This window comes from Oreochromis aureus, linkage group 23 (genome assembly GCF_013358895.1).
Source record: "Oreochromis aureus strain Israel breed Guangdong linkage group 23, ZZ_aureus, whole genome shotgun sequence".
Lineage (NCBI taxonomy): Eukaryota > Metazoa > Chordata > Actinopteri > Cichliformes > Cichlidae > Oreochromis > Oreochromis aureus.
Window position 1 is genome coordinate 11234449 of NC_052963.1, and position 117842 is coordinate 11352290.

Below are 117842 nucleotides of genomic sequence, written 5' to 3' on the forward strand. Positions count from 1 at the left end.
TCTGAGCTGAGCACTAAATCAGATAAAAGTCTGAGAAATCAGACAGAAACTCTGTAAGGCCCAGGTGGACAATAGATGATAACAAGTAAGACTGGTTTCTGAGTTTTACAGCTGGGGTGGACAGGGGTAAGCATCAGGCTTTCAAATGAATTAAAAGTCTGTCTTGGTCTTTCGTTAATTAATAGGCTGGTGTGGAAAAATTGCTGCCACACCGCCCCCTCCGCCTGTGCTGCGATTTCTGGTAGTTAGAATGACTCGGGGGTGTGGATTCATTTAAACTAACATAATCATCCTGCTGCAACCAGGTTTCTGTAAGGCAGAGTACATCGATTTGTTGATCAATTATTAAGTCATGTGCTAACAGAGACTTGGAAGAGAGCGACCTAATATTTAATAATCCACAATGTTTTACTCTTTGGTTCAGATGTGGATACTGTATTGTTCTTTCTTTTGATTTTTTTATGTTTAAATTGTTTTTGCTGGTTTTAGTTTGTTTTTTGTCTGTTTGGGAGCTGACACAGTCTCAATGGAGATGGGTTTTGGGGGGTAGCAGGAGGAGAGAAGCTGCAGAGAGGCGTGTAAGACTGCAACTCTGCTTCCTGGTCCCAAATCTGGATAGTCATATTTTGGGGGTTTAATAAATTTGTCCATATTTCTAGAAATGAGAGCTGCTCCATCCAAAGTGGGATGGATGCCGTCTCTCCTAACAAGACCAGGTTTCCTCCAGAAGCTTTGCCAATTATCTATGAAGCCCACATCATTTCTGGGACAACACTCAGACAGCAATTTAAGGAGAAATGCAGCTAAACAGGTCACTCCTGGTCTGATTGGGGAGGGATTAGAGAAAACTACAGAGTCAACATTGTTTTGGCAAAGTTACACACTGATTCGATATTGATTTCAGTGACCTCCGATTGGCGTAACTGGGTGTCATTACTGCCGGTGTGAATTATGATTTTACTGAATTTACTTTTACCCTTATGTGGTGGCGCGAATGAGGAATAACCGGGACGGTAACTAAGACGTTGACAACGCCACCTGGGGAGGGAGTTACAACCCAGGAAAGATATCTCTAGCCAATGTAAGTGTTACACTGGCAACCAAAGCCCACAGACTCGTTATTAACGGCAAACGTGAGGCAGGTGAATTTTACATATCAAGGTTTATTAAGAACTACTAAAAACATAGAATTATAAAATCAAAAGGCACCTAAGGTAGCAGGGTTGAGACGGCAAAATAGTTAATTAAAACGACCAGACTCCCTACCAGGATGCTACCCTAAAACAATCACAACATGATAAAAGAGCAACTAAACAAAATGGTGGAGACCGGCCACTTGAGGAGGCAACCTACAGGGAGGAGTGCCCAAGGGCGCCACCAATATCTCACCCATGTGATTTCACTGCAGACCTCACTCACACTAAACGGTGCAATCTACCTATGCCCGGTGTGTACACTTGCATGCATCGGGGAGGGGATTCCACCTCATGTGCCTAGCCCCTCAACAAGCGGCCACACCTCCACTAAAGCAATAAAAGAAAGCGTAAAACGTTAAACAGATTAGTAAAAGATCTACATAAAACAAATACACCCCAAATTACTGTTTTTATAAAAGCATTGCGTAACAAACAAAACAGCATATGACAAGACAGCAGTAGTATAGTGCAAGCCAGCAACAAAAGAGGGAAACAGTTGTCAAAGTCCACCCTACTATGCCACGTCATGATGAACACAAGAGTCCCACTTACCACTCTCTAAAGGGCAATACTAAACTGAGTAACTTTCCTGTAGAGATCTGCAGCGCTTAACTGCCTAATGCCACCTTGGATGGACAAGACTACCAAATGACTCCTTCTGGTAGTGAAGCGCAGCTGTTTCTTATAAGCCTGCTAATTGTCAACTGGGAAGGTGTGGATGTTAGTGGTGCGTTTGTGGACATCATGTAAAATCCTACCCCAGAATCTACTTCACTACACTTAGCCAGCAGTTTTAAATTTCCTTCAATGTCGCCTGCTCTGGCCCCTGGAAGACAATTGACTATGGTTGCCGGTGTCTCTAGCTTCACATGTCTGAGAACAGAATCACCAATTACCAGAGTTTGACCCCCGACGGTGTGTGTCGCGAGTGGGGAAAAAGCAGTTAGACACATGTATGAATTTGAGGAATGGACCCAAAATGCAGACACAAAGGAACGTGAAAGAAAATTTTAATATTAACAGAAAGCAAGCTGTTTATTAAGGCTGGTAAAATAGGCAGAACCAGCTTCCAGTTTGGATTCGGGAGACAGACACCATCTCTACTTTTAAGATTAGGCTTCAAACTTTCCTTTTTGCTAAAGCATATAGTTAGGGCAGGATCAGGTGACCCTGAATCCTCCCTTAGTTGTGCTGCAGTGGACGTAGGCTGCCGGGGGATTCCCATGATGCACTGAGTTTTTTCCTTTCCAGTCACCTTTCTCACTCACTATGTGTTAATAGACCTCTCTGCACTGAATCATGCTTGTTATTAATCCACAGCATGTCTTTATCCTGTCTTCCTTCTCTCACCCCAACCAATCACAGCAGATGGCCCCGCCCCTCCCTGAGCCTGGTTCTGCTGGAGGTTTCTTCCTGTTAAAAGGGAGTTTTTCCTTCGCACTGTCGCCAAAGTGCTTGCTCATAGGTGGTCATATGATTGTTGGGTTTTTCCTCTGTATCTATTATTGTGCGATCTACTGTACAATATAAAGCGCCTTGAGGCGATTGTTGTTGTGATTTGGTGCTATATAAATAAAATTGAATTTAATTGAATTAAAAGATTACAAAACAAAAGGCAGAAGTGAAGCTAAACAATAACCTAACCTGGGGACAAACCATGAAACCTGACATGGATACAAACATACCTGGAACATGGAAACATGGCACCAAAGACAACAGATGACCTGACACTGAACAAATGAGGACAGGACTTACAGTGGCTTGCAAAAGTATTCGCCCCTTGAACTTTTCCACATTTTGTCACATTACTGCCACAAACATGAATCAATTTTATTGGAATTCCACGTGAAAGACCAACACAAAGTGGTGTACACGTGAGAAGTGGAACAAAAAATCATACATGATTCCAAACATTTTTACAAAAAAAAAAAACTGAAAAGGGGGTGTGCCTAATTATTCAGCCCCTGAGTCAATACTTTGTAGAACCACCTTTTGCTGAAATTGGATTCCATTAAAATTGATTCATGTTTGTAGCAGTAATGTGACAAAATGTGGAAAAGCGGGACGAATACTTTTGCAAGCCATTGTAAGTACACAGAGAGACAATGAGGGGATGAGGAACAGCTGGGACAAATCAGACCTAACAAGACAAGGGAAACAAAACTAGACTCACTGCATATAGGACAAGGACTTTCACAATAAAACAGACATCACAAGGGTAATCTAATAAACAAATGAACTTAGCTAACCTAAAGAACTTATAAATAAACATCGACATCCAAACAAACTAAAACTTAAAATGCTGGGTCAACAGACCCAGGAAAGTGACAGTAAAATCATTTATTATACACATTATACTTATTTTCTTAAATTGCTTATCTATTATCTGTATTTTCACCTGAGGGTCTAAGGGTGCTGCTCTTCTTTTCATGACAAATTAGGACATGTTTATGATAACACACTGACAATATCAGGCCAATTTTGGCATTACTCCATCAGTGAACAGCATGCCCATGCTAACTTAAACTAGACCAGCAAGCTAACCACATGTGTATTAAGTGTTACTTAAGAATAGGAACCAAACAAATTAACGGAACGAAATTAACTGTAACAGCAGTTTGCAAAACACTGTGACACTTCTCAAGTGTTCCTACCTCAAATACAGCGAGTGTTGCTGTGTTTTGTTGTTAAATGGACGAGGAGAGCCCGTGGCTGGTGAGAGGATGCGGCATTTCGTCAGTGGAACATAGAACGGCGTCTGTGATTGGTCAACACGTGAGTAACGCTGCATCTGATTGTTCGAAAGCCTCAACCAAAGATCTGCTGGTCACGGCAAGATACAAACTCGCCGGAGCTCTGAGTGAACGGCACATCCGGGACCTTCAGCACTCAGCAGAGATTTGTCTTGACGTATGTATTTACCTTTGATATCCATGACTCGACGCACATTTAGCAAGGTAAAGTTGTATGTTTAACAAGCTAATTAACGCTAGTTAAACGGAATTAAAACAATACACAATCGATTTGAACAAACTGTGTAATGAATGATGATGAATGCTAAAAAATTACTTAAGATTTATCTTCAACAATAGATATTAGAAGTTAAATTTAACTGTTTTAAATTTCCACGGAGTTAAAGGGACCTGCGACCTTGCACGTGCTCTGCATCTGCAACTGCACAGACAGTCAGTCTAAGCTCTTTTTAAGTGTAGCTAACTGCAACACACACTTTTTTTTTTCAACACAAGATATGTTTGGGGGGATTTAAATGTTAATAATAATGTTTTCGTATTTAGCACAAACCAATAGGTCTGGGTCTCTGGCCCAGCGTTTCTGACGTTATTCTAAGGTTTTTGAGTTTCTTATGTTTAGTGGTGGGTTAGTTGAGTTTGGCTTAACGTTATTAACATTGTTTTAAGGAGTTTATGTTAGGGTTGTATATTACAACGTTTGTATTTTCATGCCATTTTTCCTGTTTTATTTTGAAAGAGTCTGTTGTGTTCAGTTCATTAATCTCACTACCCTGTTGTGTCAATAGAATCATTTGTGCCAGCTACTTCCTGCTCTCCTTCCATCCTGTCTCAACCTCCAACAGGAAAGTAGAAGTCCTCATATGGTAGGACCAGTGATTGTAGTGTGTGTGTTACACTGTCCTCATATTGTTTTAAGCTGTGAAGGACATGAGTGTGTTTCAGTTGCCTTCCTCATGTGGTAGGACCAACAACTCTAGTGTGTCTTACACTGTCCTCATATTGTTTTAAGCTGTGAAGGACATGAGTGTGTTTAAGTAGAAGTCCTCATATGGTAGGACCAGTGATTGTAGTGTGTGTGTTACACTGTCCTCATATTGTTTTAAGCTGTGAAGGACATGAGTGTGTTTCAGTTGCCTTCCTCATGTGCTTGGACCAACAACTCTAGTGTGTGTTACACTGTCCTCATATTGTTGGTAGCAGAACTGTACAGTGTTAAGTTTCTATAGAATCTGGTATAAGGAAGTCAGATCCTTCTGTAATAATGTTCACTGATACAAATATGATCTGTAGTTAATCATCTAGTCGGGATTTATACTAGAGAATGTTTCTGACGGTATATTGTTGTCTTTTGTTGCAGACACCAAGTGCTGAGGTCCTGTCTCAGCCTCATACAGACCAATTGGTGAGTGACATACCCACTTCATTCTTCCAACAGGTTACACATCATGTTTTTGTGTTTGGTATCAAGTATATGTGTCAGTTGGGCCTAGTGCATAAATGAAATGCACTTTGATTATACTAAAACAATCAGTTTGAGTGAAAGTTTCCCAAAAACAACATTAGCATTAGGAGAAAGTAATTGTCTGTAACATTTGTTAGTCCAAACTTTCCCTTAAAGCATCAGCTTGATCTTTATTCTGACTACATTTGATATTTTTGTCCTTTTACACATGTTTTTGTCCATTTAACCTCCCGCTGATCAGTTTACATGATTTAATTTCTGGGAAATAGATGGCTTTACATCAGTGTTGGGTTTAGAGCTTTTATTGACAACAGCAGGAGAAGTTAGAAGTCAGGAAACTGAACTTTACATGTGTTCAGTTGTCATGTCCTCATATTGTTTTAAGCTGTGAAGGACATGAGTGTGTTTAAGTAGAAGTCCTCATATGGTAGGACCAGTGATTGTAGTGTGTGTTACACTGTCCTCATATTGTTTTAAGCTGTGAAGGACATGAGTGTGTTTCAGTTGCCTTCCTCATGTGCTTGGACCAACAACTCTAGTGTGTGTTACACTGTCCTCATATTGTTGGTAGCAGAACTGTACAGTGTTAAGTTTCTTTAGAATCTGGTATAAGGAAGTCAGATCCTTCTGTAATAATGTTCACTGATACAAATATGATCTGTAGTTGATCATCTAGTCGGGATTTATACTAGAGAATGTTTCTGACGTTATATTGTTGTCTTTTGTTGCAGACACCAAGTGCTGAGGTCCTGTCTCAGCCTCAAACAGACCAATTGGTGAGTGACATACCCACTTCATTCTTCCAACAGGTTACACATCATGTTTTTGTGTTTGGTATCAAGTATATGTGTCAGTTGGGCCTAGTGCATAAATGAAATGCACTTTGATTATACTAAAACAATCAGTTTGAGTGAAAGTTTCCCAACATCAACATTAGCATTAGGAGAAAGTAATTGTCTGTAACATTTGTTAGTCCAAACTTTCCCTTAAAGCATCAGCGTGATCTTTATTCTGACTACATTTGATATTTTTGTCCTTTTACATGTTTTTGTCCATTTAACCTCCCGCTGATCAGTTTACATGATTTAATTTCTGGGGAAATAGATGGCTTTACATCAGTGTTGGGTCTAGAGCTTTTATTGACAACAGCAGGAGAAGTTAGAAGTCAGGAACATGAACTCTACATGTGTTCAGTCGTCATGTCCTCATATTGTTTTAAGCTGTGAAGGACATGAGTGTGTTTAAGTAGAAGTCCTCATATGGTAGGACCAGTGATTGTAGTGTGTGTTACACTGTCCTCATATTGTTTTAAGCTGTGAAGGACATGAGTGTGTTTAAGTAGAAGTCCTCATATGGTAGGACCAGTGGTTGTAGTGTGTGTTACACTGTCCTCATATTGTTTTAAGCTGTGAAAGAAATGAGTGTGTTTAAGAAGAAGTCCTCATATGGTAGGACCAGTGATTGTAGTGTGTGTGTTACACTGTCCTCATATTGTTTTAAGCTGTGAAGGACATGAGTGTGTTTCAGTTGCCTTCCTCGTGTGCTTGGACCAACAACTCTAGTGTGTGTTACACTGTCCTCATATTGTTGGTAGCAGAACTGTACAGTGTTAAGTTTCTTTAGAATCTGGTATAAGGAAGTCAGATCCTTCTGTAATAATGTTCACTGATACAAATATGATCTGTAGTTGATCATCTAGTCGGGATTTATACTAGAGAATGTTTCTGACGTTATATTGTTGTCTTTTGTTGCAGACACCAAGTGCTGAGGTCCTGTCTCAGCCTCATACAGACCAATTGGTGAGTGACATACCCACTTCATTCTTCCAACAGGTTACACATCATGTTTTTGTATTTGGTATCAAGTATATGTGCCAGTTGGGCCTAGTGCATAAATGAAATGCACTTTGATTATATTAAAACAATCAGTTTGAGGAAAGGTTTCCCAAAATCAACATTAGCATTAGGAGAAAGTAATTGTCTGTAACATTTGTTAGTCCAAACTTTCCCTTAAAGCATCAGCTTGATCTTTATTCTGACTACATTTGATATTTTTGTCCTTTTACACATGTTTTTGTCCATTTAACCTCCCGCTGATCAGTTTACATGATTTAATTTCTGGGGAAATAGATGGCTTTACATCAGTGTTGGGTTTAGAGCTTTTATTGACAACAGCAGGAGAAGTTAGAAGTCAGGAACATGAACTCTACATGTGTTCAGTCGTCATGTCCTCATATTGTTTTAAGCTGTGAAGGACATGAGTGTGTTTAAGAAGAAGTCCTCATATGGTAGGACCAGTGGTTGTAGTGTGTGTTACACTGTCCTCATATTGTTTTAAGCTGTGAAGGACATGAGTGTGTTTAAGAAGAAGTCCTCATATGGTAGGACCAGTGGTTGTAGTGTGTGTTACACTGTCCTCATATTGTTTTAAGCTGTGAAAGAAATGAGTGTGTTTAAGAAGAAGTCCTCATATGGTAGGACCAGTGATTGTAGTGTGTGTGTTACACTGTCCTCATATTGTTTTAAGCTGTGAAGGACATGAGTGTGTTTCAGTTGCCTTCCTCATGTGGTTGGACCAACAACTCTAGTGTGTGTTACACTGTCCTCATATTGTTGGTAGCAGAACTGTACAGTGTTAAGTTTCTATAGAATCTGGTATAAGGAAGTCAGATCCTTCTGTAATAATGTTCACTGATACAAATATGATCTGTAGTTGATCATCTAGTCGGGATTTATACTAGAGAATGTTTCTGACGTTATATTGTTGTCTTTTGTTGCAGACACCAAGTGCTGAGGTCCTGTCTCAGCCTCATACAGACCAATTGGTGAGTGACATACCCACTTCATTCTTCCAACAGGTTACACATCATGTTTTTGTATTTGGTATCAAGTATATGTGCCAGTTGGGTCTAGTTCATAAATGAAATGCACTTTGATTGTATTAAAACAATCAGTTTGAGGAAAGGTTTCCCAACATCAACATTAGCATTAGGAGAAAGTAATTGTCTGTAACATTTGTTAGTCCAAACTTTCCCTTTAAAGCATCAGCTTGATCTTTATTCCTACTAAATTTGATATTTTGTATTTTTGTGTTACATTGTCCTCACATTGTTTTAAGCTGTGAATGACATGAATGTGTTTTTGTAGCCTTTCTCAATTGGTAGAACCAACAACTCTAGTTTGTGTTACATTGCTCCTTTAAAGTGCTCCAGTAGAAAGCAAGGTTTAAGAACATTTTGTATTCACATTATAAACTATAAACTAGAATATTTTCTATCTTCTACCTCAGTTTTCACTAGTGTCTTTGACTCTATTGGTCCCTGTATTGTGGAAATGATAAATATTTCTCTTCATACTGGCTCAGTTTCCAGCTTCTTTAAAAAGCTGTTGTTGAGCCAATATTAAAGAAACTTTACCCAGATCCATGCCTCCCTAACGATTACAGGCCAATATCCAAATTGTCTTTTGTACCAAAGATTTTGGAACAAACTGGAGGACAACAACTTAACTATTTCCTGGAGAAAAATGCTGCTATGGACGTTTTCCAGTCTGGTTTTCAGTAAATTGCACTCTACAGAAGCGGCTTTGCTTTTAAGTGTTTAGTGACATCTTGATGGCAGCAGACTCTGGAGAGTACACAGATCTGGTCCTGTTGGGTCTGCTTTTGATACTGTAGGTCACAGCATCATGATAACCAGACTCAAGAACCTGTTTGGGATTACTGGTATTGTTTCAAATTGTTCATGTCATATTTGTCTGGGAGATCTTTTACTGTTCGTATGAACCAAGTGATGATCAACAGTTTTGCCTTGTGAGGTACCTCAGGGATCTGTCCTGTGTCCAATTCTCGTTTTGCTTTACATATTCCCCCCTAGGCCAAAATATTAGGCGCTACAATAATATCTCCTACTATCTCTATGCTGATGACATTCAGTTATACTGTTCTTTAAAGTCTCTTAGTTTCATAAATTGTCTAGTTTAAGTAATTGCCTGACAGAAATTATGCAATTGTTAAATGACAGCTTCCTCCAGCTAAACTCTGATAAAACAGAAACTCCTTTAAAACTCCTTTAAAGCATCAGCTTGATCTTTATTCCTACTAAATTTGATATTTTGTGTTTTTGTGTTACATTGTCCTCACATTGTTTTAAGCTGTGAAGGACATGAATGTGTTTTTGTAGCCTTTCTCAATTGGTAGAACCAACAACTCTAGTTTGTGTTACATTGCTCCTTTAAAGTGCTCCAGTAGAAAGCAAGGTTTAAGAACATTTTGTATTCACATTATAAACTATAAACTAGAATATTTTCTATCTTTTCTTGCATTCACATTAAGATATTTTCTTTTGTTTCCATTTATGACAGCTGGGAAGGTGAGAAGCAAGTGGACAAATGATGAAGTAAAGGTTGCTGCAAAGTACCAGGTAAAAAGGAATGTGACTGCTGCTTCCAAGCAGAGCCGGCAGCTCTGAAAGGCAGAGACTGGGTTGCCATAAAGTACTACATCCACAACAGGATCATAGCATTAAAAGAAAGATGCAAGGAAAAAAAGAAACAACCAAGAGAGATACTTTGTTGCTTCCACAGTTATGTCAGTATTGTAGTTTTCTGTATTGCATTGTTCTTACTCATAAATCTGTGGTTTATGCTGGGTGCTTTTGCAATTAAATGATAAGAAAGGCAGATAATGTTCCACGTTTTTATTCACATGAACATTCACTACAAAATGAATTAATGCATTACAATAATAAGACGACTTAAAAAGTAGACTGACCACATTTGACCTATGTCTTTTTTTAAGTCTCTACACAGCTCATATTTACTGTTTTATTAACACATAAATGTCTGATATTTCTGTCAGAAGTTACCCGACTGGTGAGCATCCATGCCTATTATATTGTAATCTCAAAAGGAGCCAAGCTAAAAATACAGAACCTACCCTTACCTGGTCCTTATAAGTCATGTATACTTGAAAATTATGTGTTTCCATGGGCTTCACAATTCACCTAAACATGAAATATCAGTGTGTGACCTTATGGTACTCATAACTCACATAAACCTGACAGTGTCCTCACAAGTAGCATTAAATTCAGGTTTGACCAAAATTTCACCCTAGCCAAAATCTCAACAGATGGGCGTGTTCCTGGAAGCATGGGTCAAACTTTGTGTGATTCCCATGCCTCTAGGACCTTCAGAAAGGCACGTTCCCATTTGTCACATTTTTGTCATAGGTCCTGATATTTCATGAAAACACGTATGTGTGTGTGTGTGTGTGTGTGTGTGTGTGTGTGTGCATATACCTGTTTTCAGGAGCACGAGTAAACGTTTCGTGCATGTCCTCTACTTTGTGCGTGCCTTTGAATCGGCGATCACACATGCATGCTGGCAGCGCAGCATGGAGCAGCAGGTCAGGAGTGTGTGTGTGGGCCCGGGACTTGGACGCCTGAATAATAATGTGAACGGGTTGATGTGGTAAAGGTCTGTCAGGAGAGCGCTGCAGAGTTGCATTGTCAGCTGTGCTTCATCAGGGAAGCCCTCACCGCCAAACCTCCCTACTTCCTCCTCAGCTCCTGCCTCTCTTTCTCCTCCAGCTGGCTCTTTCTGTTTCCCTTTGCCTCCACACTATCACCTATGTGCTTCTTCTCCTTTTTATCTTTGCTGTTTTGCTCGTCCATCTCCTGGAATTCCCATTTTCATCTGTCAGCTAATGTTAATGTAAAGTTGTGAAACATTAAACCAACCACGTCCTATCCTCTTTCTGTTTTACATGTCTTTAATCTCTCGATAGTGTTTCCTTTACAAACTTTCTGTGTCATCTGATCCCCACTCTTTAGCTGTATCCATATCTTGGAGTGAGCTTTTGCAAAACACTGCAACACTACTTGATCCAGCACAAATATATGATGCATTGAACTGCTTTTTTATCTTTTTCCTATGGGGGGTTGGGGGGGCACGGCAGAGGAAGGGAAGGCCCATTCTGCATTTTCCCAGAGGATGGTTTACGCTGTTTTTCTCACGGTGGTCTGGGCTGAGCTGTAAACTGGCACGGGTTGGCATGGGTTGGCGCAGGAAGTGGCTGCCTGAACCCCGCTAGGGATTCAGGCCAATTCCATTTCCTATCAAACATCCTCCCAGAGGAAAGGAGCGCCAGGACATTAGAGACAAAACCCACAGTGGAAGAGAAACAACTGGACTCACATTTTATTTGACATATCCAATAGCATTTGAGTTTTGCGAACATAAAACCCAGTTCTTGTAGTCTAAATGTCCGTTTTTAAGGTTCTTGATACAGGTTTATCAAAATTACAAAAATGGCTTCACTAAAATATTTTCACATGATTGAACTGCCTGCAAATAACAGTGCACAGAGGATGTGAATGGCAGATTGCAATTTCAGTAATGTACACATATTGTCAGATTAGGCAGTCGTGTTGGTAGGTATGGTGTTGGGGGCCACCTCATGAAGTAATTGGCTGTAGGTATTTTGACACTTTCAGCAGCCACTTAGCAAAGAAACAGCGTGACACAATAAGCCACAAAGTGAGCGGACAGGGCAGCCAGTCTAACCTTAACCAAGTTGTTATTTTTAACCGCAACCAAAATGAGCCATAACCAAATGACTGTAAGTTAAATTAATCTAAATTTAACAACACTGGCGTCGGGTCAGTAAACAGATTTATTTTTGTACCAGTGACAAATGTGAATGTCCTGTTAATAGGCATGTTGTTCACTCTACTACTCTAATGAACTGTTACAGTTAACATTTTCTTACATTCCAAGAAGTCAAACATGTGAAAGAACTTGTTTTCTGTGCCTATAATGCAACTAACCGTAATATCCACTGGCTAAACTTCCCCACATCCTGAAGGGACATGTATCATCCCTACTTCTTTATTGTTTTTGTTGTTTTCATTTGGTCTTGAGTGCAGTTTCTAACTCGTTTTTTTTTTTTGGTCATGTATTGGATGATAGCTGCCTACTCTCGGAATGGCTGTAGCTCCGGAGGTGTTTGGATGAGCAGGTCATCTACTCATTGGAAGGTTGGTGGTTCGATCCCTGGCTGCTCCAGTCTGCATGTCAAATATCCAAGATTTCAACCCCAAGTTGGTCCCCTGATCCATTGAATCTATAAATGTGTGTGAATTATAGAAAAGGCATATGAATGGGTGAATGTGGCAAGCTGTATAAAAAGTTTTGAGTGCTCAGGAAGAGTAGAAGAACCAGTCCATTTACCGTGTACTCTTGAAAACAATGGGATTAAATGTAATTTGGCTTGTGGTGCTTAGAAAGAACCATTCACCCCTGTTGTGTTGGGTGGATGTAGAGAAACATCTGTTGCAAAAACACATCATCTCTTCCCATTTCTTTTGTTGCCTAGTTTTTTTTGCACCACCAAGTTGATTCCCAAAAACCTATTTGTCTTATGCCAAGAGTGGCAATACAGCTACGTGAACTCCAAGGGAGGACCCAATATGGACAAACTCAACGTTCAAAAGGTTTATTGAGTCGAAACAAGCAATTACTGGAGGTGAGCACAGTCACGGGAATTCCTGGTAAGAGTTCAGGTTACAGGGATTTTGGTCACAGACAGAAAGGAGAGGTACGTTCCAAAGGTAGGTTCTCTTCCACAGGAGAGAGTGCCAGAGAGTGAAATGATATCTCTTACTTGACTGGTTCTCAGAGGACGGCCACTGATCTGTTTTGCAGTTTGCTGAAGAAATATTTAAGAAGTCGGGGACCAGCTTGATGGGGATAGGTAAGTGATACTGGAGATGCAGCTGCTTTCCAGCCACACAGTGAACACTGGGAAGTAAGGAAACAAGGACGCTAAACTTGCAGATTTGCAGAAACACAGGAGAAACCTGGAGAGGCCTGATTACCACAAAAAGAAGGCAGACAGTCTGGCAGAGAATGAAAGCCGGAGCTGGTCTTTAAATACTGGCAGAAGATGAGATTAATGAGAAACTGGTGTGACAGCCGAAGAGAGGGATTCCACACAGTGGAGGTCAGGAGAGAGGTACAAATGTGAGTGCCGACACACATCTATAAAACGTGGTGGTTTGGGCTTTGGAGTTGTAGTTTAGTCAGTGGTGCTGGAGATCTTCTCAGATTTTATGAAATTAGGATGCAGAAAAGTACAGTCGATTTTGATCCATCATGTTTTACCACCTGGAAAGCATCCGAGTGGCAACAGCTTCATTTTTCAACATGATGATGGTCTGAAACACACTGCCAGTGCAGTAAAAGCATACCTGGATAGAAAAACACACAATGAAACACTATCAGTCATGGATTGGCCTCCCCAGAACCCGGTCCTCAATATTACTGAAGCGATGTGGGATCATGTTGACAGAACAGAACAAAAGGCAGAAACATCCAGAGAAGAGCTTTGAATGTCCTTCAAGAAGCCTGGAGAACTATTCCTGAAGACTATTTAAAGAAATGACAAGAAATCTGCCTAAGAGAGTTTAGAAGAACATGGTCATACCAAATATTGGCTTCTGAGCTTGTTAAAGTTTTAAAAACTAACCATTTCTGCTTTACTGTATTTCCATGTAAGTCTCAATAAATCACTGCATCTATTTGCACCAAAATAGAAAAAAAGAAAGGTTGCTTAAGAGTTGCACAGCATTGTATTAAACTAGTAAATAAAGATAACTTTTGCGGGGTATGTATACCTGTTTTGTGTCCAACTCCATCGTACCCTCTGAACTTTGCAACAGAAACAAATCTGCCTGATTTGAGAATTATCTTACAACCTGTAATAAGAGGCTAAAACCATCTTAAGTTACTGTTGTTTTCCTGAAATGGTGTGATAGAGTTCTTCCTTCTGGCATGCTCACGGTATTTTTATTTAGTTTTTTGGTCTCATATTCCACTTGGCTAAAATCCTCTTTAACAGATTCAATTACACCGCAGTCTCTAACTCCTGATAACCTGAGGTGACTGTGGATGTTTTCTTGGGGTGACGCCGTGTTTGTTTCTGCCAGGGTTAAGCAGCATTTTTGTGGAGTGTGCATCCCCTATCTGCACCCACTGTCTGGCTCCGTGTCTCCTTTGCTCAAGGCGAGACGAGGGGCAGACTTTACTTCGGCGGTTTTGGGTCAAGCAATTTCTCTCACACGGCATTCCAGACAGATCTCCTTACATCCACACATTTTATCTTTTTTTTCCCTCCTCCCTCTACCTCTGTTGTTGCCTTTTGCCTCTGAGGGCAGCATACCACAAAATGACTGGCTGGCACACAAATAGATCATGTTTTTCAGCCATTAATTAAAGAGAACCTACACATTCAAAGTAGCTATATGTGGGGTTTACGGGGTGACACATAAAGAGATGGAGCAAAACATCGCCCATTTTCAAAGCTGCGAAGCCTCCAATCGCAACATGATTGCTGTAATTAGAAACTCCATTTGGAGGCCAACCCTTCATATGTAGGCTGCAGTGCTAACACCAACGAGCACAAGGGAGCTACAGCGCAATCCACAAGGAAAACCATTTTTTTCTGTTTTATGAGGTGTTAATGTTGTGGAATGCTTTTTGACGGAGTCTTAAGAGCTTAGATAGGAAAGAGGCCCTCGGTTTCAGGAAAAGAAAAGTACAGGATTTAAAAAACGTGAAGAGCTGTAGCCATCTGTGCTGTGCTAAAAAATCAAATTAGATAAAGTATGGGGACACTTTTCACCGTTCTTTGATAGATTTATGGCTAAAGCAGAAGTCCAAAAAGAGAATTTGAGAACGACACGTATAAACCTGCATATTTCACATTGCATTCTCAAAAGTCCTAGTTTTCCTGGCCTTTAAAAGTGCCATAATTTTGGGGAAAGAAATGCATCAGTGGACAACGGGTGCCGGATGCTGTGATGTGCCTAGCTCTCAAAGCTGGTGAAAGAGAGTCTGAGTGAGAGATCCTTATCTTTCTTCTTATTAAGAACATGCAAAACATTTAAGTTGACCGCTTCTGAGGTTTTCGCTATCCCTTTATCCTAGGTTTATTTGGTTTTTCAGCCTAATGATAGCCTGCTTCACTCACATTAGCCTTTGTTTGGAACATATATTCAGAGTTTCTCCCATCATCTGTGGAAGCAGCCCCCAGTTTGGGAGACAGACACCCTCTCTACTTTTTGGATTAGGCTTAAAATCTTACTTTTTGATAAAACATATTGTTAGGGCTGGAAAAGATGACCCTCAATCTTCCTTTAGATACATATGTAATAGGCCTAAGCTGCTGGGGGCTTCCCATAATGCACTGAGTGTTTCTTCCTTACTCACCTGTTCATTGAGGGGCAGCTGGGTTCGTGGTAAATGGCTGCCCTTCCTTTCTTCAGCCTGGTTCCGGTTTCCTTCTGTTAAAAGGGGTTTTTTTCTTCCCACTGTTGCCAAGTGCTCTCTCAAAGGGGGTCGTTCGATTTTGGGGGGTTTCTCTATTATTTTAAGGTCTTTACCTTACAATATAAAGCTCCTGCAATTTTGGTGCTATATAAATAAAACTGAATTCAACTGCTCTGAACTGAACACTTTGATTCAATTTCAGATTTTTTGTATGTCTAATTTGAAAAAGGATAGCAAGGAAATTGCTTTTCAGTCAACTAATTATTTTTGAACCTCTGAAAACAGCCATAAAAAATGGCAGCAATCAAACATAATTCCAAATCCTATTCTTTTATTATACACCCTTGTATTAAAGCTGAAAGTCTGCACTTCAGTCACATTTGAATTGTTTTGGACCTAACTGTATGTGAAAGAATACAAGTGTGAACAACAGTAAAGGAGAAGCTGAGAATAAAAAACTTCTCAGGGTAGGGCAGTGTGTTGCTTGGCCCCCATTAGTCACATAAACTGACTCAATATAAATGTCTCCTGTAAGCCTTAAACTATATGTTGTTTGCTGTTGTATTAAACGTATTATCCCACATTTTCCTTTCTCTCTCCTCCTCAGCTTGTAACAATTACTCACATGTAGCCTCCATCCTGAACGATTACATCCTGTGGGTTTGGCACTTTGATCCTTACATATTGATGTGTTTGCCCAGGTGTTTCCATTGCTCTCCGAGGATATAGGGATGACAAAGGGTTCTCAGCCTGACTCAGTCCGTGTGGAGAAAATGTTTCTTTTCTTGATGTTGGATAAAAGGCCTCGGTTGCACCAACAAAGAGTTTTATAATGCAGGCAGCATGCAGGAGGTTACGGTTTTATTATGGAGTCCCTTTTGAAATGAAACACTTGGTCTTTTCATGAACCAGAACTCTGACTTGGATTAAGGCAAAAGGACAGAAACCACACAAAGGTTCTTAAAACTGAGGTCCCACTAGAGGATAATGAGGTTATGTGCCTAGATTTGGACCAGAGGAGTGGGCCCACCCTTCATCCCTCTGAAATGTTTCCTCTGACAGTTCGCTGCTTTGACACACTGTAGATGGGTCACAAATCCTACGTTTTCTTGGGGGAACTTTCTGCACGACAAAGTCAGTAAAATATGCAGGGGATTAAAAACACATACAGTCTGCAAACACAGCGTTGCTCTTGCCAAAGAACCATAAACACATGCCTCACTCCATGACACAACCACCCACCCTTCTCTCTTCGGCTCTTCTTACCATCAGCAGAGTTTTCCAGAAGAATGTTAAAACGCTGGAGTCGTGTCCTGGCAGCGCGACCGTGCTTGTTGATCACAGCCCTTTTGTTTACTGCTCAGGAATCCGAATGTGTCATTACAAGACGAGGCTCTGCTCCTCGCAGAAACCCTATCCGCTGTCAGATTGTTCTCCCTCACCGCCTCTGTTAAATAAGTGTTTGGTGAAAGATGGAGGGCGTAATGAAGGAATCTCAGCTTGTGTTTCTTCAGATGAGGACTTCTAAACATTTCACCATCAACAAATTACTTATGAGCGGGTTTACAGGTGCTCTTGTGTACTTCTCCTCTCGTTTTATTAGCAACAAATCAATCCTCACAATCTGTAAATGACAAGGAGGAAACTTTAATGCTTAAAGTTCCAGTCAAGGCACAGCAAACATGCTACAAAACAACAGCAGTGTGGTAAATCTTGATTAACTGGTGTGAAGCTGACTTTTTTTGGTGTTAGCAATCATATCCAAGGTCTAGACACCATGTCAGTCATGGATCTCATAAAGTTGTGTTTGCCTAGTTCAACTCTGTAAGCAGCACTTCAGCATTAACGTGGTGTCACGATTATCACAGAGAATTAAATATTTAGATATGATGGGATTGAACTAAATGAACTTTTTCCACATTCTGCATTTGCATTCATGCAAACATGATGGAAATACAGTATACAAGGCAAAAAGTACAAGCACAGCCTGAACTCTCTCAGGCAGCTTTCATGTCATTTCTTTAAGGAGTCTTCAGGAATAGTTCTCGAGGCTTCTTGAAGGACATTCAAAGCTCTTCTCTGGATGTTTCTGCCTGTTATTATCTACCTGTTCATCAGAAATGTTCTCAGTGGAAGGGTATCTGTCAAGGAGGCCATTCTTAAGGAAGGGAAACAGGGACAAAAGTCTAAGGTATGCCACACTGCACAACTTCAACTGAAAATTTGAGGCAACCGGCCTTAAGAGGTGATGACCATAAATGAAATCTTTAGTTCAAATTGTCATTAATATGTAAAGAGGAGGTCAGGAGGGAGATCAAAGATCAAAGAAATTTTAGAGAAACTCCAAAAGTTTAAGTTGGTAAAAGTCCAATTAAGTTTCTACTTTTTAATGTTTAAGTTTAGATTATGTGTTTGTGCTAAACTTCAAATAGACCTGAATGTTTCATTTCAAGGGTTAAATACTGACGTGATTGCATTTTACATTTTGGTCTAGGCATAGCTAACCAACAGGCTAGAAATAAAGCAGGTTTTAAGCACTTAGTATAACTGCTGATTGAGACACTAATGCCATGCAGGATTTTCTGCTAATTCTTTGGCTGATTTGGAGACTGTCTTTCAGCACTAATGCAGATACCTAAGAGCAAGTGTGAAAAACCATTTGTCTCTGCTTTGTCAAACCTGTCATTACATTTGTATGTGCTTGCAGGCATGAAGGTGTGCGTGTCTTTTTCTAAGGAGCAACTCCTGAAATTCACCTGTGGGCACCGTGGTTTTCTGTTTTTGTCTCACTCTGGCTGACAGAGGGAGACTACACCATCAGATAAGCGTGACAGTATGTCAGAGTGTAGTAAACGCTCAGAGCAAAGATGCCTGGAATGCATTTCCTCCTGTCAGAAGGGAAAAGGGTGTGGGTGTAATTACACCACAAATGACCGTATCTCTTTTTAATAATGCAGGAATTACAGCTGACAGATTAGCGCAGACACATGTGTTTTGTGGGGGGATTTCTTTTTTTACTTTTTTTTCAGTCGTTCTTTAATTTGTCTCTTTTTCCGCTCCGCCCCGCCCAGAAGAGAGGTTTCTATCACAACTTCACACACTTCCAAGGTAGCTGGAGGAGAGGAAGGCAAAAGAGTTCAAGACACAACATTTGTACGTAGAACAAAGAGTGTGGTCCGCACTGAAAACAGAAAGTTTATCAGTTCAACTTCATAGTTTCAGGCCTCAGAATCGGGTTTGGCTGCTTTCACTGTGCTCTTGGAAAGTTCGCCACTGCTTTGTTTAGGACATTGATTTGAAATTGCCTCTACAATACATACTTCAGTTTTATTGTCACTGTATGATGCAAACTATTTAAAACCACATAGTTATTGCTACAGTTTCCCCCTCTTTGCCTCCTCTCTGCCTTTTATTGACCAACCCAGTTTCTTTGCATATTTTTCCTTATGTCTGGCTCTGTGATCACAGCGCTGTGCCAAGTAGGTTTCGGCATCGTTGTCAGTCCGCCCTCATTCCAGCTCGGTGACCCTAAACAAGGAGAGACAGGGACAAATAAAAATGAGGGTGACGCTGATTTCAGAGACTGGAGTTGAACCAAAAAGCTTAACCACTTAGAATTATTGACTTATTCATATTTTCCTGGATTACAAGGGACTTGCAATAGTGAGGAATTTGCTCATTTTAGAATACAGCACCTCATGTATGAACATAAGGCAAGTATGCATCTGCCCTGGCCTTAAAAAACAAGTGAAAAATCTAATTTACTGCCATCAGCACACAGTGAGCGGGTAAAATAACAGCTGTTTAATACACCAGTCCATTACAGCCACAAATTATGGTTTCAAGTATCACAGTATAAGCAGATTAGTGCAATTATCTGTTGCCGCAGCCATTTTGCAATAAACTGTCATCATGTGAAAAAAAAATTAAAGTTTTTTGGGGGCAAGTTTGGGAAATACAGCTGACAGGAACAAGTGTCTGTGTTGCACAGAAGTCTAACCTCTGGTTCAGAGTCTGGGAATGTCCTGAATAATTTAATGTTGACACCAAATAATGAGACAGTCCCAGATACCAACCCTGAGCGGAGGTCACAGGATATGGTCCTGCCGGAATAAGGCATAGTGTAATGAGCGGCACATGGAAAAAGATGCAGGGAAAGAAGAGTGTCTGACAGTGTTACTAGCATATATAATACTTTATTTACCTTATGTAACAATAACGAGGTCAAATACAGTGATAACGAGGTAAAATGAGGTCAGGTTATAAGGGTGCACAGTTCCGTTAAGTCCATAATATCACATGTTTTGCTATCTCATGTCTGTGTTATGGTTCCAATGTCCACTGGAAACATTTCAGGCCATTTCCAAGCCGTCTGCCCTACATACATAATGTTGTTGGTTGTTTTTCTGATTTTAAGGATTTTCGTGCCATTTGGTCACTTTAGTCTCTGAAGTGGTAATGTCAGAACGGGTATCAAGAGAATACTTTGGTTTAAGGCCGAATAGCAGCCACATGGTCTTCCTGTTTGTTGTATGTGCTAGTACATGTTCAGTTGATAACAGGCTAAGTTAAGATGCTGACCTTTGTAAATGCTTCAAGTTTTTACTTATGTCAGCATGTTAGCACTGTGACATTTAGCTCAACGCCCTAGCCGCTAGCAGCGCTGTAGACTTTAACACCAATTCACAGGAACACCTTGACATCAATTAAACCCTCCTATTATATAAGGGGGAAACCACGTAGTTTATTTATCTCTAACTTTCAACAATTTATATTAGATACATGGTATCTAATATAAATAACAATTGCTACATTGTATATTGTATATACCATAACTTATTTAATCCTGTTTCACATTCTGAGTTGAAAATGTGGCTGGATATTGGCTGAAGATCAAAACTGGTTTTTCAAGCAGTTTTTTGTGTAAAACCAGTTATCTGGAAGAGTGGGTCCCAATAGCTTACTTAATAATCATCACAAAGTGTGAATACCTCTATGACAAAAGAGTTTTTTACACTTTACGCTCAGTTAGCATGTTAAATGTTAAAGTTCTTGAAAGCACTATTAGAAAAAGACTGAACAACTATAGTTTGTGTAGAAGGTTTGACAGGAGAAAGCCTCTTCTCTTTAAAAAGAACATGGCCGCATGACTTAAGTTTAGAAAGTTGCACCTGAACAAACCACAAGAATTCCTGAACAATGTCCTTTGGACAGACCAGAACAAAGTGGAGATGTTTTTTCACAATGCACAGCACCATGTTTAACAAAAAACCAGCAAAAAACCAGCACATACCAGCTGCTACGCATGGTGGTGGAGGGGTGATGATTTGGGCTTGTTTTACAGCCACAGGACCTGTGGCACCTTGCAGGCATTAAGTGGACCATAAACACCACTGTATACCAACGTTTCCTAAAGTGTAATGCAAGGCCATCTGTCTAACAGCTAAAACTTGGACCAAACTGGCTCATGCAACAGGACAATGATCCCAAGCACAGCAACAGATCTACAACAGAATGGCTGGAACAAAAGGGAACAAAATGTCACAATGGTCCAGTCAAAGTCGACGCTTCAATCTGATTGAAATGTTGTGGCAGGACCTTAAAAGAGCTGTGCCTATAAAAATGTCCACAAACCTCAATGAAATGATGCAATGTTGTAGAGAAGATTGGGCCAAGATTCCTCCACAGTTATGTGAGAGACTGATAAAGTCATACAGGAAACAATTGCCTCGTGTTTTTTGTTGTTATGTGGTTCTTTTTGAATTGAAAAAAAAATTGAAAAGCTTTTGAATCATACCATGTACTTATAGAGAATGGAAAACCTAACTTGAAGAAGCAATAGAATGGAATAGAAGCAATAGGCAGAAGCCGAGAAGGAAGGAGAGAGAAAGATCGCAATGGGGAGCTTTTATTAGACTCTGTTGGGCTTGTTTTGATGGGGCTAGTAAAAAGACAGACTGTCCATCAGTCAGCATTTTTGTCCTTCTTGCTCTTCTAGAAAATCACTGAAGTGAAACACATGCCTTATCGTGGTTTTATAATCACATATGACATGTGTGCACATGTGCATAAAGGTTCCACGTTCCAGAGAAAGGCTTGTCAGCCAGGTAAGGCTTGATGACAGAGTGTTCTGCCAACAAAGCCACCAATCAAGAATCACAACTTTAACTCCTCGACACATAAAAATAGATATCAGCAGTGTTATACAATGACCGATCCATGACTGCGTTACACATGAAGCCGGAGACACACAGTTGTGTAACACATCTGTGTTTACAGAAGCACAGACAGCCTGTGAGCATTGAGATTAGAAGGCTGTAGGAGGGTGATGAACATGCCACAACAGTTTGGGATGACATGCCAATAAACGACAGGAGCAACCATCCAATCTAATGCGGAAGTCCTCACAGAGAGAGTTTGAATTGTTGTTTGTCGCTTCTGCCTGGCTTCCTTTGTGTATCATTTCTGTTTTCACTTTTAACATATTATTTGCTGCAGCAAGACTTCTGACCAAAACATCGAAGTATTCACATGTGACACCGTCGCTAATACAGCTGCACTGGCTCCCCATTGAATTCAGAGTCCTTTCAAGATTCTGGTACTGACTTATAGAGCTCTTCATGAACAAGCACACCTGCCTACATCAGTGAACTTCTACAGCCCTATGTGCCCAGCAGGTCTCTTAGGTCATGTAATCAGGGCCTACTTGTCATTCATCATACATAGCTGAGAACTAAGGGAGACAGAGCTTTTGCCACTTTGGCTCCCAGACTGTGGAACTCTCTCCCACTGAGCTCAAGATCTCTGGACTCAGCAGCTTCTTTTAAAAAACAACTAAAAACACATCTTTTTAGAATTGCATTTTGTTAACTGTTGTCTGTTTTGTTTTATACTTTGTTATCCTTGTGTGAAGCACTTTGTGATCTTTTATCTAGAAACGTGCCATATAAATAAAGTTTTACTTACTTACTTACTATTCCTTTCAGTTCTTTGGAACTGTATTTTGTCCTAGCTACTGTTGACGTACTATTGGAATTCGTCATGACATATTTGTTTTGAGGTCCCTAAAATGACAGGTTTCCTCTGTGCATGCCAGACAACAGCACATTAACATGATGTACAGGTTTGGAGACATGCCGGGCTTCACTTGGCCAACTGACCTAGAACAGAGGCTAAAGATATGAGGTGAAACGAGTGGAATAAATATCATTTTTTGGTGGAATGAAGAATTTCTATATACTTAACTCTGACATTTCTTTTATTAAAATTTATTCTGGATACATTCAATGATTGTGCAGTTTTTTTGCAGATTCATGGGGTAAGATTTGAACCCGGGCCAGCTGCCCGCTCATCCCAGTGAGCTAATCCGGTGGCACACTTTTGCAGTTTTAATTATAATGTGTGACATACAACAAACCCTCGATCAGATGAACTGTGCTGTGAACTAACAGTACCTTCGGCTGTACCTTCTGGATCCGCATGTTTAAACCAGGTGGCCTTACTGACGTAATGCTGCCATTCCTCAGGGCTTGGGCCTGGCACTAGCTCGTGATCCCTGAGACCTCACAGTTTCAGACCGGGGGATCTGTCACGTGTAGGGTAAATGTGTTAACCACTATAAACTGTAGTGTGAAGGAGTTAGTGTTTATTTTATGAGGAGAGTGACAAGCCACGTGGGCTGGTTCTACTTCTGCTTTTTCCAAAGAATGTTTTCCCCAGTCTTTGTTTAATCAGCCACTTGCTCACCTCAGTATATTTACTCTGTGTCGTTCCCCGCCCCCCGTAGTCCCCAGATTGTCTATTTATCACTGACTTGTTGAGTAGTCCAGTAATTCCATGTGGTCACTAGGATTCTTCACCTCTGACTATTTCCTGTTCATGACCTCTATGTTTGCCTGAGCATTGTAGTGTTTTTAAGGTTTTGGATGTTTTTTTGCATTTCTGACTCGTCCCTGTTTATTCTAGTTGCCTCACCTGGCTGTGTTTGACCCCCTAAGAACATCTTTCATTCATCTCTAGTTGGCTTCTAAATCCAAAACACACAAAACTGAAATGTTTTTTTTTTTTTTTTCGCACTGTAGTCTGTTATTTGTGAGTCTTTGCTATGGGCCTGGTCATAACCAACATTTTACTCCTTTACAAATCCTGATCTGATCTCAACCAGCTTACACCACAAAACACACCACAACAACAGCAAGTGAGAGACACAAAGATATACCATGCATCACCTCTTTCTCATAACAGCTCTTAGCTGTGGCTGCTGGCAGGACTGTTTTTATTGTAGGTGGGGAGGAAACAATGCAACGTTTTGACAGTAAGTTAATATTGTCTTAGAGATAGTGAGCGAAGAGCTGAAAAAAGTGACTAGTCACAGTGACAAGTCGTTTGACTGCAACATTAAACAAGAGCAGCCTTTGACTGCATTTCTCTGCCAAGGCTGAAAATTTTACAGAAATGTACTAATAAATATGAAAGGTAGAAATTATAAACTACATAAAAACAATACTTTGTAAAACCTAGACTGGATACAGACAAGTATACTGTAGATATCTATTAGAAATCATATGGTGTCCAACTTTGCCCTGCCCAGTGACAATTCACAGGGGCCCCTCTAATCAGCATTTGTCAGTAACAGATTATGTGCAACTGTTGCTACATAGTGTAGTGGTTAACACATTCAGTTGGCAAGTGAAAGGTCTTTAGTTTAATTCCAGCTGGATGCAAATCCCCCGTGGTTTTGCATCAGGAAGGACATCGAGGTAAAACTCTGCCAAATCAAACACGTGGACGTACAAGTTGTGGTGACTCCTTATGACAAGGAAGCAGTCAAAATAATTTTCTTCTACCTTATATGTAATCTGAGAACAACAGTAGGTGAAACATTACCTTATATATATCTGAAACCACCTTTATTTCAGGAACAATGCTCAACATCAAGACAACTGTAATCCCCAACTACTAACGAGGTAAGATTATCTGGTTCCTGGCCACGTGCCCTCGACTTGGCCACATGTCAGCCAGCAGACTAGGATATTAATTAAAGCTGAATTTCAAAGGAAAGGAAAGAAATAATATGATGCTCGTGGACATCACATTATTCAAGTGTTTCTCCCCCATTGTTAAGGCTTGACTAGTAGCTTTTAGCTGTTTAGCATTATATTTATTAGTATTTCCGCTCATCACTGTATTGCTTTTCGATATCCTCTTTCTCTTTTCAGTTTTCTTTTTGTCAGAAGTCAGAAGGATAAATCATCCTACACAGAATCAATGAGAGAGAATGGAGTTGAAGCTAGTTTCAGGGAGTTTTTTAAGTAACAGCAATAAAGCTGCCTCCTGTAGTTAGTCCCTTGTCTCTCAGTCCTGCAGTTGGGTCCTATTTTGCGTGCCACATAGCAGGCAGAGCAGGACATACCTGACAATTCATCACCTCTTCCTCATAACAGCTCTTAGCCGGTGGTTCCTGGCAGAGCTTGTGTTGTGATAGGTGAGGCAGAACAATACAGTTTCATCAGTAATTTAATTTTGTCTCATAGCTAGTGAGTGACAAGCCGAAAAAGTGTCTAGTCATGGTGACAAGTTGTTTGAGATGAAGAAAAAAAGATGAAAAGCAATTGCATGCAAAATAAGAAAGAATACTCTGTAAAATTAAACCAGAGCAGTTTGCGATTGCTTTCCTCTGCCAAGGCTGAAACTTCCCTCTACAGTGTGCATTACTTGAACCTGTAGTTTGATTTCCCCTGGTCTAATGTCCATTCCTTGTGTTTCTTGGCCCAAACAAATCCCTTCCACTCGTTGCTTTTCCTTAGTAGTTTTTTCTTAGCAGCTGTTTGACCATAAAGGGCTGATTCATGAAGTCTCCTCTGAACAGTTGATGTAGAGACGCGTCTGCTACTGGAACTCTGTGTGGCATTTATCTGGGCTCTAATCTGAGGTGCTGCTAACTTGGGATTTCTGAGGCTTGTGACTCGGATGAATTTATCCTCAGCATCAGAGGTGACTCTTGGTCTTCCTTTCCTGAGGGTCCTCATGTGAGCCAGTTTCCTCGTAGCGACTGCACTTGGGGACACATTCAAAGTCTGAGCTATTTTCTGGACTGACTGAGCTTCAGTTCTTAAAATAATGATGGTCTGTCGTTTCTCTTTACTTAGCTCATTGGTTCTTGCCATAATATGATTTCTAGCAGTTGTCAAATAGAGCTGTCACCTGTGTACCAACCTGACCAGTGTTGGGCAAGTAATCAGTTATAGTTACTTCTTCAAGTAACTGAGTTATTATAAAAGTTACAATTACCATGAAAAGTAACTATTGTGTTACTTTGAAAAATGTTTAAATATGTTAAAGAACTTGGATCTCCTCTTAATGGAACTTGCTAAAATACTGAAATATAAATTACTAAACATACTTGAGCATACTAAAATATATATTCAACTGTTTGTTATAAAACTAAAAATATAACTGAAATAAATGGCCAAAGAAGAAACTAACAGGAAACTATTAACTATTCAAATGTTACTCTGTGATAATGTGAAATAAAACACCAATCAGATCAATTTTAATAATTGTAGATAGAATTATTTTTCTATTTGCAATAAATAATACAATAAAACATGTTGTTTTAGAACATTTGATATTATCGCACATCAACAGGATGCAACTGCCTATCAATGATTGTTAAATTAAATTGTGCTTTAAAGCAATGTGAACTGTCACAGCTTCAGACAGCTGTGGCTGAACAAGTATTTTCTTCCATACAAAAGTAAAATAGCTGAAGTGATTTCAATGTAATACTGAGAAAGTACGTGCACTGTATAACAAAACCAAGGTATAAAAATGTAAACAGGTAGTACAAAATGTAACTCCATGGCTGTCGTTTGCCATTGGCAGTCCATCACAAGTGTTGTTCTCACAGTAGATGTCTGTTAGAATGACCTGTTTTAATGTCCTCTGTTTTTTTTTTTAAATATAAAGAATTCTTATTTGTCACATCCCCAACCCTTTACATCTATTCATCCAAGCCATTAAACCAGTGGTTATATCTCAAAACAATGAGCTTCTCAAACTTCTCATCAGAGATCCTGTTCCACTTTGGAGAGAAGACAAGCTTCCCAAGGCTAAACAGTCTCTTTACAGAGGCACTGGAAAGCGTGGCCACACTGTATGTTAGTGAAATTTTCTTTATCAGTGCATATCTATTCAGAGAGTCCTTTCCATGTGATGCTGATTTGAAATAATCTATGACTTGACTTTTACCAGTAGCAGAAGTGTCAGTCATCTCACCTTCAAAGGAAAAACAGTCATCCTGTGGCTGAGACTGTGCTAAGTCGGCGTGTTGAAACACCCTAAAGGTGGTTGACAATGACCAAACTCTCTTGGGATTTCCAGATACAAATGGACAAACTGGTGATAGCTAGATATAGTGGTGGTGGACAAGCAGAGGAAGACGACCGTAATGATAAATGTAGCTATACCGAGTGACAGCAACATCTGGAAATGGTGACATGAGAAGAAATACCAAGGGATGAAAGACGAGCTAGAGAAGAGATGGTAACAGTGGTAACAGCTCTCAGGGCAGTAACATCCAAACTGGGAGAGTGGCTCCAGCAGATTCCAGGATCTTTGTCCAGGAGGCCACAGTCCTAGGAACTGCTTTTCAAAAGTGCTTTCATTATAGAGAAAAAGTTAAGCCACTTTACCTCAAGGTTTTAAAATACAGACCAATATGAATTAAGCAAGTTTTGATCCTAGGTTTTTAATTTTGCTCGTTTGTGGTAGGAATAATTTTCTTTTCATTTAAAAAGTTCACTGCTGAGAAATAACACTGAACAGGTACACTTATTCATACTTAATTTGAAAAGTTAACTAAAAATCATAAAATCATCAAACAGAAAGCTAACTAACTCCCGGAGTCTCATTTTTAATGTAACTGTATCAAATTATCATCAAATATCTGATTCATCTCGAATTAAGTAACTCTGATGATCCAAAAGCCTAAACATGGCATGTAGGATTTAAAGGAGGTTGAACGTACTGTTCCGAAAATGTGACAAACAGAAGGAATTACGGCCATTTTCAACCTACAAAATACTACAATAAAGGCAAAATGTCATCACGCAACCCTGTATTATAAAAATTAATGGCGTTACTTAGCAATACAAAAGACCCTTCCACTGACTGAAGAATGAACATGTGTAGTTTCAAAAGGATTTAATGGAAATAAATGTACTTGCTGACATATGGCTACACCTTCACACAGGAAAAGCTCATGAAAATCTCTAAAAGGCTTAGAAAGTAATGCCGCACCCAAATCCACTGCAGCGAGTCCAGTACACACACGACACGGATGTATAGGTCACGTATACAGATCAGCTCAAAATCATAACTCACAAAGCATACAGCAAATTAGCCCCTGCAGTCTCTTTGCACAATGAACATCATTGTGCAATTTCAAAAGGCTTTAATGGTATTAAACATGCTTTCTGACATATCGTCTCACCTTTGCACATGAAAAACTCACGAAAATCTCAAAGCCTGAAAAAACAGTTGCACACTGTTTTTCCAGAACATCAAATCCAACACATACAGTACAAGACGTAGATCTATACATCACATATACACATCAGCTGAAAAATCTTAAGGTCACAAGAAATACAGCTAACTAGCCGGTGCAGTCTCATATTTTACTATAAATCTATCAAATCATAATCAAACATCTCAAATTAAGTAGCAATCTAAAGGTCCAAAAGCGTAAATTTGCATTTAAGATTTCAAGGAAGTGGAAATGCCGTGCAGTGAAAGTTAACTACAAAATGCTACAGGCAAAATGTCGTTACGCAACCCTGTTTGAAAATATAAATGATGTTCCTTAGCAATACAAAAGACCCTTCAACTGACTGAAGAATGAGCGTCAATGTCTAGACTTAATACATTTAATTGCTGACATATTGCCACACCTTGACACATAAGAAGCTGATGAAAACCTCCAAGTCTTAGAAAACAGTGGCACACCCTAAAACCACTACATCAATTCCCATACGTACATGACGCAGACGCATATGTCACATATGCAGATTATTTGTTCCAAGCCTTCTGCCCCCACAGTGACTGCTTCTCATCCGCTGCTCCACCTCCTACACCTACACCTGTGATGTCCTCAGTATCTTCAATGTACCAGAGGACAGGATGAGAGTTTAACTGGGAGCCTGCAAAACTCATATGGTGTTTCTACGTTTTTGTGGCTCTTGATTCAGATTAATTGCTCAGGACAACGACAAGCAACAGAGGTCTAGTGCACCTGAATGATAGAAGCTCCGCCCACTTGATCCCTGAGTATATTTTGTCGCTCTCCAGCTGCTTTTTACGGTTCAGCACCTGACAAGACTACAGAGAGACGCGTGTCAAGTTACAACCGGTAGGTACAAGACATTTATTCTTGTGTGCAGGTGTAACTGTGTGTGTGTGTGACTACATAGTTTCACTTGGAATAAATGATACTCTGATTTTGAAGCATTTTAAATATTGTGTTAGTTTTAATCATGTTTTTAGGCACATCTCTAAATCTTTGCATATCATATGAAAGATATTAGATGCAGAATCATTTAAAATGATGTTTAACGTGTGTTGAAAATTTGTTTGATTTAATCTCAGGTGAAGCAAGGATACTAAACCCAATTTCCATAACTCTGCCTTTTCCTTGTGATATGTAAAAGAAACAGTACAGCCTTATGAAAAGAAAAAAAGCTGAGTCATTCTCAGCACAAAGGCATGCTTTACATACCCCGTCTCTGTCTTATAACTTTGGATCACATGTCCTGATATGGCTTTATACTAAAAGTGTTCATGAAAAAGTCTTTCATAGAATGGCCACATGTAAAGCAGGTTGGTTTACACATGCGCTTCCAGCACTCAGTTTTTTCATGCTTCTTTTGTTGTGGTAATATACAGCTTCCGTGTGCTGCTCAACCACAATCCCACGCCCACATGACACAGCAAAATATCCGATTATAAGGTGTCAGATTCCCAGCAACGGTAATGTGATGGAATTATACAAAAATCAGCACCTGAAGTTTGACGCAGATACAAAGAAACATCTTTGAAAGGAGGTTTGAGGGATTTTAATGCTATGCTAGTTAGCATGTTGTTTTTAACTCTGTGCTTTAACAAAGTTAAGTAGCTTAGCCATGCTAAGGGGTTTTAACACCTGTAACTGATCTGTCTAACATCCATGTCACTGAGGTCTCGCACTTCAGCGTGTCAATGTTAAAAATTAACCCTCACCACCAACCTCCCTCCCATAAAAAAGAAAGAAATAGCTGTTTCCACAATATTCAGCATATTTGTGTCTATCTAGGAGTCGGTTAACAACAGCAACAACGTGCTATTGTTTTTCTGTTCAAACACTGTGTGGCAGCCATAAATGGCGTGGCCACCCATGTGGTTGCAAAACAGTCTATACAGTAAGTCTTTTATTCATCTCTCTGTGCTACTATAGACTGATGTCATTTGCGTTAAAGTGTGTATGTTATTTGCAGCCCCTGTTTAGCTGGATGGATTTTATAAAGCCTGCCAAAGGTGACCACAAGCCTTTCTTGTGATCCTACCACAGTGCTGAGGCAGCTACTTGGATTTGGCACATGTGGTTTTCTGTCATCACCATGTGGAACTTTGGCTTGCATTAAGTCCTTTTGATGTGTTGTTGGCAAGAAAATTAAAAAGAATAACTGAAACCAGTAATGCGGGTTGAGTCCAACCCACCCACCCACCCTGAACGGTATCAAACAATGGCCAAGATCCCCATGGTTCAACTGGATGTCAATGACAGGAGGACAACACTGATGCTGTTACGTGTTTACGAACCTTGGCTCTGTTAAGAGGGACTTCTGTAACTGTAAGAAATGTTACTTCATTGGAGGCAAATTTCAAACACATGTCTAATATTGTCTAATATAGGTAGTTTTTTATTAGTGTGTTAGTTTTTCATTTTGTCAATCGTACCAATGAAGATGTGTAAATGTATATGTAGATCTGTTAATGTGTGCAGGTCAAAGGTCAAAGAACTGGACTCCAAAATACGTAAGTACAGATAAGTCATCAGGCAGGACTGCTGTCTTTTCACACATTAATTTTTGATACATCTTAGCAATGGCATATATGCAAATGTGTGCCAATTTACAAATCAGAATTTGCAGTTTAACGTAACCTAATTTATGTTTTTTGGACAAACTTTTTTTGGAGGCTCAGTCTCACTAGAGTAAAAATAGGACACGGACATCCTTGTGATTAGGAGAAATCTGTGCTTGCCCAGTGTTTGCAGCCACTTACTTTATTACAAGTAGTTGTAACAAGCAACTGGTCACAAAGAGGCTGATCATGCAACACCCTCCCCACCTCTGTGCAAACACTTTCCATTGTACAGTCCACATAGGAGGCAATCTGTCACCAAACAAAGCAACTCGACCTGAACGCACTCCCAACCAGACATTGTCATATAATTGCCATCTTATTTGTAAACCCAGACAGATTTCTAACACAGTGCAATTAGTCTGAGTCAGTCTGCACTGATACGCACAGCTCACGCGTCTTGGCTATAGAGCACTCAACTCAACTGCCTGCCAGCTGGTTGTATTCTGGCTTTAATCATATATAAAAGAATATTTTACAGTTAAATTGTCCTGCATCAACTACATCACTGTTTGTGGGGGAAATTCTGGATTTCTGTTTCTTATTTATAGATATAACTACTTTCATCCAGATTTCTGAAATCTGTAAGTAGTTAATGTGAATTACTGTTTATGCAGATGGTAGCAGAATTGCAATTTTTGATGATTTATCACAGTTAATTGCAATATTATCACAAACAGATTGCAACCGTCAACTTGAACCCTTTCAATTTCACACCAGTAGCAGACTGGCTCTACCTTATTGCCATTTTCCTTGCCATCTTTGAAAGAACCACTTGAAAGACAACGAGAATACAAGTTCATTGCATTCACTGTCAGTAATTTTGGTCATGCTGTGACCTCCAACCACTGTTTTCCTGACTATAGCATTAGGTTGTTGTGCCACATTCCCTCATGTGGCGCTAACCGGAACTATAGCTGCAACTGTGATTTTAACCATCTCACCTCAGATCAACAACTTGCTCTAACAAACAAAATCAGCATGGCAATTGTCCCAAATGTTTCTGTCCAAACACCTCCTCGCTCTGCCCTGTTTTCCTGTAGTCTGGTTGGTCAGAGAGTTAAAGGGCTTCTCCACAAACTTCCCAGTGCAGCAGTGTGGCACTCCAAACCCCTTGACCAAGGTGCTTAACCTCAATTAAGTCTCTTTGCGTCCAGGCATATGAAGCGATCATCGATGGGATTCAAACCCCTCGCCATCAGAGCTGCCAAGTCAGCAAAGAAAAGAGTAATAAAATAATAAAAAATCAGGTTGCAATGGAAGCAATGGCCTGTGATGATATAATTACTTCGCTGGTACCCCGCGACTTTTCATGTGCACAACAGTGAAGACATGTCGGGTGCAAGTCACCAGGAATTAATCAAGCTATTAATTTTTTGCAGGCTTTAAATAGCAGCCTCCATCCAGTCAATTCATGAACCTGCCGCCAAAGTTAGATCCCCGCAGAGTTTTCTTCATATCGTTAATTCTTCACAGGGATGGAAAATCCGAGCCTTTTCATTTGCTGTCAGTGGTGTCAGAAGGGGGGCTTATTATTTGATGTTTTGAGATAATCCATCGCTACATTCCTCTCTGGGGCAAACTCGGTCCAGAGTGTGAAGGTCTGGCAGCCTCAGCCAGATTAAATGGATTAATTACTCTATAGCTGACTTGGTGGCTGAAGGCTTTGCTTCCACACTCACATCTATCCTCCTTTTGCAAAGGAAAAAATAAACAATAACCCATTAGCTTCATGCAAGTTCAGCTGTATCAAATGTTATCCAGGCATGTTGTATAAAGTGTAATGTATGATGTAGTGGCTACTCTATCTTTGCTCCTTCAGTGTTGCATTTAGCTTCCTGGATGTCACACTGGCAAACCAAAGTGTTAAAATATTCAGTTTACACATAAAACCTACTGTTCTGGATGCTTGAGGCTTAAGGCCATGTAAAGTAAATAAGTCCTTATGAGTCCAACATCCTGACTTATAAAAGTCCCATGATATGATCATTTAGCCCCTGGTTTCAGGCTCAGTGAACAACAGGAATCCGGGTTTGTTTAGCTCTCCTAGATTTGCCTGCGAGCCCAGTTCATCCCAGGCAAAGGGCTGGATGGGGGAAAGAGAGACAGGGTCGTACTCAGTTCTCTGTAAAATTATCCACACGAACAGCGAATTAATTAATCAAGCACCATTAAGGCGCTACCTCGAAGGCTTAGTGAGACTTCACATCTGCAAAACAGGTAAGCACAGCATGAGAACAAGTGATGTTTGCCTGAGAATCATATGTCAAAATTATTTTGGCAAGTCATTAACAAATGAATTTATCAACCTTTTTAGCAAATAACTGCTTTTAACTAGATTAGTTTATCTTGCTGAGGGCTTATTTGACTTTTTGGGATATCATAGGTGTAGGTGTTCCCCTGCTGTTATTCAACTATTTGGGGGCTACATGCAACACTTTGAATTGTTTTTCTGGATAAAATGTCTGAAAATGTGGGCCATAATCCTCCGTTTTAGATGAAGCAGACTCTCTAAGATTTGACAACGGTTTACAAATTAATGTCTAATTTTTACACAGTGGACTCAGTCCGAGTCAGTCTGCAGTAATGAGCGCAACTTGCATTTCTTGGCAATAGGTCAACTGGTTGCCAACGTGTTGTGTTTATACTCCCATATAACATTGAAATGCTTGTGTTATTTTGCTGTTATCTGTTCTGCAGCAATTACACAACTATTTGTGGAGAAACTTCAGATTTCTGCTTCAAATCTATGAGTTTCTGGCTCGAATTTCAATGTCAAAAGTTAATGTGAATTTTTGTGTATCCGGGTGTCAACAGATGGCAACAGATTTGCAGTTTTGGAACTAACTGCCAATTTGACCCCATTCAATCTGAAACTAATAGCAGACTGATAGCCAACTGCCTCTGTCAACATGCACCATAGTGCCTTTGAAGGCAGGAATTCACTGAGTGGTTACAGACCTGGTCCTCGTCTTTGACGTAGCCAATTCAGAGGCGACAAGATCAGAAGTCCATTGCACAAGCTGGCAATAATTTTGTCTCCAACCACTGTTTCCCCCAACTTTACTGTAGCATTGACTGACTGCACAAATGTTCTTGTTTACTGTAGATGTGAAATAAAATTGTTAATTTAATCTAAAGGCTAATTAACTGTAAGTAAGTACTGCAGAAACCTCTGGTTCTAACGTTGCCTTGTTATTCCAAGCATTGATTCTTAAAATGTTAGTTGAGGAGAAGTTTGTTTGCATTTGAACCTCACAAAAAACACCAATATATATATAAAAAATATTTCCAGAAGCAGTTATTTAAATCCAAGAGACTCTTGATTACTTATTTTCTGTCAGTGGAGTGTTGCTGCCAGTGGTGGAGCAGAGCCATTTCTGCATTGTTGCTTTTTTAAAGTCAGCCCACATTTCAGCAGGTTTGAGAAGGAAGGTTAGACGGTATTATGAAGCAGAAGCTGGGATAATTTACATAAGAAGAAAAACAAAATGGAAAAAATCTGCAGGTTGAATATGTTAAATCAGCTAAAATAGCCACTGATGTCAGTGATCCCAACTCTGGGCCCAATTGTTTTGTGGTGCTGTATTCGCACAACTTTCCTCTCTTAACAGACAAGAAACTCTCAGGAGACGGATACCCTCTCTACTTTTAAGGTTCGGCTTCAAACTTTCTTTTTTGATAAAGCTTATAGTTAGGGTTGGATCAGGTGATCAGTTTTTTTTAATCCTGCCCTTGGCAGCTTTTGCACTCAGAATTATGATCTGAATGCACTGTTGTGCCAAACACATTTTGCTTTTCCAAGATCAGCTCTATACAGTCTCTATAGCCTCCTCTTGTTCAGGGTTTATCTGTTTATTTCTTCATTTCTATTTGTGTTATTTCAGTTATTACATTATATGTGGCATACATTAAACAATGTCTTAGGCAGGACAGGCAAAAAAGGGGGGGGGGGGGGTTCAAAGAAAAGCAAAATGTATTACCAGGTGGACCTGTGAGAAAACAAACATACAACACCTCAAACGCAAACATTCAAAAATGCATACATATGTTACATAAATCAACAGTCTTCTTGTGGTGCGTGTGAGAGAGAGAGTGTGGAGTGTGTATATGTGTGTGTGTGTGTGTGTGTGTGTGTCTTTATCACAAAATGCACTTGAAAATGAGGTTGGGAAGCCACAATAACGCCTCCTAGGAGCCAGAGGTAGGTGGAGTAGGATCTGGGAAAACCGGGCCATCCACAGGCCCCAGGAGTACAAAAGACCTAAGGCCACAACTCTCTGTGATGTCTGTGCACCCATCTCAGCAGAAGAAGGAGGGAGGCCCTAGATGGGGTGCCCATGTCCAAGGGGTGGAAGTCCCAGAAGACCCCAGGTGACGGGCAACCGGCCCAGCTATAGGCCTGCCACCCTGGTAAAAGCCGAGATCATGGTCCCAGGGCTCCAGGCGCCCCAAAACTGCCCGGTGCCCAGCATAGCCACCCCCCCTCCCCCCACCGCCAACACGGAAGAGGTCCAAGCCACCCTGGACCACCTAAGGACTGGGTCAACAACCACACCAGAACATCCAGCCATGCACCCCAGTACCAACAAGTACCTGCATCGCAGTGAGGGGGTAGCAGCACCCAGCGGGGAGTAGTGGGGAGGAACCCCACCAGTCATTGACTCAATTGCAACAGACACACACAGCAAAGTGACAAGACACACTGGCCTGGGTCTGGGACAAGCTGCACCTAGCAACGGATGCTCCCTCACCTGGACACCCCACCCCACCCAATGAGCCTGTGGGCAACAACGAGCGCCCAAGGCGCAGACCAGACTTCCCAGCTTCATGATTCAATTTTAAATAATAGTTTATACATTTTTGTGCAGATATTTAATAATTTTGTTATCCAGTAGATATTACCAGACTCAGTTGACTGTGACTGAATTTTTCCTGTATGCATGATTTCAGTTGCTGATATTCAAGAAATGTGTTGTTGCTGATTGTATAATTTGATAGTACACAAGTAATTCAAATGAAATAAACTGTCTGCCTTGTATGACTTGTTTTAGGTTTTTTATCCCTTTTAAATGCCACGATTAAAAATTTAGTATTTCCTTTTTCTGACAAATATCTGGCAGTGTTCGAGTTTAGCCATGATAGGTCTGGGTCTGCGTGTGTCAGCTCATTGATTTCCCAAACAAAGGACACAGTGGAAGAGATGATTTTAACTCCATCCTCTGGGATTTTCAAGTGAGTCTGGGTGAAGTGACTCATCCGGGTCTTCTTCTGCTGGTATTCCTGAAAGCACCAAGTTCTCCTTCATGCTTGATGACAGTTTCCTTGAGTTTTTTTTTTTCTTCTGAGAGTCATTGAGGGATTTCACTGACTCTTTGAGGGTGGCGTTTTCAGCACTGAGTGTTTCCAACTGTTGCGAGCTGAACTAAATGGACTCATGCAGATCCTGAAAATCTTTATGCAGGATTTCCAGGAGGGGCAGGCGTGCGTCAAAACTGGACTATTTTTTATCTATGGAGACCAAAATGTCAACTATGTCACTGTTTTGTGGAGAAGCTGGCTCCGGTGAGTCTTCGGGGCGGCTTCATTTCGAGGACGGCAGTCCTTTGCTGCTGGAGGGAGTCGGCGCCTTGTTATCTAGTTTCCCCATAACAACATGCTCGAAACATTCGTCAATATACTGCTGCAAACTGTCCAGGTCTTCTTTGCGATCCTCCAGAGTGGTAAAACTGGTTAGAATGTGAGTATAATTCTTATTGTTGTAACCTTAAAATCTGTCAAGGAATAAACTGGCAGAAGAAAATAAGTGGTTAAAATGTTTTCAGTGTTCAATAATGCCAAGATTCCCACTGTGTCTTGCGTTGCTACAGCATAGCTCTTCGCACTTACCTGACTCACTTATTTGTGATCCTTGCTTAGTTATACTGCAGTAGACCTAGATTACTGGGGACTTCCCATGAAGGACTTAGTGTTTCTTCCTCAGTCAGCTCTTTTCACTTAGTATGAGTTTATACACCACTCTGCATTTAATCATTAGTTATTCTCAACCGGCCTCTCTTTTGTAGCATGTCTTTTGTTTGTCTCTGGTCACAGCAGATGGTTGCCCCTCCCTGAGCTTGGTTCTGATGGAGGTTTCTTCCTGTTAAAAGAGATGTTTTCCTTCCCATTGTCACCAAGTGCTTGCTCATATGGGGCTGTGTGATTGTTGGGATTTCTCTAGTTTGTTGGGTCTTCACCTTACAATATAAACCGCCTTTTGGTGACTGATGCTGTGATTTGGCGCTATATAAATAATCTGAATCTTAGAGGGAACTACTTTAAGCGCTTAGAAATCTCCAGGAACAATTATGAGCACCAAATAATCCAGCCCACCACCAACCTCAGAGGAACCCACTATAGTGTGGACATAAGGCCATATGTTACACTCAAATGATCCCTCTTTTATGAGGTGTGTTTTTAACACAGGTTAAAGAGGAAAGGGTATCAGCCACAGGAATGCTTACCTATTTAAAACATGGGGGAGCAGAAGATCTCGACCGCATCGGGTCCTTGAAAATTCCACTTTGACAGGGTTCAAATGAGGCAAGATCACCATTTTAACTTCTTCCAGTGTGACTGACCTGAAGGTTAAAGCGTTTGTTAATGTGTCAGACTGGAATGCCTCGAAAAATAGAATCACTCTCAAAAAAAAAAAAGAATTACGCTCACCTTTCTGGTCTGCTAGCTGAAAGACTGTAATCACATAGATGGACTTGTGTTGTAAAACATTCGGCTTAATAAAATGGATCTGTTACAAAGAAAATCTGTCAAGAAAAACCTTATTATTTTAACTAAATTTGGTTTATTAAATGTTTTGTAAGCTGTCAAAGTCAATCTGCATTGGTTTTAATTATGAAAGCAACTGATTATATCTGGACTTTATTTGACCAATTAGTGGCACAGTAGAGATGGTGCTGTTCATGTCTGCAGGCGGGAAGTGTTCAGTATATATACATTATAATATTATATATGAGATTTTCTTTTTGGTTTTGGTTTTGTGTAGCTTGTATCTACCTTTAGCCAAGACTTTGTGAACATTAATCCTTTATCAGATCTACCAAAAATCCAATCTTAACCCTATTACATTACAAACATACAGAAAACTTAATAAGCTGTATTTATACCAACCATTTATAATAAACACATTTAAGAGTTCTTCTAGAGTATGTTTATAACTGTTTCTCTGAGCCAGTGGTGATCACACATAGTGTATTTGTACATCACCCTGTGACTGACACCCTAATTTAGCTCCAGTGAGTGAGTAGTCAGATATAAGGCACCTTTTGCAGGCGCTACGTCAGCAGTGACTACAGCTGGGAGGCCCAGCAAATCTGACACCTTACCTTATCAAAGGATCTCTGTTTACACTCACAATATGCGCATCAGTTACGCACACACACGCAAGAAAAACGTACCTGAAACTTCAATACCCATAATTCTTTTGTGTTTGCCTGCCATGCTGTCCAAGTTTTGTTATTTGTCTTCTTAACTGTCAGTGTACGGGACATTTCCAGGCTGCAAGCTTTTCACACAGAGGTGTTTATTTGTGCTTTACGTGGAACTGTTGTGAGAAAAAAATAGTCCTAAAATATTACTTTTTTCTTTCAGTCAATGCTCCCACTCACACCAGTTCAGGTATCTTTAATACCAGTAGCTACCTCTTTATATCTTTAACTTTTAGTTCTACGTATCTAACACTGGCCCTGAATTAGGTCTCAAAATGTTTTCATTATTGTTTTAGTTGCTGTTTTTGTTGTTTTTGAAGTTGTTACCTGTGCTGCATGCGTGTAATACGAGCAACCACTTTACAGTACTTGTGAGTAACGTGAGCAACTATTTTACTGTAATTATGATTGCATGTGTTTTGGACAGTGACCAGGTTTATATGAGTGCTCGGATTGTGTTCATAGGAAGGGCTCAAAGCAGACGGACCCGATAATCAAATTGTGTAATGTGAGCAACTACTTTCCTGTAAAGCCCAGGCCTGTAATGCGCATACACACACACACACACACACACACACACACACAGTGGCTGTATATGGGTTCACTCTGACTGTGTTTAGTGGAAGGGCTCTAATCAGATGCCCCACAGTCACGATGAATCTGTGAATTTTTCATCCTTTCTTTAATCAACTTTTAAAAAAGAAATAGAAAATTGTGCGCTTGTCACACAGCCTGAAAGTATGCTGCAAGAGTTTAACAATGCCTAACACTGTACAGTGTATCAGTGACCTAGTGCCCTGGATACAAGACAGCAATAAAAGGAGCTATAAAGTATTTAGAAATTGAGCACAGCTATGCCTGTGTGAGTTACATATCGGGGCTCCACATTCTTAGAGGCCACAGGTTTGTCAGGCCAGAACAACGATGACTGTATTGAAGGACCCTTAACTCTGGGCTTTTATTTGTCTCCTGAGAAGCAAAGAATCTGGAGGCTGTGTGAGGGATGCACGCATGTAGTTACGGATTTTCTACATTGTGTATGATTGCCATGCTTTTTTACCACTTCCTGACTCTTGACCCTTGACTTTGCAGTTTTCTTCAGGGAATTTCTTCAACTAATGAGGGAGAGTGAAGTAAGCTGTCAGTGCATTATTGTGCTTTTATGTTTTACTTACTTTTTATAATTGTAACTGAAAATACAGTGATTCTTAAACGGGGTCAAATGTTTGAGTAAGCACTTTATTAGGTGCACTTTGCTTGTACTTTATTGGACAGCCTGTTCCTTCAGAACTGCCTTAACTCCTCATGGCACAGATTCAACAAGCTGCTGGAATCATTCCTCAGGGATTTTGGCCCATTTTGGTATCATAGCATCACACTATCATGGCACAGTTTTCTCAGCTGCACATCAATGATGTGAATCTCTAGTTCTACAACATCCCAAAGGTGTTTTATTTGATTTAGATCTGGTGTCTGTGGAAGCTGTTTGAGTACAGAGAACTCATTGTCATTTTCAACAAACCAGTTTGAAATGATCGGAGCTTTGCAATAAGGTGTTTCTCTTGCTGGAAGCAGCCATCAGAAGATGGGTATACTGTGGTCATAATGGGATGAACATGGTCAGCAACAAGCCTCAGGTAGGCTGTGGCATTTTAAAAATGCTCACTTGGTACAGAGCGGCCAAGAAAATATCTCCACACCATTACACCACCAGCAGCCTGAACTGTTAATACAAGGCAGGACGGAGTTTCTTGTTCTTAGTGACCCAGTGTGGTTTTTGCTGCGGTGGCCGGGCAGATGGCACATTATGATGCCATAATTTGAGTCCTATCTGCTCAAATCTGTCCGCACATGTACCTCTGACCGCCAGCATTTTCGCCCAGAGAACTGCACTCCCTGAATGTTTCCTCTTTTTGACCATTTTATAAAAACCCTAGAGTTGTTTGTGTGGGAAAATGCCAGCAGATCAGCAGTTTCCAAATTACTCAGACCAGCCTCCCTGGCACCAACAACCACGTTCAAAGACACTTAAATCACCTTTTTTCTGCATTCTGATGCTCAGGTTGAACTTCAGCACGTCTAGATGCCAAATTTCACTGACTTGCTGCAGTGTGATTGTTTGATCAGATATTTGCATTAATGAGTGACTGAACATGTGTACCTAACAAAGTGAGTGTAACTGTAGTTAAACAGCTTTATTTGGTTCATGTGGACAGTAGAGAACAGAAGACCTTCATATGTATCTACTACTGTCTAATGATTAACCTTTATCAACATAATCATACAATTCCACAAGACGTAAACCAGATAAGATGTCCTGTTCTTGCCCTTAAATAACCTGGATTGTTGCATTCAACAGCAACAGTGGGAACACAAAAATGTGATGAATCAAACAACACATTTGTTACTGTTGTTGTGCGTTACTAGGTGACTCTGTCATCTTGATCTATTTTGAAATGCGTACATTTTTTTACTCCCACTTCAGAGTAAACCAAGCAGTGACTGTTCAAGTCACGTAAACTCTGTTTGCTAATCTGACCTTTAAAACACATATAATTTAAACATTTGAAAAATACACAGTCATGATCATTATGGCCACTCTAAAAGGTCTTTGGATGTAATGTAGTCAGTTTGAAATGTAGTCTTCATATCTTGTGGTACGTTGATTGCATTCTGTAAAAATCACCCTGTATTCATTACGGCGTTCTATATTTGCAGTAATTAGCTAACATGGCACGGTATTTATATGAAGTCAATTAGGAAAAAGGCTGAAGTTAGTATAGGGTGTCTTGTGTCACCTCCCAGTTATCTAATAGGTATGCAGCATAATGGAGTCGTTCATATTCCTACAAATTGGTAGAAAGTTTGTTAAGATTTGCCCGAGCTCAGTCAGGCTTTACATCAGGTAATGGAGGAGAAGAATCCAGTCGTTCCACAATAATATGCAGAAACACCCTTTAAAAGACCTGAAACAGACTTCTCTCCGTCTGCTGATTCGATCCACCTGATCAAATCAGCTGATCTGACTTCGAGCAGATCCTTTCCCTGACTGACCGATTGCTGCTTTCATCAACGCTGCAACACTTCACAAGTTCCAGGTGCAACTCTCTACTTTATTTCGAATTATTATATTCAGCTTGCACTCCTAAATTTATTCTTCAAACTCAATAAATGTGAAGCTATAGTTTGGGGTAAAATGTAACTGAAATATAACAAATCAAAGGTGTATACATCCAAATAATTCATCCTTAAGGCAAATGCTTGGTTTAAACTTAATATATACCAGTCAAGTAAATTCTATTTAACCAGATTTCATTAAATTATTACTTATGTTACAGAATTTCAGGGAAAATTCATGGCTAATTAAATTACATACATAAAGTTAAAATCTATTTGTCTCATCTGATTATTCTGCTTTTTTTTTAATTACCCTCCTTTCTCGGGGATGGTGTTATCTGTCTTCATTTTCATCTTATTGACTTTGTCTTTGGTTCATAAAAGTGTCTGTATAAAAGGCCAGTGGCACTACTGTTTATTGTTCACAGTTCAGTCCCTAATTCACATCTTATTGTACTCCATAGTTTTTAAACTTAAAGATGTGTGTATGTCCTCCGTTTATAATATCCTCCGATTTTGCATATGATTTATACACCTCGTCGTGTAACCTAATATGTCTCAGGAGGGGAATGTTATTCTTTTGAATGAAAAAGCAAAAGACTGATTTTTTTCTAAGTGAGGCTATATTTGTTCAGCTGAATGAGCAGTGAGCCAGTGACGCAGCCAATTAAATGTGCTGACAGCTACTTCAGGTTCCCTACACTTTTAGGGTTAGTTTAAATTTTGACATCCAAATTCTGAATAAATTGAACTGCTTAGAAAATCCGACTGCACTCAGACTGCTAGAATGAAGTCGCTTAAAAATGCGATGGTGGACGTTGTTGACTACAGAAAGTATGTATTCGATGCTTCACCCCATGTGTTCTCATTCTTTTGCTTAGTAGACATCTACAGCAGAGTGACAAATACCACCTCATGAACAAGAATAGAGAATTTAAAAAGAATCAAGCTCATCAGTCACAACAGTGAAATGAATGAGTCCTGTCCATCCACTGTAACTCTAGCCTTTATTAAGCCCTTCAGGTTCTCTGAAGTCTAATTAATTATTAATAATCCAAAGACTGGCAATACGGCAACGCCCAAAATGAGGACACCGTGAATGCAGACTGACCGTTTACACTGCAACCCTCACTTTGTTCATTTAAATATAGCTAATATAGCTAATTATATTACCTAAGTTGGAATACTCAAAGTTTCCTTTTGTGGTTCTCTAATTGTTGAAAGCCAAAAATATAGTCATATACTAGAAAGTTAGTTTAGTTAGGTTAGTTTAACTTTGTGTATAGTATTCATATCAAGAAAACATGAGCAAAGAAAAGCCTAAGTACTATCCCTGAATATCCTTACACTCCATGTGTGATATATGAAGACAACATAACAATAATTTTACATTTGGCACACTATGCACATACTACACCTGTACAGGAGTGGGTAGAAGTTGAACATAAAAAAGGAGAAACCTAAGGAAGTTATAGAATAAGATGGAAAACACGGCCTCGACTGACACTGACTGTTTTCAAGAACAAACACTCACTGAACATCCCAGCGTTACCTGTGCCTCTTCCTCTTTTGGCCGCTCACTTTAGAGGTCCCCACAGTGGACGCTCCATCCCACCCTAACCCTAGCATCCTCCTCTGTCACACCAACCGTCTACATGTCCTCCCGCTGTGTTCTTCCTCTTTCTCTCCTCTATCCTCTATCTAAAGAGGTAATAAAACTGATGAACCTTTTCTCTTTAAAAAATTCAGCCAGCTCTAATTATGACATCACTTAGGTAGGAATCTCCCTAAGCCCAACTGTGAGCGACAGCAAGTAGGACAGCGCGAGATAAGGGTGTGACAGATGATAGATGTGGTAAAATCAGTGCATTGCCAGAAACCGTCAGCATCACCCACACGAGACCGCATGATTGCTGCCATTTCAGCTTATGCCATCCCACAGGATGCAAATTTCATCAAGGAAAGAAAAAACAGCTACAGTGTGAAAGGATGTGGTTAATAGCCGCTCATTTGACTAGTTTTGGTGCTGGTTATCATTATTATGAATTGCATAACCCATTCTTATGCATCACTCAAATATTATGGATAAATAAAACTAAGAAGTGCCTTCTAAGGGTGATCACATCTAAATTTGAGGTGGGTGGCAGCAAAATGAAAGCCTGACATAAAGGAGACACAATCACTACTATATAATAAATAGCTTAATAAATGTTAGCTTTTTAATAGCCAACAGGCAACACTACTAATGATGTAACAGCAGGAAAGACCAGTTTTCTGACAGATACAGGTAGCAAAAACAACATGGGAAACAGGTTTATGGGAAACGACCTAATATGGCTCATATTCATCAGAAAATAACCCAAAATACGTGGGGCAAAGAGCGGGTTTAGTACACGCAATAGATTCTTAAGGTTGATAAGGAAGTGGAGAGCAGGTACCCAATAACAGCGTTGTGAGTCTTTTGTTGTGCAACGCTAAATTACACTACTCATTACCCATGATGCTTTGTGTTTCATTTTGTAACCTGCATCTCGCGGGTTAACATCCCCTCGCCAGACCAGACCCAAACATAGTGCCTGTATAAATTTGGATTGAGACGCTGCACCGGCGAGCAGTCCCTCACACAGCAGCTCGTGCCCGGAACAAACCATTTCCCTGCCGGTACACAGGGGTGGTTGCGGTATTAAGAACTACTGGAAACGTAGAGGTAGGCAATATCACGGTGAATTCTCGGACATTTTTTAAATTATATGTGAAATAACAAGCGGGCGTAACGACACAGGTTCGGGGAAATAATTACAGCCATTATTCGTTAAGCATCCCGAGTGTTAATCCCGCCTCTAGCGCTCAGGTCCCCGCCGTTAGCTTAACCTCAGCATGGAACTGTTACACGGAAAGCATTCACTTCAAGGATAACCGAAGCTGCACATGTGTTGTTACATTGTCAGTGTTTCTGCTTTTATTTTCGGTGTTATAAGCCGGCCAGTCATGATGGAAGGTTAAAAAAAAGAAGAGATAAAAGAAAAAATGCCGGGTGTGTTTGTTATATCAGTATTTGGTGGTCACGTGGCCTGACAGTGTTTATGAAAGGAAGAGTGGGATCGAGGTTACACAAAGTAAAGGAGGAAGTGTCTTCGACACGTTACACAACATTAGCTATTGTAACCCTCCCTGCTTTTGCTGGGATTTAACACTTAATTCATATTTAAGAAATGTTCTAAAGTTTAGAGGCTCTACTTCAATTAATACTACGTGAAAGAATAATAAAGAATATCATCATAAACTCTCTGGTGAGTCACAATAGTCTGAATATCAGAAATTTTTAACATAACAAGGAGCAGAGTGTCTCACTGCTGCTGTAATAACTATATTAATTTACTAAAGGACAAATTAATAAGAGTTTTACAAGTCAATGGATGGAGTTAAGGTAAAAGGTAGACATAGTTTTTGAATGTTGGATGTCCTTCACTGTGTGCACATTTACAAAACACCTAAATGTAGAAAGTAGTTCCCAGTTATGGTGAAACTGACACATTTAGTAAGGGGGAGTCCTGCAGTCCACAGATAAAGTACACACACCCACATTAGTTTGTCCTTGACACGAGCATCTTAGATAAGTGAGGCAGCCAAACCAACTGCCAGCAGATACACTCGGCTTCCTGTCGTTCAGGCTTGGCTGCGAAGATGTGAGATCTTTCTTGTCCCCTTTTTTTACTTTCTTGTACTTTTTTTCGCTCCAAATGGTACGAACGAGTTGTGAGCTGTTATTTTCTTTCATCCTGATCTTCTCCGTTATCTCTTCCACCTTATTCAGGGGTGTGTTCGTATCACTGCCAGAACCTGCGATGCCTGATCAACTGCCTCCAAACCCTGCTGGGACGCTGCTAAACAAGTTCCCCCAGGGGAGCCTGCCAATGGGAAAAAAAGCTACCAAAGACGGCCTACAAGCCAGAGGCCAGTGGGCCTCCAAGGCCGAGTTCCTCCTGGCAGTAGCCGGGCAGATCATCGGTCTGGGAAACGTCTGGAGGTTCCCTTACCTCTGCTACAAAAATGGAGGAGGTAAAGAGAGGAAGTAAAACTGACATTGTCCAAAGTGTCTTTGTCTCTTTTTTCTCCTTTCCCTGTCCTATTTTTCCAGTCTCATTCTCAGAATCATTGTGACTTGAAATTAAGATTAAGCTGGTCTGAATGTGATGAGAGAAAGTCCTTAAAAGCACCTTTTATGTTTGGCACAGGTGTGTTTTTTGTACCTTACCTGTTGTTCCTGGTGTTGTGCGGCATCCCCCTCTTCCTCCTGGAGACCTCACTGGGACAATACACCAGCCTGGGAGGGGTCAGTGCCTGGAGGAATATGTGCCCATTATTTGGAGGTACTCTTATTTCCTTTTGTTTTATGTAGCCAACAGTAATATCAGCCAATATTTGTCTTTTTTTCTCATTATTTCATCAAATATGTATTATTGTTACTATCAGATGCATATTAAATTCAGTCTTCCAAAGATGAATGTCTGTATAACTGCATGCACGTGTTTGTGCTTGCACCTCTTTAAAATAGATGTGTGTGCGTCTTTTCAGTCCAGTATGTTTTTAGTGCACTGGTAGTGTGGTTCAAGTAGTTGCAACCATGACAGAGCCTCCACCGTGTTTTACAACTGTAAAACTGTAGACTGTAGACAACTGTAGACACTCACTGTTGTAACTCTCTGTCTATACATGTTAATGTTTTTGTGTAATTTTTCCGGGAAACAGGAAGCCTTTTCTTCCTGTTTCCCTCCATTAAAAATGGCTTCTTGACAGCCACCCTTCCACTGAGACCATTTCTGATGACGTTTCAGTGAACAGTAGATGGATCAATTGAAGAGCCAAATGCATCTCTCAGGTCCTGTTTCAGGTCTCTGCTGGATTTTTTCGTATTTCTTAAGGACATGACTTCAGATACTGTTCATCTATTATACATTTTAGACCTGCCTTTTCTTCTTTTGCCCTTCACTTGTCCAGTTTCCCCAAGGACACACTGTATACCATGCCAAGATATCTTGATGAATCACCTTGTTGGTATAAAAATACTATGTTACGCCTGTCAGACTGTGTTATCTTTTGTAGATCAAAGTAAAGGAAGGCGGAACAAGTTATGTGTTTTTGTGACAGGCTGATAGTAACAAAGTGCTAAAGATACAGTTTAAAATTTTATCTTGCTAAGTTTAAGTCTGTTAGATGTAGACACAAGACTGGTTCATCCTCTGAGTCTGGCACCTTTTTAATGCTTGAATGATAGCTCAGTGTTAATTGGCTTAACAAACAGGTAAATGGGTGAAAAAGAAAGTTTGGAGAACTATTGCTAAAGACCACTTTAAAAAAATTACCAGAAAGTCTGACTCCTTGGAACCAACTTATAAAGAAGTTGATGGGTAGCTCAAGATTTTTGCCCAGTACTGTTTTCTGTTTTTCCCCCTTGCCTTTTTTTTCTTATTCTACATCCATATTGGCACAAGCATTCAAAGCTTCCACGTTAATACAAAACCTGTACAAACAGTGTGTCTGCAATCAGAAAATGCCAGCTGTGTGCATGTGCAGTGGAGAGTGGAGCTCAGCTTGTGCTTTAAAACAGCTCAAGAGTGCAAAAGGCACCACGTTCCCTGCCGACCAAGAACAGCATGCAGAGTGTCTTGTTTTCTTTGTATCTGTCCAAGAGAGGAGTTTCAGTTAAGTATTAACCAAACACACAATCACAGCCCAACAGTTTCATGTTCATCTTTCACCTTTAACGCAGCAGTTGAAAAAACCACGGGACAGATGGTGTGAGGGATAGAGCAAGTCTATGTTATATGAAGTGACCCTGTGATGAGACTGCTCTCATCTCCAGGGTGTCACATGGACACATCACGTTTTTCAAGGTGTAGTGTTAATCTTGTAAAGAACCATAACTAAACTCCTTTTCTTTTTCTCCATAACCTACCCAAGCAGGTTTTAGTGCTTCGAACTTACCAAACAGTAAGAGAAACTGCAAAAAAATAATAATAATAATGCTTAACTGGACACAAGGCTTATGTCAGTCACAGCTTTGTGTGTGCAGCATTGCCAATTGACACCTTCTGGCTATTTTTGTGACAGCAGAGGCTTCTTACAAAACAAAACAGTCATATAATTCTTTCTCAGATTTAGACAAGCCCCGGAGCTGTTTCTGTGTTTGCTCAACACTTTAGCAGGGTGTGCAACTTTGGCATGGGAAAAAAAACAAAAAATACTTAACCTGCCACACAGATTCCAACCAGTAGTTAGCAAAACAATGCAGCCCTGAGGTAACGGCCATGTTTCTAGAGAAAGTGTGAAAGAAGTTGCTGAAAGGGACAAAGAGTATGTTGGAGAGACGAGACCCAGATGTTCCAGTTACGCTTGTGCATCTCAGCTAATGCTAGTAGCATGCTAGCTGCTGGACTGCCTCTGAAATTGGTGTATGTGTGTGTTTGTGTCAGTGGAGCTATGTTTTTTTTTTATTATTTAATGAAAAATTATTCTTGTCCCAGCATTTGCCACTCTGGCCCATATGGCCTGCAGATGCGTGCATGCACACACACACACACACACACACACACACAAATCTGCGCACACGCTGTTTTTGTTGACAGCTAGCTGCATGAAGGCCATGTGTTTAGCACTGGAATAAACTCCTGCACTTCCCCGGGCACATGTCCTCGTACTTATTGCAAACTTGGACAAAGAAAAGCTTCTGTTGGAATTCCTCGCTGGTTTGTGCAGTTAGCGTGCCCGTTGTCAGATGCAGGCCTGAATTTCATTAGCGGATACCACAGACAGCTATTTGTCTAGCCAAACAGCCTACACTTTGTAACCCACTCAGGGCCTCATAAGACTATCATTCATATCTAATGAAGATGTACTCAGCGTGGGCTGCAAGTCGAGTGTCTGAGTAACGGGATGCTTTCATCTCAAACTCAAGTGACTTGGAACTGATAACAAAGGGTGTGTTCATGGAGGCTTTGAAGCTCATTTATGCCACTCTTCATGCTCACATAACTCACCACACGTGTCCGCTTGTCTTCTCTGCAACTTGTTGTGTCTCCTTAGGTCTCGGCTACGCTAGCCAGGTGATGATCCTGCACGGCTGTGTTTACTACATAGTCATCCTGGCCTGGGCTCTCTTATACCTGTCCTACAGCTTCCAGGCGGAGCTGCCGTGGTCGCACTGTAACAACACGTGGAACACGAGTCAGTAAAAACAGGAAATCAGAAGCTGTCATCCTTGCAATTTGACGCTACCATGCAAAAGACTTTAAGAGGCAAACTGGGGTCTGTTGTGTGTCCTCCTGCAGAAGCGTGTTTCTCATATGACTCCTACAACCAGACAGCCAACGCGAGCAGCCTGCCGGAGAACTCCACTTCCCCTGTCATGGAGTTTTGGGAGTGAGTGTAACATCTTTAGAGTATTGATGATGAGGCTTGGAACAGTTTCGGTGCTAACACCTGCTGCATGTGTGTTCTAAGGCGGGAGGTGCTCCGCCTGTCGAGCACTTTGGACGGGCTCGGCCCAATCAGCTGGAAGCTGGCTCTGTGTCTGGCCGCCGTCTGGCTTATCTGCTACTTCTGCGTCTGGAAGGGAGTCAAGTCTACCGGGAAGGTGAGCAGTCAGCACATCAGCTTCATCAAGTTCCCTCTCTGTCTCAGCTACATGTCTAAGCTGCCACCATAGACAGTGTAAAAGATGGATGCATCCATCTTTGGTGTAAGATATGACGAGTGCACGCTCATTGGCTTACAACTTGTGACCAACAAGTTTTGGGAGTCTGGCCGAAATGAGGGACTGAGCCCATAAGCTCAGCAGTAAAGTGTTCAGCAGTCATGTCAGAAAAGCGTTAGTCTTCTGTAGCACCAGAAAACTTTTAGGTAACCATACCGAATGTAAGTTTTTAGACACTTCAGTATTAGCATCACAGTTCCAGCCTTGAGACTACATCCATGTTTTGTGCCATCTGTGGTTTCCAGGTGTTCACCCACATCAAGTGATAGAAACAAAAGTGTTCGAGCTCTTGCGAATATTCTACTTCTGACACTTTTTCTAGGTTTAGTGTTTGAATTTTAAATTTTGTTCCCACAAAAATGGATATCATGAGAAACTGCTTTGACCTCTGTGTGAAAACTGTTTTTACATTCCCGCATGTCCTCTGAGAGTTCAGAGCACAGGGTCAGATAAATATAGGTGTCACTGGAGGTGGTCGCCTCTCGGTAACTTTTTAGATGGTGTGCAGCAGAGCCAGCGCGTGCTCACTTGTCAAAAACAGGGCTTCTCTACTAAAATATGACGAAACTAGGCCTGTCCTGAATACTATTTTATGTACTTTATGTACTATTTAAGAGTGAATATTGGTGGATGTTGTCCAGCATGGGTGGGGGAAAAGGTGAGGGGATTTTATAACTCCGCCTGGCTGATTTTGGACATATTTCCAAATCAAAGCGTTGCTTAGAAAGAAAGGTAGAAGCAGGAGAATGTGTGTGACTTTCTCCCTCTTACACAGTGCATAGCCAACATGCATTTTTGAGAAGAAAAAAAGTTTCCAAAGGACCTATGAAAAAGTTATTAAAAACCAAATGCCTACCTCATAAACAAAACATGCTTACATATAATTTAATGGCAGCCATTTATTAATAAAATTTTAAAAATATCTACAGCAGGAGCATTTTTATGGTGACATAAAGTCTTTGAAAAAGAACCTCGAGGAGCAGTAAAGTCCAAAACATAATTCTCCGTTCATGTAGCAGATGAGAAATAAGGCCCACGACACTGCAGTCACTTTGTCGGACTTATTTGCTGTGCCTCCGCCGCCGTCAGTCAACAGATTTTAAGACTCCAACTTTCCTTCTTGTAGTATTTTCTTTCTTTTTTTTAAAGAACATCACAGTCACATCCTCCCTGTTTGTCTCTGCGACCACATCCCTGCACGCTCTTGTGTACATTCTAGGTGGTGTACCTGACGGCCACCTTTCCATATGTAATGCTGTTTGTGCTGCTGGTGCGTGGTGCCACCCTGCCCGGAGCCACCCAGGGAATCATCTACTACCTCAAACCCAACGTTACCCGCCTGGCAGACCCACAGGTACAAAAACACAAACGCGCACTCGCTTTATGTGTCCGTAAACGGTGGCAGATTTTGAAAAGCATCACGTCGGAGGACATTTTTCTAGTCGTTCTTACAGGTCGTACAGCAGCTCCTATAGGTAGGAGAGCCGCGCTGTCAGGTGAGTAATTGTCAGATCGGCCATACAGCAGGAAGGACTCTTGGATTATTGTTGTGAAGTTGAAACAGTGGTTTATAACGGGACATCTGATTTGTTGCTCTGTGCCTCATTTTCATCACTTTACACAAAACAATGTAAAGAATTCATTAGATCTTACTGTCGCTGTGGTTTTACGCTCTATGAATTCAGAAGCGACTTTTAAACTCTTCTTCACTGGTGTGAAAAAAGTGTTTGTTGTTATCGTGTGGGTAGTGTTTGACAGCATCAGTATCTATTTGTTTCTATTAATTAGCCAAGTTTGTGTCACGTTACCTGTAAACTGTGTAATATAGAACATCTTGTATGGTGTACCTTAAGCCCAAAAACAGCAGCCAAGGCTGATAAAGTATATCAGTAGTTAGATATGAGCTTGTGGGCTAACATGTCCTTTCACTTTCTCCTCCCGCTCTCTGTTTCTCTTTGTTTCTGTAGGTATGGATGGATGCAGGTACCCAAATATTTTTCTCTTATGGAATCTGCTTGGGAAGTCTCACAGCTCTGGGCAGTTACAACAAATACAACAATGACTGCTATAAGTGAGACACTATGTCAGACACACACACACATGTATGCATACAACCACATGAAAACAGAGTCAGCCACACAGCTTCTCCTTCTTCCACTTGACTTGAGACAAACTGTAGTTGCTGAAATGTAAGATGTAAGCTCCCACTGGTCAGATGGCTTCCAGCAGGAATGGCTGGAATGGACAGAGAAAACACACTGATACAGCCACACCTTAAAGAAAAGCCCTCACTGCCATGTTTCCCACACTGTAGGACTCCCACACTCACACACACACTCAGGAAGAGCCGAGCACTTGACTCTTGGCTTGTATTTACAGTAACAGGACAGATCAAGTCCTCAGTGGGGTTGTGTTCTGTCTTTCAGTTTTCACAGGGTGTTTTTTGTGTTCAGTGCAGTACTGTGCTAAACTCTTGAGACACCCTCTGTATATACTGCTTACCAGGAGCCAGACTTCTGTGAAAGTTTTTTGAGTAATAGTTCTCCAGGCTTCTGAAGGTCTTTCACAGTTCTTTCTTTGGACAATGGCTGCTTTTTCACTTATTTACAGTCCAGTCCTAGGACCCGACCATTTTCACAGGAATGTTTTGAATCAAAGATGCATTCAAACATAAAAAGACAACTAACTCAAGAATGAACCAGGATTGTGACTATATAGACAGAGAACGTAGCAAAGAACCAATTTTGTATTGTATCTTAAGGGAACCTTGTTACTAGCCTCCTGCCTGTTAGACTATTAGACCTATTAGCCAAAAACTTCCATCTTCACATTCAGGGAAGAGCTTTTATACTTCAAGAAGCCTGGAGAGCTACTCCTGAAGACTACTTAAAGAAATTACAAGAAAGCTGACTAAGAGAGTTCAGACTGTGTGAAAGAATTAAGGTGGTCCTATCAAATATCGACTTTCAAGCTTGTCAGAATTGTACAAACTCCCTTTTTGCCTCATATCCTGGATTTCCATGTATGTTTGCATGATTTTACCATTCGAATATAGGGAAATGAGGGGTGGCTCAAGACTTTTGGACAGCACTGTATTGAAATCAAATTAGTTAACTCAGATTAATTTTGTGTGTATTTATGTATTTTTCCAGGGACTCTTTTAAGCTGTGCCTCCTGAACAGCGCCACCAGTTTCCTGGCAGGATTCGCCATTTTCTCGGTGCTGGGATTCATGGCTGAGGAACAAGGCGTGGACATAGGCACCGTAGCCCAATCAGGTGAGAGACCGTTTTCGTTCAGGACACAGAACTGTCAGCAGACTTTCACTTTGTGGTGTTTTGCGCCACAGGCGAATTTAACTCTTAATTTAACTGTTAAAGCATGAGGAGGAAGTGTGAAACAATCAGAAGTGATAGTGATCCCAAAACAGGTTTTATCAAGATGCCCTTGTGGTGAAAATAATAATACAGAATAAAATTAGTCACTCATACCAATCCAGTCTTTACGTCTGACGTCATTAGCCTGTTCCGGGTCCAAACTGTGCTTTAGGTCCCAAAGTCAAACGAACACTGCAGCATCACTGAGAGTTACAAACTGTCTAAATTCTTTCATCTTAAATAAAATAATCAGCGTTCTGCTCTACCAGGTGTAACAATTAAGTTTAACATCCAGGCATCCATGAAAACAGAATTTATGAAGTTTAACGGAGTTCAATGAAGACAGAAAACTAAACAGCGGTGATGTTTGTAGGGTTACTGAAGTTGGACTAGCTGGTATTTAATGATGTGCTTCGTGGTGGCTAGCTACACAGACAACCCACCCATTAATAATCACTGGCAACAGTGGGAAGGAAAAACTCCCTCTTTGAAGGAAGAAACCTCTGGCAAACCCGAGCTCAGCTCTGAGTGATAATGTGATAAAAATAGTAAATATTTTCCATTATTTTATGTCAGAAGAAACTTGTATTAATTGTTTGTAATATCTTTGGTCGATGGTCTTCTCAGGACCCGGGCTTGCCTTCATCGCCTACCCGAGAGCTGTAGCCATGATGCCCGTACCCCAACTCTGGGCTGTCTGCTTCTTCCTCATGATCATCATGCTGGGATTGGACACACAGGTAGATGCAGACTAACACCCTCGACAAACTTGTAATTTCTCTGCACTGGCGTTGCGTTCGGTGTCATGGAAACACGCTGACACACGTGTATCGTGCAGTTTGTGAGCCTGGAGGCCCTGATGACATCAGTGACTGACCTGTACCCTCACCTGATCAGACGAGGTCACCGCAGAGAGCTGTTGTTGCTGTTTGTCTGCATTGTCTGCTTCCTGGTTGGACTGGTCATGGTCACACCAGTAAGTCACACCGGTGGATGATGTGTTGTGTTGGAGAAGTAGCCTGTTTTTAATGATTTGTACTAAACTGGTTTTTCCGTCTCTTCTGTGTGGTGCAGGGTGGGCTGTATGTGTTCCAGATCTATGACCATTTCTCCTGCAGTGGAGCCAGTCTGCTGCTTCTCTCCATCTTCCAGTCTCTGGCCATCGGCTGGGTCTACGGTACAAATCCCAACTCTAGCCTGCTGCTCGACCTTTCGTCACTTGTGTCCTCATGATTCTTCCTTCCACTCTATATTTCCCATTCCTTTTTCTCTTCTTCCCCCTTTTCCTTTTCCTTCCTTTTCTGATCATCTCCCTTTTTCCTCATCTCTTCTGTGTGCCCTTTTACTTCTTTTTTCCTTCTCCTTCCCTTTCCTCTCCTCCTTTTCCGTCTTTATCTCATCTCCTTGTCAATCTAAGCTTTCATTTCATTTCTTGCCATCCTCTTTTCTTGGTTCTTTCCTTTATCTTGTTTGCACTCTTGTTTTGAATTCTCTTTTCTTTCCATTTTTTATCTTATTTTCCATTTTCTTTGATTTTCCTTCTCTCCACTCCTTTTTCCTGCTTTGGTCTCCTCTCTTCTTGTTTGATTTTTATTTGCTCTTTTCTTTTCTTTAATGTAGCGCTGAATTTATGGAAAAATAGTGTCCAAGTCATTTCTACTAGTCTGAGTTTAATTAAATTCAGTTGGAGCTCAGGCAGTAGGATAATGAGATTATACATAATCTTAAGCTGGTTGCTGTTGTATAGAAAATAAAAAGAACTTTTATCACTAATGAATATAAGTCCTCAAATCTGATGAACACACACTCACACACACAGTCTCGCTGTCCACTTCCTCCCCTCCTCCGGCATTCCACTTAGAGGCAGTAGACAGTATATTAACATGGCTGCAGCTACCCACTGTTGTAGGGAGACTGGCTCCTAGCCAGGCCCCTGTCTGTCTCCTCCGGGCCCTAAATCAGCCTCCGGGCCCTGTCGCCTCTCAGTCTCAGTCTGCTGGCCCCAGGGAGCCCCCACTCCAGCCAGACATGGAGGTCTGAAGCATTCACAAAAACACTGTTTGTTTAAAAGTGCAATGGAGGGAGTGTTTTATATACATACATGAGGACAATGCAGTAAACGCTCAGTGAGGTTAGACAGTTGACTTTAAGTGTTAGAAAAAATATATGTTGCCTTTTCATGAGATAAAAAATAGGCTGAATACTCCAGCAGAGAATGTGTTTGTATGCGTGGGTGCTTATGAGGACCAAAAAGCCTGTTTTTATGGCTCTCCTTGAGTTGAGGAGAACGGTTTTAAGTGGACTGGGTGACACAGCGTTCACAACTCAGCTGCACCTTTTCCCCCTTTTTACGGCTGTGGGAATTTACAGTTTTTTAAGGACTCTGATGACCGCTAACACTCCTGTACCGCAGGTTATGTGGCCCTGGAGGGAACGGTTCGTGAGAGACAGCCAAGGGGGGCGTGATTCTTAAACTAGCAGTGAGAATGTCTGACAGTCTTGTACTCGTTTGAGAACGGAGCAGGGAAATAACTGGAAATTTACCACCAGCAAGTGGGTGTCATGTGTCCTCTTTTTACCTTCTGAGGTGGAGTAACTGAAAGAAAAGCTGCAGACAACTTCCTCATCCGACTCTCCCGAGATTCTCCAGCTTTCATGTGTCAAAATTGCTTTAAGCTTATTGAGTAAGTCATTACAGTGTGGTGGTTTGTCCTGTTTCTACCCCTCCCTGAGCCTGGTTCTACTGGAGATTTCTTCCTGTTAAAAGGGAGTTTTTCCTTCCCACTTTCGCCAAGTGCTTGCTTAAAGGGGGTCGTCTGATTGTTGGAGTTTCTTTTTAATATTGTAGTTGTTCCTTTTCTTACAGTATAAAGCATCTTGAGGTTGTTGTGCTATGGTGGTATATTAATAAAACTGAATTAAATTGCAGAGTATGTGACAGTTTGTGCTCCTCCTACTACCACTCCAGACAGAAAAGAAAAGAGCTGTAGGTACTGAAAACATTTTGCTCACTTTCTTAAGCCTGCAGAGAAAAGCACTAGTGTGGATGTCAGGAGGGTTTTGGTGTGTGTCCTCAGCTTCACCAGTATATCTCAAGATTGCAACAAAATTCCACACAACTGCCCAAAAGGATAAAATAACATGATGGCATTTCATATCTGAAAGGTCAAAGGTCATTCACCATGATGTCAGTGTGTGAGCGTGGACAGGCTGTAAACAGCAGCTTGGCTGTTTGTCCTGTGCAGCGGTGATTTCAGTTATACTTTATTTTTCTCTCTTTTTTTTTTTTTTTTGCTTGTATTTTCCGCTCTGGCGGTGAATACCAGCAAGAAAAAATGTTCTCTAAGCACAGTTGGCCACCGTTGCCAAACCATGATGTGAAACTGAACCACAACCAAACCTCACTGTGTTCTTGTTTTGGCCACAGGAGCAGAGCGCTTCAGCGCCAACATCAGGGATATGACCGGCAACAGCCCTCTTCCTTTTTTCAACCTGTGCTGGAAATACTTGACCCCGATCGTGTGCACTGTGAGTAACCTCCACCCGCTGACCTGCATTCCACCTTGTTATGAGCTGTTTGCTGTGAAATAGGATGTGCATTAGCACAGGTGTGGGATTTCATGCAGATTCCACCTTCCGCCTCTCAGGAAAATATCAGGGTCCATCTGTGTGCCACTTGTGTCTCTCTCTATCAGTGAGGTTGGCTTTTTATTCCACCACCTCCAGAGCAGAAAATGAATATGAGCTCCGTTGGCAGGACTCACTAAGCACTGGATGCGAGCAGTTTCCAAAAGAGTTGAAACGCTGTTTGACATGTAAATGGAAACTGAATGCAAATAATTTCAGGCTACATTCAACTGAAACAGAAGAAAGACAGCATGTCAAAAGTTATTTGGAAAAATGTATTGTGCTTTTCATTTTGATGCCAGCAACACATTCAAGAAAGCTGCAGTTTGGGGCACATTTCCTGCTCCAGATACTCGTTTTTAGAAAATACTCTGGAAGTCTTTGGGAATTACCAAGACCAAATTGCTGCTACGAACTGTTCACAGCCTGCTTACCCATGTTTTTGTTTGCTAATGCTCCAGATCAGGGGTGCCCAATCCCAGTCCTCGAGAGCTACCGTCCTACAGCTTTTAGATGCATCCTTGGTCAGACACACCTGAATCAAATGAATGGCTTGTTATCAGGCCTTTGCCAAACTTGGTGGCATACAGAAGAGGTAATCAAACCATTTGATTCAGCTGTGTTGGAGTAGGGATGCATCTAAAAGCTGCAGGACAGTAGCTCTTGAGGACTGGGATTGGGCACCCCTGCTCCAGATGTTTTCGATAGGTGACCGGTCTTGACTTTGGATTGGTCACTTACAGCTGTGCCAAGGTGTTGTTATACGAGCAGAATGTGGTTTGACATTTTTGCTTGGGATTATTGTCCTGTTATCTGACCCAGTTATGCCAGGATTTACCTGTTAAACTGAGGGCCTGAAATTTGAGTTTAGAATATTTTGTTATATAAGTTCATGATCAACTCGATCACTGCAAGGAGTCCAGTCTTGTCAAGCCCAAATCATCACCCCTCCACCACCGTGCTTGACAGTTGTTATGTGCTGATATGCTGTATTTCTCCTGCTGTGCATCACAGTCAAATGTCTCCACTTTGGTCTCCTCTGTCCAAAGGACATTGTTCCAGAAGTCTCGAGGTTTGCACTCGGCTGCTACCTTCCCTGTTAATTCCTATGGAAGCAGTAAGGGTGTGACCACATGTGAAAACTCTTTTCACATGATTGTTTATGCACTCGCAGCATTAACAGTCCCATCAGTGATACGATGGTTTAAACCACCCATTCTGTGCTCAGTAATGCACTCGATAACATCTTACATGCTGAGGTTTGAATCGTGCTCTGAAAACAATGAATGTTTGTCCTCTTTAGGATGCAGAGTCGGTGCTTTCCAAAAAGTAGTTCCAGTCTTATTTAGTCAGACCATCCTTAAATCAGCTCTGGCCCAAAGACGGCAGCATCGCCTCTCTTGTTTATAGAATTGTTTTGTTGTTGTTTGGTTGTGAGGGTTTCTAGATACTTTCTGAGGTTTAACTTGCAATTTTCAAGTATTTCTAAGCCTATGAAGTGATTTCCACTACAGAATTGTGTCTTTTTTTTAATGCAGCGCTGCCTTAAACCATAAAGATCATCGGTTTTCAGCCTTGAGTCATTTAATGATAATGTGTTTGTTCTTTGAAATTTTATGTTGAGAAACTTCTTTGTTTCTACACTTGTTAGGTTAAATATGGGCTTCAGCGTTTTGGAGATCACCGCGTTCTGGTTTGATCTGCATTTTACGACCTTTCCCAGGGTAGTTGGGGTTTCTTTGATTTTGGCCACGTAGTTGTAATTTAGTATAAAAATATAATCAGCAACTATTTAAATTCACACACGTTTTTCACAGATGAAAATCTGAGAGAGGTACTGCATGTTTTTATTGTGCAGCAGAGGTGTTTTACTGCCTTTGGACAGTGCCAGACTCTTTCCCGGTCTCATATTTATTGAGAGCATTAGGAGCCATCTCATCGACCGCATAACAGCAAATGAGTAAATAGCCACCTGTTCGTCTACATCCAGCTGCTATTAAAGGGGCTCTCAGGGAGGGTTTTTATCGCTGCTGCTGTTTAACTGGGAAACACTGATTTACCATTTTTGGCCTAAAATGTTGTTAAAGACCAGTCTAAGCCTAGACTTTTAGTATTTACCCCGTCCTCCTTTCTCTCCTCTTCAGGCCACATTTATATTTTCCCTGGTGCGCTGGTCACCACTGAGCCTGGGGAAAGGACTGGTCGCTCCAGTCTGGGCCACCACGCTGGGCTGGATCCTTACCCTCTCATCCGTTTCTCTGCTTCCCATCTGGGCCATCTACGCCCTAGTCACTACCCCGGGAACCCTGACACAGGTGATACAATGTGTTTTTTCTGCTGTTGGATGTGAAACTGTCTTGTGCCTTTAATGACGCTGATCCACAGTCAACTAACTGCAACCTTTCTATCCCGCAGCGCTTCCAAATCCTGTGCAGCCCCGTTGAAACCCCGTCACTGACCTTCCACCACCTCTCCAACCAGTCAGCGATCCCCTCCAGCCCCAGTCTGCCTCTCACTGAGAAGTCAAGGGCACCGTTAAAAGAAATCATCTAGGACAAGATGACCCGACAGACACTTAACAACAATGTAACAGTGGCTGCTGCTCGGCCAGTCGGGTGTGTCAGGCCGGAGGGTCAACTTTAGAGCTAATGCTGCTGGATACCAACAGAGGGGCTGGATCCTCATCAGTCTGTACTTGTTGACTAAATATGTTGTAATCAGCTCAAAAGGTGATCCTTCAATTACGGGCTCTCTGAAGGAATTCAGAGGACGTCCACATCATCTACAACAGCCTTCATCTACAGGAGCATTCAGATGATAAAGCTGATAAATTTTCCACATATTTAACTTTAGATGGTTATTTTGAATTAGATCAGTGAAACTGTTAGTTTAAGTAAACAAAACTAGACAAGAGCTACCTGAATGCACCATCTAGCTGCTATTGGAATAGTTTCTTCAGGTTGGAGCTTTCTACAGAGGCTCCAGCCCTGAACTGGCACACAGTTTGTTTAATCTTTTGCACCAGACCCACACCCTGCCTGCCGGAGCTGGTTATTGTAAAACAGCACACCCTTCTGGCTTTGAATCATGTTATCTCTTTATCTGCTTTTTTTTTTCTGTTGTGTCAGTTTATTCACATAATTGAGGACCATATAATTACAGCTTCTGCTGCCTGTCTGCGCGCAGGACGCAGCTAAGTAGCTGCGCTAATGTTCCCTTTATTTGCCAGCAGTCATACATACATAGAGCTATACTCTCTATGAGAGCCTGAGAGATTACCGCTTACGTTAGCATGACTGCTTTGCTTTGGAGTCCACTAAAAGAGTGCATGGATTCGTTGGGGTGAAGGTATAAACTGAAATGACTCCATGAGTCAGGCATGTTATGCAGTAATTTATAGGGATGGGTTGTTTTTTTTTTTTTCTCATGCTTCACCCTATCATGGCATCTGAATGGTTCATAACACGTCTTACCCTCAGACCAAGTAGAGAAGGCATTCAGTCAGGTCCTTTTTATTGTTGCCAACGCACAAGTGCTTAACTTGAGATCAAGTGCAGCGATCGGTTTTTATCCATTACACGTCTTTGTTGTTTAAAAAGTTAATTATTGTTGTTTTTGTTTGGGGGTTTTTTTGTTACTTCCTGTTGCAACTGTGCAGTTTTTATAAAGATTGGAGGCATTATTTAGACAGCTGTGCACTGTAGAGAAACATGCATACAGTCGGCATGCACTACTGCTGCTGCGACCGTTTTGTCAGAAAAATGTATTTGACTTTATTTTTTAATTTCGTGCATCACTTTTGAGTTGAAATGTTTTTAGTCGTTCGACCTCTTCATTGTGATTTTCTCTGCGTGTGACCGTTAGACTTCATTGAATGCAGCGTGTAAATGGCAGTAGAGATACGTGTACGACATGGAAAACTAACACCGGGAAGGAATGTGTTCACGACTGTCAGAAAGGCTAGTTTAACAACTTCAGTTCATTATGTTTGGACTTGAAATGTAAATCAAGAACATGTTTTAATTATTTACACTCTACTTTCCCTCCTGTTTTTTTTCCTATCACTGTTCAGCCTAGTGGAGGCGACGTCTCCAGTAACTTACTGTACTTTAGGACACAACGTGTTCTTTACTGGAAACACTTCTTCTTGAGCAATTGTGATGTGTTCAAATGCAGCATATTCAAAGATATAAAGAGACTCTTATGGAAACTTGAAACTGCTGTCATTCAAACCTGGATGTCTTTTTGATTGACTTCAGATTAATCCAAGTGTGTCATCATCTCTGTTTACAAGTGTATGCATGTGCCTCTTTATTTTGAAATCCTCCATCTGTACTGTTATTTTCTTTTCTAAATGACTATATATTAATATATATATATATATATATACATTGTGAATATGAGCGTTTGTGTCGACTGTTTATTTCAATTCGTGTGAGAAGCCACGTGTGTGCGTGCAGGTGTGTCGCCGGGAGGCCCCGGGAGGCATCGCAGTCTCCCTCAGTGGGGCAATAACAGATGCTGAGGCCACTCCTGGCTTCTACAAGGAGGGTGGATGAGCGGAGGCGAAGAAGTGAGGAGAGAGGTGGAGGAAAAAGGAACAAGCGCCGTGATTGCTGTTCTCCTCATCCTGATGCGAATTGCTGGTTTAACATCCGTGAAAGGATAGAAGTCAAGGAGAGATGGAGTGTGTGTGTGAGGAGGAGGGGGAGAGGGTGTCATGGAGACTAAAGAGGGAGGGAGAGCAGCAGCGGGTGGGGAGGAATTCAGACAGCAGCACTTAGACAGAGTCCGGCGGTTATGTAAAAGGCTCGGCTTGTCAATTAACTGTATTGGATTCCCTCCCCTCGCAGCCACCAGAGGAAGCGGGTTGGTCCTCCACACACACGTGGCTCAGCACGAAGGGTTCACAAACACACATCTCGTTTTGGTGACGTGCAAAACTGAATGCAGCCTCCTTTTTGCACATGTGATCCGGGTTACTATGTAACTGTGGGTGTGTGTGTGTGTGCAGGAAAAACGGGGGCGGGTTTATGTCCATATGGTTGCTTTGGCATACGTCTCTGTTTCACATGATGTGGATTAAAAACGATCCAGTGGGCTGAGTGTGTGAGATTCAAAAGAGGAGAGAGGAAGAGGGAGGGAGGGAAGAAGAGAGGAGGACGCTGCAAGGATGCGAGCCAAAGCATGTGTCTGTGCGTTGTTTCACTGGATGCTTTGAAAGATGCTGGAGAAAAAGTTGGTTTCTGCTCAGGCTCACTGCCACCAGCTCGCAGCTGCAGCACTTTTTCATCACACGTATTTAAAAAATTTAAACATTTTGGCCACATTACTTCCCGGGACTAGATATCTGAAATCCTGCCCGTGCACTTACAGGAAAAGTCACATCTCTGACACGTTGACTTGCAGAGATACTGGAAATAGACAGCTCTCAGCCACACGAGCACCGAAGGTCCGGCTTGTATCAAAGATCCTATAGTCACACACTTTTTGCTGCAATACACTTGACAGCTTGGTGTAAAGTAGAAGCACTTGGAGGGGGCATTGAGATGAAACTTGAGGACACAGAGGAGAGAAAAAGGGGGCAGACGGGGCACGGGGGGGGGGTTGCATAACAGCTGGGTGATTTGGACTTGAAGTTGAGCTTGATATTGGATCCACTGAGCAGCGGTGGTGCTGTCTTCAGGTCTGTGGGACTCTATAGCACAGGCTTTAACACTCAGCAGCAGAGCCGTAACCAAGATATGAGGAGGTCGCGAGCCCAAGTCCCCGACTCAGCCACCCCCACTAAACACACGACTTTCCACACTTTGTAACAATTTGTGATTATTCTCTAAATATTTAAGTTGGTCATTTACAAGTTTTAGAAAGTAAAGCGCTCCTCAGTGTGGGATGTTTGGTTCAAATGTGGATCGTACCATGGTGGGATTTGACAGGGGGGTGTGCCAGGGTTTATGGTGGCGGCGCACTGTGTTCCCATTTTGGGCCGAGTTTCCGCTGTCCGCCCACATGACCCCCACCCCCCTCACGCAGCTGCGTGCCAGCCAGCACTGCCCACACCGCTCAGTTGTCCAGAAAGCTTTTGGATTATGGCTCTTTAGGAGGGCTGACATGCTCTCTCACCGTCCGACGCAGCAAAGTTGAAATGTAATATCTGTTCTCAAGTTCTGCAGAGAGAAGGAAGAAGAGTAGGAGGGGGGGAGTGTATCCACGAAGAGAGGCCTTCCTCTCAGCACACAGGCACACACTGACCTCCCCCTTCGCTGGTGTGTGAAGGTAATAGCTGTTAGGTGAGTCAGCGAATGAGCAGTGTCTTGGAAGACTTTTTTTTCTTCTTCTTTTTTTTTTTTTAAAGAAAAGCCACTCTCCTGTTTGGCTGCCCTTTGAGAGCATGTTTGTTTGTGCATGAGTGAGACGTGGTGACTTCAGCCCCAGCAAGAGGCTAAATCCCTCTCAGCACACAAGTATGACATCCCATTGGCAATACCACACACACACACACCAGGCCCCTGAAAAGGTACAATAAATAATCAAGACAGCTCCTGGGGCAGTATCGGGCACAGCCACACACCTGCAGACACACACACACACACACACTTTTTTTCCCCTCCCACCACCTTTACATTCTCAGAACCAGTTGGAGCAATACAGCACCTACTGTATGCACGCTCACAGATTTCCCTCCATTGCTTCCTTTTCCTCCTCAAACACACACACACAGCATTAAATGTTCTCATACGGGGAACAGTGAACTCCCAGAGTTCTTATTCAGGAGCGGCCATAAATTATCTATTCCGCTTTAAGTTTTCTAAAAGTCTCCTTTCAAATCCTGCCGGCCTTCAATTATTAAAGTAGTCAAAGTGGTAAAAGTGTTAAAAATAACAGGCTGACGTTTAATGGAGGGGTGTCGGAGTTCACTTTAAAGGGGGGGGTCCACTTGTGTTTGGGGTGAAGTTTTTAATGTAAACTGGAAGTTGGTGTTGAAAACTTAAAACTGATGAATGCATAAGTTTTAGATTTTCATTATTTCTTCACAGGCACGAGTGACTTAAAGATAATAACAGCCTCCTCTTTCCTTTGCTGAGGCAACAGAAAATCCTCCAGTGACAGCATTGTTACGGTTTCCCTCCTCTCCTCTCCTCCAGCACTTGACTTTACTCTGATTTGAGGAAGAGAGCGAGAGACAGAGAAAAGAGGAGGGGGGGTGGAGGAATGGTGATTGAGCGCAAAGGGGGCAGGACTTTTTCCTCTCCGGGTCCTATTAAGAGCAAACTTTGTGTTTTTGTTCTCCAAGTTCAGCTCGGTGCTCTCCAGCCTGCGCACAGTTCCTCTCTGCTGCTCTTTTTTTCTTCCCTTTTCTGTTTTTTTTCTTTTTCTTGTTTTTTTCTTCCTCCATGGTTTTATTTGCCTGCCTGTTGGTGAATGCTGTGTGCTTTTGGATGGGAGCTCTGGACACTGAGAGGATGCGCATTTTGGAGGAACAAGCACTCAAAGTTGTCTTCTACTCTGGTCCAGGTTTGTTTTAGTGGATTCGTAGATGTTTGTCACGTTGGAATGAACAATGGTGCAGCTCCTGGGTGCTCTGACCGGGAGCATGCTCTGGTTTCGGCTACTGCTGCTGTGCGTCGTGGACTTGGAGCTGGAAGCCGGGCTTGCCACTTTCCAGGGTTTCTATCTTCCACCTGCGAACGGCTCGCCTCTGACACCTGCCCGAAGGACAGACGGGGTTGTGCGGACTATTGACCGGATTTACCACGGGGGAGGGAGGGTTGGCTACCTGGTGTACCTGGATGAGAGCCGCTTTCAGCTGGACATGGAACGAGACGAGTCGGTGCTGTCTCATCACTTCAGCCCCCAGTATGTGCTCGCCATGATGGGACAGAGCCCCGCGCCTCTGCAGAGGGAGTGCGTGTACCGCGGGACCGTGAACTCCAACCCGGAGTCCCTGGCCGTGTTCAACCTCTGCGGAGGAGGTCTCGAGGGCTTCTTCGCAGTGAAGGACGCGCGCTACACCGTCACCCCCATCGTCAGGGCAAAAGGACACGAGCACAATGTGCGCGCCCTGCAGGACAAGGATGCGGAGAGCGCGCTCCACGTGTTCACGCGCGAAAGTTTCAGCTTCGAGGAGATGAGCGAGGGCCGCGAGAGCTGCGGGACGCGTGACGGGCGCAGGAAACGCAAACGCCGGCGCAGAGGTCGCGGGAAGGGTAGACGGGAACGCGAGGGGCTCGCTTCGGAAGCGGAAGATAAGCGCGGCGCGCGCGGGCGGAGATGGTGGAGCCGGCTCGCCACGGCACCCTCCCCGGAGCCGGGCGCACGGCGCAGGAGGTCGGTGTCTCGCGCCAGGTACGTGGAGCTGCTCCTGGTGGCGGACGAGACCATGACTAAGAAGTACGGAAAGGACTTGAACCACTACTTGCTCACGTTGGCCTCCATCGCCTCTAAGCTGTACGGGCACGCCAGCATCGAGAACCCCATCCGGCTGTCGGTGGTCAAAGTGACCGCGGTGACTGACAAGGAGAAGGGGTTGGAGGTGACCAAGAACGCGGCGGCGACGCTCAAGAGCTTCTGCAAGTGGCAGAACCAGCAGAACCCGCTGGACGACGACCACCAGCACCACCACGACGCCGCCATCCTCTTCACCAGGCAGGTAAACAGACAGCCCCCTCCCTTATTTATTGATGTTTCTCTTTTTTATTTTACGCGCCTCCACCTGTCGCTTCTCCGCTTGCGCGCTCGCGGAGAGGCCGTGGCAGCTGTTGGAGTGTGACGACACAGTTTGTTTTGATTTCGATGGCGCACGCGGGGGCAGCTGGTTCACTATAACCGAGCAGCTCACACACGTCACATATTCGTCTTTGAATATGAAGAAATGTCACGTTATTCTGTGTTTTAATCGATTTCCCTAAATATAAACCCCGAAGCTCAAAACAGCAACGACAGTTTGCCCGCGTGTCTCTGTGTTCACACCCCTGTAGTGTTTATTTTCCTGCTCCTTGTGTTTTCCTCCCATCTTCTGTTCTGGTGAAACTCGCGTGCGTAAATCGAGCGCAGCGTGTGTGAAAACGGCCATAAAAACTGTATTTCCTGCCCCTGGTGTTTTTCTGGGCAGGCCCTTCTGTCTCCATCCCACCCACCCCCATCCTCTCATCCCGTAACCCTCCCAGTCCCCTGACAGCCCCAAAAAGCCTCGTAGTCTGTGTGATCTGCGCGCATTCCTCCCAGGGTTGGAGACTTGAAATCAGCTGCAGGGTGCAGAGCAGAACTATCCCTAAAAAAAAATTCCAAATTCCCCCTGAAGCAGCATTTAATTAGGTAGCTATCCCAGATTTCACCGCCCCCCCTTTTTCTTCTTCTCTTTCTCTCATCACTCCTGCCTGCACATTTTTTTCCCCAGTTACTTTTCCAGTGTCTGTCAGCTGGAGCCTGGGAGCTGTCAGAAAAACAAACACATCCACCCTGTGAGAAGCCCTGCGCTTTACTGAGACCACACTCATCTATCCCTTCTTTCACCATCCCTTTCTCTCCTCCTACTCCTTCCCTAAATGTCTGGCCTGAAGCCGCAGGGCAGCAACAGCAGATCTGCATGCATTTTTCACCTCTCCGGGTGTGGCTTTGTGGTGGTTTTAGCTGCAGTGTCAGATGGCTTCGCCTTGGATTGCGGTGGGTTTAAGTCATGCAAGGTCTTGTCATGGCTTGGGCTAAAAAAAAAAAAAAGCATTGGTATTACCTCGGATCTCCTGCACTTGTGCATAGTTGGCACCAGCATGCATTGGCAAGACAGCCGGTAGTGCATACCTGAGGTCAGCACAGCTGGCAGAGTGGCACAGTTTCTGTGCGCCAGCCACCTCGTGGCTCCTCTGCCACTACACCTGCAGGGGTGTTACTGAGAGAGAGCTCAGGCAGGAGGAAGTGGCATCCTTGGGCGCTTGGGTTTGGCAGGCTGGACGGGCACGGAAACACTAATCCAGATACTCAGGCAGACTCGGGACAGACAGCCAGACTCAGAATGGATGGGAATTTTTTATGAAACATGACAGGCCGTGTACTGTGACTTCTTTCCAGCTGTTCTGCTGCTTTGATCTCATTAAAATACCCATGCTCACACGGGCATAACACATCCATCAGAGTGTCAGTGTACTGGTTAAAGTCGCCTTTTCATCTCCAGCATGCTATAGAAGAGCTTACAGTCGTGCACAGTTTGAAACTCCAGCGTTATATCATGTACATTCAGTCCATTTCTGTCCTCACAGGTTACAGTCCACATGAATGCACCTCCCAGGACTAACTATCAGACTTCAAGACAACTAAATTTCCCTTTTCAAGGGACGTAAAGGCACATGTATGTTCCTAAAGACCGAAAGGTCCATATTTCCACACTTTGTTCTAGAATTTAAAGTGCAATATTAAGACATATATATATATATATATATATGTGTGTGTGTGTGTGTGTGTGTGTGTGTGTGTGTGTGTGTGTGCACATATATATTTATTTGAGTTTGAACCTTTATGTCGCTCCCTGTGATGTGAGATAAAGCTTTGAGTCAGTCTGTACTCCCTCCACTGTTCACGTGACAAACCACTGTATACCTAAAGGTACAATAACATAGTTCCAATATGATCCTCACTATATCACTCAGCACAATATTTTAGTGTCACCTCTCGCGGCTCCTACATTATTCACAAACCTGTCTCTGGGTTTCTTTCACACCCATCTCACCTTCACTGCTGAACCTGGAGGTCATACAGTGGATTCAGCCTCCCAGCGGTGCCTTTAATCATCCGTAACTTACCGAAGTCCTCCGATGAACTTCATAAGGTGGGTTCTTGATATCTATGTGTCTCACCTCTGCAGGACAAATGAGCCCAGTCGCTGCTAAATGCGATTAACATGTGCAGTGAGCAGTAGCACAATCAGGTAATGCATGACCTAGCTTTTGGAGGGTCGTGATTTTAACAAGCCAAAGAGAAGTTTCTGGCTATTAGAGGCAGAGTTGTTATGGGACAGGTCGACAAGCAGGGCCACACTGCTGCAGAAGTGCTGCAAAGAGTGAAAAGATGCTGACATCATGAAAAATGTCTGCTTCGTGAGAAAAGCACTCATATTTTGCTGTCAATTGTTGCATAAGAGTTGAGCTTAAGAGCAGCAAATTCTACACACAGAATGCAGCTATTAATGTTTCCACTAACTGAGGGGGTGCCAGCAAGAAAATAACTTGATTGGCCTCAAGTACTTCATACCTTGCTGCTTTTTGCCTTAAAAAAGAAGAACTATTTTCTCAGGAACATAACTTGTAGGCCAAATGGAAACTTGACGGGGAAAGACAAGCTCGAATGTGGCTTTGACTGTGCTCAAAGTTCCTTGTAAGCTCCATCTCACCGAATGTCAGAGGTGTCAAATAATAAGAGGACGTTGGTGAAAATCTTTCATCTGTGTATTCAGAGTGAAACTGTGAAGCAGAGCCCGATTTTTGCCGTCCAACGAAGTAGAACCAAAGCTCACCGTGACAGCAGAGTCAGGCCGTCCATTGTTCCCACACGAAAGGGCCAGATCGCACGGGGGCCCCTTTTGTGGTCGGGTCCAATTACTCCAACACCCAGTACCCGCAGTGTGCTGACCCGTGTGGCCGTGTCACCCAGTTCCACACATACCAGCACAAGAATAATACAACGGCTACATTGAACGGGACTTTGGACACTTTTGTGTGTGTTTGGCTGTGTTGTGTACAGTAGACAAAGCAGTACTATAAGGAAAGCATGAGCTGCAAAACTGTGGATATACTGACATGTGTACGTGTTCATGCTGCTGTTTGGGGGACGGGTTTCACTCGCTTCAAACATTTGTATCAATATTGCTCCCACCCTATGACCAACACTTGCCGACAGTGGGAAGGAAAAACTCTCTTTTCACAGGAAGAAACCTCCAGCAGAACCAGGATCAGGGAGGGGCAGTCGTCTGTCACGAGTTATTGGGAGGGAGACAAGAAAAAAAAACACTGTGGAAGAGAGGCAGAGATTAATAACAACTAATGATTACATGGAAAGTGGTGTATAAACAACCACAAGGTATATAAATGCATATATTAGGGGAAAATACTGTATGATAAATGTCTTAACAGCATTAATCCTCATGTGCCAGTGAGAAGCCTCAATGTAGAGACACATTACACCATCCATTCCCTCCACACAGTTGTAGTCATTTGCCCTCTGGCAGTATAAACACGTGTATAGTTTGGAGTCCCCCGCCCCTTTCCTGTGCACTTGCCTCCACTCCTCTCCAGCGTCCATACATTGAAGTGTACATTTCCCAGCCCTCGCCCCCGTCACAGCCAGTTACTCTATTTGTTTTCAATGCTCTTGATATTTCACATGTGCTTTACTTCGTCTGGCATATGTTGACAACCTGCAGACAGCTTTTAGATTCCAAACTTTCGACCCCCTCGCAACCCCCCGTCCCCCATGTCTGTCTGTCAACATTACATAACTAGCCCAGGAGTTTGGTTTGTCCCATGCCAACACACGAACCTCGCCCTCTTCACCCTCAAGATGCATCGGTGACTTTAAAGCACACTCCTGTTTGCAGTCATTTGCTAAAGTTTCCTTTGATTCTGGACTAAAGGCCAATTCATGTGACACAACAAATTAAAAATAACTCCATTTATTCGCTCCACCAAACTATTTATTTTCTCATTAACTGATAAGCAGTTTTTCTTTTGAACTGCACCAAGTGCAACTTAATCCGTCATGTGTGTTTCTTAACTCTTATCTGCCTTGCTTTTGTGTGCCACCTTCAAAAGCAGGGACTATGGCATCCTCATACTGGTTATTTATTTCTTTATAGTATAGAACTGAAGTGCTTCTGTTCTTTGATTAACTATGGCGTTCCCCAAGGATCATTACTGGGACTACTGTTGTTCAGTGTGCGCGTGCTGCCACATTGTCAAATCCATCAATGCTGATGACACAGACATTTCCAATAGTTCTTCCTAGACTTTGAAACTAGAGGTTTACTTGTAAGGAATCATTTGGGCCCATTTGAACATTCTTCAGTCAAAAGTTTTCAAGGATGTCTCCATTAAGCTCAAGGTGAAGTTTCAGCCTAGGCTGGATCTAAAATCAGGTGAGACAAATGTAGCAACCGTTGAGACTAGTCTGTTTCTGATGGGATGTAAGGGTTTTGGATGCAAAGCCTTGCTAGATAGGTCATGCACATGTTTTGGGTAATTTTAGACATGCTAACAAGCTCATGACAAAATATCTCAACCGCTTAGTTGAAAGTCTTTAATGTGGTTGCAAATCTTTTGTACTTAGCGCAAAGAACCAATAGCTAAGGCTGGGGTGAATTTCAAAGGTAGTTTTCAAAGGTATTTGGTCATATGTTAAAGTGGACACTCCTTCCTTCTTATATTTGATCATATTTTCAAGAAAATCTAAATACATAAGGACATTTTTTTTTACTAATCATGACTATTATGACTGTAAAATAGTCTCATTTTGTGCATATCAAAGACTGTAAAGAACAAGAGCAACCTATTAAAAGGTTGTTATTTACCTTTTGACGAATATGTGTCAGCTTTTGGTCAGCGTTACTCACTGGTGGCGAATCATTCGGAACCATTACGGTCAGTGTTTGTCTGTAATTAGGATTGCTGGAAATCAACCTGCAGCAGGTTTCACAGAGTGAGCTGAACTCTCTCTGCGAGAGGGACTGCTCTGTGTGTTTGGGTCTAGCCGACTGTTTGTTTAGCCTCGGCTTAGACTGCAAGTGGTCTTGTACCTCACACACACACAGACACCTACACACTCACACACTGCTCTGAACGTCTCTTGACCTTTGCAACCAGCTTGCCACCTGTTCTCCTGTTATTTCTGCCAATATTGCCGTAACTCCTTGTCCTCTCAGTTCTTCTCCTTAATTTCCGGCAATCCTCCATCCTTTCCCAGCTGTGACTGATTCTTGAACTTATTTTTCTTTACCCGCCCTGCTTTTCTTTTTCTCTGCATGTCTGCAGAGGCCTTCGAATGAAAGCGAGTTTAGGAAGTCTTGGCAGAGGGAAGCAGTAGAAAATATGTTCAGTTTTGGGGGGAATTTCCTGTATTATTCACGCATCACTATTTATCAAACAGGAGATTCCAATTTTTCACCCGCTTGTTACACGGGGTTATATCAATGAAAGGCATGTACACAAAAAAAGAGCAGAACAAAAACAGCTCTCACATTAATATCTGGGAGGGGATGAATGAATAAATAAATGAAATGGAAAAGGGGTGTAAAGGGCAGCGGGGTGAAAGAGTATGGGAAAAGGGGAAAAGAGAAAGCCAAAATATGAAGGCTAACTTCTCTATAAGTCCTCGGTTTCTGAGCAAAATAAACAAGCTTCCTTTTGTAGTTCTCAGGCCTTTCCACACACAGGCAGAAACTTCAGTTTGGCTCTAGTTAGCCATCCGTGCAGTCAGAATCAGCCATTGTTTGCTTCCTCTTTCATCCAGCAGCTAATTGGCAAAAGCACATGCTGTCTTCCTGTATCTGTGTGCATTGTGAATTTCCAGTAAAATGCTATATATGTTCCATGTCCTTAATTGTATGCACTTACAGCTATCTGAGTGTGTGTTTCTGTGCAAGCAGGTCCCACCCAGTCAGTCATGTGTGTGAGTGCAGAACACAAGGCAGTTTGTTCCAAACCGATCGGCCCGGAACGGGTAAACACCCTCCCCACAGAGCCTCTCACACACGACCCAGCAGGCCTGTCAGCACCATTTAACATGACAATTCATCCTCTCCATGGGACATGTGTGTGTGTGTGTGTGTGTGTGCGCATGTGTGGAAATGCATGAATCTCAGTCTCCATATATGTATGTGCAACTACGTGCCGAACGCGTATTTATTTAAGCATGTCCCGTTGGACTGTACAGGCTCATGTGCAGGCCTGCGTGTACTGATGGGACGGTACGATTTGCCGATTGATTTTAGCACTCAGTGCAGCCAGGCGGCGCCGCCTGAGGCATCATCTGCATGGACATGTGTGGGAATCAAAACAAAGATCAATACTGTGTACTCTGGCGAGGCAGACAGACAGATGGCGGAGGAGAGAATGAGCAGAGAGAGCAAAAAAAGTGCATATTAAAATCATTTTAGCTTGTAGAAAGGTGCCAAAGAAGGCACATCTTTAATCTGGATCAGTCAGCACACTGGATTTAACAACAGCTTTTGAGAAATTAACATATTGTTTTGTGGTTAAAGACATTAGAAATAAATTGTGAACAGCTGGGACTTACTGAAACTTTTGTGTATTGTGTTGCAGGGACATCCACCATAATTGGAAGTCACCTTGTACACTTGCACAACAATACCTTGACTATCCCATCTAGAGGTACAACCAGTATAGCTGCCCTCTATCCAAGATGAGAAGTAGAAGTTCTTCTGTACAGCCTTTGGTTCAATCAGGTAGCCGGTGACTGAAATGGGAAACGCAACGACAGCTGTAGCTCTTGCCATAGACTGTAGATAAAAGATGGGAGTAGCAACTGGTTTCTGAGCTTCTCATTTTGAAACCTCAACTTCACCATTTTGCCTCCCGTCATGTTGGTGTTATGACTCACAATATTTGGACAAGAGGACAAAAGACTTCATAAACGGCCTACGCCAAACAGCAATCCATATTATTTGTCAAATAATTCCAGTGAAAGCGAAATGGGAAACACAACAACACCATAAACCAGGCCCAGCTCAGTGGCTAGCGGGCGTGAGGCCTTGCAGGTCTGTGTCGGCACACCTGTCAAAGCAGATGAATAAGTTCATAAAAAATAGTTAAACCACGATACAGTTGTAGAGTTGGAAACTATCCACGATGAACAAAACCAAGCTGCAAATATCCTTTTATAGTCTGTATAGTGGGGTATTTTAACATGGCTGTCAGTCAGAACTGACTTTTGTTTGCAGGTACTCACAGTTGGCTTAATTCTTTAGCCCCATAGGTAGCGTGTTGGTTTTGGAAAGTGAAGAAGAATGACGTAAAACTTAACAATCATTTGACTTCCTATGAGCAAGCACTTTGGTGACAGTGGGAAGGAAAAACTCCCTTTTAACAGGAAGAAACCTCCGGCAGAATCAGGCTCAGGGAGGGGCGGGGCCATCTGCCGCAAGCAGTTGGATGAGAGAAAGAAGACAAGATAAAAGACATGTCTTCTCTAAAATCTGAGCAATAAACTGTAATTCTGAGATGGGTTTGTTACTGGCAAGAGGAGAGAAGGGTCAACCTTGGGTTTTTTTGGTTTTTTGTAAAAGTGGTCGGAGGACAGCATTCCTAAAATAAGCAGGGACTTTGCTAGACACTGGTGAAGCGTTGATTATGGAGAGTACATGGGGACCAGTAGATTAAAAGGAACTCGTGGAGCTTCCTCCTACATCACTCGTAACTTCTCCTCCCCCAGCATGAGAGGACTGGTCCCTGCAACAAGCCAACCGTTTAGCTTCTTCAGCAAGTGGATGATTTCTATGCTGGAGCAGACTCGAGATCCAGAGTGGCTCATTATTACACCTTTAAGATATTTCATTTAATTGTGATAAACTACGGATTATCTTGGACCTCATATCTTGAGATTGAGCATGAAGTCCATTCTTTATTTATTAGCTTTTGATTTAAATGTGCAGTATTTTCTTTGTCCAGGACCTCTGTGGCCACCACTCCTGTGACACGCTGGGTATGGCGGACGTCGGCACCATCTGCTCTCCAGAGAGGAGCTGCGCTGTCATCGAGGACGACGGGCTTCACGCCGCATTTACCGTCGCCCATGAGATAGGTAGGCATGGATACACACACACAGCAACACAAAGATGTAAACAAGCCAGGGCTTGCGCATGCACATCTGTCAGCACTCTGTCTTCCTCTCACTGATTAATCTCACACCAGTGTTCTCTGATGTCATACCTCTGATAGCATTAGGTGTGTTTTCTTTTCTCATTCTTGCTGCATGTGCAAATCTGAGACAAGTCCTTCAGGGGGAAAAACAAAAATGTCCTCTCTCGTTGTGACCCAGGTCACCTGCTTGGTTTGTCCCACGACGACTCCAAGTTCTGCGAAGAGCGCTTCGGAGTGAACAGCGACAAGCGGCTCATGTCCTCCATTCTCACCTCCATCGATGCCTCCAAACCCTGGAGCCGCTGCACCTCAGCAACCATCACCGACTTCTTCGACGACGGCAATGGTGAGCGTGGGAGAAGATGCACCACAGCAATACTAGTAATTTCGTTCTAAAAGTGAGAACTTTTCCCAGGCTGCCACCTCCAAATTGCATCCATGTGAATTTGACTGGTGATAGCTATCACTGAGAGCTGTTTACTACCAAGCAAAGCAATAATCTCTATTAATAGAGGCTTATTTACAATCCTATTAAGTTCTTTAAAGAGCAGAGTTGTAGTGCAGCCAAAGATCAGGATGAGTCATGCTTTGCATTCCAGTTTGATCAGGCAGTTTTATTCATGACGACCGTAAAGCACCACAGTTTGCTGACTTTTTGCTCAGCGTTTCCATGGCTTTCGGCGTATTTCATGTGCCAACAGCATGATTTAGGGCTTGACGGCATGTGCTGCTGCTCCAGCACTTTTATTGAGTGATAGGTCATAATGGCCTAGTTTATCTGTCAACTGAAAGAAGCATTCGTACACCAGTGCACAAACAGTATGCACGGCACGGATCTTTAAAAACACCTCCTTCCTCCACAGCCGAATGCCTCCTCGACTCGCCCCGCCTGGCCCTCCTCGGCCCCGAGGAGCTCCCGGGGCAGAGCTACGACGCCGTACGCCAGTGTCGCCTGGCCTTCGGCCCTGAGTACACAGTGTGCCCGGGCATGGACGTATGTTCGCGGCTGTGGTGCGCAGTGATTCGCCAGGGACAGATGGTGTGCCTGACCAAGAAGCTGCCGGCAGTGGAGGGAACGCCCTGTGGGAAGGGTCGCATCTGCCTGCAGGGAAAGTGCGTGGACAAGACCCGCAAGAAGCACTACTCGGTAAGAGGGATGGATGGATGGTGTTGGAGTGGAAGGTAAAAGACGCAGAGACAGAAGGAATTTGTCAGGAGAGACAAAAGGGAGTCGATAGAAATAGAGTTCTTTTTATAGCTCCCAAGCTGATATTTTAGGATCTCATTTCCACATTGGACAAACTTGTTTGTAGGAGACAAAGAGAAAAAGAATACACTTCATATGTAGAGCACACAGGGGTGTTTTTCAGAGAGCAAAAGGGTGGAAGTAGAAAGTCAGTAAAAAAAAATGAAAGCGAGCAAAAGATCAAATTCATTCTGTGGCTTCATTGTGTTTTCTGCTGTATTCAAGACACTGCTGATCTGTGCTATTTGTTCCGTCGGCCTTACTCAAACAGGCCCAAATTGAATTTGGCCTTAATGAGTTAAAGGATCCAATCTGTTCTTGGCGGACTGTCGACCCCGTGTGTGTGTGTGCATCAGGGGAGGAAAAGAGAGGGAATGACCAAAAAAGAAAGATTGGGAGCAAGGAGAATATTTTCTCCTTTTGTGTTTGTTTGTCACATGACGTTTGACGAGAGCGACTGGATCCTTGGCAGACGGCTGCACAGCTAGATGTGGCTCAAGTTCTGAGTCATTTCATTTTCACTGCTTGTATGACGAGCAGTTTACTGCCCGGAGCAAGCTTAAACCCACTCCCTGTATTTTAGATTTCGGGATCTTTTAACCTCTCTGTATTTCTTGAAGTATGATTGCAGATTGCATAGCTTTTACTGTGGAAAGAATTGGTTCAAGTGCCATAAAAACTCTGAAGTGGAATTAAATGGAAAGCTGTTTCCAAAGAAATAGGGGGATTACAAGATCAAGTTTGTCTCATAAAATGCAAAGAGCTACTTATCCAGTTGTTTTTATCGCCAATGAATCATGTAAGGCTGGTTGGAAAAACACAAAAATAGTCACGTTACCTGAAGAATTTCATTCAGGCTGCTCCTCCGGGGAAGCATGTGAGCCCTGACCGCAGATAGAGCCTCCTCTGCTGCACTAACGAGTGGCTTTTAAAAAGAGTTATTATTACATGACCATAGTCTCCAATCTTTTTCCGTCTCTTTTCCAAAGCGAACGTCACATTTTCCTTTATCGCAGATCTCTCTCCAAACAGCTTTTCCTATGACACGTGATTTGGCCAACTCCGGCTTCTAGCATGTTTGATAAGCACTAATTGTTCTCTCTCATCTCCTTTTTTTTCCTTCATCTTTTATACCCTCTGATCTTTCCTCTGCTGTCATTTTTGCCTCTTTCATCTTCCCTCTACTCTATGCTCCTTTCGCTCCTCTGCCAGGCGTCCAATCACGGTAGCTGGAGTTCTTGGGGTCCTTGGGGTCCGTGCTCCAGAACTTGTGGGGGTGGGGTGCAGTTTGCCCAGCGCCTTTGCAACAACCCACCACCACGGAACAATGGGCGCTACTGCACGGGAAAGAGGGCCATCTATCGGTCTTGCAGTGTAACACCGTGCCCAGCATCAAGTGAGCGTGACAGCTTAAGAATGCATAAGATATAAGTGCACATCTATTAGTACGTAGTCGTTAATTTCAAACCTCTTTTTACTGCACTTTTCTGCAGACAAGAGTTTCCGCCAGGAGCAGTGTGAGGTGCGCAACGGTCCCCAGACAGATCCCAAAGGGGTGAAGACCTTCGTTGAGTGGGTGCCTAAGTACGCAGGAGTTCTGCCTAAAGATGTGTGCAAGCTAACTTGCAGAGCAAAAGGAACTGGATACTATGTGGTGTTCTCTCAAAGGGTGAGTTACTTAGACGACGGCGCTGATGTGTATTTAATGAAGGGCGAGATGTGCAAGATTAATCACGATAGCGACTTTGTGTTTTCAGGTGGTAGATGGGACAGAGTGCCGTCCGTACAGCAGTTCGGTGTGCGTGAAAGGGAAATGTGTGCGGACAGGATGCGATGGCATCATTGGCTCCAAGCTTCAGTTTGACAAGTGTGGTATATGTGGAGGTGATGGCACAGGATGCATACGTGTGGTGGGAAACTTCACCAAGAAGAGGTAAGGCCAAAGGCATTGTATGCATCGTAGCTCCATTGCATACATGCATGAGCAGGACTGTTAGTTTAAAGCTGGTCAGTTTGTACATGGAAGATGTCAACAACTATGTCATATTGCTTCTTGTCATGATACGCTCTTGTCAGTATTTACATAACAGCATCACTACTTCATAACTGCTGACGGTGGCGCTGCAGGTAGAGCAAATCGATGTTAATTTGTAGTGAAGCAGAAACTCGCAAAGTCAAATGTTGGACAGTCAATTGATTATCTAACTCAATAGACAAATTACAACTTTCAATTCAATTCAATTTTATTTATATAGCGCCAAATCACAACAAAGGTCGCCTCAAGGCGCTTTATATTGTACAGTAGATCGCACAATAATAAATAAAACTTCATTATTCTATTCACTAGAACTAACACAGAATCGCTACATCGTGATACCTTTGTTGTATTGCTATAATTCGTACCATGAATAACTATGCGATACCCAGGCCTAAATGTTAACTCTGATTATATCTAATTATCAGTTGGCTTAAGATTTTATTTTGTGTTGTGCTAATCCTACTATATGGCTAGTGTACTTGTAACAGTAGCTAGCGTGAAAAAAGCTCACAGACTTAGCTACAGTCATAGTACAAACAAAAATATATCCGCACATGACTATTTAGGCAGATATCCGTTGACTGTTGCTCTTTAACTTCCTCTATTTGCATTTGTTATTAGTGTTGCTAAACAAGCCTAAATTTATTCTGATTCTATAGCATGTGACAGCAGATCTAAACACTGAAAACGGCTTTTAGTTTTATGAGGACAAGATCGTGTGTTATTTACTGACCTGACCCCTCTACTTTCTCTCATGCCAAACAGTAAGGGCTACACTGACGTAGTGAAGATCCCTGCAGGCTCTACTCATATCAAGGTTCGTCAGCACAAGGCCAAGGACCAGACCCGGTACACCGCCTACCTAGCTCTTCGACGGCCCAATGGAGACTACCTCCTAAATGGCAAGTTCATGATCTCCACCTCTGAGACAATCATCCCACTCAACGGTTCTGTGCTCAACTACAGCGGGTGGAGCCAGAGGGATGAATGGCTTCACAGTATGGGCCCCGGGGCTCTTCAAGAACCCTTGGTAGTTCAGATTCTAGCTACAGATGCCAAAAAGCCTCTGGATGTCCATTATAGCTTTTTCATGCCCCGTCGGACAAATCCACAGCCACGGTCACTTCCTCTCATCCCCAATCCAAAGTTAACTGCAACACTGTTTACTACGACAAGAACCACCACCACCTCCACCACCACTACCACTAGCAGTACCACTTTGTCTTCCTACACCCCTCCTCTTCTTGTTCCAGGGCCATCCACAGCTCCAGGTCCCTCAACCCCGGCCCCAGGGCCGCAGTGGGTAACGGGGCCGTGGATGACCTGCTCCAGGACTTGTGACACTGGCTGGCAGAGCCGGACAGTGCAGTGTAAGGACCGGGATGGGAAACTGTCTAAAGGATGTGTGCTGGGTGCCCGCCCCTCAGCCTTCAGACACTGTCTGGTGAAGAAATGCTGAGGTGGCAAAAGAAAAGTGTAACTGATTAAAGTCTCAAGTGCTGGATGTAGAACTACGAACCAATGAATTAAAAATGTCCAACCTTAAACAGGACAGTGAATGTTGTCAGATAACACCCAGAATAGACTCAAAGAGACTCTGAGACAGATTGGCATGGGTGTACCTGACCATATGGCAGAGGAATTACCTGGAATAACAATAGCTATGCAGAATCGAGAACAGTTTTGATATGATAGTGATGACTGTTGCCCTGCCATGGCTAAGTTGCATGCCACATGGACAAATAACTAACTGTCTTTACTTCAGTCTCCAAATTCTGGAGGCCTAGTGTGTGTTGCCCTGTAATGGCATGCGTGTTGTGTCTTCTTATGATTCCATGTGTTCATCTCACTGTGGGAATTTGGAAATTGTCTTTTGTCCCAAGACAAGAGCCCCAACCAAGGGAAGCCTTTGTTACTCATCTCATCATCAGTCGCACAACTTTCACACCACATGTCATGAACCTAGACTGTCATCTCCTGTACCTTTGACATTTTAGTGTCTCTCACTCTAAATTTCCTGGAAATTTAGGACAGAAGGCAACCCTGACTGACAAAAACGTCTCTTCCATTAAACAGGCTTCCATTCTGTTAAATAGTGGTCCATAGTCTTCCAATCAAAAGTTCTTTGCTTATAAAGATGTGACTGAAATGTCCATATTACTGTAGCTGCAGACAGATCACAGCTACCCATGTATTTTGACTTCAGGCATTTGCTTCTTTCTTTGATAGATCCAACTGACAACCAAAATAAGACTGAGACTGAACATAAACAATTTTCCATTGTAAGGAGTAAATTAAGTTTCAAACACAAACAGATAGCTCATGAATACAGTTTCCAGCTGAAGGTACATGGGGAGATTGGCTCGATGACCAAGAACGAACGTGAAAACCCAGACATTGATGATACATTGTGTTAAAGCTCTATGATTAATCAAATGTACCAAGGTCAAGACAACTTTTGAGTGATCACTTCACTCAGAATGAGCATAGGAAGACAGTTTATCCTAAAGACATCAGTATTGATTCTACTGACTTTTATAACTACCCATTCACTGTAACAGCAGCATAGCATCTTAAAAAAGAAGTTGACAAAGAGGCAAAGTGACCATGACACTCCTTAATATTTATGGAGAGTGATAGTGACTCACAGGTCTGGCACAATGCTTGGTTTTAATGCCTGTGCAGTGTGTAAGTGTGTGCATGTTATGTGCCACTACCCAGTCCTGTGTTTTAAGCACATTGAGTATATACCGTGAACATGTTTTACTACGTCTTGAAACTTCTTCACTCTCAGCTCCACATATGTCAGTCATTATACTGGTGCTGAGAGGGTATTTTTTGTGTTAGTTAATGCCTGTTTGTCTGTTTATCTGTTTAGGAAATTATGCTAATATGACGTTGTGTGCCCTGGATACTTGCAACGACAACAAGAGAAATAGTAATGCCGTCATTATTGTCCTTTTGCAATTCAATTCTTTTTTTCATCACATTTTACTCTTTTGCTCATTTTACATGCTGTCCAAGTCATTTTTTTTCAGGACTGATGGGTGAAGTTGGCCATCATACAAAAATATATTGATGTCACAAAAAGGTCCTTTGGAACAAGGATGAAATTGTTCAATTTGATTGGTGGTTGTTAAGAGCTAATGTCTGACCTTTCGTCAGTAACCTTTTGCTCTTTGCACAAGTCTAAAGACCAGTCGGCAACTATAATAATAATATGTATGGATATGTGAATATCCATACATTCACATATGTGAATAATATGTATTGTGTATGTACCAGCTGGTGAGTGGTTGTTGAAGGTTGCTAATAGTTGTGAAATCAGTTGCTAAAGCCCCTATCACTCAGGCCTAGAGACTGATCGACAACCAGTCACTGACTTGTTTGCAAACACTTGCAAACTATTTGCCAAGTAGTGAAACTGTGCAATGCAAAGCAAAAACAAAGACTGTTCACCTTAAAAGTCAAATTTGTGTTGGTTGTAGTGGTAAGGCACAACTTTTACTGTAAAGGCAAACGTTCTACCTTTTTGGTTTGTACTGGTGTTTATCTAAGCTTCACGACAGCTCGGACAGTATATACATTGATATTTTCCACAAAAACTACAGGCAAGTACAGCAATTTGCTAGCGCCCAAACAACAACAAGTGCCCTGTACAGTCCCTCTTTGAGACCAACAGCCAGCAACCTCCAGCATCCACTTGCCAACACATTTGCGCATCTTTCCTCTATGCCCAGTGGTTGCCAAGGGGTTACTGACCAGTTTATAGGTCTATGTGTCTGAGGTCTTAACTTGTCTGGTGTTTCAACCAAAAAAATAAGTATAGTTTGTTGACAGATTGTTTTTTAATTCAGCAAATGGTAGCATTTTATATGGAATCTAAGGAGCTTGTAAAGAAAAGCGACTGGACTTCTTTAAGTTCTAAAAGATGTTTTATCTCTCATCCGAGAGGCTTCTTCAGTTCTTAGATCAAATGTTGGAGAGTTCCAGGTATTTAAGCCCTAGTGGGAGTAGCACCTTAAGATGGTCGTCGACCCATTATTGATCATAAGTGGACGTTAAGGCGCCTGGGAATTTAAAAAAAAATTTTTATATAGACTCCAGGTTCAGCTATCATTAATGTTATTGGAAATATTTTAACTAACTACCGCAGCAGTTGTTATATGTTAGCTAGTAAACACTGATTGTACAAAAAGAAGTTGCCATTGAATTGTAAAAAGAAAACAAAGACAAAACACTTGTCTTTTGTGAATTTACACACATAGGCATCTTTTAAACAGAGTAGCGCACAAAACTAGCATGGCTTGCTTTATGCTAATTGCAGATCAAAAATACACTCAAGAAAGATTAAAAATACACACACTGGCATGTCTAAAGTTCAAAAATATGTCATTATACTGTTCTTATTCATGTTTCACATAAACTGGAGTGTAAAGTTTTATTCAAATTTGCCTATGTTTCCTGTCTGAATGCTAAGCTAAGCTAACAAGCTGTTCCAATACGACTAATGCTTAGCACCTGGCAAATAGATATTAAAACAAATCATTTAGGCAAAACCTTGCTAGTTAATACTTAATCTACTGTAAGCTTTTGTTTAATTTAAATAGACCAACTCCTTAAAATCTTTATTTTGGGGTTTTCTTTAGCAACACTATATGAACAGCATTAATGTTTCCATAAGAATTTAATACTGAGGACTTTAATTACCTCACTTATTGTGGATAATATTTAATCCCTAGTATAACAAAGTAAAGTTAATTACATATCTAATGGGCTTAAAAAATACCTTCCTGTAATTGTATTAAAGTATCTGGCACCTATTACATTTTCCTGTGTGACCAACCTCACCCATCTGGCATCTGTGCAGGAGAAAACAAAGCATGAGAAGAAGTTGCTGATATGACATGACCGAGGTCACTCTTAAAATGTTTTCTCTTCGCCGCTCAGACATTCACATTTATTTACGCAATGTAGACAATGTTTGTACAATGCATAGATCATTCATATGTGTTAGTATTCAGCCATGTTGTAACAGTAATGTACACATGCAGTCACATTGAAACAATCCATCATTTGCACAGATTTCAGACATAAACTTCGCAGACACAGACTCCACACACAACCTGACTCTGACTCTTCCAGTGGGGAAAACCCCTCTCGCTGAATGACAGAAACACAGCACTGAACTTGTAATTTATTGTTTGTATAACTGGTATGTGTGAATAAAAAAGCAATGAGATGAGTTTTATTTATTATAGTAATTTTGTATCAAATTACTATTTAACTTAGGAATATGACTGTGCAGAATCATTCCTTTGCAAGAATATAGTGTTTTCTTTTCTAGTCACCCACATGAATATATGTATATAAAATCTATATATTTAAAAGTCTTTGTGTCTGTGTCGTTTTTATCATGGCATCAGTGTATATACCTGATGGTAGAGTCAATAATATATTGTCTTCCAATTACAGATTTAGTAAACTAGACTAAAAAATATGCAGATATTTTTAAATGACAAATACTCTACTACAGATATTTGATCCATTCTAAGCATATACTACTCTGACCTCTGAAGCTGTACTGTTGTAAAATAATTTAAGTAAACACTTCAGTGGTAAAACAAGAGCCATGATTCAGTAGTAGAAACCACATGGTTTTAGGACATGTCTAAAATCCACTGTTGAATACAGATTGTTAGTGCATCCAGCCATGCAAGTTAAGCTTCTACCATGTAAACATACATGCAGAAACACTCCCACCTTCTCTGGGCCTCAGTTGGTTTAGAAACAACCAAAGTGAATTAAAAATCTGTCCTGTTGATGGACAAGTAAAAACTTGACAGTCTTTCTAGAAATCACTGTGATCCTTCGGGTTTTAGGTGAAAGGGAAGATTTGGCTCGTTACCAGTTTCTAGCTTATTACATTGTACACATAACTTGCACATCTGTGAGGGCACCATTAATGGTGGTTGATATACAGGGAATATTGTATCCCGCTTCCAGATGACGTCTTTTGCAAGGAACACCCTGCTTACCTTGCAATGATGCCCAGAAATATTCTGCATATATTACACCATGACTCAAAGGTAAAACAGTCAGGGCACCACCCACAGTCAAGCTCTGAACCCATTAAGTGCATCTGGCCCAAACTAACAGCTCTAATGAAGCATCATTTTCCTTCAAAACTAAAGAAACTGGTCCCCTCAGCTTCCGAACACTTACACACAGATCTTAAAGTGGCCCAGAATGACCCATAAATCACTTTAACCCTTGGGCGTCCCTCAAAATTTACACCCTTTTATGTCCCTCGTTACCCAAAATGATCCCTTTTTCCACGAGGGACGCACAAGGGTTAAATTAATTAAGGTATTTGTGAGTTCAATTAATGAGCAATTAGATGTAAAACGAGGGCTAATGCATATTTCTGTGGAATGAGTTAATGTTTTGCGTGTTGCAGCATTGCATTGCTTCCTGTATGGTAAACTGGTTAGTTGGCAGTACCATATAGAGAAGATTATAGTGATGCTTAAGGTGGACTGCTACAGAGCTGGCTATCATGTTCATGGTCCAGGTTAGGTTATATTCAGGTAGCAGAGTTTTATTTAATATGATGATGCTTAATTCTAACTTTAAACTAGCTTTAGACTAGCTTTATAATGTCCAGGGGTTGAAGATCAGCCATATAACTCTCATGAAACTGAAAATCGCATCTCATCTGCTTGTTGAATTCAACTGGCTAAATCCACAAAGAGCAGTGAATATAGAGTAGCAGCCCAGGTCAGCTGTACACAAAGAAAAAATCTACTGGAACTAACAGAACAAATTATTATTTGACTTATTTTTAAGTAATTATTTTCTCCAAGCACTGATGCACCACATCGGTAAGCATGCCTCGGTCCCAGTATTTATGAATCATATTCCTGGCATCAAATTCAAAATGAGCATTTATTTTACAATAAATAATTATATCTCTCAGATTCATTATTTTTTTTGTTTTCTTTCAATACTATTTACTCAATAAAATATAGGATTTTGGTGAATTTGTTTATTTTTTAACTTCTGACATCATTTCAAGCTACATTGTTAACTTTCCTACACTGCATCTGGCTTAAGTGGACAAATGCCCATCTGGATCACCAGTTAATGTTGTCTAAGGTGAAAAATTTCACACCTCACGTTTTTCCTTTGCAGAAAGGAAAAAGGTGAAATCATTTGTCTCTCGTTTCTATTGAACATTTATCATCTCATAAACTTTCTGCGTTGCATAATCAGCACCCTAAAGCACAGACACCATTCTCTACGCAGTACTTTCATATTGGTTTATGTGGGAAGGCTGCCCCCACGCGTTCGGCAGCTCATCCCATTTCTGATGCAAGAGCACCACCTATCGGCCACGGTTATGGTTGCTCTATGGGGTCGTGGAAAATTTCTCCAACTGCCTGGAGACATTCCTAAACAATTACCTGCCATCTACTGGAAGTAGCCGAAGTTACAGTTATTCTTTTTTTCGAACCTGTTGCTTTTAAGGTGGAATTCCACAATCTGTCCATTCACACTCATCACTGATGCTTCTATAAGTCAACAGTAAAAACAAACACAAAAAAATAGATACAGAGAGAGAATAAGCAATGTAGGAGCTATCAAACTTGGTCCAAAAAAATTAATTCAATAATTTCACACGTGTCTTTAAAGTCGTAACATTGCTCTAACCTTAACACATATAAGGGTAATATCAGTATGTTTGCCTTTAAAAACTGCATAATTATTTTGATGATTTCTTTAAAAAAAAAAATGATGTGGGGTATGGGGGGTGTTTTCATTCATTTCTGACGTGTCTTGCAAGCACTGTAGATAACAGGAACCCTGCTTTGCCAGTTACTTTTTAATGAAACTCCAGCGTAAACTCTTCCTGTGTCTAAGAGGAGAACAGCAGTCGGTACGGGCGGGGGAAGGAACCCGAGGGCTGGGGCTGTGCCTGCCGCGGCTGTAGTGCAGAAACAGCCCAGTGGAGGAACCGCTCCACCTTAAGACCTCTGCGGCCCCTCTCTGCTCCCTCTCCCCGGGGAGCAGAGCGGTGGAACCTGGCCACGGCGCACCACAGCCGGCTTGGCACAGAGAAGGTGAGTACGGCTTCTGGAGCCCAGGCCAGCACGATATTGTTCCCATTCCCCAGCTTCCCTTCTTCAGCTGCAGTGACACTTACAATACTGCTCCACATGAACGTTATATATCTCTGAGAAAGTAGAACACCGCCTCTATAACAAAGCTTTATCAGGTATACACTAAAAGGGGCCTTAAGACATTTCCAGTGAAATTCCTCAAAAGTCTCTATTATAAGGTGAATGCTAATATAACCCAAATACAGCAATGATACCGTGAGGGGCTTTAAGAGTAACTGTTGTGACAGATAAGCACGGACCAAAGAAGAAAAGTTCCTCTGCCAAGAGCTCCCTCTCTCCTCCACAATGATTGATTATCATGGCAACGCTCCAGGTCGCTGGTGCGTTTTCGTTGCGCACGGGATTCGGCCCCACTCAGATCAAAGGGCCCTCAGGAAAGGGGTGGTCCCGGGATACATGGATAAATAGGAGGGACCGGCTCAGTTCTGACAGAAGACAGAACAGAGCAGCCTGTCCTGCAGAGCAAAGACTTGCCTCTGACCTGACAGCTAGATTTAGATACGGAGACATCTCAGTTTTGGAGAAAGAGATAGAGATAGAGGCGACCTGTTGGATTTTACTGCTACAACACTTATTGTCGTTTAATGAACGGACTTCTTTGCAACAGTTCAAATCTGCACATAACTTTTAAATGAGTTTTGCACTGGATTTGATTTTTTCTTAGTTATTTGTTTAGATTTATATACGTGTGCGTAATATTGGGTTTGGGTTTTTTTGTGAGTTCAAAGACCTTTTTTTAGTTCATGGTGGATTTTTAAAGGATTTACTTCTTCATTGTAAAGACTTAACTCTCAGTTTATCTTTCCACTTGTTGGATTCCAGAGTTCCATGATGTCGTTTTTATGCATTTCCATCAGTTTAATTGCCGCTCTGTGCGTCGGCGCAGCGCACGGTGCTTGGGAGCAGGGCACCGTTGTGCCGGTCAGGTTAGACCCGACGGCCCGGTCGGAGAGCGAAACCGAAGCGTGGCGGACTCTTTCCGCGGAGGAGAGCGAGAAGGAGGCGGAAATGAGGGTGTACCGGTTGGACGTATTTGGCATGCAGCTGGTTTTGCGTCTAGAGCCTGACCAGACCTTTTTGGCGCCAGGTTTTGTCTTCCACATCGTGGGGACTCCCGTGTCCGAACCGACACCGAAACCCAATAGCGGAGCCGAGCCGGGTTGCTTCTACTCAGGCACGGTGAACGGGGATGAGCGCTCCGCCGCCGCGCTCAACCTGTGCCATGGACTCAGGGGCGGATTCTACTTCAAGGGCGAAGAGTACTTTATTCAGCCCCTTAACTCCACTGACTTCTTGGGCACTGACGAGGATGTGCATACGATTCGCCGGAGAGGCCGGGCAGCTTCGGCTGAGGAGAGCAGTTCCAAGTGCGGGGTCAACGAGGACGAGGAGAGGGTGCCAAAGAATCTGGGAAAAGCGGCCAGTCACGGAGCCCCTAACGCAGACCAGACAGGTAATGCTGAGCGCATTTTACACGCTGTTACTCATTTTTATGACGGACTAAGCTGAAATGCGGAGAGCAGCACCATAAAAAAAGCAAAGGAAACCCAACAACATTATTTATTTATTTAAAAAAACGAAGAGTATTCAGCTTGTCTGCAGCTTTATATATTAAAAAAGAGAGCAAAGATTAGATTTTATGTTAAACGTGTAAATGTAGCAAAAGTTAATGTGTCAGGGTTGCACAGCGTGCGCGATGCACTCGGCTACCTTTTGACAGCTCTGTCAGCGAGGAAGGGAGGGGAGGAAAGGTGGGGGTGGTGGGTGTGCGTGTCGGGGGGGGGCGGTTAAACTACTTTAAGAGGAAAGAAGAGGAGGAGTGTGGGTGAAGGGGGTTGGGGCCAGTCAGAGCCCGGTAGCGCTGAGGCGTGTAAACTCGCCTCCTGGTACAACTCTCACCGGCAGACACTCTTCCCCCCACCCCACCCCCAGAAAGGATTTTCTCCCTTCGCTCTTTCTCTCTCTGGCATAATTTTCCACCAGAGAAGGTCAGTTTAAGAATGCGTGGACCCCGAGGAGGAGGAGCTGTTGGTGGTGTGACGCTGAGTCATGGCAGCCAGGCTGCTCCAGGCACATCCGGAGCTCTCCTGGGAGCCTCTATCCCTCTGAGAAGAAAAAAAAAATAACGGGTCTCTGTAGCTGCTATTTAGGACACTGCTGCTGAGTTCTGCAGTGTGCAAGTTGCCCCAGATAAACTGAATGACTTCAATTATAAGAAATGCTAGAGGGCAGTTAAACTTAGGACTAACATAATAAATGCTCATAAAACCTCTGCTCTCAGCTCACCACAGGGCCAGGCGTTTTGTTTCCACCCCTCGTTACCTGGAGATCATGCTGGTGGCTGACCAGTCTATGGTCGAGTTCCACCGCACGGAGCTCAAACCTTACCTCCTGACCATCATGGCAGTGGCGTCCCGCCTTTACCGCCACCCTAGCATCCACAACTCAATCAGCCTGGCGGTGGTGAAGCTGCTCGTGGTGTCCGAGGAGGAGCGAGGTCCTCAGGTGTCATCCAACGCTGCCATGACTCTCCGCAACTTCTGCAAGTGGCAGCGACAGCACAATCCTCCAAGCGACCGCCACCCGGAGCACTACGACACGGCCGTGCTCTTTACCAGGACGGTAAGTCAGAGTGTTTGTTTTGTGGTAGAGCATATAATAGAACACGTGTGGAGAAATGGGGAGTACTCACGATCTTGCTCTCCACTTTCTGCTTTGTTAGGACCTTTGCGGTGCCCACTCGTGTGACACTTTGGGCATGGCAGATGTTGGCACGGCGTGTGACCCGGACAGGAGCTGCTCGATTATTGAGGACGATGGACTCCAAGCAGCATTTACAGTGGCACACGAACTGGGTAAGTAAAAAAAACATGTTTGGCCATGATGTAAAATATTTTTAATCACATGCATCACTTATTAAATAACTTATTTCATCTCCTCCTCCAGGCCACGTGTTTAACATGCCTCATGATGATGCGCAGCTGTGTTCTGGCATCAACGGTCCCCACTGGGGTTCCCACATGATGGCCTCTACCCTGTCTAACCTGGACCAGCAGGTGCCTTGGTCTCCTTGCTCCGCCCTCATGGTCACCACCTTCCTGGACAACGGCCATGGTCAGTGTCTGCTGGATAAGCCTGTTAAGCCCGAGCCACTGCCCCAGCCCCTGCCCGGGGCAAAGTATGATGCTGACCATCAGTGTCGCCTGACCTTTCACGAAGACTCCCAGCACTGCCCTGACCTGAGCACCACTTGTGCAGCTCTGTGGTGCACTGTGACTACATCCAATGGTTTGCTCGTGTGCCAAACCAAGAACTTCCCATGGGCTGATGGGACACCCTGCGGGCATGACAGCTACTGCTTGGCTGGGCTCTGTCTCACTAAGAGCCAGGCCGCTAAACACCAGGTATGACCCAGACCTGATTTAAGCACGTTTTTTTCTACATGCTGTTAGTCTGCTGGACCAATTAAGCTATAATTTTTAAATTGCACTGATTTCAGACTCCTGTTAATGGTGGATGGGGTCCCTGGGGTCCCTGGGGCGACTGCTCTCGAACCTGTGGCGGAGGAGTGCAGTATTCCTTCCGTTCCTGTGATAACCCTGTGCCTAAGAATGGGGGGAAATACTGCGAGGGAAAGAGGATCCAGTACCGCTCATGCAACACAGAAGTGTGCCCAGACACCAATGGTAAGAAATTTTGGCGATTAAATAGAAATAATTCACTTCCCACTCGTTACCTGGGTGTGAATGCTGCCCTGTGGTTATAGACTAGCACTAAAGCTGACTTATCCTTGTCTCTTTGTCAGGCCTGTCTTTCCGTGAGGAGCAGTGCTTGGCCCACAATGACATGTCAGCTCAAGTGTCACTGGGTTCAGGCGAAGGCGTCGAGTGGGTCCCCAAGTACGCTGGAGTTTCACCCAAAGACCGCTGCAAGCTGGTGTGCAGGGCCAAGGGGACCGGATACTTCTTTGTCCTCAAGTCTAAGGTGAGAGTTTCTAAAGGCTACAAAAAACAATATTTATAGTGCACAAGTTTGTTATTACCCTCAACAGTCCTTTTAGTCATCCAGACATCCAAGTGAAAGGACTAGTCATTGCACTTTTTTCCCCACCCTCTGGGTTTCAGTCTCAGCATGGAAAAGTCACCTTTTACCTTTTGAATCTTACAAAGCAAAACTTTAATGTCCCATTTGTGCTTCTCTGCTGACCCCAGGTGGCTGACGGCACACCATGCAGCCCTGATTCCACCTCAGTCTGCGTCCAGGGCCAGTGTGTGAAGGCTGGATGTGATCGTATCATCGGCTCCAACCGGCGCTTCGATAAGTGTGGCGTGTGTGGCGGAGATGGTTCGACCTGCAAGAAGGTGTCAGGCTCTATGGAGCGTGCCAGGTAGACATCTGACCTTAAAATATTCATCACTCTTGTATCAGATTTTTTTTAATATATATGTTGCTAAATTTATCCTCCATCTGTGTCTGTTTCAGGCCTGGTTACCAGGATGTTGTAACTATCCCTGCTGGTGCCACACACCTCGACATCAAGCAGCGTGCTCCACCCAGTAGTCGTCACGATAACAGCTACTTGGCAGTGCGGCGCCAGGATGGAACCTATTTACTTAATGGCGATTACAAGCTGATGACCATGGAGACGGACATTCCCCTCCCAGGGGCACTCTTGCGCTACAGCGGCTCCTCAGCCACTCTGGAGCGCATCAGGAGCTTCGCCCCGCTCCCTGAGGCCCTGACAATCCAGGTGCTTTCCGTAGGGGAATACCCGAGGCCCAGGGTTAAGTACAGCTACTTTGCCCCTCGTCCCAATCACGCTGCTTCATCCTCCAACAACAACAACATTGGAGGCCGTCGGAAGTCTATCAATGCCATCCAAGAGGTGGGAGGAGCCGAGTGGACTCTGAGGGAGTGGGGTCCCTGTTCCCAGACCTGCGGAGGTGTGCAACAGAGAGAGGTCGTGTGTCTGGACTCCCAGGGACGTCCCTCTGGAGACTGCCCAGAGGAGCTTCGCCCTTTGGCGTCACGGTCCTGCGCCCCCCATTCCTGCCCCTCCTGGCTCCTTGGCGAATGGTCACCGTGCTCTAAGACCTGCGGCCAAGGTTATCGTAAACGTGAGTTGCACTGCATCGACCACGACGGGCGTACGCTAACCAAGGACAGCTGTGACCCCAAAGACCGTCCGCGACCCCTGCTGGAGCTGTGCAATCAGAGTGCCTGCTGAGGACTGCATATGCAATCTAACCTTCTGTTACACCAGCACTCGGAAAGACAGCAGATTAAAAACTCTGATCTTTTCTGCCCACAGAGGCTAATGAATGTTTACATCCAGAGTGAGAGTGCTGCAGAATTCAGTGTGTCCACAATTGTCACTGTAACTATCAATATTTAGCCATTCCCTCCATCAATCCGGGGGTTAAATGTTGAACAGTAGGACTGAACATAGCTTGCTGCCTGTCTGTCCTCCTTGTAAAGCAGTGGCACATTTCATTTGCGTCCCATTGACGGGAAGAACGCATGGACATTCCTGATTTCCCTTAAAGAGGATGCTGCTTATCATGCCAATGTCACACCTGTGTGTGTGTGTGTGTGTGTGTGTTTGTGCGAGACAGTGTGCGTGTGTCATAATTTTAATGCATGTATATAATGTTTGTCCAAGCTGGGCTGGACAGATAAATAATGGTTGGAATAGGGGAGGAGCTTAATCGCACAGTGTATAAAGAGACAAAAGGAAGAGAATAGCTCATAATCTAACTGCTCACCCCATCAGGTATGGAAAATAAGATAGCTCATAGTCATGTCCAAACTTCAGTCTGCATTTATTTATCATAAACCTGAAGCACTTCATCTTCTTTTCTATTCTTTTTTCTTAGCCAGCGGCACATTGTAACACCCAGTTTCTCTGAATGCCTCAGTACAGTGTTTTTTAGCCATATCTTGCCCTCGTCTACACAGACTTCCAAGAGGGAATTCCTCAAAGACCAAAGAGGAGTGTGTGTGTGTGTGTGTGTGTGTGTGTGTGTGTGAACATGCGCGTGCGTGGAGACCTAAAGAGGGACATGTCTCCTACTACTACTTCATAAGTAAGTCTCTCCTGCCTTCTGTGAAGGCACCATGTTTTGTTTTTCTTCCTTTGTATAGAATATCCAAACTTTATTTATTTTTGTACAGCCTGTTAAATATAACCATGAGGCTTTTTTAAAAAATATTATTTTTTATTTGTTATTGAGGTCAAAGAAGGAAGTAGAATATATAGAGTATTTATACAGTGTTTTATATATATAAATGGTCCTAGGTTCATGAATAAAACATCGCATTAACTTGTGCAATTTATGTGTCCCGAGTTGTTTGTCTGACTCAAAGTTATGCATTATTAGCAGAGCCCAACGTTTATCAGCCGATATTAGCTATTTGCTGAGATCTCAGTACTGGAATTTATGATGGAGTAAAGAATAAACAAGAGAAACATCCTTTAGCCATTTTGTAAGTGTTGATATTGTTTTAATTTGACAATCGACTATTGTGCTGGCAACTTCCCAACCAGCTCATACAAGTAGAGTCAGGCACAGCATAAGCAAGTAATTCACAACTACATTATTTTTAAACTGCATAGCCGTATTATCTCAATAAGGACTCACAAATAACTAAACTTAACAAATGTTAGGGAAATTCCTCTATGTCTGAAAGAAAAAATATCAGCTAATATATATCAACTGTTTAAATCAATAAATATTGGTTGGTATCAGTATTGGTCTTAAAATCAGGCTCTAACAAATTGTAACAGCAGGCTGTAGCTGCCAGCTGTTTGCCAGGCTTCATCTCCACTAATTTGACAGGACCTCTCAAGTGTTTATGGTGTCTGTGGCCCTATGAGCATTTTTAATGCATTTTGTATGACAAACAACATTCCTCAGTGTGGGAAAGTCTGTCCAAGACATCTATGCAACAGTTGTGGTCAGTGAAAGCATGTTACCTTGGTAATCCTGTCTATTAGGGTCAGCTGATGCACTCCAATACACACACGCACCTTAAAAAATATATAACTTTAAAATGAGACTTCACAGAACCGATGTTGCTACATTCATCTGTTCCATACAGCCTATGAGCGCAGTTTGACAACTTCTTCTTATTATTTATTGATGGTTGGCAAACAGCAAAATGGAGTTTGACGACTTACGCCAAATGTGATTTGTGTGTGTGTGTAATTCAGAGTTCATCCACTAGATGGGACTACATCAATTTTTTTCTCCTTCACTATGACTGCAGTCTGTAAACCGCTATATTCCATAACTAACCATTTAGAGGTCTGGGAAGGGAAGGGCTTTAGTCATTTGGGTGAACTGGCCCCTTTAAATAATGGGGTAACTGGATTGAAGAGAAGACTACAAAACAATCAATTCATTAGCTGTTATCAGCCCAAATCTGTTGTTTGAGCTGCTCACAAAACCTTTTTATATGCTCATCATTATCAGAATCAGGGTACTTTATTATTCTGTGAGGAAATTATATAATCACAGTTGCTTCCCAAGCTTCGAAAAAGCAGGGTGAAATATTTTTTCTCTGAAAAATTTAAATCAATGCCAGAGAAGCTTAAAATAATTATAGGAAAAAGTGAATTCCACAACAACTGCAGGAATGAAATTTTAATAGTAAGACAGCAGGAATAAATAACAAACAGGAGAAATATATACAAAACAAGAAAAAGGCACACGTTAGAACAGGTCACATGACATCATATCATTTTCTCTGCATTTTCTACTTATAGTTTGAACTGAATAACAAAAAACATGTATTTTAAAGTCACAGACAATGAAAACTAACAGAAATCAGGGTGTAAAATGTACTTTTTTTAATTGATGTTAGCTTGAAGTGCTGAATTAGTTATGTTGTAAGTTCAATTCACTTCAATCTGTACAGTGCCAAATAGAATGACATGATGGCTCTCTCAAGGTGCTTCACTCTGTAAGGTAAGGTAACAACTAGAGATGGCACGATACCACTTTTTTATGTCCGATACCAATACCGATATCATAAATTTGGATATCTGCCGATACCGATATGAATCCGATATAGTGTGTTTTTTAATCAATAAAACTGTTTTTTAATATCTTGCTGCATTTTGTAGAAGTTCATACTCAAGTTTAAATAAACAACAACACTAAAGCTATTCTGTTATACCTGTATGTAAAAAATACACTGCACCCAAAATATTTCATAGTTCAGCAACACTGATCAATCTAATAAACTTAAACCTACTCCATCCTCCCTATTCTGGTATTTTAAAGAGTACTTAGCAGAAATATTAAGCAACCTAACTAATAGGGTTGCAAACTCCCAACAAAAAAAAAAAAAAAAAAAAAAGGAACCACCCCCACCCTCCACCTCATGATGCTTAATCGATGTAATCAACTTTAATTTGATGCAGGGTGGAAAAAAAATGCACAAAAATAAATTATTTTTCAAGAATAATTAAATAGATTCAACATCTTTCTTCAACAGAATTGCAGAATTCACAGATGGTACCTTCCCAAAGGAAAAAGTACTATAGCTTACTAGGGTATATTAGACTTAACAGTTACTATATACAGTAATGGAATTCTATACATTTTACATCAGATTAAAACTTTGGGTATAAGATTCAGATAATTATTTATTAAAAGCTAGACATTTTAAATGAGAATAAGAAAGAAAAGTATGTCTTTGTGCCCCCTTTTCCCTGTTCATGCCCTATCGGCCCCCCTGGCTACACTTTGCTAGATCCGCCCCTGCACAGTTACCAGCCGTCAGCTACGTAGAAAAGGATCCTGGTCTAGAAAGTAATATTAAATAAATCCTAACAACAGCTTATCAAGTTTAAACGTGCTGCTGTTGTTCAGCTGCTGGTTTCCTCTTTCTGGTGCAAAGTGGCCAAAAACAAAGAAGAGAGACGGACTCACGACAGAAAAGCCGATCAGCTGATCATTGATCAGTTTCATGATTGAAGTAGCGGCAGGAGAGGGAGAGAGAGAGAAGAGGCACTCGCTCCATATATCGGTTGTTAAGCTTAACATTGGAATGCTTTACAAACATTCAGAGATGAACTTACACACTTGCTTTACTTCTCTCTGGGATAACTTCCTCGGAGATGAAATGCTGGTTTGGCAGCGAGGCTACAAATACACACAGCCGCTCTATCACGTGAGGCATACTGCTCCGACGTGCTACGGTTATGAGCCGAGTTACGCCGCGCCGCAAGTTTTGTGAGGTGCTTTTTTGATATTTAATGGATCGGATTACATTTTTTATTTCTCGCCGATATCCGATCCAGGAATTTAGGTCAGTATCGTACCGATACCGATACGTAATATCGGATCGGTCCATCTCTAGTAACAACCTTACAGTATTAAAGAGTAAACCCCAACAGACAAACCCCTTTGAGCCAAGCACTAGGCCACAGTGGGGAGGAAGAAACCTATGTATGTAGAAGGGGCGCTACATATCACATTCTAGCAGCACACAAAGCTTCGCCACAGGTCGTAGGAGAATGTTTTTGCTGGTTTTTACCTTGGCCTGACGAACCCGACCTTCGGCATCCTCAATTGTCTGAATCACTCGACCCATCACCCATGAATTTCTTGGAGCGGAATCATCCACGATGAGGACAATATCACCTTGACTGATATTTTTTTGTGGCTGGGCCCACTTTTGTCTCCTTTGCAAGTCTGGCAGATACTCCTTAATCCACCGTTCTCCAAAACAAATCCGCCAAGTACTGGACTTGACGCCATCTACGTCTCGAGTACATGTCGCTCCTGCTGAATACTCCGGGAGGTAGCGGAGTTTTGGCTTTCATCAGAAGCAAATGGTTTAGCGTCAAGGCCTCCAGGTCATTCGGATCGGTAGAGACTCTTGAGATAGGGCGGCTATTGAGAATTGCCTCTACCTCACACAGCAGCGTGTGCAGACCCTCCTCATCAAGGATCTGTTGCTTCACAACAGAGCTGAGCACTTTGCATATTGACCGTATCTGCCGTTCCCAAACTCCTCTAAACTGCGAGGCAGCTGGGGGGTTGAATATCCATGTGATGCCTTTAACTAACAAGGCTTCTTGAATCTTTGCATTATCAAAAGCACGCACTGCTTCCCGCAGCTCCTAGACTTGTAGTCAAGACCGCCTAATCCGAGACCAAGACAAGACCAAGACCAGAGGGTTTCGAGACCAAGACAAGACCAAGACCAAGACCAAGTTGAGACGAGACCAAGACCAAGACCGAGACAAAAAAAGTCTTTAAACTGCAGCCAGATGCTGCTTCGTTTACGGGTGTCAGGCATATTTATGTGTTTTTGCGATGCACTCACACAGCCCTCCTCACCGCTGTCTACTGTCTCACTCACTTACTGAGAGGACAGACCGATGCTCCACTTGACTGTCGCGTCTCTCACCCTCTCTGTTTTTCACATAATGATATTATCCTATATCCTTGCATGTGATTGGCCACAATATGGAGGGATTGGAGCATAGCTGAGCCACTGTGTGAGAGCTGAGCAGCGAAAGGAAATTAAGTGAGGGTAGAAATGACTGAAAGATTAATAGGCTCTGTTTTGAGTTTTGTTCAATAAAGAATGACTTCATATAGGAAAATAAATATCACATATGCAGGACACCTTAAACTAGTTTTTAATTAAGCAGCAAGGCAGTACAAAGTCTGGGCTGTATCAAGACACCAGTTCAACCAATTCAACCAGACCCAGAACTGATCCGGAATTAAAACAGGACTACAACAGTTCAAAATCAGGACTACTTAGGACTTAACCAAGACAGAACCAGAATCAAAACTACATGATACTAGCACTAAAAATCATCATAGACCTGCATTACACTTATTTTTTAATTCTACCAAAGTACACTATTTAGATTCAGAAAAGTTTATATAATTATTTAGCCTTCATAAGCCTGCATAACTTAATAAATATAGAATTTGAAAAGTAACAAATGGTATCTAAAAAGTTACACTAGGCACTAGATACATGTTCTGATGAGTTTTGGTAAACAACCATTTGACTAACATGTGTGTCTCACCTGCTCTTGTTCCATCTCTGTTCTGTCCTCATTCTCTCTCTCCCTCTCTGTTCCTCTCTCTCCCTCTCTCTCCCTCTCTGTTCCTCTTTCTCCCTCTTCGTGCTGACAATCAAGCCAAACACCAACATCATCAAATATACAGTGGAAACCAGATATTTACATACTCTTCAGATAAAAACACAAACACTTTTTTAATTGTAACATCAAATCAGACTAAATGTTTATTTTTTTTAGATTGATAAATATAAAAAACATATTTGTTAACTTTTGTATTTTGTATTCAAAACTGAGCCACACTTATAGAGCTCCACGATTCTTTTCCTGGTGTTTTGGTTGATATCTCTTGATTTTTCCCATGTCAAAGAAACAGGCTCTGTGTTTTGCCTTATATGCATCCACAGGTGTGCCACCAATTTACTCACATGGACTCTACTAACCTATCAGAAGCTTCTTCAGCTCAGAATGGAATCGTCTGGAGTTTTCTTATTAATTAACAATAAACTTAGTGTATATGTACTCCTACATTTGATGAAAGTGATTAAAATAGACAGCTCTGTCTCTCTTTATTCTGACATTTAACTAATTCAAAAGATATTTCAACATTTATCTAAAACAAAACAAGTTTACTCTAAATTGATGTTTAACAGTAAAAAAAAAAGTTTGTTTTCTCCCTAAAGTGTATGTAAATATCTGGTTTCAGCTGTGAATATACTGCTGTGTATTGAAATTCCTCTTGTTTTGCATAGATATACTGAACAACATACAAAGCATAATATATAAAATAACATCTACCTGAGTTTTTTCTTTAAAAGAAGCTCCTTATGTCCATTGTTGTTTACATCAGTACACAATTGAAACCGATTTAGAGAGTTTGTTTAGCCGTGGAGGGTAAGAACTGAAAATATGAAATGTAGGCTAAGACTCTCTAAAAAATCAGCATTGCCGTTCGGCTTTTTATTTATCCATTTGTTGATTCACTCGAAGAGCAAGTAACGCAACCAAGTGATCAGTTTGATATCAATCTTTTGTGATACACCGTCACATTTACATTATTTGTACAGTACGAATGATTTGTTTTGGTACCTGGTCAAACTTAAGCTCTCCTGCCAGCAGCAAACTCGCAGGGAGCAGCTTCTCCCCCCTCGCTCACATGGGTGCTGTGCTCAGTCGCCTAGTGCCTGAGCTCGGACCATACCAAAATTAGGGGGAATTTACAACGGTGCGCTCTGTGCTTCGTGTGTTGTTTTTGTTTTATACAGTTGTCAGTCAGGCATCTAACTAACAAATTACACTCCAAGGCTACGTCCACACGTACCCGGGTATTTTTGCACCTTTCGTCCACACGTAAACGGCGTTTTCGGTCACTGAAAACAGAGATTTTTAAAAACGCCTGCCAGGGTGGATATTTTCGAAAACTCCGTTTTGCATTTACGTGTGGACGAGGAAAAGCGGAGAAAATGGCGTCAAAGGTGTGCGCCTTTTTGACGTCACACTGTGCGCCACGTTATTGTTTCGGTGAAATGAATTTCTACAATACTGTTACTGTTAATTGTACTCTCTGCAGTGTTTAAATGCTTACATATACACACACAGTTACTGTCCCTCCACACATACCACTCGGTTCTGCTTCTATGCCCCATCTTTGTTTGCTATTTCCTATTTCCTAGACTTCTGATTGGCCAACATTTCTACACGGTTAGGAATATATCGCCACCTGTTGCTTTGGCATGTTCTTAGCAGCGTTTTCCTTCATTTCTGCGTTTACGTGTGGACGGGATTATTTTTTTTAAACGAAAACGGAAAATCTCCGTTTTCAAAAATGTGTGTGGACGTAGTGCAAAAGACCCCATGCTTCTGAAAAAATGACCCGGGCTTAAGCCCAGTAAGCCACCCCTCGCTCCGCTGATGGTTGACTCCAAATCTCCCGAACACTATGTCGATTTGAGAACGCAAGACCGAGACCAAGACCGAAACCAAAGTCAGTCGAGACCAAGACAAGACCAAGACCACGTAAAAGTGGTCTCGAGACCAAGACCGGTCTTGAGACATCCAACTCTAGCAGCTCCCTCTCTGCACTTACAAAGTTTGTTCCATTGTCAGAACGCATCAACTGAACCTGTCCCCTCCTAGCAATGAACCTCCACAATGCACGAACACAAGAGTCTGTGTCCAATGAATTTGCCAGCTCAATATGCACAGCCCTCACTGTCAAGCAGGTAAAAACTACGCCATACCTTTTGATCATGGACCTACCCCTTCTAACTTTGAGTGGACCGAAATAGTCCACACCGACACTTGTGAACGGTGGCTCATCAGGCGTGAGCCTTTCAGTAGGAAGATCTGCCATGATCTGACTTGCCGCTTTCCCATGATGCCGTCTGCAGGCGACGCACTGGGACAAAATCTTCCGGACAGCAACATGGGATCTTAGTATCCAGTACTTCTGTGGCAGGAATCATGTCCTATCAAAGGTGCAGCAATGTCCAAGATCCTCGTGAGTAGATCTGAGAATGAGAGTGGCAATATGCTGATCCTTAGCCAAGATTGCAGGGTGTTTTATCTCCTCTTGCATGCTTGATCTGCTCAATCTGCCGCCCACTCTCAGAATGCCATCTTGTACAACTGGCGACAACTGACAAAGAGGGCTATCCTTTGACACTGTCTTTCCTTGTTGCAGCTTGGCAATCTCTTCGCCAAACCGCTGCCCTTGACTGAAGCGCACGATCTCCACTTCCGCCTCAGCCATGTCACTCACAAAAAGGGGCAAGATGGGAAGGTTAGCTTTGAAGTGTCTCATTTGCTTCTCCTGCTCCAGCCTTTGACTTCCTACATCCAACCGTCCATCATTGAGATTTTTTTTTTTTTTTTTTTGCCTGTCCCGTTTGGCTCTTTTGCCATCAGAATTATTGTCTAAAGGCGAAGAAAGATGCCCAACGGATTTACTTTACCAAATGGACCATCCCAGCCTTGCCATAATGGTCTATTTGATTCACCTTTTATTGTTTATTTTATTTTCACTTGCTGAATACGGGACAGACTTGACTGGGGGAAAGAAAGGGGAGAAAGAAAGAGGGAAAGAAAAACAGCTGAGAAGAGGGACAGGGATAAAGGGCAAAAAACAAAAACCAACAGAATAAGCAGACAAAAAATACATATATCGATCACCTGGATCACCTGTTGAGAAAGAAAAAAGAAAACAAGCAGAAGAAAACGAGAGTGATAGAATAAACAACATCACGATGATATATGGGAATATGACAGTAAATACTAAATATTAAACATTATTGTGCAGCACGTAAGATCGACAGCGCACAGTGTGCTTTAAGGTAGGAGCCAAAAAGGGTGTAGTTTGTGTGTGTGATCACCCGTGTGTACACCTGTGAGCATGGACGTGCTTGTTTTTAAAAGGTTCCTTCATGTAATGATCTGCTAGAGGGTGTGGGGGCCACTGCCCGTCCTCCAGGGCATGAAGCAGGTATGGAGGAGATCAAAACTCCAGACATCCAGAGGCCCCAGAACACAAGAGACCAAGGAAGACCAACAGAGGGCAGCCGCCACTATCCCAGAAAGAGCTGAGGAGAGTCCCAGATGAGGGGTCACTCAGCAGCCGCGGAGCAGAAGCCAGGGGGGGTTGCAGTGACGTGCCCGTGAGCTCCGCCGGCAGCCAGCTGTGCCTGAGTGACCGAGCTCCAGGCCGAGAGGCCGAGAGCACCCCACCCCCGAAGTGGCCCGAGCGAGCCCCAGGCTCCAGGCCCCGATAAGCAGCCACCAAGGAGTGAGCCGGTGTGTACCTGGACGCCCATCCCCGGACACAAAGAACCACCAACGCACCGATGTCTGAGGGCGTCTGCCACCGCAGGGGAAGTGGTGGGGGAGATAGGCCTCAAACCTTGGAGGGCCTGAGATGTCCCCAGAGAGGTGGCGTCTGATACCCAACCTGACATATAGACACAGACATACAGGCACACACAGATACAAACATCCATTCCCACCCTCATGCTCTCATAAGCAATTACTCCACACTCAACCAACGTGGAGACAGACATAAAGAGACACTGTACACACAATCACACTCCCCAAGCGTACTCTAAGAACCGGGTCTAGGTACCCTTGCCCCTGGAGGGGGAAACTGCACCCAGACCCAAGTGGTGTTACCCTTTTCCCTGCGGTGGGGAGAAGCAGACCACCCCGACTCCGCAGCAGCAGGGAGGCCCCACATTCCAGACCCCAGTCGGACGGCCAACTCCTCCTAGCCCCCCCACTCCAGCAGGCCGCAGAGAACGGGGGTGTGAGAAGACTCCAAACCTCCCTCCACCCGCTCATATGTAGTGTTGATGTATGTGTGTTCTAAGGTGCATTTAAAACCCAGGAGGGTTAAAACTGAGAGGTGGGCAACGACACCAGGGGTGAGGTGTACACCCTGATGGTAATTTGGAGTCCGTGTTGCGTGCCCACCCCCAAGGTCCTATATGTATGTGTTATGACAGTGTGAGTAATGTGAATGTCTAAGTTGTGAGATAAAATTGAGGCACAGGCAGCCAGAAGGGGACGGGGGGGGGGGGGATGCCTCCTCTGCACCCTGGTGACACACCCTTACCCCAAGGCCCTGCATGTGTGGGTGATTGTGGTGGAGTGGGAAGAGGGAGTCAGCTGGAGATGGGGAGGGAAGGAAGGGAGGTCACTTGCCCCTCCCTTCCTTCCCTCCCCATCTCCAGGCAAGTGATCCCTCCCTGGGGCCAGCTCCCCCGCTGACCCCAGTAGGCACACCCATGCTCTGCAACCCGCCAGGGAAAGGGGGCCCAGGCCCATCCGGACCGGGGCCCAGTGCAGCAGCGCCGCCCGGCCCCACAGAGCCCAGGACAGCCCACCCGACCCCACCACAGAGAAAACTGCACCCACCCCATCATCCACTCATCTTCCAGACTACACAAGACAATAGACGCCCAGGCTGAGATCTTCCTCCACCTCTCCTGTATCTCCCCCTCCTGCAGAGAGAGTTCCTGAAGAGAGGAAAGCTCCTGCAAGATGTGACAACCTCCCCCACCAGTTGAAGAGACCCCCAGGTGGCTCAATGCACAGGCGGCACCCTGCGCCAGGGCTTGGCCCCCATACACCCACCCGCCCACAACCCCGGCAACACACCAACCAGGACCCAAGCCCCTGAGGCCCGGCCAGGGCCCCTGCCCAGAGACGGAGCGCCCCCAGAACCTCACGCCCGTCCCAGACCCACCCAGGGGCAGCCAGGCTACCAGGTCAGTAACCCACGTCCGTCAGCACAGACCCTCCCCTAGCCCCGCTGCACGCAGCCACGAGGAAACCGTCACCTAAGAGCCAACAGAGCCCTTAATTGGCCATGACCGCTACCCCGGGTTGAGCCCCCCCAAGGAAGTTGCTCCTGGGGAACCCCCCGACACCCTAAGCCTGTCCCTACCCCCACACCAATCACAACAGTGAAGGTGGGACCAAACTATGACCCCCCACCCACACTAGGTGATGGAGCTGCTGCTAGTGTGCTGCTTCAATAAAAATTGCAAACAGTGAAGGGGAGAGTGGGCATCCCTGCCTGGTGCCCCTCAGGAGACAGAAGCTGGAGGATGTCTGGTCATTTGTTCTGACACAAGCTGTTGGGGAATTATATAATATTTGTAACCAGTTAATGAAAGAGGATCCAAAACCAAATTTGTGTAAAGTTACAAATAGAAATTTCCAGTTAACTCTGTCAAACGCTTTTTCTGCATCTAAAGAAAATATTGTAGTTTCAAGGTTTTTACTGTATGAGTAGTCTATCAAATTAAGTAATCTACGTGTATTTGTTGATGAGTGCCTACCTTTTATGAAACCAGTTTGGTCAGGATGAATTAAGAGGGGGGTTATTTTCTCTAGTCTCTTCGAGAGAGCTTTGCAGATTATTTTAAGGTCTACATTTATAAGGGATATTGGACGATAGCTTGAGGGATATACAGGGTCTTTGCCTGGTTTTAGCAGGAGATTAATGTTTGCAGAATTCATATTTGATGGAAGTCTGCCATTTTCTTTGATTTCCAACAACGTTCTGTAAAAATTGGTGCTAGAATCGTCCAGAATTCTTTGTAGAATTCTGCAGGAAAGCCGTCTGGACCTGGAGCCTTATTTTTGGGCATACTTATCAGGGCTTCCTGGAGTTCACCTGATGTCAGTGGCGAATCCAGTGCCATTGCTTGAGAGTCTAATAATTTTGGGAGAGTTATGTTGTCTAAAAACTGATCAATTTCCTTTTTAGATGGGTTTATTTGTGGTGAATACAACGTTTTATAGAATCCCTGAAAATGTTGTTTATTTGTTTCGGGTCATATATTGTGTTCCCAGATGAATCTTGAACAGCACATATAGTTGTTTTTTCATAATTTATTTTTAGCTGGTTTGCTAGAAATTGACCGGATTTATTACTATGTTCATAATTTTGTAAGCGTAGTCTTTGTACTAAGAATTTTGTTTTTTTCATCAATTATCTCATTTAATTCTAGTTTTGTTTTGCGTATTTTGTTCAATGTTTCCTGATCTTGGTGGGACGCGTAGGCTTCTTCTAGTGATTTGATGGTTTTTTCTAATTCCTGAATATTTTTGTTTTTTTTCTTTTTATGTGATGAGAAAGAAATTATTTTACCTCTCATCACAGCTTTCCCTGCTTCCCATAGAACAGAAGCTGATGTTCCGGGAGTGTCATTAAAGTCTAAGTATGAAGTCCACTCTTTTTAAAATATTTAATAAAGTCTTCATCTTTAAGCAGTGATGTATTAAATCTCCAGTTTTTACTTGGCGTAGTATTATTCTTGTGCATTAGTGCTAAAGATACAGGAGCATGATCGCTGACAGCTATAGGGTGAATCTCAGTGTCTGAAATGTCACTCAGCAGTGAGCTGCTGACCAAAAAATAATCCAGACGAGAGTAGGAGTGATGAACATGTGAGAAAAAAGTATATTCCTTACTGGTGGGGTGAAGGGGGAGCGCCATGCATCGCAAAGACCAAAGTCGCTCATATACTGTTTGATTATATTTATGGACTGCCAATTACACTGAGTTCCTGCTGTTTTGAGCCTATCCATTTCTTCATTTAGTCCTAGGTTGACATTGCCTCCAAGAACAAGTGTGCCATCTAAGTGTTCAGAAAGTGCACTGAAAAAACCGTGAAAGAATGAGGGATCATCAACATTTGGACCATATACACTTACAATACATAGCTTTTTATCACGTATAGATAGTTTAATGATTAAGAATCTGCCCTCTGGATCTATAACTGTATTGAGTACTATGAAATTAATATTTTTATGGATTAAAACTGCTACTCCCCTTTGTCTACAGGGAGTGCAGAATTATTAGGCGAGTTGTATTTTTGAGGAATAATTTTATTATTGAACAACAACCATGTTCTCATTGAACCCAAAAAACTCATTAATATCAAAGCTGAATGTTTTTGGAAGTAGTTTTTAGTTTGTTTTAGTTATTTTAGGGGGATATCTGTGTGTGCAGGTGACTATTACTGTGCATAATTATTAGGCAACTTAACAAAAAAACAAATATATTGTCACGGCGAGTGAGATGAGCCGTGTGGGAATTAAACAAACAACCAAGGAGCAGAAGAGTCCAGAACACAGGAAAACACATCAAGAAATGAAACCAAACTAAAGCTCCACAAGAGTCCACAAACAGTTCAGGGGGGTCGACCCGGAGGTCGGCCATACAGGAGCCAAAACAGGTCAGGGGGCCGGCCATGCACACGGCAACGGCGGCGACGGGCAAACGGTTCTGGAGGCCGACCGTGCACACGGCAGCGGCGGCGACGGGCAAACGGTTCTGGAGGCCGACCGTGCACACGGCAGCGGCGGCGACGGGCAAACGGTTCTGGAGGCCGACCGTGCACACGGCAGCGGCGGCGATGCAGACAAAGCCAATCAGGAGGCCGGCCACTTGGAAGGCAGTGGCGGCCACTGAGCAGATCCGGAGGTCGGCTGCAATGCCAACGGTGGCGACGAACTCTATCTGGAGGCCGTCCTCGACGACCATGATGCCAACTTAGAAGCCGTGAAAGCGGCCGGCAGAGGCGAGGCGGAACAGAAGCTGGACCAGGCAGAGGCGGAGCAGAAGCTGGACCTGACGGCAGCGGGACGGCTGCGGAACCTGACGGCAGCGGGACGGCTGCGGAACCTGACGGCAGCGGGACGGCTGCGGAACCTGACGGCAGCGAGACGGCTGCAGGCGTGGATGAAGCTGCGGCTGCAGGCGTGGATGAAGCTGCAGCTGGCTGGACGGGCTCCTCGGGCCCTCCAGCTGACGAGGCCGGAAACTGGCTAGGTTCTCCTGAACCTCCAGCTGACGAGTCATAGGGCTGGACGGGCTCCTTGGGCCCTCCAGCCGACGACACCTGAGGCTGGCTGGGTTCTCTTGAACCCCCAGCAGACGAAACTTGAGGCCGGACGGGCGACTCGGACCCTCTAGCTGACGTGACTTGAGGCCGGACGGGCGACTCGGACCCTCCAGCTGACGTGACTTGTGGCCGGACGGGTGACTCGGGCCCTCCAGCTGACGACACCTGAGGCTGGCTGGGTTCACCTGAACCCCCAGCAGACGACACTTGAGGCTGGCTGGGCTCCTCAGGCCCTCCAGCCGACGAGGCAGGATGTTGTCTGGGTTCACCTGAACCCCCAGCTAACGAAACTTCAGGCTGGACGGGCTCCTCGGGCCCTCCAGCTGACGAAACCTGAGGCTGGACGGGCTCCTCAGGCCCTCCAGCCGACGTGGCTTGAGGCTGGACGGGCGACTCGGGCCCTCCAGCAGACGTGGCTTGAGGCTGGACGGGCTCCTCGGAACCTCCAGCAGACGTGGCTTGAGGCTGGACGGGCGACTCTGGCCCTCCAGCTGACGACACTTGAAGGTGGCTGGGTTCTCCCGAACCCCCAGCTGATGAAAATTCAGGCTGGCTGGGCTCCTCGGGCCCTCCAGCCGACGTGGCTTGAGACTGGACGGGCTCCTCGGGCCCTCCAGTGGAAACAGACACTGAAGCAGCAGGTACGCAGACCTCTGTCAGTGTGGACACTGGCTGGGACTGAGCAGCACAGTGGCTAAACTCAGGCAGCAACAGTGGGATGCAGTCCTCAGAGGGCTGAAAGTGTTCCCCAATACACTCAGCAGAGGACGGAGGCAGACGGGTGAACTCACTTGAACTCTCAGGGGGTGCTGAGAGCCGAGACTGTTCTAGTGAGTTCTCCGGGGGAGCTGCTGGCGCTGGCGTCTTGACCTCTAGGGGTCCAGAGTTGGCTGGTGAGCGACACCCAGCCTCTGGGGAGGCCCTAGAGGGAGTAACTGTCTCTGAGGTGACCAGCTTAAGAGAACCAGCAGGTGTTGTGGTGAAGTGTGTTCCCTGCTCGGAATGAAACAGTGAGGATGGCGGCTGAATGAATGAGTGGGCAGACAGCTGAGCTAGCGGCCACTGGACAGCAGGTAGCGAGGCTAAGGATTGACCTACAGGGGATGGAAATGATCGGAGTGGAGGCGTAACAGGTGATGGAATGGCTAACTGAACTGCGGGCAGCTGGGCTGCTGACTGAACTGCAGGCAGCTGGGCTGCTGACTGAACTGCGGGCAGTGTTACAGGCCGGGCATTTAACTGGGATGGAAGTGAGGATGGGACAATGGAGCGGACATGGTCATAAACTCAGAACGAGGGTTCAGAACAGGCAGTCTTAGAAACTGCGGCCATAGGTGAGATTGAGGAATCATTGTTATCCTCAGTCGAAACACAAAAAATTGCCCCAGAAACAACAGTCACAGTTTTTGTGCACTTTATGTTTAATATATGTATTTTGTTGTGCCTGAAATGAACAAAAAGAAAAGAAAAAAAAAAAAAAAAAAAAGAGTGTGACGCAGCAGAAAAAGTGTCCCTTTTACTCACCACAGCCGGCTGCTTACATGTCCCTACATCCGGCTGTGGGGTGCCGCGCCGCCGGCGTGAACGTCGCTTCCTCTGTGGAGACGGCTCCGACGGGCCGGGTAACTCCTCATCCGGCGGTACGGACGGCACGTCCTCCGTTGAAGCGAGCGGGCGAGCAGTGACGGCGGGGGGGTGAAGGTGTAGTTCGTGGAGAATGAAGTTTTGAACGAGCGGGTGGAGTGAGTCCAATAGCCAGGGGTGACCGGAAATAAGGTGCTGTAGCTTAGCCTCCACAGAGCTGAGAAATCCCTTTCCCTCATGCTCCAGCCATAGGTTAAGTAACCTGGAGGCTGCGTCAATTATTGCCTCCTGGAGCTCCTTGGGAGGGGCGAATGCCGCTGGATCCATTTGTGGCTGGTCCGTACTGTCACGGCGAGTGAGATGAGCCGTGTGGGAATTAAAGGAGGATCCAAACGCAGGCACTTGTAAAGGTGTGAGGGTGGTTTATTAAACACAACAAAAGAGATGGACAAAATGGTAAACGGAGAACTAAACTATACTGGGATAACTAAACTACTGACCCTGAACAAGAACACAAACCTGAACACGAATAGCAGCGAGCAGAAAACAGATGACGGTTGGCAGCAGGGAAACACACGGATGAGACATGGTGGATACACAGACGGACCAGCAACTACAATGACTAAAGATGTGACTTAAATACACAGAGAAACACAGGGAGATTGCACACAGGTGGTGGACACAGCTGGGAGTAATCAATGAGACGAGACAAGAGGTAAAACTGAACACACTTACAAGAGACGAAGACCTTCACAATAAAACAGGAACAAGAAACCAGGAACAAGAAACCATCACACTAAGACGCAGACTCGACACTGAGAGACAGACAGAAAATGACACATGGAACTTGAACTACACCTGCAATAAACATGAGAACACAAACCCTAAATATAAATAAACAGAAACTAGTAATCATCATCATCATCATCATCATCATCGTCACCACCACCATAATCAGCACAACAAGAGAATAAGAAAACAATCCATCATTCAAAAAATAAACCGAAACATAATAACCTCAAAATACTGGGTCCGATGGACCCAGAACCGTGACATATATACCCATTTCAATTATTTATTTTTACCAGTGAAACCAATATAACATCTCCACATTCACAAATATACATTTCTGACATTCAAAAACAAAACAAAAACAAATCAGCGACCAATATAGCCACCTTTCTTTGCAAGAACACTCAAAAGCCTGCCATCCATGGATTCTGTCAGTGTTTTGATCTGTTCACCATCAACATTGCGTGCAGCAGCAACCACAGCCTCCCAGACACTGTTCAGAGAGGTGTACTGTTTTCCCTCCTTGTAAATCTCACATTTGATGATGGACCACAGGTTCTCAATGGGGTTCAGATCAGGTGAACAAGGAGGCCATGTCATTAGTTTTTCTTCTTTTATACCCTTTCTTGCCAGCCACGCTGTGGAGTACTTGGACGCGTGTGATGGAGCATTGTCCTGCATGAAAATCATGTTTTTCTTGAAGGATGCAGACTTCTTCCTGTACCACTGCTTGAAGAAGGTGTCTTCCAGAAACTGGCAGTAGGACTGGGAGTTGAGCTTGACTCCATCCTCAACCCGAAAAGGCCCCACAAGCTCATCTTTGATGATACCAGCCCAAACCAGTACTCCACCTCCACCTTGCTGGCGTCTGAGTCGGACTGGAGCTCTCTGCCCTTTACCAATCCAGCCACGGGCCCATCCATCTGGCCCATCAAGACTCACTCTCATTTCATCAGTCCATAAAACCTTAGAAAAATCAGTCTTGAGATATTTCTTGGCCCAGTCTTGACGTTTCAGCTTGTGTGTCTTGTTCAGTGGTGGTCGTCTTTCAGCCTTTCTTACCTTGGCCATGTCTCTGAGTATTGCACACCTTGTGCTTTTGGGCACTCCAGTGATGTTGCAGCTCTGAAATATGGCCAAACTGGTGGCAAGTGGCATCTTGGCAGCTGCACGCTTGACTTTTCTCAGTTCATGGGCAGTTATTTTGCGCCTTGGTTTTCCACACGCTTCTTGCGACCCTGTTGACTATTTTGAATGAAACGCTTGATTGTTCGATGATCACGCTTCAGAAGCTTTGCAATTTTAAGACTGCTGCATCCCTCTGCAAGATATCTCACTATTTTTGACTTTTCTGAGCCTGTCAAGTCCTTCTTTTGACCCATTTTGCCAAAGGAAAGGAAGTTGCCTAATAATTATGCACACCTGATATAGGGTGTTGATGTCATTAGACCACACCCCTTCTCATTACAGAGATGCACATCACCTAATATGCTTAATTGGTAGTAGGCTTTCGAGCCTATACAGCTTGGAGTAAGACAACATGCATGAAGAGGATGATGTGGACAAAATACTCATTTGCCTAATAATTCTGCACTCCCTGTATACTGAATTATGACATGGATGTAAACCACACCTTAACTGTTTGGCTGAGGCAAAACAGCCACAAGGCAGTGATTCTAACTTAAAGGTACTCTGGATATTATTAAATGTGAACATATCGTTAAATATTACATTTTTTGTTTGTCAGGTGTCCTGTTTGAATAAAGCACTTTGGAGCCATTTGAATTAATGTATATAAACACATTTACATGAGGGAAAATTTCAAGGAAATAAAAATGCTCAAATTTGAAAGTTTGTGAGTTATTTTGTTCATGTATTAGCTGTTTAGTCACTTTATGATGAGATGGGTGCTGTCATTATACTTTAGTATAGTTTTTAAGTTGAGGAGAATAAAAGAATATTTAACTTTAATTGTACCAATGTTGTTGTGTTCTAAGCACAGATTAATTTAAAAACTTTTAATTTACGAATTTTTGAGCAACCGGTGTATCAGGTTGCATTTGTATAGAAATGTACGTTTAAGGATATAAAGAAGTACATTTAAAGAGTTACAGTGAAAAGAAGTGCCTGTAAATGGCAATATTAACAGAGCTTTCAATTTTTCTATTAATGTAAAATATTAGTTAATGATACAGGAAATATACTGTGAAGAAATAGAATTTTACGTTTTATAGCTGAAGGAAATGCCTGTAAATAGTACAGAGAATATACTGTAAATCTACAGAATTTTCTGTTCTATCAATTACGGAAAAGTCCGTCAACTTCTGTAATAAAAAACAGAAAATGTACTGGCAGAAAATTACCAGGACATTTTTTTGTTTTTCTATGGAATTCTTTTTTACAGTGTAGCTGTCTAGCTTGTCTTTGACTGGTCGTACTTCTGCCTCGAAGACACAAAACTCAGTCTATGTTGGCGTTCTGTACATGACCACAGTCAACATGGTTGTATGCACTGAGTGACTTGTGTGCCTGTAATTTCTCTCTGGTGTATACACTGGGTTTCTCCACCAAATACTTGTATATATCTGCCCACTGGATATTTTGCCATCTACTAATGTCTTCCACTCAATCTGTAATATCACAAGGATCCAGAAGTCATTTACTGGTCATCAGAGTTTATTTGCTCAGGTAGTTTTCACCATTTTTTTGTGGATAATCGGTTGATTATCTATCTGCCTATTACACTCCACCATACTTCAGTTTCCAAATTACACATGCATCCATACCTACGTCATTAAATGTTAGTAAACCAATTTGCGTGCTTACAGTTGAGGCCAAAATGATCAGCCCTCCATGAATTACGGAACATTTTCCTACACTTCTTCCTAATTTTTGCAGGATTGATGAAACTTGATATAATCAAACATTCACCAGTGCTATTTAGTAGCTTTTGGTACATTTTGTCATATAAAATACACTTTTAGGTTTGTTTTATTTCAAATATAGTAAAAAATGGGGTGTTCAAAAATATTAGCCCCATGTGAATGTTTGCTTTTAAAACACACCTACAGTCATTAACCAATCAGCTTTGAACCACACCTGTGCAGTCATTTGGCCTCCTAACAACACCTGCAGTCAATTGGCTTCCTAACAACATTCATTTAGCATTAAAGACTCCAAGGAACAGGCCACTTGAACACATGAGAGGGACTACTGTTACTTACCATGCCAAAGACAAAGGAAATCAGTCTGGAGCTCAGAAAGAAGATAGTAGAGCCTCATGATAAGGGGCAAGGCTATGCTGCTATTTCCAAGCAATTCACAGCGTCTAGAACTGCTGTACGTTGCATCATTGCCAAGTACAAGAAGACAAATTCTATAAGAAACAAACCTGGCCGTGGTCGTAAGTTCAAGATTTCAAGAACTCTGGAGAGGAAAATGGTCAAGAGATGTCAGCAAGGAACCCCGGACATCTGCCAAGATGATTGTTGCTGACCTGGCCTCTTCTGGAGTTGATATTTCAAGAAACACAGTTGTGAGGGCTTTTAACTGTGGTGGGCTTCAGAGGCATCGTCCCAGAAGAACCCCTTTACTCAAAGAGTGGCACATCGTAGCCCGACTGGGGTTTGCCCATGAACTTTTGAAATGTAAAGATGAGTTTTGGAAGTTTGTACTTTGGTCTGATGAGACTAAACTGGAACTTTTTGGGCACATAGATGTTGGTTATGTTTGGTGAAGAAAGGGAGAGGCCTTCAACCCTAGTAACACTGTTCCTACAGTTAAACATGGTGGTGGGAGCATCATGCTGTGGGGCTGTTTTGCAGCCTCAGGCACAGGGAGCTTTGTTCAGGTGCATGGCATCATCACGTCGCTGAGTCTTCCAACAAGACAATGACCCAAAGCATACATCGAAATTAGTCCAACAGTTCCTCAAGGATACTAAAACCAGGATCCTGGAGTGGCACACACAAGGCGCAGACCTCAATACTATTGAGAATCAAAGTGATCAAAGTGAATGTCCATCTTTGAAAACCATGTAATTTGGACCAGAACAATTTCCAATGGAGGAATGGGCCAAAATCCCTCAGGAGACCTGTGCCAGCCTAGTAAAGACCTATCCTAAGCAATTGCTGTCAGTTGTGGCTCAGAAAGGGTACAGTATTGACTATTAATGGCCATGGGGTTAATAATTTTGGGTGGCCCATTTTTCCCCTTTCTTGTTTCAACTTGGTGCATCAATAAATATCCTAATTAAACTTAGTGGACATTGTTACTTTGGAAACAGATACACTTTAAAAAACAAACACTTGTTGTTAATGGTCATTTTTATATTGAAACAAAGAGTGTTGTCTAATTTCATAAGGAGGGCTAATAATTTTGGCCTCAACTGTATATGAAATATCCTCCTCCCTCCTTTTGCGCCTTGAGAAAGGACCTCCCCAGAATACAACATATGTAACAGTAGTGATGGGAAAATGAAGCTCGTATTGAGAAACGGTTCATTACTCAAAGCTTTTCAACACCATCATCTTTGGTGACATCTGGTTGGCAGTAATATGAAGAGCAGCTTGAATCTACTACTTACAAGGAACTGCTTTATTATGATTGCCCGTTCTACAGAGCTGAATTGACAGCTTCTTTTTGATATCATTTGACAGCTCTGTGTGATATCTGGTTGATATGGGGCTTTGAACATGTTTTTTGGGGGGATGAAAAAATTCCGTGATGTCTATTTTTTTAATAAATCATTTTGATTAATGAACCTTCCTTGGTTAAACATCTGCCATGGGGTGTTCTCCTTTTGTTTGTGACTTCCTAATGTTTTATATTAATAAAAAAAAATACACTATATGTAACAATGTACAACACGACCATATAATAGGTGGGGAGTATGCTTGTGCTGTGAGGTACCTGCATCCACGTGATTATGTAAGTAACCAGTGGACGGGTACATTTATATATAATATACTATAACTTCTATAATTAAAACTATATGTATAGTGTATTTCTTATGTCCATTTTAGAGTTGGGAGCAGAATTGCTGATGAACTGGTTTTTATTTTGGAATAGGCAGAGCATCCTCTCTTCCTGGCTCCATGTCTCTAATCGTGTCGCACACTGGTTCGCTATCTCTCACACTAAATCACCACCAAAACACAGCACAAATCCTGCCAATGATCCAATTTTTTTTTTTTTTTTTAAATTTTAAAACTGCAGCAAAACCACCATAAGTCCTTGGCGAAAAAGGTGAAAAATAGGGCTTTAGGATTAAGGGTGTAACTACTGCACCTATTGTAACTATTAAATATTGTGTACTTGTGCTTTAGATGGAGAAGTTGTACAGCGAGATATCAACAAGCAGGAATGATTTCCTGTGTCATTCAGTGGAGTATTTGGGTAATCTCAGTCTATCGCTGTGCTCCTGGGACTGGCCAGTATGTCATGGAGTGGATGGGGTGTATTCTCCAGCACTGCCATTAACTTGCCGGTTCAGGTTATTGTTTAGTTTCTCATCTCTGTTCGCCTGTGTTTTTGTTTTGTGGTATTTATCAGCCTAAATAAACGGTTCTTTTGTCTCACGTGCGTTCTGCTTATGGGTCCCCTCCTCAAACACACCAGCCATTCCAGCAATGACAACCTCTTAATTTCAAATTAATGAAACCAATTAAACCATATCCATACTTTATTTATTTTGTACAGCCTGTATAATTATTTGACTTTATAAAATGTTATTTTTACATTTTGTTATTAAAGTCAAAGAAGGAAGTGAAACGCAAAGAGTATTTCTGCTGTGTTTTATATCTATTTGACCCTTAGTGACATAAACAATCAGTGGCTTCTAACTGTAACCATCAGATCTAAATGACAGTTGTACAGGGGGTTGGTACAGACTCAGTTATCCATTATTAGTAGAGCCCAGCTTATATCAGTCAGTGTTAGCTATTTGCCAATATATCAGAACTGCCATTTATTATGAAAAGAAAATTTAAGAAGCAAAGGAGAAGCAGCAGAAATACCCCTCAACCATGTTGTGAGTAGAGATGGACCGATCCGATATTACGTATCGGTATCGGTCCGATACTGACCTAAATTACTGGATCGGATATCGGCGAGAAATAAAAAATGTAATCCGATCCATTAAATATCAAAAAAACACCTCACAAAACTTGCGACACGGCGTAACTCGGCTCATAACCGTAGCACGTCGGAGCAGTATGCACCGCGTGATTGAGCGGCTGTGTGTATTTGTAGCCTCACTACCAAACCAGCATTTCATCTCGAGGAAGTTATCCCAGAGAGAAGTAAAGCAAGTGTGTAAGTTCATCTCTGAATGTTTGTAAAGCGTACCCACGTTAAGCTTAACAACCGATATATGGAGCAACTGACTCTCTCTCTCCCTCACCTTCCTGCGGCTACTTCAATCATGAAACTGCTTAATGATCAGCTGATCGGCTTTTCTGTCGTGAGTCCGTCTCTCTTCTTTGTTTTTGGCCCACTTTGCACCAGAAAGAGGAAACCAGCGGCTGAACAACAGCAGCACGTTTAAGCTTGATAAGCTGTTGTTAGAATTTATTTAATATTACTTTCTACACCAGGATCCTTTTCTACGTAGCTGACGGCTGGTAACTGTGCAGGGGCGGATCTAGCAAAGTGTAGCCAGGGGGCCGATAGGGCATTAACAGGAAAAGGGGCACAAAGACATACTTTTCTTTCTTATTCTCATTTAAAATGCCTAGCTTTTAATAAATAATTATCTGAATCTTACACCCAAAGTTTTAATCTGATGTAAAATGTATAGAAGTCCATTACTGTATATAGCAGAGGTGTGGACTCGAGTCACATGACTTGGACTCGAGTCAGACTCGAGTCATTAATTTTATGACTTTAGACTTGACTTGAAAAAAGGTTGTAAGACTTGTGACTTGACTTGGACTTTTACACCAGTGACTTGGGACTTGAATTGGACTTGAACCTGTTTACTTGAAAAGACTTGATATTTTACCCAAATCTAAAATTTAACATACATATTATATAAAAAGTGCGGACCATTAATTCACTTTATTCATTCATTCATTCTTACCACACTCCGTATGTATGTGAGCATGGGCTGTAGCACAGCCAATCAAATTAACCAGATTTGAAAAAAACAAGAACAAAAACGCTCGAGCCAAAAATGCTCCCAAGAGTAATTTCTTTCGGGTACATAAACTACTAAGTAGTCAACAAAAACGAAATGCAATATGCAAAACATGCAAGAAGAGAATCACAGACGGAGATGGAACAACTTCCAACTTTGTCCGACATTTGAAGTTGCATAAAGAACGGTAGGTGGTGGTTTTTTTTTTTTTTTTTTTTTTTTGCTACGATGAGACAGCTGACTTAGCTAACTTCATCTTATTAGCAAATGTTCTTCGGCTACGTTGATGATACTGTTTGGCTTTAACAGGTATGATATGTTTGTCATGCTATTTTAAATCCGGTCCTGCAAGCGCATCCAAGAATAACATGCAACTTGTTAGCTCAGAATTGTCTGTGAATGGTGAGCAGGGTCCGTTTCAGAAAGTGGGTTCTGTAGCTGTACTCAGTCTCTCTCCGTCTCCTCCCATCATTAACCCCGTAGATTTAACCCAGTTTAGACTGACAAATATTTATTTTACCATCACATCACAATTAAAAATCACTGTGTTTAATTTGCAATTAGTGTATGGTCGTGTTTAACTTTTGCATGTCTGAGCCAGGGAAAAATTTTTTTTTTGGTTAGAAAATCTGGCCCACCTTAGTGTGTAATTGGGTAGTCTTGCTATACATGGCCTTTTTCTTCTGTCATTTATGTCAATACATCAAATAAAATACTTTGATCTTATATTATTAGCTGTTGTTTATTTGCAAAGGTTATTCTCAACAGGGATGCTAGACAAAAGCGGCGTTTTCTACAGACAGCCTAGCATACGCTCTCCACTTGCAGTGAGTGAAAAAAAAAAAAAAAAACAGCCCTTCCCTATTGGTGTTAGAGTTTACCATGTCAGCCAATCAAAAAAATGATAAGGCAACATGTGACATTTGGTTGTTTAGGGAGAAGGGAAGTTTTAGGAGTGACACCCGCGACGGAAAGCGGGCGGCGAAAAAAGAAAGAGAGAGAGAGTTTTCATATGTGAGACATTAGTAACGTTTAGCGTGTTTGGAGGCTATAGTTAGTTTGTTGTGTAGTTATTGTTTTGTATTGTGTGTCGGTTAGACTGCTGAATTTCATATTTGTTCTAAAAAAAAGCTGTCAAAGGCAGATTCCAGTGTAAACGCTGTCTCCACATAGAAAACTGGACTGTTGCACCTCCAGTTGTCAGACCTGCAGGGTTTAGGCCTGTGGTGTTCTCCTCTGTCTTATACTGAACACAAACTACATTTTTTGGACTGGCACAAATAATTTGTGTGCCTTCTTATTTGATGCAGCACACCTGATTGTTCTGTAAATAGATTTAAATGGTTATATAAAAAACGCCTGAGGCCTTGGCTGCATTTTTAGGTAAATAGTACCATATAACTTTGTTGTTTGCAAAACTTGCGCATAATTTTTAGAAATGTACAATTTCTATTTGCATTTCAAGTTATGAAAATGATTCGTTAAACATGTAAAAAAATATAACTTTTTTTTCTACTCGGATTCTGAATTTTTGTCTGAATTTAGATCAACTGTGCTAATATAGTATACCAAAATGAAAAAATAGCTCAAATTTCAGATATTTGAGGTTGTGCTGTAAATAATGATACCAAACAAGGCAAGAAAAACATATTTTAAAAGTGAAATATAGATGTAAAATCAAAAGTAGTCAAGAACGGCCAATTATACCCGGGACCCCAGAGGGTTAAAAAAAAGACTTGAAAGGACTTGAAATTCAAAGTTTCGGACTTGGGACTTGACTTGAAAGTTGTCTGTCTTGACTTGCGACTTGACTCTGACTTGCTTGACTTTACTTGAGACTTGACTTGTGACTTGAGGATAAAGACTTGGGACTTACTTGAGACTTGCAAAACAATGACTTGGTCCCACCTCTGGTATATAGTAACTGTTAAGTCTATATACCCTAGTAAGCTATAGTACTTTTTTCTTTGAGAAGGTACCATCTGTGAATTCTGCAATTCTGTTGAAGAAAGATGTTGAATCTATTTAATTATTCTTGAAAAATAATTTATTTCTGTGCATTTTTTTTTCACCCTGCATCAAATTAAAGTTGATTACATCGATTAAGCATCATGAGGTGGAGGGTGGGGGGTGGTTCCCTATTTTTTTCTGCTGGGAGTTTGCAACCCTATTAGTTAGGTTGCTTAATATTTCTGCTAAGTACTCTTTAAAATACCAGAATAGGGAGGATTAAGTTTATTAGATTGATCAGTGTTCCTGAACTATGAAATATTTTGGGTGCAGTGTATTTTTTACATACAGGTATAACAGAATAGCTTTAGTGTTGTTGTTTATTTAAACTTGAGTATGAACTTATACAAAATGCAGCAAGATATTAAAAAAACAGTTTTATTGATTAAAAAACACACTATATCGGATTCATATCGGTATCGGCAGATATCCAAATTTATGATATCGGTATAGGACATAAAAAAGTGGTATCGTGCCATCTCTAGTTGTGAGTACTGATTTTGGATCATTCGTCCATCATCTATTGTGTTGGCAACTTGATCCAAGTTGATCCAAGTAGAGTCGGGCAGAGCATAAGTGAGTAATCCACAACCTGATTATATTTAAAACTGCATTTCCATATTATTTTAGTAAGGGCTCACATGTATCTAGACTTAACAAACATTAGGGAAATTGTTTTATGTTTCATGTGTCAGAAAGAAAAAATATTGGTTAATATATTGGATTTTAAAAATAATGAAATATTGGTATCGGTATCTGTCTTGAAAAAATTAGCTTTAGTTATTAGAGTTGCAGGCGCATTTTATAGTTAAAACATTTTGGCAACACCTAGGCCTGGTTGAATTTCTCTCTCTCACACACACACACACACATGCACACACACATCAGTAGGTGAATTATCTAGATTGGAAAAGTAAGTTGCAGTACACGAGTGAAAAGAACTCCTTGTTTGTGAGTAAGGTAAGGATGGGTCTGACATTATTATGTTATTATTCCCATATATATCTGTTCAATTTCATACTTAGATGTAATATAACAAATGTTGTGCTGAGTACATTGACGTCACTCTGAATAAGCCGAGCTGTTGAGCAACTACCTTACTTCCTCCTCTAAAATTGGTCTAATCAAAGCGAGGCGCTACTTCAGATCCGGCTTAAAAGCAGTCATTGTCATGTTGAGCTACAGTGCAGAAAGTGGAAAATACACTGTCCTTACTTTACAGTCCGGCATAACAGGAAATAACTTTTAGGAAGCCACTGACGTCTTTTTTGCCTCAATGAAAATTTTGATTGTCACCTCGTGTCTCCTGAACTAGAAGCTGGAGCACATGTGGCACTTCCTGTTTGGCCCCGAGGAAGATGATTTCCCGCCCTGTCGGCTCCAGTACAGCACAAAGGAAATGATTATCCCCTAATTATAGATGGTTGAGAAGAAGATTGGCTGTCTCTGTAATCTTGATAATAGCATAATGTGTCACCAGCCCAAACAACTGGTCACGGTGATAACACTTTATGCTTTGGCTTTTTTTTTCCCTCTCAAATTACAGCTGATAGAAAATCACACAGTTATGGGGGAGATGTCACCTTCAGTGTGAATGTCTAAAATGAAACCGATGTCTACTTTCTTCTTCTTCTTTTTCTTCTTTTTTTACCTGCTTGTTTTTACATGTCTTACCGTCACATCATTACAGCTTAAAAGAAACATCTGGAAGGCATTATGAATCATCGCTGCTCGATGTGGGTGGCATTTCCGAGAACTAAATTACCTTCATCCTCTTGCCACCCTTGGTTGCTTGTAAAAGTTTGTTTAAATTATGGCAAATTTGATCCAGTTTTCCCAACTGCAGAAGAAACTGCATTCATATTTTGAGGATCTAAACCCATTATGGCCAAAAGAGGACTTCAGTAGGTACGTGCAGTAAGTGCAATATGAGTGTGCAAGCACAGACATGAAAATGTTCATAGTCCTCTAGATAAATTCATGCATTTACCAATAAACTCTACAGTTTAAGTCAAATTGCTACAGTATACTTCTGAAATCAGGACTGGAGTTTGCACATTTTTTCTTTGGCATGTAGTGATATGTTTCCATCCACGTTGTTTTGTTGTGACTTAATATATCAACACTAAAAATGTCTGGAGTCTCTTGAATATATAATATGAAACTATTTTATTTCTACTCTCTACATCCACTAACCAAAAAAAGCATGCTTGGGGGTGGGGGTATATTAGTGTTCACATCCTGTCACGCCACTG

At 42.5% G+C, this 117842-nt stretch overlaps 3 protein-coding genes across 7 annotated transcripts; all 3 read left to right on the forward strand.

The window, feature by feature from the left end:
- The first annotated feature begins 29116 nt into the window (after positions 1–29116).
- On the forward strand, positions 29117–60676 carry LOC116328890 (sodium- and chloride-dependent GABA transporter 2-like). 5 transcript variants are annotated; one of them, XM_039606998.1, is made up of 15 exons: positions 29117–29147; positions 45332–45576; positions 45753–45887; positions 48601–48741; positions 48846–48936; positions 49018–49150; positions 50490–50624; positions 51238–51341; positions 52423–52547; positions 53274–53386; positions 53485–53622; positions 53721–53823; positions 56074–56174; positions 58418–58588; positions 58689–60676. In XM_039606998.1, exons 2-15 carry the CDS (start codon positions 45363–45365, stop codon positions 58824–58826), a joined length of 1842 nt encoding a protein of 613 aa, XP_039462932.1. In that variant the 5' UTR covers positions 29117–29147; positions 45332–45362; the 3' UTR covers positions 58827–60676. The 5 variants fall into 5 exon arrangements, with proteins under 5 accessions (XP_039462932.1, XP_031606643.2, XP_031606645.1 ...); XM_031750783.2 differs by lacking the exon at positions 29117–29147 and adding an exon at positions 36436–36656; XM_031750785.2 differs by lacking the exon at positions 29117–29147 and adding an exon at positions 43983–44224.
- Positions 60677–63583: 2907 nt separating this feature from the next.
- On the forward strand, positions 63584–81787 carry LOC116328882 (A disintegrin and metalloproteinase with thrombospondin motifs 5). The gene is made up of 8 exons (XM_039607455.1): positions 63584–64923; positions 72941–73073; positions 73311–73478; positions 73996–74279; positions 75591–75774; positions 75872–76047; positions 76136–76311; positions 77182–81787. Exons 1-8 carry the CDS (start codon positions 63835–63837, stop codon positions 77873–77875), a joined length of 2904 nt encoding a protein of 967 aa, XP_039463389.1. The 5' UTR covers positions 63584–63834; the 3' UTR covers positions 77876–81787.
- A 3256-nt stretch (positions 81788–85043) lies between these two features.
- On the forward strand, positions 85044–90931 carry adamts1 (ADAM metallopeptidase with thrombospondin type 1 motif, 1). The gene is made up of 8 exons (XM_031750782.2): positions 85044–86052; positions 86881–87221; positions 87322–87454; positions 87546–88003; positions 88099–88285; positions 88405–88583; positions 88811–88986; positions 89082–90931. Exons 1-8 carry the CDS (start codon positions 85428–85430, stop codon positions 89824–89826), a joined length of 2844 nt encoding a protein of 947 aa, XP_031606642.1. The 5' UTR covers positions 85044–85427; the 3' UTR covers positions 89827–90931.
- Positions 90932–117842: the final 26911 nt, after the last annotated feature.

Excerpts from the sequence above, each read along its gene's own strand:
- LOC116328890 (XM_031750783.2), top strand. The coding sequence starts at position 36,442 with ATGTCAACTATGTCACTGTTTTGTGGAGAAGCTGGCTCCGGTGAGTCT. Across the intron at positions 52,548-53,273 it reads AGGCACCGTAGCCCAATCAG|GACCCGGGCTTGCCTTCATC; the intron begins GTGAGAGACCGT and ends TGGTCTTCTCAG. Across the intron at positions 53,387-53,484 it reads TGCTGGGATTGGACACACAG|TTTGTGAGCCTGGAGGCCCT; the intron begins GTAGATGCAGAC and ends TGTATCGTGCAG.
- adamts1 (XM_031750782.2), top strand. The coding sequence starts at position 85,428 with ATGATGTCGTTTTTATGCATTTCCATCAGTTTAATTGCCGCTCTGTGC. Across the intron at positions 87,222-87,321 it reads CCGTGCTCTTTACCAGGACG|GACCTTTGCGGTGCCCACTC; the intron begins GTAAGTCAGAGT and ends CTGCTTTGTTAG. Across the intron at positions 88,584-88,810 it reads TCTTTGTCCTCAAGTCTAAG|GTGGCTGACGGCACACCATG; the intron begins GTGAGAGTTTCT and ends TGCTGACCCCAG.
- LOC116328882 (XM_039607455.1), top strand. The coding sequence starts at position 63,835 with ATGGTGCAGCTCCTGGGTGCTCTGACCGGGAGCATGCTCTGGTTTCGG. Across the intron at positions 75,775-75,871 it reads AACACCGTGCCCAGCATCAA|ACAAGAGTTTCCGCCAGGAG; the intron begins GTGAGCGTGACA and ends ACTTTTCTGCAG. Across the intron at positions 76,312-77,181 it reads GGAAACTTCACCAAGAAGAG|TAAGGGCTACACTGACGTAG; the intron begins GTAAGGCCAAAG and ends CATGCCAAACAG.